The 108,768-nt window shown below is 37.4% G+C and overlaps 5 protein-coding genes across 10 annotated transcripts; 2 read left to right on the top strand and 3 right to left on the bottom strand.

The window, feature by feature from the left end:
* Nucleotides 1–537: 537 nt before the first annotated feature.
* HENMT1 (HEN methyltransferase 1) lies at nucleotides 538–13,620 on the bottom strand. Of its 2 annotated transcripts, none has more exons than XM_081946876.1 (7): nucleotides 13,599–13,620; nucleotides 10,261–10,385; nucleotides 7,439–7,551; nucleotides 6,339–6,473; nucleotides 5,331–5,513; nucleotides 3,822–3,996; nucleotides 538–1,952 (listed from the first exon to the last, which is right to left on the bottom strand). In XM_081946876.1, exons 2-7 carry the CDS (start codon nucleotides 10,375–10,377, stop codon nucleotides 1,521–1,523), a joined length of 1,155 nt encoding a protein of 384 aa, XP_081803002.1. In that variant the 5' UTR covers nucleotides 10,378–10,385; nucleotides 13,599–13,620; the 3' UTR covers nucleotides 538–1,520. The 2 variants fall into 2 exon arrangements, with proteins under 2 accessions (XP_081803002.1, XP_081803001.1); XM_081946875.1 differs by lacking the exon at nucleotides 13,599–13,620 and adding an exon at nucleotides 12,717–13,047 and having other exon boundaries at nucleotides 539–1,952.
* Nucleotides 13,148–29,664, top strand: PRPF38B (pre-mRNA processing factor 38B). Of its 4 annotated transcripts, none has more exons than XM_081946860.1 (6): nucleotides 13,148–13,628; nucleotides 19,030–19,098; nucleotides 20,860–21,011; nucleotides 21,101–21,161; nucleotides 22,830–23,053; nucleotides 28,453–29,664. In XM_081946860.1, the coding sequence occupies exons 1-6, from the start codon at nucleotides 13,293–13,295 to the stop codon at nucleotides 29,294–29,296; spliced, it is 1,686 nt and encodes a 561-aa protein (XP_081802986.1). In that variant the 5' UTR covers nucleotides 13,148–13,292; the 3' UTR covers nucleotides 29,297–29,664. The 4 variants fall into 4 exon arrangements, with proteins under 4 accessions (XP_081802986.1, XP_081802987.1, XP_081802988.1 ...); XM_081946861.1 differs by having other exon boundaries at nucleotides 13,610–13,628; nucleotides 19,030–19,108; XM_081946863.1 differs by lacking the exons at nucleotides 13,148–13,628; nucleotides 19,030–19,098; nucleotides 20,860–21,011 and adding an exon at nucleotides 22,156–22,226 and having other exon boundaries at nucleotides 21,146–21,161.
* Nucleotides 29,665–30,621: 957 nt separating this feature from the next.
* On the bottom strand, nucleotides 30,622–58,945 carry FNDC7 (fibronectin type III domain containing 7; the record flags this gene model as incomplete). Its single annotated transcript, XM_081949155.1, has 13 exons — nucleotides 30,622–31,041; nucleotides 32,036–32,065; nucleotides 32,895–33,158; nucleotides 36,259–36,513; nucleotides 38,152–38,406; nucleotides 39,292–39,549; nucleotides 40,171–40,425; nucleotides 41,678–41,935; nucleotides 42,510–42,770; nucleotides 46,127–46,381; nucleotides 50,089–50,346; nucleotides 50,523–50,595; nucleotides 58,793–58,945. The coding sequence occupies 13 exons, from the start codon at nucleotides 58,943–58,945 to the stop codon at nucleotides 30,974–30,976; spliced, it is 2,643 nt and encodes an 880-aa protein (XP_081805281.1). The 3' UTR covers nucleotides 30,622–30,973.
* A 237-nt stretch (nucleotides 58,946–59,182) lies between these two features.
* Nucleotides 59,183–92,493, top strand: STXBP3 (syntaxin binding protein 3). Its single transcript, XM_081946874.1, has 19 exons — nucleotides 59,183–59,332; nucleotides 63,077–63,126; nucleotides 67,132–67,213; nucleotides 69,992–70,068; nucleotides 70,882–70,960; nucleotides 72,001–72,101; nucleotides 73,990–74,138; nucleotides 75,738–75,828; nucleotides 77,188–77,312; nucleotides 81,942–82,046; nucleotides 82,642–82,699; nucleotides 83,469–83,534; nucleotides 84,778–84,858; nucleotides 86,842–86,980; nucleotides 87,814–87,920; nucleotides 88,596–88,691; nucleotides 89,490–89,575; nucleotides 89,661–89,809; nucleotides 91,865–92,493. The coding sequence occupies exons 1-19, from the start codon at nucleotides 59,275–59,277 to the stop codon at nucleotides 91,960–91,962; spliced, it is 1,797 nt and encodes a 598-aa protein (XP_081803000.1). The 5' UTR covers nucleotides 59,183–59,274; the 3' UTR covers nucleotides 91,963–92,493.
* A 795-nt stretch (nucleotides 92,494–93,288) lies between these two features.
* Nucleotides 93,289–108,421, bottom strand: AKNAD1 (AKNA domain containing 1). 2 transcript variants are annotated; one of them, XM_081946858.1, is made up of 15 exons: nucleotides 107,436–108,421; nucleotides 105,384–105,446; nucleotides 103,912–104,053; nucleotides 103,680–103,822; nucleotides 103,519–103,578; nucleotides 101,908–102,041; nucleotides 100,971–101,121; nucleotides 100,446–100,615; nucleotides 99,647–99,734; nucleotides 99,385–99,461; nucleotides 98,349–98,446; nucleotides 96,861–96,986; nucleotides 95,050–95,131; nucleotides 94,622–94,769; nucleotides 93,289–93,691 (listed from the first exon to the last, which is right to left on the bottom strand). In XM_081946858.1, exons 1-15 carry the CDS (start codon nucleotides 108,414–108,416, stop codon nucleotides 93,548–93,550), a joined length of 2,607 nt encoding a protein of 868 aa, XP_081802984.1. In that variant the 5' UTR covers nucleotides 108,417–108,421; the 3' UTR covers nucleotides 93,289–93,547. The 2 variants fall into 2 exon arrangements, with proteins under 2 accessions (XP_081802984.1, XP_081802985.1); XM_081946859.1 differs by lacking the exon at nucleotides 94,622–94,769 and having other exon boundaries at nucleotides 93,552–93,691.
* Nucleotides 108,422–108,768: the final 347 nt, after the last annotated feature.

Here is a 108,768-nt window from a genome sequence, read left to right as displayed (position 1 = left end):
AAATAAAATCCTATGTATTTTACCTGTAAAAATACTCACTAAATAAACTGTTATAGGAAGTTTCCCTTGAAACCATGCTAAAGTCTCTACTCTTCTCAGAGATATGGGGAGGGAGAAAGACTGGATAAAATTAGCATTATTATCTAATATAGTGTCACACCCTTAGCAATTTTAATATATGTGGACTTCAAGTGCCAGAATTCTGCAGCCAGCATGGGGAATTCTGGGAGTCAAATTCAAAACAACTTAAAGTTGTGAAAGGTGAGAAACAATAGCAGTATTTAGAAAAGCATGCCAGTCTACTTGTGGGTGAAGGTAATAGAACAGGAGTGTCCAAACTTGGGAACTTTAAGACTTGTGGACTTCAACTCCCAGAATTCCCCAGCCCACAAGTCTTAAAGTTCCCAAGTTTGGACACCCCTGTAATAGAACTATTCACTGCCTCATTGGAAAAATAACAAACATTGCATAAAATGCATTTCACCATTGCTGGGAATCTCAGCAATATTTCAAAACTAATTATAGAAAAATCAACAGAATGTACAGACAGCAGCCTTTATAGTTCTAAATATGAAGAGATGGGGATGAAGATGTTTTATTGTAATTGAGGGAAAAAATATTTGATATAAACCAGTTTAATGATATCAACGTGAGGATTGCATCTTACCACTAACAATGTTTTAGATTTAGAATGTCCATCACAAAAAAGAATTGTGACAGGATCAGTTTCTGTCATTCCTGCAATGATAGTATTTGAAAGCAAGATCGAAAGTATCTGTATAGTTATCCCCTCAAACCATCTGTATTGTTATTCCCAGTTGCAAATCAATCACTATGCATGCTTGTCATTTTCAGAAACACACAATATGTAATTAGCAAGTTATTATTTTGAAGCACAGAAACATTAAGACATTTGGAGAAAAAGTTCAAAAGTATAATACATGACTACAGGGGTTTATTAAGTACTTAATATAATGATCTTTTGTACAGCAATCTCTATATTTTAGTACAAAACTCCTTAAACTTTACTTTTTCTAGTATTAAAATTAGGAAAATCATTTTTAAACTTTTGTTTCAATAACTTTTTTTTGCTTTGTGATTAGACTGACATTTTTTCACATGCATTTTATTCAGTTGTGTAGTAACACACATGGCTGAATAAATGTCACTCTCGCTCTGCTTCCAATTATTTGAAAAATTGTATTGCTTACTTGGGTTTGAATGTTTTTTGTTACACTTTTAAGGGAAGATTCCCCCCTCCTTCCCGCTTAAGTGCTAACTAGTATAACATTACCTCATCCACTTTGTGGGCAACGGCCTTTTGGAAACATGCTACCTTCCTCAGGTGAAAAACAAAACCAAGTGCCACTCTTGAACACTAAGAAGTTACTCAACCATCTATAATCCAATTTAATGTGAAAATGTCACATCTGATTATAGTATTTAAGCCCAATTTTAAACCAGCAATTACGAGTATTTCAATTACTAGACTATTCTTTTCATGACAGGAACAATTCTTTTTAATTCTGATCACCATCCTGTTGTTCATCTTCATATTCCATCTTAATCATCACTGCAGAACCATCATGGCTTAGTGTAATTTTGCCAGTTATGAGCTTACTGAGTTTTTCAAAGGTACCACAAAGTTGATTCACTTTGGAGAAAGAAAATATTTTTGCAAGAGGTACATAGATAGCATCTCCCCTAGCCATTGGCTGCATAATTTTACTATCAGCTTCAGAGAAAGGAAAATCGTCCAAATACATCTGGAAACTAGATTGCTGAAATTGGGATTTTGTTCCAATAAGAGTGTCACAGTGCTTTTTACATTCAGATTTTCTATAGTCCAGTTGTTTCCTTGCAATTATTTCTGCTGCTCGAAAAACCTCATTGACCACTGCATTCTGCAAATACTTTTCATCTTTAAGGCTTGGATAAATGATTTTGAAAACCTTTTTCAAGAAAAATCAAAATTCAAGACATTATATAACACATCAACTGTTTAAAGCCTTCACATATTTAGCTTTTTAGCACTATAAACTATACTCAACTTTAAACTTTATGGTATTTACAATGTATCAGAATCAAGCTATAAAGAACTATTTTTTCTAGTTTTCTGTATAGATGCCCTTCCCACTTTTAAGTGTACAATAGGTTCAGCTCCTTCCTGAGAGTTCTTCAACAGATGGAAAAACATAAAGAGTGCACAGATACTTTCTTTTTTGGTGTCTACTTGTCATGGGCCACAATTTAGATTCAGAACTTCACTCTTGACAACATTGTTCCATTTGAGCCTGTGGATTGTCAGCCTCAGAAATCATCAAGCCATGATTCATCTGAGGTTGATCAACCACAGGCATCTCTTGATGAGTTGGAGCAGTCAGATAATGGCTACAATCTTCACAACACTTACACATCAATGCTACTCAATGAGGCTCCTCACTAGGCAAAGGGCCAGGTCAACATAATTGCTGATAACTGCCTGCAGATAAGATTTATGTAGCCAATCCTTATTCCAATTGCCATGTGGTGACTGAACTATTCTCTTAAAAAATGACATATAGATTGGAATTAGTGACTTAGTGACAAATTACTTGTGATGACAAATGGGAAACTATCTGATCTGACAGGAGGTCTTTGATGCTGTTTGGGAGGCCTCCACATGGAGTTCTGTATTAAAACCTCACATAACGGCATTCAGATCAAACCAATCTATGCTAGAAGAAATTACGTCTTTGAACAGAAATAATAAATGCAATTCAGTAGGATTATGTTGATTCCAGTAATTTGCTACATGTGTTCTAGTTCCAGTTACCATTCTTTGGTTTTGCTAGGGCAGTGCACTTTCCAGTAACATAGTATTCCCTATGTGTGCATCAACAGCTGATTGCACCTCTCTTGCAGAGAATGGTTTCTGAAACTGATGCTGAAACATCAAATGCAATCCACTGCACAATGCAAAATCATGATAAATAACAGAAGCCTGAAAAAATTGTGAAATTTGAACATGAGAAACTTGAATAACAAGCATAGGGCCCAGACAAATATGCTCAGAACAAGTAAAATTTTTTTAGCATAAAGCATATATCTTACCTGAACTTTTGCACAAATTACAAGGTTATTACAGTCCACTGTTTACATGCTGATAGAAAGTAAATCTCCTTAAACATGAAACTTATTTCTAAGCAAATATATATGTAGAAGAATAAATATGCAAGACATAATTGTTTCATTGAGAAGATTTCTTCTCATTTTTTACATATTCTACCTACAATTTGCAATGTCCTGCAGTCATGTGATTGTGATTTTTGACTTGGCTTCAGACATGCAAAATCAATGGGGGAAGCCACGTTCTCTTAACAACCACATAATTTATTGAACAACCATGGCGATTTGCTTAATGGCCTTGGCAAGAAATGGTTGTAAAATCAGGTGCATCATGCAATGCCTCACTTAATGACTCTGCTAATTAATTTTCCAGTCTCAATTTTGGTCATAATTCAAGGACTATCTAGATTGGTAGTAATCTCATTACATCCAAATGTTTTGGTTTAAATGATCTAACAATACCGGTAGTTCTTAAACTCCAGTTGACATATCTGAAAGACTTTCCATGCTCTTGCTTCCTTGCTTGACATATTTATTTTGAAGACAACCTGAAATCAATTGAACTTCTTTTCCAGTAGATATTTTAACATTTACAGCTACCCTGACCTAAAGTATGTTTGATATAAAGAGGCAGAAGCCCAGTATTATATCTTTCCAAAATAGTTCCTTCAAATGAAAATTGTTTGATCTTACAGAAGAAAAAGATCTAGTACCGTTGTATAAACTCTTCTCTGATATTCTTCAAATCCCTCAGGTTCGACATTTCTTAGTTTTTTTCTTACAAACACTCCAATTTGTGTACAAAATCCAACATCCTTCCCATGAGGTGGTTCTCCTACGCCAGTAAACTCTACTGTGTAATCATAACGAGCAGCAACATCTACAGCCCTAAATTTATGAGGAAAGAAAAATTAAAAAGTTTGAAGGGGTTTATTCTAACAAATAAGCATGTCACACATTCCAGTCTTCTATGTTTATTCTAACATGCTTACAGTATGGAAATATCTCAACTGCAACAAGAGAGCAAAAAGCCCAATAGAATAAATAATTTTATTCACTTAGAGTGTCACAACAATACATGGTCATTCTTATGAAAACAGGTCAAGAAAGAAAGAAGGAAGAGTAAGGCTTTCTGGTGGGAAGGGCACTCTATTTCTCCTTTTCTGTTATCACTGCAATGGGAATGTACCTGATAGAGCAGTGATGAGGACAACAGGGACTACTGGAAATAAAGTCACCATTTCACCATGCATGCAAAACTGGTAATTTAAAAAAAAATCTCTCCCTGGTTTTGCAGTGCCTCTTTTGGGGTTTGTTTTTTACAACATATTTGGAAGGAAATAGGGCTGACGCTAACAACTCTTAATTCTGCAACCTCAAAAAGAGAAAGGCAGCAACTTCCAGAAAATGGTCTTCTCTTCTTCATACTATTAAACATGCAGGAAATGACTCAAACCACTCACTAAAAGGCTTTCACAGATAAAGGAGAATTATGGTATGTTAAATCTAGGAGCTGTGGTGAAGCAAGAGTAATTCAAGACCCATCAGACAGTATTTCTGAGTATCACTAGACAAACCCTTTTCAAGATAATGAATTTGTATGTGAAAGGTTAAGATGATAAATTTCACTCTAGTACATGTCTCTTAAAATCTGGGTTCCCACATATATGCAGAATGGATGTGATTGACTTGTTCTTCATTTTCCACTTACTTTCCAATCATTGCGGTTATCATATCAACTAGATATGATAACCCTAAATATAAAACACTATCATCCCTGTGATTTTTTTTTTACTGTCATCATTTCAAAACTGGTGACAGGAAAATATGAGATTGGTCTGATTTTCATTATTTCCTGCTCCATTTCTAGTTCCAATGCAAAGTAGTGGTGTTAACATACAAACTACATTATTTTATGGGATTAAATTATTTGAAGATTTTTATTCCCACACATGCCTACTCATACACTGTCATCTTTAGGGAAGGCACTACTTCCTAACTGTAGTGAAACAACTCTAAGTATCTACTATTTCTCTCTCTAGCACTAGGCAATGACTTTCTCCCAAGCCTTTTACTATAATAGGTCAATATTTAAAATTAAAGTATTGCAAAACACCATTTAATTATTTTGGTTGCTGTTAGACTTTCATGGTTTGTATTTTTAGTAGTATTATTTTAATGTCCATTTTCATATCTACATCTACAAGATTGAAGGAACTTACCAGTTCTGAAATTGTGTTCGATTCCATTCAAACTTATGATCTGGGTGTCTAAATAATGATACAGTTTTAAGTAAATAATTGAATTCTGAGTTTGGTGTGCTAATTACAATCATGGCTGGAGACATGAAGCCAAATACTACTTCTGGAAATTTCTCAAGATCTTTTGCCTCTAAGTGTTCTATTCTGTAATACAAAATTGTAAAAAAGATCTTTTTACTTCTCAGATCAAGTAAATATATTTACTTTAACAACATCCCAGGACTTCAATGCAATTGTTACAATGAAATGATGCAGAGAACTGATCACCAATATTCAAATTTTGGACACAGATGGAAAATCAATGACACAGGAGTGAAACCAGAGTAGGAGAGATAGGATCACTGTTCGGCATGCCCTGAATCAAATTAACTTTAATATCCTGTGCTGCCAGTATAAAAATTGAGCTTTTATACTTCTTTACTTCCAGATCATATTTGCAATGTTCTATAGTCTAAGAAATTGGAAAACTAAGAGAAGATATTCCTAATTTATGAAACTTTGCTAAGAACCAGGAAATAGAAATGTATAAATATCCTAGATAGTCCATGATCCTTTGAGTCATTCTTTCAGAGATATTTCCTCATGAATTTCCTTAATACCTTCAACAATGATAGAAATTCTAATGTTCTGCCTTCACTGGAAAAGGCAGGATACATTCAAAGACGTAGCTGAAAACAGCCCATATTGAATTGCATAGCAGTCAAACATCAGCACAGGAAACTGTTTATTAGATCATAAACCTATTATTATATTTTTGATGTCATAAAAGGTTTTATAACATTCCTTCCACAAGAGCCATGGGTTCCGGATTTTGGATGCATTCTGTGTTAGCCCATCTGAGGTACTTTGGATCAAAGGTAATAAGAACAAGAATTTTAGTAGTATATATGAAGAAAATTGTGTTTTTAGTCATCTGAGCTTGCTTTTTAAACATTCATCAACTAATATGAAATATAAAGGAATACCCACAGTTCAACGCAGGTTACCATATCAAAGCCCAGCATACAAGGATCCTTCTGAACAACCGAACCCTGAAGAAGGGTGACTGTCAGCTGTCTTTCACTTGGCTGAAGATAGTCACTAGGAAGAGGAGACAACATATACCTGGAAGCAAATAAATTACACAGAATAAAAGCATTGTTTTGGAAGGTAGGTAAGGAAGGTAGATAGATAGGTAAGTTGGTTGGTTGGTTGGTTGGTTGTTTTGGGGCACAAAACATTGTTTTCCCTTTTCACCTTGGGTGTGCTGTAAATCATGAACGTATAATTCAGCTTCAGTCATTCAACGTGGAAGAAAACTATAAGTCAAAAATACTTGAGTTTTAATATTCTCCTCCATCCAATACATTGTTGATACACTGAATAATGTCTGGCTGATTTATGAATAATATGGATGCTGTTTCTTTGGATAACCACAAATCTCCTTGGTCTATCACTATATTTTTGTGACATATGTTGGACTACTAATATATGAAATAATTCTTAATTTGTGGACAATGAATTTATTTCCTTCAGCATTATTTTTGGAACTTCTGTCCACTTAATTATTTTCCTGAATGAAAATGATAGTAAGTTTTCCTTACTAATTAAAAATTGCAACATAAGCAAAGTATAAAAATGGTATATCAGGAAGGCAAAATGATTATATTACTTTTTGATTAATTGTGCTAGAGATCTTTATAGACATGAAATGAATAGCAGATTGTATATGTGAGAAAGATCAGAAACAAACGACCATATTTTTTGTTCTCTCAACTCTAAAATGTTGTAATGAACTTTCAATTAGGCACTGACCTATCCTATCAATATTTTTAAAGAATATTTCAGAAATGGAAAATAAAACTCTCTTATGAGAGAACGACAGGAAAAGGAAAGGAAAAGGAAAGGAAAGGAAAGGGAAGGGAAGGGAAGGGAAGGGAAGGAAAGGTAAGGAAGGGAAGGGAAGGGAAGGGAAGGGAAAGGAAAGGAAAGGAAAGGAAAGGAGGTAAGTTGGTTGGTTGGTTGGTTGGCTGGTTGTTTGGGGGCACAAAACATTGTTTTCCCAAAATTAATTAAAACATTCAACTTACATGTTTTCTTTCATTACTTCTTCACTGATATCTAGCCCAACTAGTTCTTCAATACAATTGCAGAATTTCAGCATCCAGAGTAGTCTACAATCAGCACATCCCAAATCTGCTACCTGTTAATTTGAAATTAATACAATTTGTCATAACACACATAAGTCTTGTTTCAGGGGTGAAATCCTACCGGTTTGGGCTGGTTCGGGAGAACCGGTAGTGGACATTGGGCCTGGGTCACCGAACCGGTAGGGACCGCTGGCTGCCCACACGCCCGAACCGGTCCCCTGATCGCTGCTCACTCACTCACCCCACCCCACCCAGTCTCTGCTTTCCACCGTCCCAGGCTGCCTCCCCTACTCCCTTCCCTGCGGCTGGCGGCCCACAGCCCTGCCTTGCTTGTTTACCTTACACGCGGCCTTCCTGGTGTCTCCGTGGCCAGCTTGCAAAGGCAGGCAAGTGGAAGGCTGAATGGAAGGCAGGGAAGCATGTCAGGACCAGCTGGCCAGCCGCAGGGAAGGGAGCTAGCAGCCTACATTCTTCCCCTGCCATGCTTGCCTGCCTTCCATGCGGCCTTCCTGGCGGTCCCCCATGCCCGCTTGCCTTTCAAGGTCTGCATCCAGCCTGGTCCAGCCAGTGGGTGGGTGAGCAGCACTTGGTGGAGATGTAGCCGCTGCTCTGGTGCGAGGGGCAAAGGTGGTGGCGATCCAGAAGGGCAAGCCCCAGGCCTGCTGCACATGTGTACCACCTGCCCTCCCAGACACCCCTGCTACCGCTGCTTCAGCCCCATAGCAGCGGCTGCATCTCCACCTAGGGCCGCCTGTCAGCCTTACCAACATGCTGAGTCCTGCAGCTCTTTGACCCCTCTCCTGCGGTTCCCTGCTGACCCATTCGCGCAATCTGCTCTCCATCCCAAGAAGCGTTTGAGCCTTTTCACAGAGCTGTGTGGCTGAAGTGCCCTATCATTTTCTCCACACTGCCCAGGATGGCTGCTTTTTGCAATTCCACATCCTTCGCAGGCAGCTCAGCGTCAGCCAGTCCTCTTCTCATGTTGACTCAGGAAGGAGGGGAATGGGGAGCAGCAGCAGCCACCATCACCAGATGCAGGGAGGAGAGTTCCAGTTCTCCAGCCCAGGACTCTCCTTGCGCAGGGCTCTCCTCTTTATTCTTTTTTCTATTTTGAATTCTTAGGAGATATTCTATTTGATCCACGTTAGAAATTATTGCTATCTCTCCCATCTGTCTGCTTGTACCATTTTTGGAATTATCTCCTCTATTCCTTCCTCAGCCCTTTCTGGATTCTCCTCTATTTTCTGAATTTTTTGTTCATTTTTTATTGTCATTAGCTGGGTTTTTCCTAATCTCCCAGTATCAATTCCATCATCTCCCTATGATTACTTGTTATATCTTCCTTAATACATTGAAATATTATAAAGAAATAATATTTCTTTATGAATTGCATTTGTTTTCCCCCTCTGAGACATTTTGTGCTGGTATACTACACTAATCACTCAATATTCCACAAAAATTTCAATATCCTAATTTTCCCGAAGAACCAAAAACACCAGTATTAATAAAATTTACACAGTCCTGGAACTATTTCTCAAAATCTCCTAAATTTATAGTCCTTAAAATTTTCCAGTTTGCACCCTCTAAATTTTCCAAATTTTTAGGTCTTATTCAATTTTTCTTCTTTCTTCTTTCACCTCATCTAATGTTCTGTCAAATGATCTTAATAATCCCGATTGGCCCACCAAATTTCCCTAGATGTTTTTACTCCAGAAAGTCAAATATTCAATTTCAAGGATGTTTGTTAATTGTCTTCAAACGGCTCACTAAACTGTGGCTTTGCAATAAACTATGATCAGGTCAACATCTTACTTGTGAAATCAGATTATATTACTTAACCACAACCCTTTATTTTCTGATCTGAGAAAGGGTCTGTTTTTATTGAAATGCTTTTTCACAGCATCTACTTGAATAATAACCATATTATTTTAAATCTACACCCCTCAGTGCTGTGATTCCTAATCTGTATACTGTGATGCCTTGGGGAACCGTAACAGGGTATTTTACTAAATAAAACTGTCTAACTATTCTGATGTACTTGCAGTGCAGAGTTTGGGAACTATTAGAGCCGTGATGGCGAACCTATGGGACCCGTGCCACAGGTGGCACGCAGAGCCATTTGTAAGGGCACACGAGGCGTTGCCCTGTCAGCTCCAGTGTGCATGTGCATGCTGGACAGCTGATTTTGGCCTTCATTTTCAGATGTTTTTCACCCTCTGAAGTCTTCAGGCTTCTGGAGGGCGAAAAACGGCCCAACAGGCAAACCAGAGGTCAGAAAATGGGCCATTTCCGCCCTTCTCAGGACCTCCAGGTGGGTGGGGGAGGCTGCTTTTGCTCTCCCCAGGCTCCTGGAAAGCCCCTGAAGCCTGAGGATGACAAAAAACAGACCTACCGGAAGTTGGAAAATGGGCCATTTCCGGCCTCCAGAGGGCCTCCAGGGAAGAGGGGGAGGCCCTTTTCACCCTTCCCAGGTTCCAAGGAAGTTATGCGTGCATGCGCAGGACAGCAGGGTGGGTCCCGTGTGCATGCACAGGGGGCATGTCACGGGGGGCATAAAGTTATGGGATGGGCACATGAGCACGTGAGTGCGCTTGTGCTTTTGGCACCCAAGGCGAAAAAGGTTCTCCATCACTGTCCCAGAGTATTACAATTCCTAATTCAATCTTTTAACTGTGTTTTATTACAGCAAAATAATATAAGGATTAGAGTTCTAATGCAGTCAGCCATACTAAAAAAAATTGTACTAGGAAACACATACTAACCTTTTTAGGTTTATGCTTATTCACCAACTGCTTAATAAAATGGTAACGTTGCTTATACAATGGTGGTGTAAATGTAATAATCCTCACAAGATCATCTTTTTTCATTGTTTCATCCATATTCAAAACTAAGAACAAAAAATAGCATTATGTAAATGCTATACAGGTAGCCTTCAACTTGTAAGTTTAGTGACAGTTAACAACAGCATTGAAAAAAGTGACTCAACAATTTTTCGCACATACGACCATTGCAGTATTCCCATGGTCACGTGATCAAAATTCAGATGCTTTACAACTGACTCATATTTATGATGGTTGCAGCAACCTGGGGTATTGTGATCATCTTTTGTGACCTTCTGACAAGCAAAGACAATGGAGAAACCAGATTCACTTAACAATCGTGTTACTAACTTAATTGCAGGAATTCATTTAACAAGTGAAGATCATAAAATGGGGGCAAAATTCACTGAACAAATGTATTAACTTAGCAACAGAAATTTTGGGTTCAATTTTGGTCCTAAGTCATGAAGTTTCTGTAGTCTCAGAAACTCTTGTGCAAATTGAGATCCGAATATATTTCATGGCTCTTTAAATTACATACATATATACAAATATCGGAGCCTGCTCTTTTGATTGATTGTCATTGTAGTTATCAAAATTTCTTCCACATTCCTTTTTCCTATAGAATTAATTTGCAACTCTTGATATAAATCAGGTTTGATCTTATTTATATATGTCATTAAGTAATTGAATTGATACTGAACTTCTTTGGGGTTTTTTGACAAGATGGGATCATTGATTTTTATTTTCGGTATTCAGCTAGGCCTTTTATTCTAACACAGAATAAAAGTAAGCCTTTCTCTTCATGGTATCCTCTTTAAAACAATTGTGAATCAAAATAAAGACAAAGCAAACCTGGATTTTGGATCTTTTTCCTTTTTTAATTACTTTATTAATGATCTGGTATATGAACTAAGTGAACTTTATTTCTTTCCTTCCTTTATATAAGAAATATATCATTTTAGCCTTATGCAGATGATATGGTTTTGTTTACTTAAGCTCAAATAGCAGATAATTATTGTAAATTGTATTGACTGTGTTTAAAGATGAAATGCCACATAGTAATAGCCAAAATAAAATTGAACAAAATTCCTCATATCACTATCTTGGAATTTTCAGTGGTTTAGGTTGATTGGATTCTAATGTGAAAGCACTAAACCTAAAGGCTCTGGATTTTTGATCCCAGAGGCAAGACTGGTGTCCCCTGCAACACAACCCGCAACTTACATAAAGCCTGTGTGTGGCTTCCTCCACCCCCAACGCATCCCTACATTTCTTAACTGGCACACCTTCTGTTTAATAACCCTCAAGTTTGGAGTTAACAATTGGGAGTGTTATATTTTTAATATTTTTTTGTTATTTCATCATTCTTTGTAAGTAACTGGAGTCTAAAAAGTGGCATGGTTAAAATAGATTTATCCTCTTTCATTTCTGTAGGCAAATCTCCAGACCTATTTCATCTATTTGCCATCTGGGTCTCCTCTCTTTTCTACTTTAGATCCCCTATTTTTCCTCTTTATCAGAGAAATGAATTCATCCAAATTGTGTAACCATTCCCTTTTTCTCACCCACTGGGATTTTATCTATAATGACAAGCAAGAAGTTAATGTGACTAGCTTTTTCTAATCTGAACTCTTTTAAGTACAAACCATTTACATTTGAAGCCCAAGGTAACTGGGTCCATTTTATATCACTCTCTCCCAATAAACACCAGTCAACTGTGCAGTCAAGTGGAGTAAATTCACCAAACTTGTCAATTATTTCTATGGATGGAAACTAATCAAGGGGATAAGCAACCTAGAACTAAGGAGAAACTTCCTAACAGTGAAAACAATTAAGCAACGGAACAGCTTCCCTTCAGAAGTTATGGGTGCTCCGACACTGGAGGCTTTCAAGAAAAGACTGGATAGCCACTTGTCTGAAATGGCAGAGACTCCTGCATGGGCAGGGGGCTGGACTGGATGACCCCCAAGGTCCCTTACAACTCTGTTATTCTATGTTCTATGAGATTTTAAAGGTCAAAAAGAAAAGTAGCAAATGCAAAGGTTAAAGACATTTAGTGATTCAGTAACTTGTTGAATCACAAGTGACAAGGCACACCATGAAGAAGCTGAGTTGAAGAAGCTTATTGGATGAGAAGCGAAACGTCTTCAAAGTAAAACCAGTTGCACCTCTTAGAAAAGCACCTTTGAGACAACCACGACCTGGATGACTGAGAATCTCCATAGACTTTTATCATTCTGGTTTTCAAAACCTGTATACTTTTTTTAAAAGGATATTTTTATATCATTGCAAAAAAAAACCTATCAGTGAAGTGCGTTTAAGACGCTCAAATAAATGACCGAGTTTGCACACGCCACCTAAAGCTTTGCACTACAATTTAACAAGTTCACAATTACGGGTGCTGGACATGCTCGACGAGAACGAAGAACATCAACAGTCCGAGCTGGGTTTACAACAGCGGCGCCCTCGGCTACCCTACGGTCAGCCTCATTGCAATTCCCGCGTGTCTTGCAAGCGCAGCCCCAGGAGACGTTGCCTTCTTCTCAATTAATCCAACGGCATTCTATGATTACTACGTAGAACGCCACAGGCGTTGCAATATGTGGGCGGTTGGGCCCTCGTCACCCAACCAAGCAGCAAAGGACGCTTCGGCCCCGCGCGCTCTCCGAGCCCAACCGAAGGGACGCCGCCTCGCGCTCATCTTGCTCCTCCCCCTCCGAGGACTTTCCGAGCCGTCCTCGGAGTCGGCCCAACCACCTTCTCTTCCCAGCCTCCCCGCGTGCTGCGATTGGCCGTCTCAGTCCCGGAAGGAATTTTTTTTTTTGCTCATTTCCGCGGGAGCCGCCATCTTGTCGGCGGTTGGTTGGCGGAGTCGCTCTGCGTTCAAGCTGGAAGGCTTCAGCCAGTCTTACTCGCGCGGCCTAGTCGCCCGCTCCTTTGGCGCCAGCGACTTGTTTTTCGCTGGGGCCGCTATGGCCAATAACTGCCCCCTCGTGGGGCCCGGCAACTGCCATCCGCTGCCGCCTCACCAGTCGCCGCAGCAGCAGCAGCAGCACCAGGGAATTCTGCAACAGCAGCAGAATCCGCAGGCCGGCGCCGTTTTGTCGCCCCCGTTAGCGCTCCAGAGCGCGGGCCCCAAACCGGCCGCCTCGGGCAAGCAAGGCAACGCTCTGCCTCTTTGGGGGAATGAAAAGACCATGAACCTAAACCCCATGATCCTCACCAACATCCTCTCGTCCCCTTACTTCAAGGTGCAGCTTTACGAACTGAAAACCTACCACGAGGTGGTCGACGAGATCTTTTTCAAGGTGAGCGGGCGACGCGGGACAGGAAATAGGCCAAACGGGGGAACTGGACGAAACTAGAGGGCTCCTCAAAACGAGTCTCTCTCGAGGCCGAACATTGTGGCCTCCAGCCTTCGAGTTGGGTGGGCCTCCCTTCCCACTTCCTTCTGAAAGAAATAGGCGAGAAAGGGACCGCTCTTCCTCCCCTCCCTATCTCGAAATCAACGGAGGGGGCCTTACGCCGGTGTGTTTGTGCAAAAAGGGGCAGCCAAACCTAAAAGACGTCGATGTAAACCTATCGACCCCAATTGTGTTTGTAGTATTTGGGAGTGTGTGAGTCGGAAAAACGATCCCTGATTCTGTGTTGAAACCTCTTCTCTTTTTGGAACCTTCTCGGCATGGAAAAGGAATGGAATGAAAATAAGGTTAATAACCGTTTTCGTTCCATGCTACTTCCACACCTCTAAAAGTGAGAGTGAATTTTACTTTGTTTTTTTTTTCTCCCAGAAACGCAGGGTAGCTATATTGGAATCTACTTTTGTAACAGTTGTGAGTAGTAGTTGCCCTGAGGAGTATGACCACATCACGCTGCATGATTAGCTTAATGGATGAATGAGTTCCTGGTCTAAAATTCTACATTTACCAGATGTCCCAAAATATCATTGTGATTGACTATTATTTATTCTTTAGTTTTTGTAACTGCTTGGGGCGGGGAGCACTAATGAACTTTGTGAGACTTGGTTTTATTTACATATGGATAAGATTACACTAGTAATGTTAGCATAGATACTACCATTCTCTGTTGTAATGGCTAGCTGGACATTGCATCTGCCTGACTTTTTACTTGCCTTGAAAAGCAAAATACAGACATGATTAAAATTTAGATAAATATTTACTAAGAAACACAAAAATACCAAACTAACATTTGGATTACATCATGGAGATGCTGCAAAGGTCGCAACTGTGAACAATGATCATAAGTCACTTTTTTCTTTGCCGTAACTTTCAGTAGTTACTAAATGAACAGTTGTAAATCAAGGCCTATCTGTACAATGCGAAATTAAGTTTTCACCCTTGAGAAGGCATTCAAAGATTGATTTGCTATTTTTTTTATTTGCCCTGTAATGTAGTCTAAAAAATCTGATCAGGTGCAAAAAGTATTCTGAACTGTGAGATAGATAAACCTTTTCATTTTCTATTTTCTGAATGCTTATCCATACCTTCAGAACATGAAGAGTCAGAACTACTGTATTAGCAAAACACAGGAGGAATTGCTTCTTAACATTTTCTATTAAAGTTCAGTTCTTTTAATTGAATATTGTGAATGTGCGTCAGTACACCCCATTTATATTTTTAAGTTGCAGGCAACATAAGGGATTGTAAGGTAATCTCTATATTGGAGATCGTAGCTTCTATAGAATTATCTAAGCCTACTCCATAAATCTGGATTTGTAGATGTGTTTGAGGCACTATTGGTCAGAATCACTCAAAACTCATTTGTCCTATTCTCACCAGAAAATGCTGGATGTGATAACTAAAGTTGGTAACTTAGATGACACTTCTTTATCTTATTGACAAACATTATGTGAAAGCCTTGATGGATCAAAGCCCTTATGGGTGACAGAGACTGAGACCCACTTGGTGACAGTCATATGTTTTTGATTGCAACTTGGGGTGCTAAAGAGTGTAAATGAATGAAATGAAATAAAGAAAAATAGTGTTTGTCAGTAAGAGGGGGAAGGTTTATTAAGGTGGGTTTGTGGAGTTGATGGATAAATGCATGCATGGAAGTGAAGATGTAGTTTAATTATGAAATTAAAGGGTAAGAGCTATTTCAGAAAGAATGAAGTTAGTATCATTCAGATTGTATGGGTATATATAAAGGTACACATATGTTTCATTGATAGTACAATTGAAAGCACCAGGAATGAGTTTAGAGAAAAAATATGTGACATTCTAAATGAATGCTAATCAGGGGGGGGAAAGTCAAGAAGTGTTATAAATGAATGTGTGAGAACAAAAATGAATGCAAAACTGAGCCATTTGAAAGCTCCAATATTGTCATTAGTTTCTGGCAAGTATTTGTATTGAAAAATATTTCTTTTTTTATACATACATGTCGCCCTTATTCTACCCTGAATTAAGGGATTACAGGTTCATAGAAAGGAACTTTTTATGGTAAAGTAATCCATATATAGATAATCCTTGATGTATGATCAAAATTGAGCCTAGCAATTATGATCGTGATTTTTGATAAGTAAAACAGGTCATTTACATAACTAAGTTAATTTTATTTACCTTTTTTGCAATAGTTGTAAAGTGAACCCATTGTTCGCTATAAGCAGTTTTTGCCAGAAATCAGTTCCTGGCAAAAATGTAAATCATGGTTTGTTGGAAGACTACCAGTAAATCTAAAAACATGTATCGTTTTATTGTTTATGATAAAAAGTTTGAGGAAATCAGTGAAGGGAAGAAGTGTGATGAAAGATTCTGATGGTCAGATATGTCATTTTTAGGTAGTGTCTGGTTGCCTTTGAGGGAAAATGGATGTAAAAAAGGCAAATGAAAGAATAACTGGAGGAAGAAAAAATACAAGTCCTTTATGACAAACTGTTAGAAAATAAATTAGTCATCCCACAGGATAAATGGAAAATCAGTGTAAGAAAACAAAATATGGAAGCAATTTTGAATACAATTAAAATAATTGCATTATAGTGTGTCACAGAAGCATGTAGAGTTATTTTAATAGGAAAAAGGAGACTTGGTAGAAAGATGAAGTGAAAGATGCTGTGGATACAAAAAAATCATACAAAAATGCTGCAAAAGTGGAATGCTGGAAGAAGAATTTATAATTTGTATTGCAGTGATAATATTTTAAAGAATAGAATTGAAATAAATATAATAAATTTTAATATCCTACATGATGAAAAGGAGAATGCGAAATATTGAAAAATGGTAAGGCCGTAGTCTTAGATGACATAGTTAGAGAAATGTTTAAACACTGGTGTAGTTTACTGATCATTTGTTTGTGTGATTTCCTTAAAGTGTGCTTGAAGACTATATCTGACCTTGACAATTGGAAGAATTTATTGATTAAATTTATAGGCTACCCATCTCACCTTCAAAAGAAGCTCTGGGCGGAAGAATTTACCATACTGTATACAATGGGAAGTATAACAAAAGCGAATGCAAAAACTACAGAGAGATTTTGTTATATGTCACTGGAAAGGTGCTTGACAGGATTCTAATTGAAAAGTTCTTAAGATGACAATAAGAAAAAAATTCAGAAATGTGGATGCTGCTTTTCAACAGGTCATTGAGAAGTACATGAACTCAACAGTATATTATATATGTGTTGATTTAGAAATGTGTATGATAAATAAAATAAGCTTGAATTATGAAATGTTCTAGACCAGTGGTGGCTAACCTTTTTTGACTCCCGTGCCAAAAGCGGGGGGATCACAGGGGAGAGGTGGTGCACGGGCATGCTACACCCATAATGCTGTGCGTGTGACCAATACACACACGCACATGCTTTGGGATTGCTTTTTTCGCCCTCCCAGGGTTCCAGAGACTTTCTAGGAGCCTGGGGAGGGTGAAAATGGCCTTCCCTGCCCCCTTCCAGAGGGAGAAAAACGGCCCTACGGGGAACCCGGAAGCCACTTCTGGTTTGCTCATAGGAACCTTTTTTGATTTAAGATCAATGAAAGTGGTTGTGTATAAGAGCTCTTTGATAACTGGAGAATGATTTGGGTCATTATATTCAATGCCAAAACAAATACAAACATGACATTGTTAGAGAATCAGCTCCTAGTTAATTAAATGTGGATATTTGGATAATATGGAAGGAGAATAAACATCACCATTATCAGACAAAGTTGTACTACTGATTTATTTATTTTGTTTAATTTTTCTGCAATAGTTTAAAATTTCAACCATGGATATATATTTTTTTTTCATTCAGTTTCAAACTATGAAAATTTCTTTATTTTTGCAATTTACAAATCAATTCTTGATTTAGAATGAATTATTCAAAAGAAATGGTCACATGTTTAATACTTAAGTGTGCTCCAAATTTAGATATTTTAAAAATAATAAAAGCCACATATAAAATGTATGTGTTTGTGAAACTTATTTTAACACCTATTATCATGATGATGAACCTATGGCACGCATGCCACAGGTGGCACATGGAGCCATTTCTGCCGGCATGTGAGCCGCCAGCTCCAGTGCACATGCACGCACCAGCCAGCTGATTTTCGGTCTTCCAGAGGGCCAGGGAAAGCCATTTTCTCCCTCCCCAAGCTTCAGGAAAACCTTTGGAGCCTGGGGAGGGCGAAAAACTGGCCCCAACGGAAGTTCAAAAAGGAACTTCCTGTAGGCCCATTGGGCCTGTTTTTTGCCCTCTCCAGGCTCCGTAAGCTTGCCTGGAGAGGGCGAAAATGGCCTCCCCTGGAGGAAATACCACACTCAGTCTGGAGGTGAGCAGTTTGCACACGTGTGGGGTGTGTGTGCGCACATGGGGGGGGGCGCTTTGCACCCAACAAAAAAAAGATTAGCCACCACTGACCTATTACAGTCTGCACTCAATGGAGGAAATTAAGAATACCTTTTTCTTCTCATTCTTTGGATTATACAAATATCTCTTTGCTTAGGTCTGATACTGTAAATTACTGTAAACCTTTTTTTTCTTTTTCTTTGCACTTTTAAAAAGTGGTGTAATAGTTTCTGCATTTTATTTATTTATTTTCACTTTTATTTTTATGAACACCTCAAGGCAGTGAACGTACCTAACACTACTTCTTCCTCATGTTTTCTGCATATCAGTAACCCTGTCAAATGGATTGGATTGAGAGAGAGAGCGACTGGCTCAATGTCACTCAGCCAGCTTTCAGGACTGAAAGTCACAATCCCCTGGTTTTAGCATGGTGCTTTTACTAATAAGCCAAGCTGACTCTGATGTATTCTGTTCTACACACACTCTGCAGAACAGGACTAATTAGGACTTATTGCTCATTTCTATACACTACTGTTAACAAACACTTTAACAAAATATTAGCTTGAAATTGCTATTGATATCTCTGATCAGTATTTCGCAATTACGTTCACTATACTTATGAAGACCTGATAAGTTTGCTCAAACAAGGAATGCTGTAGTAATGAATAATCACTATTGCATTATGGTACCATAATTTATGGTAGTGAGTAGCGTAAGATGTTATGGTTTTGGTGATGTTCCTTTTCATCACTTTTTCATGGAATTCATAGTAATTGGGGCATGTCCAAATTTCTTAAAGTTTGGAATGCACAGAAACAATATGCTTAATGAGAAGATAAAATTATAATAACATTGTGTCAGACAGAAGAAAATCAAATATAAATATAAAGTTATGGTTGATTTAATTAATTTGTTACTTGTTTACAGGTTACCCATGTTGAGCCTTGGGAGAAGGGAAGCAGAAAAACAGCAGGTCAAACAGGGATGTGCGGAGGGGTAAGTAGAAGTACGTGATTTCTGCATTTTGGAGCTTTTTTTATAAAAAGAAAAAGTTAATCTTTTCAAAATGACCGATAAAAAACTTTAGTTTGCAAGCTTTCACCCACTCCATTAGTACAATTAGTCGTCAACGTATGAGTGGATTTGAGCCCAACATTTCCATTGCTAAGCAAGGCTGTTATTAAGTGAGTTGTGCTTCATTTTATGACCTTTTGCCACAGTTAAGTGAATCATGTAGTTGTTGAATGAATCTGGCTTTCCCCGTTGACTTGCTGTGTCAGAAGGTTACAAATGGCGATCACATGACTCCAGGACAATGCAACTTCCATAAATACATGCCAATTGCCAAGTGCTCAAATTTTCATCACATGACCATGGGGATGCTGTAACAGTTGTAAATATGAAAAGTGTTATAAGTCAACTTTTCACTGCTGTTGTAATTTTGAACAGTCGTTAAATGAATGGTTGTAAGTTGAGGATTACCTGTAGATCAGTCCATTAAAAGTTTTGTTCATAACTCATGGAACATATTTTTATTTCACAGTGAGATTTTCCTTATATTTATTATGTATTATGAAATGTGTTTGAATATTAGTAGCTTTGATTGGTAGTTAGACTGTTGGTTTGAGCTCTGAGCTTGGCAACTTGGTTGCAAACGTTTCGTCACCATTTAAGGAGACATCAGCAGTGCGCTTTGAATTGTTCTTGTCTATCAGAACACAGGTCTTTAAATACCTTAGGTATTAATAGCTTGGGTGGCCTACTTACCAACCTGAGCTACTAATATTCAAACACATTTCATAACAGTAAATATAACAAAAATCTCACTCTGAGATAAAAATACGTTCCATGAGTTATGAACAAAACTTTTAATGGACTGAACTACAGGTAATCCTCGACTTACAACCATTCATTTAGCGACTGTTCAAAGTTATGACGTTTTGATACCTTAGGTATTTAAAGATCTATGATCTGAGAGATGAGCACAATTCACAATGCACTGAGGATGTCTCCTCAAATGGTGACTAAATGTTTTCAACCAAATTGCCAAGCTCAGAGCTCAAACCAACAGCCTATTTATTGTTACAATGGAGATTAAGAGGATTAAACATAATCTTTCCTAATGATAAATGCAGTGCTAATTTTTATATTTTATATTTAATCAAATGCTAGTTTTTATTAAATTCTAGGTTCTCAGTTTTTTAAAGAAGGAACACTTATAATGAAGCTTTAGGTAAATAAGTCAATACGTTAAAATAATATTTTACTATGTGAGATGTTTTCATTTTAGAATATTACTTCCCAATTTAGCAAACACCATGCATACATAATGTATATATCCTTTATTTGAAGAGGAACAAATATGCAGACAAGTTATATGTATATGTTGTCTCTTCAAGCTTTTCAAATGTGTGAAGAAGAAAATAGGTTTCATGTGTTGACCTTTTTTATTATTATTGATTTATTTTTAATGTTAGCCACCCAGATTCACTCTGGCAAAATGGATGACCATGTAAATCTAAATAAGGAAATAAAATATTTCTTCCCTAAGCAATGTAAGACAAGTTCTAGTTGAATGATTGGAATAATATCATTTCATTGAGAAAAAATGTAGCTTCTTGTACTACGTACACCTAAATCTGTTCTTCCTTCTAAAAATTTGAGCACAGAAAATAATTTATTTACAAAAAAACTCACCTACATTGTTCCTCTGTTGAATCAATTATCAGGTTTTTTTTCCTCTTCTCATTTTAAAAGGTGCGAGGAGTTGGAACTGGAGGTATAGTGTCTACAGCCTTTTGCCTCTTGTACAAGTTATTTACTTTGAAGCTTACCCGTAAGCAAGTGATGGGACTAATAACTCATATAGATTCCCCATACATTAGGGCCCTTGGATTCATGTATATTAGGTAAGTAGTTTTGTATTTAATTACAAACTAAGTTTTTATCCACAGGAGAAAAAAAAATGTTACATTTTCACAATTACTTTATATTTCAGATACACACAGCCTCCAAAAGATTTATGGGACTGGTTTGAATCCTTTCTCGATGATGAGGAGGTATGTCAACAAGGGTAATACTTTTGATATTTTAAAATATTTTATGAAATGCAAAAATAATCTTTAACTGCAAATCTTAGCAGTAAACATTTTCATCCTTAACGATGTGCAAACTTGGATTAGCTTTCTAACTTCATTAGAAGTTAATCATTTCTCAGAACTCAAAGGTGATTTCTGTTAGGAAGCAGTATATTGATAGTTTTGAATTGCCACTTTTTAAAACAATAAACAGACTGTTACATTCTGTTCTCCAATGTTTTCACTTCCAAAATTGTCCGCTGAACTTAAATTTTCAAAAAACCCAAAAACAAATTTCTATAGTAATTATGAACTCCTTATATATCTTGCTTAAATGTTAAATTCCTCTAGTTCCCATACATTAGTTTATCTGAATTCTCTCCCCCCCCCAAAAAAAATACTGATCTGATGTGAATTCTTTAGGTTTTATCACAAACATGCTTCAGTTATAGTATCTGCATATTATACAATATTATACAATAACAGTGGTTATTGAAATCAAGTGATGCAGTCTCTTAAAGTGAGATTTAGATGGATTTTTTTCATTCATTACACATGCACATTTATTAATGTATCACATTCTCAGTTCTTATCCATAACTAATTCATGGCTCAGTTTTTTACCCAACTAACTAAAACTGCAGGAATACAGAGGAATCACTTTCATATGTTAACTTTTTTTCCCCCAGTTTGCCAGTGTTGAAGGTGTAAAAGCATCTATATATATAAATATATATTTGCCTAAATATAAATGTTTTTATGAATTCATTGATACTCTATTTTTATTTTTCAGGAACTACATTTAAGCTAATGTGTTGTTTTCTTCTTTAGAAAAGAAAATCTTTGCAACGATTTTGTTTGGAAAAACTGTATTTCTGAACACTTAAATGTGTGTGAGTGCAAGCAGTTTTACATACAGATTTTCTGTTCCTGTTTTAGATAACAAATCTCACTTTCCTTGTGTGCTTGCACTATAGGTTTGGGCCTGACAATAGCTGACTAACATGTCCTGAGCTGTGAGAGGGCATAGCAAGAAGGCCTTCATGCGGTAATGACCCTTTTCCGAGACAATGGTCATCATGGATTATGCGTTTCCAATTATTTGTTACTTTATTTATTTGTTGCATAACTCTAAATTAGAAAACTCACTGCTTCATGGCAGTTGGTTTGCTATTGCTTCCTATTTAGGTAGAGTCCATTTTATACTACAGACTTTTCTGATCATTTTTAGACAGGAATGGTCATCCTAAGTATGGATGAATGGTAGTTCTAATTTGTGACAATAGTCCTCAAAATACCAGATAATGTAGAACAAATTACTTTTTCTTTATGGAGTAACCATATGTGATAATAGAATACAACTCAGTTATGCTAATATTTCAATCTGATTTACTAAGAAATGGATCCTTTACTGCCTGGCTGCAGGAATAGTCTATACCTGCATGCTTGGGTATTAAATCAAACTTCCAGCCAGTAAAATAGCAAAATGCAAAGATGCAAGAGTTCATATAAGCTTAATTATCAGCAAAAACAGCTAAGCCATCATATTTGAAATATGGCAATCAGTATAAGTAGCATTTGTTTCTAGATAAATTTTAAATAGCTTCTCACAATCAGAATGTGTTTTGTGTTTTGTGTTTCTTTTTTGAAGGACCTTGATGTGAAAGCAGGTGGTGGCTGCATGATGACCATTGGAGAAATGCTGCGCTCTTTTCTTACTAAGCTTGAATGGTTTTCTACATTATTTCCAAGAATTCCTGTACCGGTGCAAAAGAACATTGATCAACAAATTAAAGCCAAACCTAGAAAAATCAAGAAGGATGGCAAAGAGGGAGTAGAAGAAGCAGACAGGCATACAGAGCGTAGACGTTCAAGGTTATATTTTAACTTTATCAAATAATTGTTTAATCATTCTGTAGTAATTTGGCATAATTGTTGCATTATTTTGCTATTGTAAATATTATTTATCTATTGCTATTACACAAATAATATATCACTTTGAACTGACAAACTGCTTCATGTTATTTTCTCAGCTCCTCTGTAAGATTGGTACATATTCCCATATGGTAGTTAAGTTGTGATAAATGGACTTAGTTATTAGGTGTTCATGGTTGAAGTGAAATTTCATTTGAACACCTCATACAGAGGTAGTCCTCAATGACCATGTGTTCAATGACCATTCAAAGTTAGGATATGCTGAATGAATGGTAGTTACAGCTGGTCCTTGAAGTTATGGTGGTTCTTACACCCTGCAGTCATGTGACCAACATTTGGGTACTTAGCAGCCTGCCATTTATAACTGCAGTGTGCACTTCAATGCCACCCCCCCTTTAACTATCCATTTTGTCTGCCCTGTATTCTACTAACACTGTACCCTGCTCCCCCAACCTGATCTTCAACATCTTCTTTCTTCCATTGCTGATGTGACATGCCCAGCTGAGGCAGCTGCTGACCCTCCATGCACCTATTACCGTGTTTCCCCGAAAATACGACAGGGGCTTATATTCTTTTGCCCCACGAAATATGCCCTTGGGCTTATTATCAGGGAGGGCTTATTGTTTTGGGGCTGCCGGGCAGCTGCTCCCTTGTGAACTGGCTCCCGAAGAGCCGGGCACAGCCTCGGGCGAAGCAGCCATGAGGTAACCATGCTCACGAGCAGCCGCCCGGCAAATCCCCTCTCCAGCCGGGAAGAGCGCCATTCACTGACCTAGGGGGTATCCCTAATGCGCCAATCCATGTGGTGCTCTGCCCCAGCTCCCGCGGCTTGGCACATTCGGGATACCCCCTAGGTCAGTGCATGGAGCTCTGCCTGGCTGGAGAAGGGGGTTGTGCGAGCGCCTGTTCTGCCCACAGCCTCACCAAGCCCTTGCGCAGCTCTCCCAGGCCACCGCTGCTGCCCGCCGCTGCCCCGCTCCAAGCATAACTTCCAAACTCCAAAACTCGGGGCCGAGTCTTCCAGCATCGGCCGCTCTAGGAGTGCTCTCTATGGTGGGCCGGCTGCCGGACAGAGAGTCTTCCGGACAGAGTCTTCCAGCAGCCGGCCCACCATAGAGAGCACTCCTAGAGCGGCTGATGCTGGAAGACTCGGCTCCGAGTTTTGGAGTTTGGAAGTTATGCTCGGAGCGGGGCGGGCAGCAGCGGCCAGCAGCGGCCAGCAGCGGTGGCCTGGGAAAGCTGCGCAAGGGTTTGGTGAAGCTGCGGGTGGAACAGGCACTCGCCCAACCCCCTTCTCCAGCCAGGCAGAGCTCCATGCACTGACCTAGGGGGTATCCCGAATGTGCCAAGCTGCGGGAGCTGGGGGATGGGCAGAGCACCACATGGCTTGGCACTTTAGGGATACGCCCTAGGTCAGTGAATGGCGCTCTTCCCGGCTGGAGAGGGGATTTGCCGGGCAACTGCTCGTGAGCATGGTTACCTCATGGCTGCTTCGCCCTTGAGGCTGTGCCCGGCTCTTCTGGAGCCAGTTCACAAGGGAGCAGCCGCCTGGCAACTCTCCCCTCTGGCCAGACAGAACGCCACTCCCCAACCTAGCGGTATCCCGAAGGCAGCAAGCAACGTGAGCGCTCCCCCCCCTGGTTCCTGCGACTTGGCGCTTTCGAGATAACGCTAGGTTAGTGAGCGGTGCTCTGCCTGGCCGGAGGGGGGGGTTGTCCAGAGGGTTTATTTTTGGGGGTGGGCTTATATTTTTGCCCACGCGAAAAATGTGGCAAGGCTTTAGTTTCGGGACAGGTTGTATTTTCGGGGAAACACGGTATATGAGGTTAAATTGCTTTTATTTACTAGTACCGTGATGGCGAACCTATGGCACGCGTGCCACAGGTGGCACACGGAGGCCTTTTTGCCGGCACGCAAGCAGTTGCCCAGCTCAGACCCACTGCGCATGCCCGCACCTCCCGCCAGCCAGATGATTTTTGAGTATCTGGTGTCGGCAGGAGACGTGTGTGAATGTGTGGTGAGTAGAGGGAGGCGCGGGAATTCCCCTGGGAGTCATTTCCTCTGCCTTAAAGAGCGACGTGGATGTGTACGTGTGTGTGGACTCACGCATGAATGCAGTTACTTGAGCTCGGCAGTAATAGCGCTCAGGGTGCACAACTTTCCGGAAAAAGCCCCCCCTCCTTCTTGCTCTTCTCTGGACCTGCATCGCCAGATGGCCGGCTCAACTTCAGGCAGCTTGCAAACGTGCCTGCAGCCAAGCGCCGCCACCTTCCTGGCCCCTTTCTCGGCGATTCCCCCTCGGGGGTGGGAAGAAGAGGCAAGCCGGCTTTTTAGAGAGTTAGCCTCACCCGGCAGCGGCTGAGAGAGCCCGGCCATCTGGCTACCTCTCCTGCAATGGAATGGGAAGCTGCCTGAATTTGAGCCGGCCATCTGGCGGTGCAGGTCCACGGAAGAGCAAGAAGGAGGGGGGGTGTTTTCTGGAAAGGGGGGGACGACAACAACAATCGCTCCTTCAGTGCTTCCATCCCGCTGCCCCTTCCCCTAGCCATGTTGGACTTGCTTGCCCCCAACCACACTATGTTACGCTGTTTGCTTTCACTTAGCTGCCACTCGAACTCTTCAAAGTCCAACATGGCTAGGAGAAGGAGCAGAGGGAGGGGCAGCTAGCCGCCCAGCAGCAAATGCTGCCTTGCTCCCTTGAGCGCCTGAGCCAGCCAGTCACTCTTGACTTTCCCCCTGCCACTGCAACTTCCCTTCTGGGGCAGCAGAGCTGTGCAGGAGGAATGCTGGAGAGAGAAGAGGAAGGATTAGGTAGGAATCCTTGTGCGCATCGCCGCCACCTCTTCTTTACCACCCTCCTCCCTCTGCCTAATTTGGATTGAGTCTGAAGTGGTTTGTGGAGGGGGGAGGGAGAAGCGAGGCCCCAGAATAGCAGCAGCAGCAGCAATAGCTGCAGACGGAACGGCTGCTCGGGTACACGGGGAGGCAGGGAGGGAGGCAGACGCGACCGGTCGGCTCCTCCTCCTCCTGCCAGCCTCACTCTGGGCAGCGTCCAGCATGGCAAATTTAAGGGATTTTCAGGGCTTAATTTGCAAACTAGGGTGCATGGTGTGGTACTGTGCGTGTGGTGAGGACACGGTCGAGCTCGGCTCAAGCTGCTCTGAGATTGCAAGCCACCGTGCCGATACTTGGGATGTTGCTTTTTTCACTGGCCCTGCAGGGCAAGCCAGCTTGCGGCCCCCAAGAGGGGCGGGCTGCATGGGCAAAGCGGAGCATTTCTGTAAGGGCGGCATGCCAGCAGCAGTCCTGCTGGCTGGCATGGCTGGCTGGACGGACGCTGCCTGGAGTGTGAGGGTGCCAGGAGGAGCCTGCCGACTGGAGGAAGAGGGTGAGAGGCGGGTCCTGTGAACGGGCGGCAGCAGCGAGGCGCCGCGCGGCGGAGGCGATCCGGGCCCTGGCGATGGAGACGCACGTCTCGTGCCTGTTCAAGGAAGGTCCCGAGGCTTCCCTGAAGCCTTCAGAGCGCTTAAAACGACCATCCGAGCAACCCGGAAGTCACTTCCGGGTTGCTCGGAGGGTGGTTTTAAGCGTTCCGAAGGCTTCAGGGAAGCCTCGGGACGGTCCCTGAAGCCTCCAGGGGCTGGGGGAGGCTCTTTTCGCCCTCCCCAGGCTCCTATAAAGCCTTTGGAGCCTGGGGAGGGCGAAAAAGCATGCAAAAATGGACGCATTGTGTGCGCATGCACACTGGGGGTGCGTTGCATTATGGGTGCGGCACGCCTGCACACAACCCCCCCGCGCTCCCCCCACTTGTGGCACGCGAGCCAAAAAAGGTTCGCCATCGCTGTACTAGTAGCTTGGTGCCCTTTGCTCAGTCTGATTAGTCTTGCAAGTTTACATAGGATTTGTGTGACCCTGTTTGATCTCCAACCGACTTGTTAAGGGAAAGTTTGGGTGAAGGGGGTTGGAACTCAGTTGCAAAATATCCGAGAAGAAAGTTTATCTAGATCCTTGCCAATCTGGACCAAAAACTGCATTTGTCTCTATTGTAAATGATTATGTATAATGGGAATTACAGTCCTTTGGATTTTATTAAACTTCTCTTTAGAGATGCAGAATTTATCATATACCTAGTGTTTAGAGGTTATCAGGGACTGAATATGTCAAAAAGGTTCAAGTTGAATGTGTAATGATTCAGAAAGATTTTTAGTAGCTCTGACTTGGACTTTGGATGCAATCAACTGATGAAGGAGCATGTCTGTGAAGTGTAGATTCTCTTAAATCTGTGTTCCTCCTAGAGGAACAAATAGAGTTATTCTTTGAGTATATTGGCTATAGTTATCCTCATCACCCATATTAGACTATTGCACAGATGTCAAACTGCATTTCTTCGAGGGCTGGATCAGCATTGTAATTCTCTGCGGGGCGGCAGAGGAGGACAGTTGGGACAGGATGGATGTCTCCTGCAGCACCCTGCCAGCCAAAACGGGGCACGGGGGGGTGTCCACGTGTGCCGCCCCCCTCCCCCCACACCTCGTTTTCACCCTCCATGGCCTCCTGCAGCACTCTGCTGGCCGTTTTTGGCTGGCATAGTGCCACAGGAGGCCATGGAGGGTGAAAACGAGGCGAGGGAGGCCGCATACAGCACCGCGGGCCAGTCCTTTGATATTTCCAGGTTGGCCCCATGGGCCAGATTTAAGCATTCCTGGACGATTGCAACACGCTCCATTTCAAGTTGTTTATTATTCAGAAATTTCAACTAACAATGAATGTGAGAGCCCATATCCTGACAGATGAAATCCAGTTCAACAGGGTAACACAACTTTTTTGTTTACTACATTGATAAACCCATCTTTGAATTAACTCTGATAGAAGTAAAAGCAATCTTTTTTCAACATTTTTTCCTGTTAGAATTTATATATTGGCTGCTATTACATCTTAGTTTATTTATTGATCTTTATTTCTAAAATATCAGTTTTGCGATTTTATGGTTCTGGATTCTTTTATTTATATAAGATGACTTGTGTCTTCTGATGGGGATGACAATTAAGTACTGATATAAAGTATTTAATGTAAATTAAAATACCCAGTTTCATTGGGGATTGGGGGATATACAAATACAATTAATTCATTATGCTAAGTAGATACCAGAAATTGATCAAATGGTTGCACCCTGCCTCTGGGCATTTTCTTACACATTACATCAGGTATGATAAATTAATAATGCAAAAAAATTATTCTTAAAGTTGACAACCCAATAGATGAAAAAGATTAAATGTTCTACAGTTAAATTCTTGTTGTGAAAAAAACTATTTCTAAAACATGTTGTCATTTTAATATAGGTCTCCAAGAAGATCCTTGAGTCCTAGGAGGTCACCGAGAAGATCAAGAAGCAGAAGTCATCATCGCGAAGGATGGGGTTCATCCAGTTTTGACAGAGAATTGGAAAGGGAAAGGGAGCGGCAAAGATTAGAGCGTGAAGCTAAGGAGAGAGAAAGAGAAAGGCGACGGTCTCGAAGTTCTGATCGCACATTGGAACGTAGACGAAGCCGGGAAAGGCACAGAAGTCGAAGCCGTGATCGAAAAGGAGACAGGAGAGAGAGAGAGAAAGAAAATGAAAGAAATAAAAGGAAGGAGCGTGAGCATGACAAAGAGAGAGTTGTTGAAAGAGAACGAGATCGATCTAGAGAGAGAGATCATTCTCGAGAAAAATCAAAAGACAGAAAAGGTAAAAGTGAAGGAGATGAAAGGAGGCACAAAGATGAAAAAGATGAAAGGAAGCATAAAGATGAAAAAAGAGATGCAAAAAAAGAGAGGAGGCATAGCCGAAGCCGAAGTAGGGATCGTAAGCATAGGAGCAGGAGTACAAGTAGAAATGCTAGTAAGCATAGTAGAAGCAGGAGTAAAGACAAGTCAAGTAAACATAAAAGTGGAAGTAAAGAGAAATCAAACAAGCAGAGCAGAAGCCGAAGCAGAGGAAGAACTGATAGCTGTGAAAAGTCTCGAAAACGAGACCGTAGTCCTAGTAAAGAAAGATCACGAAAACGTAGCAAAAGCAAAGAACGTTCCCACAGATATGACCACAGCGATAAGGACCACTCAGATAAACACGATCATCAGAGGAGCCAAAGTACAGAACAAGAGAATCAAGAAAAACAATCTAAAAACAAAGATGAGACTGTATAAATATTCAGAAATGGATCACATTGAATCCTATAAATGTTTTGAAATCTTGCTTATTTTTTCTTAAAATTGAGATTGTGCAGTAGTTGATGAGCACTCTTCTTCAACCTCCCTCTAGGCTGCAGATTGTCATTTCCTATTTTGAGTAGGGAAGTGCCTTTGTAATCCCATTAAAAGTGTTGGCTATTCCAGTCCATTTGTTTAGTTAATTTCATGATGCAAATCTGTTTGTGCATTTTTTTTTAAAAAAATGTTCAACTGTTTCTGAAATGTACAATCTGTACATATGTCCTGAAACTGTTGTAATTCCTTTGGCATGGTTGCCTTGTTGGTTAAATTTGTATACGGCAATAAAACTGCCACTAATTCTACTTTGTTTTATAGATGTGGAATTATGGTTTCTATCTTTCCATTAGCATGGCTGTGCTTTGCATAATAGTATGGCAGAAGCTTTTAAGGATGGGTCTTGAACATGTATTATATCTAAAATATTTATGTGCATTCAGCATCTATGAAGGTTGCAGTTCTAGAACTGTTGTCTTGGGAACACATTTAAAACACATTTTAACTGTGAAACTCAAGAATGTGTTATAATTAGATTAGACTTTTCAAAGGAGGTAGCAATTTAAGGCAGGGATATAGATTTGGCTGAGTTTTATGTAGTAGTCAATGCTACCTCACAGGGACATTTAAGATCGATAATCCTATGTACCATATCTACATATACTTTATGGCTAGTGTTTATTGTTCATGTAAAGATTCTTTCAATACAAATTACCTTTTGTTTTTCATTTGTTACGTTATGCCCTTGCCCTGTTATTCATGAAACAACCTTAGGCTAACAAAGATGTATTGAGGGAGGCAGGATGGCAAAATAAGATCAAATACCAGACTTTGAGTTCCAGACTGTCAGATCTTTTTTTATAAATGAGACATTTAAAATAAAACATCTTCATAGTGTTCCTTTCGTAATGCATAATGTTTTTTTAATCAAGGATTTGTGATCATTGCTTGAGCTGAAGAACTTTTCTCTAACAACAGGAACTAAATTTTAAAACATTTTATTACCTGTGAGATAATGTCAAAATGCCGAACTGAAAGATAAATCATATCACAAAAGTTCATATCTGTTTGGTAGATTTGTTCTAGTGGCCTGTATAAGAAATATCTGGAATAAAGACTGGATTAATTTATTTGTGGTTATCACCAGTTCATTGTGAAAAACAAGTCAGCCTGGGCTTGCATAAACAATAGAAACTGCAGTTCATTGTGTAAAGGGTAGATATCTAGTCTTATGAGCAAAACTACTGAAAAAGCCAATTGGCTCAGTGGTTTTATAATAGAATGGAGAACTAGTTTGGTACGTTTATGGTGCTTATTGGGTTATTAATAATAATCTATATAGTGAAAATAGCCTGCATGTCATCCTCAAAGAAATACAGGAAAAACATTTTATAGTGTTAAATTCTCCATAATGATTCACACTGGAAAGGATATAAATATGCAATAATAATTACATGGTGGGATTTTATAAGGATTCTAATAGCATCTTTTCTGACTAAAATATATGGTACACATTTGTTAAAACAAGTGATCAAAAAAGTACAGTGGTAAGGTGGATATAGAATGAAAAGGCATAACAAGCATTACATTCCAGTTCAAAGACAGTTTTAAATATTCTTACGGGATTGTTTCAGTTTTTTCGCTTAGCACCTGATGCTGATCTGCACTTCTTCCTCTGTAAATCACTGAAAATTGTATTAAAATATAAATTTAAATCCAATAATTAAGGTACTGAGTTCTTTTATACTCTCCCTCAATTTGACACTTTATGAGCAAAGCTGATCCAGTGTTTTACTTTGTAATAGAAGTGCTAAGACCTTAGTCTCTTTCAGGGCAATGGGTTTTTCCCTATTCAAGATACGTAGGGATAATTTATATACTGTATTATGTTTATTGTTTGAAACAGTCCAAGCTCAGTCTGCTTTTCTAATGCACCAGGTGCTATCCCAACACACTGTTTAAACTTGATTGCTTCTGAGTGCAAAACCATGTTTAAACTGCAATTGTTCTAGTAATGTTGGATAGATCTCTTACGAGTGCAGAAAGTTTCAGATTTAAAATACTTGGCTCGCTTCTGGTAAGGATTAGTCATAAAGAAGGAAGGTAATTCAGAAAATTCATTTGAAAATTTAAAAGTGAAATTATCTTCAGGTCAAGCCAAAATGGTAGATGGACACACTCCTTTTTTATATATAACAATATGGAAATGGTTTGCTATAATCACCTTTCTGAAATGCTTTTTCAACAGCCCTAGTCTCTCCTCTTTGTATTAATTAGGCCTTAACTTTTTGAGATCAAATTTAAACTAGCCTCTGGCTTTGGTAATGGTTTTTGCTTCCTTTGGGGTTAAGTAATATGTCTTGAGGTTGGCTTAAGCAGAGTGGCTGGGGCTTTCTTGTCAATTTAGTTCATTCCCTTCAGCTACATTTAGCAGTTTCAAGTGTTAAGATTTTAGTAACTTAAAGTTTGTAGTATACTGCATACTAAATTTCACGTAGTTCTGAACATAGATCGATAGACATTCTTGACCATATATTTCTATGTAGAAAATACCAATGTTAAAACAGAAATTGTATCAGATAGGATGAGTTTCTGATACAAATATCTAAATATCCAGTTAGATGAAGCTTAGCTTAAGTACACTAATTTAACCAAAAGGGGCATTAAGAATCCACTTACCCATTCCTACTGAGTTTCCAGAACATGTCACTAAAAGAGAAACATGCAAAGATAAGTATTTAACTCAGAGCAAATACTTCTCAAAAAGGTTACATTGGCTTATTTTTTTAAAAAGATTAAAATTGCTGGATGACTTATACAATGAAAACAGTGTGTAACTTTATAAACTTGTAAATACAATCAATATTTGAAACTAATCTAGGATAAAGCTGGGTAAGAGTTTAGTGTAGTAGTTATCAGCCTAGAAAACAGGAGGTAGTCCCGCCTTAGTTTCAAAGCCATCTGGGTGATGTTGGGCCAGTCACACATACTTCCCTAGGAAGGAAGCAAACCTCATTGGAAAAACTTTGGCAAGAAAACTGTCCAGGCAGTCATCAGGAATCGACACTGACTTAAAACATACATACACACACAGAGAGAAAAATACTGGTAAATTTGAGTCTAATTGAATAGAACGCTAACACTAACCATTTCTAAATGAATGCTAGTCGTTTTTTCAAAATTCTCATCAGTATCACAAGCTTTCATGGACTAGATTAATGAAAAACAAGTCTCTAGAATGAAAACGATGTGTTACAAAATTGTTGCCTATACACCACGTAGAGAGTTGCCATGTTGTTAACAGCCATCACAAAGATGGGCTGATAATCTGGCAATGATAATAGTGTACATGCCAGTCAATGTGTAAATCGGCTGTCCAACCTTGTCAACTTTTTAAGACTTGTGGACTTCAACTGCCAGACTTCACCAGCCAGACATCATCTTAAACCAGATTAATAATGTGTATTTTTATTTCCCTTCATATGCTGTCCCCCCCCCCCCCAATTTTTACTACTGCAATCCCTTTTAGAGTTTTTACCTGAATACATTTTCTTAGGACAAAATGCAAGCTTTGCTCTATTATGATCAATTAGAGGTGACACTGCCACCATATAGACGTCCCCGCAGGGTATCTCAGTGATGTCACAGTATGTCAGGGCTCCGGTGGATATACAGGTGAAATTTCTTTTTGAGCCATACAGATTCGTGCTGTAATTTATTGATTCTTTCGAACTGCGCCAATATACTCTTATGCTATTGTTGCCCAGTCTGTATAATTTAACTCCAGATGGACAGCAAGCACCTAAGAGAAAACAAAATAAATTGCAGCTTTAGTGACTTAAAGGCACTGTTGAATACCTAAATTTCTTACCACTTATTGGCATTTAAAAGCATTCTATATACAGATAACAGTGAAAAATGGTGTTCTGAGACTGTTCTCATTTCAGCAAAAGGAAGGAGGTAGGATGGTTTTGCACCTTCAGTATTTGTTTTGTGAACCCTGTCAGTTCCTATTGGGTCTTCAGTCAAACAGATCACTTTCAACCTCAGAAAGTTGGATTATATGTTGGAATTGATTAGTTTTATAACCACTAAATCATCATAAATAAGTGTTAGAAGTGATAGCAACATGCAACCAGTATAAAGTTCTCACATGCTTTATTTGCAGAGCATAGAGTGGATGAGCTAACATTTTCAAAGATTTTAAAATAATATTTTCCCCCTTAATCCTGCCTGCCTCCCAAAACTCTAAAACTAAAGAAATCTGAAACCATTTCCTTCACCACAGCAATAACACCCCTCTTTGATCAAACGTTTTGCTGCCTCCAGAAAGCCAGTTTGGGATAGCGGTGAAGGCACCAGGCTAGAAACAGAAACCTGTAAATTCTAGTCTCACTGTAGGTACAAATCCAGCTGAGTGACCTTGAGCTAGTTATTCGCTCACAAATTACAAAGAAGGCAATGGTGAATCACTATCTTGCCAAGAAAACTGCAGGGACCAGTCCGGGCAGACACTAGGCTTACTTGAAGACACATATACCAAGCCAGGACAGCAAATTGAAAAAGATTTCTTATTCCGCATAATCAGGCATCACATAGGCTGAAAATATAAAAATTGAATTAGTTATGTATGACGTGCACCTATTTATTATGAGGGGACATGCAAGTAGAGTGTCATAATGAAAGAAAACTCATTAAGGCTTTCTTGCTCTTATAGATACTCCTCTAATTTCAACCACTAATTCAATGACAAAATTTATGATGGTACTTGCAACAAATCCTCAAAGTTGCAACCGTCACGGCATCCCCATGGTCACATGATAATGATTTAGGTACTGGCTCCCAATTACAATAGCTGCAGCATCCTGCTGTGACGTGATCACCATTTGTAACTTTCCCTTCCAAATAAAGTCAATGGAGAAGCTGGCAAGGAAGGTGGCAAACCATTCCTATCGCATTTTACCCCAAGGAGCCCCACTAGAAGATCCCAGAGATCTCGTACGCCATAGCCTTCCCATGGACACCTAGGTTCTGTAGCATGCCTGCCCTTAGAGCTCTTTCATCTGCACTCTAGTTCCTACTTGCAGCCTCCACCTGCCAGCCTATCCTCCCTAATGCCCCCTCCACAGCCTCATCATCCCACTGATGGCCCACCGCTAGCAGATCTGTGTTCTCTAGTGCTCACTCAGCAGCTTACCTGTGGCCCTCACTGGCCCCCAACACTCCCTAGTCCCATCTGAGGCCTTCATCAGTTCACTCGTACTTCCAAACACCTGCCATAGTACCTGCAGACCACCCAAAGGCACTCATGCACACATACACCCATGCTCCACAACATCTGTCCATGGCACTTGTGCACCCCCATATGCTGCTTGCTTGGCACTCTTGCCTCTTCCAACTTAATGGCCCACACAGTCATGGGATTACAATGGCAACCAGAACTGCCAGGATCAGTGTCGCTAAGCAATGTGATGATATAACACTGCACATCACTAACTCTGGAAATTCTGGTCCCAATTGCGGTTGTTACCCGAAGATTATCTGCATTCTTGGATTTCTGTAAAAGTTACCAAAGACTTTGAATAGGACATAAGGGATTACATTCTGAGGGAATCTATGATGTCCCTATTCAGTTTGAACAATGCTCTTTATAACCACTCACACACAAAAGTGTTTCTTTCATGGTGTGGAGGCAATAATTTGGTCCTTAATACCAATAAGACCAAGGACCTTATAGTGGACTATAGAAGGAACAGATCAGACATCCAGCCAATGGTGGATTCCTACTAGTTTGGACCGGTTTGGCGGAACTGGTAGTAGCTTGGCAGCCTGGGTCGCTGAAACCGGCAGTGAACTAGGCCTGCCACACCCTGAACTGTTTTCCCGGCAGCGCCATAGGCGCCACCATCTTGTTTTTTGCTTCTGTGCATGCGCAGAGCAATTTTAGTTGTACTGCACATGCACGTGCACTGTGCATCAAGCACGCACACACAAAACACATGCAAAATGTCCCTGAGCAAACCGGCAGTGGTGGCTGCCAGAACCCATCACTGCATCCAGCCTTTGCTTATCAATGGAGGCCGGTGCCCATATTGCAGCACTGGTCAAAAGGACCCAGCAGAGATTATACTACCTGAGATTTCTCAGGAAACAACAACTGAATGAAAAACTGCTTGTCACCTTCTACCGCTGCACCAGAGAGAATATTTTAACTTACTGCACTTGTGCCAATTGCACAGTGGCAGATAGGACGGTGCTCCACAAGATTAATGTCATTGCCCAGAGGATCATTGGTTCCCCTCTCCCCTTTTTGGAAGAGCTTTATAGTTCCCACTGCCTTAAGAAAGTTCAAAACATTCTTAAAGATCCATCTCATCCCGGGCACCCTTTTTTTGAACTATAACCACAGGACAATGGAAACAAGGACAAATAGGCTGAAAAACAGCTTTATCCCAGGGCAGTAACCATATTTAATTCTACTGTATAGTGCAATATGAATGCAGTATGATGGGTTTTCAATTCAATTGTATAGAATGTGAAGGATGTGTGTTTTTGTTTTATTTTCATAGTTATAACGTATATGGAACATGGCATTTAATTTCGTTGCATGAGATGCAATGGCAATAAAGTAAAACTAAACTTTTTTTTAAAAGTAGCACTGGGCTTGATGACAGCCTGGCTAAATACCGAAGATCATTCTCTTCTGTATCAATATATCAATGATTCTCTAGAAAAAGAGGAGCTGAGAGGAGAGGATCCAGAAAGGCCTTTTCTGTACATTCTTTTTCACAAACCGTTTTCAGTTTTCAAGCCCATGAACATAAATTACTAATTGCATGTAAACATTCTTCTATATTCTCATATTTCAACAGCAGTTTTAATCAGCAATTTCACATACTTACTAGAAGAAAATCCTTTGAATATGCAGTCAGAGATCAAACCTGTTTCACTAACTGCTTTGACAGTTACAGTGTAGTTAGTTCCACAGGTAATGCACCCCAGGAGACAAGAGGTTTGGAGAGTGTGACACCGGGCTTGTCTTTGGTCTGATTCCAAAATGGTTATGTATGTCTTTGCACCAGTCCCAGAAGACCAGCTGATATTGGTTGTGGATTGTGTCACTTGAGTTACTGAAAGATAAGCTGGGCAGCAAGGATCTTGAAAAAAAGGAAGAAAATATTTAGCATTTGATACTAGCCAGTGGTGAAATGTAAAACATTTTGTCACCGGTTCTTTGGTCGTGGCTTGGTGGGTGTGGCTTGGTGAGGGGTCATGTGACTGGGTGGGCGTAGCCAACTTCTTTTAATTTTCAAAGCATTTTTTACTATCTATTCTCCCGAACCGGTAGTAAAAAATGCTTTAAGAAGTGGGGGTGGGGGGGAAGCTTCCAATGATCGTGCGCTCACAGCTGAACTGGGCGATCGTCAGAAGCTCCTTTTTGTGCTTTTTAAAGCATTTTTTTTCCTGCCAGTTCGGGCAAATAGACAGGAAAAAATGCTTTAAAAAGCTTAAAAAAAAAAAAGTTTCCGACAATCGCGCGGTTCACAGCCGTATTCTTAAGGGGTGACTAAGATATTTTAGCATCTTGGGCAATTTGCTGTTTATAATGATAAATTGTCCGTGACATGGGTAACAGACCCATCATAACTTATGTAACATACATCTTCCTATAAATATTTTAATATGTTCTGTCCCAAGCTGGCTTGGCTGTCTGCCACGACTAAAGAGGGAGATAAGCAACCCCTTGGTTAGGAGCCCAGAAAATTATTTCTAGGAAAACAAGGCCTGAACTCAAGGAATTCTGCAAACTTTCACTACACCTGGATTAGCAAACTTGTTTCCTGCAAAATTCCCCTCCCGTCGCCCCACCTATAAGGTCTCTGGGAGGGGCCAATCAGTAGCCACCTGTTTCCTATTTCCTTCTATGACCCTTTTTCCAAAGCTGCTCCCTCCTCTTCTCAGCCCTACACATACCCACGTCAGGGACAGCCTCCATCTGTTCCTCCTTACTGCTCCCTAACTCAGACGCCGCCTGATGGCCAACAGGCCTCTCTAGTCCCTGCTCTGACTCTGAACACCCCCCAGAGTCTTCCTCAGCCTCCAGGGCAGTCCCATAGTGTTCATCGCTATCAGAGTCCACCAACAGCTCAGTCGGCCGCTGTTGAGCCACAACACAATACTACTTGAAAAAAATGGTACCGGTTATCCTTGACTTACCACAGTTTATTTAGTGACCGTTCAAAGTTACAACGGCACTGAAAAAAGGGACTTATGATCATTTTTTACACTTATGACTGTTGCAGCATCTCCAATGTCATGTGATCAAAATTCAGATGCTTGGCAACTGACTCACAGTTATGACAGTTGTAGGGATCATCTTTTGCGACCATCTGATAAGCAAAATCAGTGGGGAAGACAGATTCATGTAACAATTGTGGCAAGAAAAGTCACAAAATAGGGCAAAATTCCTTTAACGTCCCACTTAGCAACAGAAATTTTGGGCTAACTTGTGGTTATAAATTGAGAATTAATTGCTGGCAGCTTTATTTCAGAATTCTACATCTATGTTAAGTAGAGTTACATCCTCTATTTAAGAACAAGTTTGTGTTCTTGTAGTCCTTCCACAACCAGTTTGGTGCTGGACAACTACATTATATTTATGGTTTGGGGGCCCTTTATAATGTGGGCTTACAAACCAGTTGTGCTGTTTAAAGCAAAGGGGGGATGACGTTTGTAATAGCTGTGCGTACTGCACACTGGTGACTTCAATTGTATTATTGTAATACTTTCCTTACCTGTCTCTAATGGGACACTGTAACTAGGCAAGCTGTATCCTGCTTCTGTACTTGCTACAGCATTGATAAAAAACAGGGAACCACATGGAAGGTTATGAATAGAGCATGAATTTCCAGAACTTGTGCAATACCACTTTCCTGCTTCTCCTTTTACTGTGACAGTATACATTGTTCCATCACTATGGGCATGCCAATGCACACTAATTATAGAAAGAGTGTCCTTTGAGATGTTTAATATTTCTGGGCTACACGGAGCTGAAAGATTATAGAAAGAGCAGAGAAAATACCACATTCTTATTTGTGACACATACTGTATTAAAAGAGATACACATTTTAACATCTGCAATTTTACTGAAAGTCCAATAATACAACAGTGGAAACACCGCCCACACTGCAAAATGTCATCTCTGCAATCCTGTTCTTTCACATTTTTATTTGAAATTTCAAAATAATAATTTTCAATATTTTTTTTGAGAGAGATTGTGTGGCACAATCTTCTCTAATATTTATTTATTGCATCTTATTAGATTCAACAAAAATGACTTTCAGTAGTTTACAACAAATCCCAAATGATCATTGTTGTCTTGAACTACATATTATCAAAAGCTAAGCAGAATTTGGTCAATCTTGTGAAGAAGATCAAGGCTGTAGGCTAGAACGGCATGTTTTTTTAAAAAAAAGACCTATGGCCAAATTCACTTCTATAGTGTCACCAAGAATATGATGTAGATATGTCTATGGAGATTTTAAGAATCCAGATGACTTGGAAAATACTTTAATTCATGACAATAATGTAATCAACTATATTGATACTATAGTATTAGAGCCAAAATAAAACAAAGAAGAATCAGCAAATATTCCTTTGCTGTAATTGTGCTTAACAGACAATAAGAAACAGTTTCCATGGGGAAAAACAATACCCAAATTTTCAAAAGAAATGCAAAGCAGTTTTATTTAAGTTGTTCTCTTGGATATTCCCCCCTCTCAAAAGTACTTTGAAGTGTGATAAATGTACATATAGTTGTTTTCTTCTGCTACTTCCAACATGGACATCAGATAGCAGTTATTAGTTTATTTTCAAGTCTCATTTCATCTTATTATAATTGATGTCTTGCTTTAAAATAAAGGCTAAAGTCATACCTGTTGTCACTTGTTTAGGTTCACATGACATATTGCTGCCTCTGATTTCACTGAATGAATAGACCGTGATATTGTACTGAGTGTTGCATTCAAGGGCAGAGAAGGTACAGGTTGTGGCAGTATCATGGCATAGTAACTCACTGGTGAGGGCAACAGCTTTGGTTTCATACATTTCAGCACCACGGACAGGAGACCAGATAATCTGAACGGTGTCACTAGACACAAACACCGGGCTAAAATTACTAGGACAGCAAGGTGCTAAAAGGAAGAAAAAGGGAGGCAGGGTTGGGATTAAGACAATACTAAAAAATAATAAAGCAAATTATTGCAATGCAAACATCCCAAATCAGGATTTAGTCATGGGTTCTTATGTTGTAATATTATGATAGAAGAAAAAATTGCTGGACAACTCTTGGGTACTTCGGCACCGCTATTCCAAGTGGCAGTGATCCTACTGTTGGGTCATCAAGGATCTTCTAATATAAAAATCCATCCAATCATAACTGGATGCAGGCATTTCAGGAGTCTGATTTCCTGAAGACATTTCAGAACCGATCTACTTTTTGCTTTTAACCCAGGCCATATGATGAGAACTATAATCAAGAGATGATTCCTGCAGAATTAAAAACCTCAACAAGAGGGAAAGAGTGACTGCTCATTCTTGAATTAAAACCAGGTTGACACCAGCCTGGTTTTTCCATCTAAACAATTCATTCCTCAGGCAGAGATGGAATTGTTTCTGTACTGCTTAACACCATTACAGATGAAAACTTGTCACTGGCCACGACAGCCATGTAATTACTGCCTTTATCATTTATTAAAGCAATTGCTAACTTTGTGCAAAGTCTGTCCAATACACAGAAATAAACTGAACCTTACCTGTAGTATAGTTAAATATGTCACCTAAAGGGCTCTGCCCAGCCTTGTTGTAGGCAAAGACACTGATGAAATAGGTGAAGCCACAATCTGATTGGAAAAGGCATCGGGTACATGATGTGTTGCAGTGCACCTCCAAGCCATCATCACTTTTCACAAAAGCCACATAATAATCACTCAGATCAACATCTGGCCATGACACGGCCAAACTGCCTGGTTCCTTCTCCTCAATGGTTATACATTCTGGAGTGCAAGGGACTGCAACGATTTAAACAAAACTCTCTTTAACTTTTCTCATACGAAACAAAACTCAGGACAATAACAACTGCAGCGATTTTTAAAATTGCCAGCCAGTGTAATGTTTAAAAAATGTTCATCTGTTGCATGTGACATGATGTGATTTTGTAGAACATCTGCTTTTATCCATCCACTTGTACCAAATATGTCAATTGCTGTTGTAGCCCAGTCCAAAGCCAAAGAAGATGACAACAAAATCAGTCCATGCTGCATAACTTACACAGCAAATGTCAGAAATGGTCTTTAATCAATCAGAATAGAGCTGGAAGGGACCTTGGAGGCCTTCTCTAGACCAACTCCATGCTCAATCATGGAACCCTATACAATTTGAGACAAGTGGCTGTTCAGTCTCTTCTTAAAAACCTCCAGTGATAAAGCACCCACAACTTCTGAAGGCAAGCTGTTCCACTGGTTAATTGTTCTCACTGTTATGAAGTTTCTCTTTAATTCCAGATTGCTTCTCTTATTTAGGGAACATAGTGCCTGCTATTTCTAGCAGCAGTAACACTTCTACTCACAAGCACATGGACAAGCACCAATCAGATATATAAGTATATGTTTTTGATATGTTTTTATACTATCAAGTAATTTTTGTTTTAAAATAAATTTATTAAGCAGATGTCAGTATTGCAGATTTTGGAGGAAATTATTCTTGCACATGATCTAAAATGGAGATTTCCAACCTTGGCAACTTTAAGATTTGTTGACTTCAACTGCCAGAATTTCTTAGCCAGTCATGCTGGCTGAGAAATTCTGGGAGTTGAAATCAAATCTTAAAAGTAGCCAAGGTTGGAGACTCCGGATCTAAAAGACTGTTTGGTGACATTAACATTACTAAAAAAAAAACTGAGAGACCATGAATTCTCATCTTGTCTTAGGCAGGAAGCCAGTTGGGTAACTATGTACCAGTTACTCTCTCTCTCTCAGGTTTAAGAAGGAGATGGCAAACCATTTCTGAAAATACTACTAAGATTTGTCCAGGCAATTGCCAATACTCAAGACAGACAGACACACACACAAACATAAAATATTTAAAGAGTTAGCTGAAATAAAAGGAGTGGAGGCAGCTGGTAAAACAAGCCTTGCTATCTTATAAGGAAGACAGTTAAATATTTTAGATATTTTTATTTCCATAAAAATAGTCCATATGTCTTTCTGTTTTACATTCTTCTGTCTGTGTAATATAATTTTTGGATTGTACATGTTTACCTACCAGTTTTGAAAATCACAGCCTCTGTGGGGTTGCTAGAACCAGCTTCGTTGCTTGCTACAACCACCAGAGAATACTCAGCTCCACACTCCAATGACGAGATAGTACAGGAAACGGAAATTGAACTACAGTTTTGTTTGGAACTGTTGCTATAGGCTGCAATGCTGTAACTGTAAGCACCTTCTGTTGGCATATAAGAAACCATTGCTCCCAAAGACCCACTATCAAAGATCACTTGAACATCTCCTGGTGCACGAGGCCCTGGAATACAGTTTTAACAATGCAAACAAAACAAAAAAAGAGCTTTTAATCTAACTGTACAATCAACTTCATCACTCTAAAGTTATGGTACAGTTAGTTCTCTTCTAGTTTAGTTACAGTGTAACAATTATCAAATCTTGTTTTACGGCTTGGCTTACTGTGGGAAGCTATCAAAAGGTGGCTTATTGAACTTAACATTGTTACGTAAATTCTCACTTTGTGAGGTATAAATCCAGTGTATATGAATGCTTACATTTCTAGCAAAGGTGTTTACAATGAAGAAACCAAGGTAGCCAAAATGGCAACATCAATTCCCTGATGTTTGCTTAAATTGCCTAATTTGAAGATAAAATTTGAAGTTATAAGAACTGTTTATATTTTCATTCTTCATTTATCATCTACAACAGCCCATTGTATTAACACTTCAAAGAAAGCAGTAACATTGAAAACACAATGGTTATTCAAGTATTGTTGCTACTAAAACCATGGGCAATAAGCCAAAATCTTTTTCTTTAATCATTGTGATATTTATTGAAATTCAATTGTTCCTTGAAAAAAGATGCTGGCTTCTTACTTGTTCTTTGATTGTAGGTAAAATCATCTCCAGGTATCCCATTAATATCCCATGCATATACCTTGATGGTATAGAGAGTTCCTGGATCTAAACTGGAAAATGTTAGGGAGTTGTTGGTGGTATTTTCTTTTAACATGTTACCCAAGCCATCTGATCTTATGATAGACACAGAGAACCCAACAGCCATATATACAGCATTCCAGCTAACCACAATGTTGTTACAACTCGGAGAATTTGCTGTCAGCATAGGGGCAGCGAGCACTGTAAATGCAAAAATACAGATTAGATTTAGTGAGATTTGGTATATGGGCAAATGGAGATGAAGTAAGACAAAATATCAGTCTAAGTCAGTAATGGTAGTGATGTTTCTTAGATAATATTTGTATATACTGTTGGCATATATATTCTAACATGGCAATATGCAGTTATCCACTGTAAAAATACATCTGTTATAAATAGCTATAAAAGTCATATTTTCTCCTACAATTCATGGACACAAGGGTGCAATATTTTTATGTATCCTAATTCCTTAACAGACAATAATAGATGATGGGAAAGTGTCAAACTGGAAAACATATTCTATAAAGTGCATGTCAATACTAACTACAGATAAACTGGCAGCCAATACAGTTGTCCCAAGCTAGTCTACAGTATTGTTTAACAACATACAATAGTATGACTTGCAACGAATAAAATATCTAAATCTTTTCAAGAGAAGTCCTAGATGGTCTGCATTATATATATATATATTCCATCACTGAAGGTCAAAACCTTATACAGTATAAATTTTCCCGCATGAGATGAACATATCAGATAGAAAATATTCCTAGCCAGCTGATGGCTTACTTATAATAAATTTCTTAAATTAACTTCTTAATCAGAAAACTGCATTGATATTTTGACTGTGATGCAAACATATTAATCATTATCATTTTATCATTTTCAATTTTCTACACCTGACCCATTCATTGTCACCATATTCTCAACAACTCATTCAGAAATCATAACGTTGCCACTGGATAATTAAGCAAAAATTCAGTGCCATTTTAGTGGTGTGCAACTTTTGGGGCCCCAAGAATTTCTCTTGATTTTTTTAATGGTGTGTCAAACAATCACACTCTAACAAGTAGTGGAGATCCAGTCATGTATTTAATCATGTCTTTCACATTCAAAACTACCATTTGGAAGTTGCTGTGAAATAAACTCAAATGTGAATATAGTGCTGGGCCTTATATCCATATACGGTAATCACTGTTTTAGATCCAGCAATTCTGGGGCAAATTATTTAAATCTCCTTCTCCAGAGAGAAAAGACTTTTGAAATATTCAACGGGGAAATATACCAATAACATTTAACCAATATTCATTTATTTAAAAAGCCTAAAACATTGTTTCCTCTCATACTTATTTGGCTTCCATTGCATCCTTCTTATTCTAGATGCAACCATTAAATCTAGTGATTATGTGCCATAGGTCTTTCTAGGAGGATCTCTCCCTACCTGGGCCCTTCAGATTTCCCAGCAGTGCACCATTGCTACTGTTACTGTCCATCCACTTTGCTGTTCATCAGCCTCTTTTTCTCTTTCCATCTTTTCCCAATATAACAGACTTATTCAGAGAGCATCGTTTTCCCATAATGTGTCCAAAATATGATGAGTTGGGGCTGCTTATTTATGCCTCAAGTGAGAACTCTGGATTGATTTGCCCTATGAGTAAATCTAGTAGCCACAAATAACTGTCACTGACATTAGTAAATGAAGGGGTTCTATGTTTCCCAGGTGTTGCTGAACTGTAATTCTCAGTATCCCCCAGTCCTGGCCATTGTGGGTGAAATTAATGAGAGTTAAATTTTACCTGAAAGGCCTTGAGTTCCCTGTTCCTATGATCTCTATATTTACTTAATCTCTTTTTAAGGCAAATGAATTTGTCATTACCACAGCTAGTGACGATCAATTCTATCACTGGTTTATTTATAAAAATGTATTGATCGTCTCAGTCCTGAGGGATTCTGATAGTGTACAGTTGTGAGCTATAATTACAAAATTAATATATAATGTAAAGTAGCAATAACCGTTCTGGTGCCACACACTCATACAACTATGTACTGCAATGAATCAGAACACACATGCAGTCCTTGTTTCATTATTTTTGTTCTGCTGCAACACAATCCTCTCTGAGGAGTCAGAAATTGTTTAAGCCTCTAAGTAACACAACTGGGTGGAACTGGGAATATACAGGATAACATAGATATTTGAAACAATGATAACTGGGACTCTTAACTATGATAATTGGGACTGGAATTTACATTGCTAAATAACACGGTCATAAAGCATGACATCATGTAACCGTGAAGTTTGGCAATGGAAATTCTGACACTTTGGGTTCCTGTTGTTAAGTGAATCATCATGGATTACTAAGCATTGTCATCACATAGTCATCATTTTCTACCTCCTGCTGGCTTCCCCATTGATTTTGCTTGTAAAAAATTGGCAAAATACAAATGGCAATCATATGATTGCAGGATGCTGTGCCACTGCAATTGCAAGCTGGGCACCAAGTAACTGGACATAATTATAGGACTATGGGGATGCTGTGTTGGCCAGAACTTTAAGAACCGGTTGTAAGTACAATTTCTTCAGCACAATCGTAAGTTTAAATGGTCACCGAACAAGCGGTTTTTAAGCAAGGACCCCCTGTAATTGAAAAGACTTTAAAATAGGTTCATTGATTTTCAGAAATTAAACTCTATCCTATCCATACTTACTTGCTGGATATATATTAAGGTAAGGTAAATTGAAAGAAAATGATTGTGGTTTTAAAACTGGAGCAAAAGAAATCTACAATTAAAAATAAAGTAATAATAATAATAACATAAAATAAAATCAATAATTTGCGCTATGCTGACAGTATCTGATAGCCAAAAATGCAAAGGATCTGTAAGCTCTAATAATAAGAGTCAAGAAACACAGATCAAATTAATGATAATAACAACCCAACAGATGGTCTTTGCTTAGCAGTTTCATCACCCAATCATTATATGTGAAGATACATATATACAAAAACAAATATAAATATAAATTACTGATAGCATTGATATCTTTCTTTTATTCAAAAGCTATCAAAGTCTCTAAAGCAGGGGTGTCAAACTCGCGTCATTACGTTGTCATCACCTGACATATCGTGACTTTCCCCCCTCGCTAAACCGGGGGCAGCCTAGCCAGCATGTGACACATCTAGCCTGCGGGCAATGAGTTTAACATCCCTGCTCTAAAGCAATAACAAACATCCTTCTGAAGCTAGATTAAACAAGTGGTTTGAGGCAGTGTGGCAAGGCTATATGGCACTTTGGATTCAAGACAAAAAGTACATATGCTACCTGCCTGCAACTCTTTAAAGCAACTGTATCATTTCCTTTTACATGCCCACCCTCTGAAGTTGTAGCACCAGTCCAGGAAACAATATATTTGTTCTGATGACTAGCATTAGAGAAACATTCCCATATATTCTGTAGGATTTTTCCATCTCCATATCCAAGGTTTTGCACAGCCTTAGTTTGGTTGCAGAAATCACCTTAATATTTAATAACTTGTACAGTGTCTGAATAACATCAGAAAGTACCTGTCTTTGCTTTCTTTGAAGGGGAAGGCTGACTTCTTCCTCCTGTGTTTATAGATCGGATTGTGATTTTATACAGCGTCGCAGCTTTCAATTCTGTCACGGTCCCTGGTGAATTTGTGACTATTGTTTCAACGAACATCTCTCCATCCTGTGCTGCCAGAAGATAATTGGTTGCCCCTGTGACCGTTGCCCATTCCACTGTGATACTGGTACTCAGTTTTGAATAGGCTTGGTCAATGATGGGAATCTCAGGAGCTTCAACAAAGGGAGGAGAACCTCAATCATTTCAAAATCAAGACACATCATATTGAAAGTTGCTGAATGTGGATGTTTCTTTCAAAGATAGGAACTCTGAAAGCTTGGATGCCTTTACTCTGTTCATAATATGTGTTCTCTTAGCTGTATCTGATTCCAGAAACATAATAGAAGACCACACCGGGGACAATACAGATAATCCTTGATTTATGATCACAATTGAAACCAGAATTTCCATTGCTAAGCAAGGTGGTTGTTAAATGAATTGTACCAGATTTTACAACTTTTTCTGTCATGATTAAGCAAATCGTGCCATTGTTATGCCAATGACGTGGTCATTATGTGAATCCAGCTTCCCCTATTGACTTTGCTTGTCAGAAGCAAGCTGGAGAGTCACAAATGATTATCACATGACCCTGGGACACTCCAACTTGTCTTCAGAAGTTGTAAATGCTCCAACACTGGAAGTTATTAAGAAGAGATTGGATAACCATTTATCTGAAATGGTATAGGTCAGCGATGGCGAACCTTTTTTGGCTTGCGTGCCACAAGTGGGGGGAGCGCAGGGGGGTCATGTGCGGGCGTGCCGCACCCATAATGCAATGCACGACCCCCCCAGTGCACATGCGCGCACAACAGGCGCCCCCCCCCATTTGTACATGCTTTTTTCGCCCTTCCCAGGCTCCAGAGGCTTTATAGGAGCCTGGGGGGGGGCAAAAAAAGCCTCCCACGCCCCCCTGGAGGCCCTCCGGAGGCTTCAGGAACCGTCCGGAGGCTTCCCTAAAGCCTTCGGAATGCTTAAAACGACCCTCCGAGCAAACCGGAAATCACTTCCGGATTGCTTGGAGGGTCGTTTTAAGCGTTCCACAGGCTTCAGGGACCATCTGCTTCCCTGACGCATTTGGAGTGCTTAAAACGACCCTCCGAGCAAACACGAAGTCACTTCCGGTTTGCTCGGAGGGTCGTTTTAAGCGTTCCAAAGGCTTCAGGGAAGCCTCCGGACGGTCCCTGAAGCCTCTGGAGGGCCTCCGGGGGGGGGGCAGGGGAGGCTCTTTTCACCCTCCCCAGGCTCCTATAAAGCCTCTGGAGCCTGGGGAGGGCAAAAATGGCTTTAAAAAAGGGTGAAATCAGCTGGCCAGAGCGCGCATGTGTGCTGGTCAGATGACAGGGCAGCACCTCACATGCCCTGACAAATGGCTCCGCGTGCCACCTGTGGCACGCGTGCCATAGGTTCACCATCACTGGTATACGTGATGACTAACTTTTTCCAGACCAAATGCCCAAAGCTCAAGCACGTGTCTGAACCCCCAAAATGCAATGCGCACATGACCCCCTGCATGTGCCCTGCCCCCCTGTGCATGAACTCCCCCCACATGCCACAAAGACGCCCACACCCATCTCACGAGCCCCACTCCTGCACATGCACAGCAGAGACCCAAAGACCAGCTGGTTGGCAGGAGGCACGCATGCATGCACATCAGAGCTGAACTGGGATGATAGCTCGCCCACCCACAGCAAGGGCGCTGCATGCCACCTCTGGTACGTGTGCCATAGGTTTGCCATAACGGGTATAGGGTTTCCTGCATAAGCAGGGGGTTGAACCTGAAGACCTCCAAGGTTCCTTCCAACTCTGTTATTCTATTCAACCATCCAAGCACCTAAATTTTGATCATGTAACTATAGGGATGCTGTGGTCGTTGTAACAGTGAGTATTGGTTGTAATTTCCTTTTTCAGTGCCACTATAACCTCATTGATAAAGGAGGGTTATCTGTACACAGTTGCAAGTCGAGGACTACCTGTACACAAAAACCTTTTTTAAATAGAAAAAATTATAGGTGGGGAAGAGAATTCATGAAGGAAATGACAGGAAAAAAGAAAAAGAAACTGCATTCTCAAACAGTCAGCAATTTCACAATAAATGGGGTTTCAGAAACCTTGGCAATTTTCCTGGAGCTGTTCTAATGCAAGAAAGGTGAATTCTTTTTAAACAATATTTCCCTTGTATTTTCCTTAAGCCAGTACATTCTTTCATTCAGTGCTTACTAACTAGCTACTCAGATACACACACACACATCCAAAATTTTTTGCAAGGATGCTTATTCAACAAAACTCTGCGCTAGTAAGAAATTATTCAGAAAAAGGAAGTATAGTAGCGGAAATAACATGTCTTTTTACTTTCTACTTCACTGCAAGTGTTTTTCTTCAAAACCACATTTAAACTTTCTGTTCACAAAATAAAGACCTGTGGGCAGGTAAAACTCAGAACACAGTGTTTCATTTTATTTCATTACCGAAATCCTCTATGGATTTACCTGTTTTATTGTACACTTCTCTAATTAAACATAGAGATGAATATATCTCAAAGAATACAGTGGTTGCTTTGTCATCAGGATTTCAAATTGAAGCAGCTAATTGCCTGATGAATTATAAGAAGCCCAGGAGAAAGGATTGAAAAGGATGCATCAAATACACTTCCGTGATGACACACTTAACCCAAAGTTTACTAACCACTACTTTTACAGTTTATAATAAATTGTAAACTAACCACCCAAACCCTAATTGGCTAAATTTTCATTAGCTAGTTTGTGATTCAGAATGAGAAAGACCTAGTTTGTGAAGGGAGAAATGCAACTGATAGGATTAGCTGATACAATTTTTCATCAACCCCCCATTATAATGGAATGTGGGAATGACCTTGAAGGGAAGAAATGCTGCCTAGGAAACAATCAGACAAAAACGACAGGGGCTCATGAAATACCTTAGCAGTTAGAGAAAGAAATTTAGGAAGGACCCAGCCTAATTGTTCAGATAGTCAAAAATAGTGAGGGGAAATTTGTACCTTCAGACATATAAGATTCTGTTAATGTAGCCTTACAATAAAATATAATTAGTTCATCTAGTAATGTTTCCTGTCTGGTTTACCCAGAAAGGCTGACACCCATTAGTATTAAGAAGATAGATCTGAAAGGAAAATTTGTGGGAGGAATAGAAGTGTACAATACAATTTATACAATAGAAGTTGTCCATTTTATTTCCATTTGTTCATAGTGCATGGAAGATGGATTCATAGTAGCACAGTAGAATCCAATTCTTGGACTTCTGAAGGGAGGATTAAGTCAAGATCAAAGAGAATCCTTTAACTACCATGTTTCCCCCAAAATAAGACAGGGTCTTATTTTTTTTGACCTCTGAAATAAGTGCTTGGCCTTATTTTTGAAGTGCAGGAGCCCCTTAACCTCGGCCTGCGGGCTGCGAATCAGCGAATTCAGAGAAGCCAGAAGTTCTGTCTCTGTTTCTGGCACACTCTTGCCAGCGCTAGCGATACTGGGCCTGCCACTCTTTTTGCGGGCGCCACTAAGAGAAGGGGCGCTGAAGTTAGGATTTGCGGGAGCGGCCTCTGAGAGTTTGGTCCGCATGGATGGAAGGTGCATGTAGGCATGTGGGGCAATTCCCCCCCAGGGATTTAAATATTTTAGGGGAGGGCTTATTTTAACGCATGTGCTCAAAAGCCCAATTGGGTCTTTTTATTCTGGGGAGGTCTTATTTTGGGGAAAGCATGTAGTTGGACTGCTGATCCATGCATATCACTATTGACCACACAAATCTTTTTCAATGTGGCACTCTACAGATATCCTGGGAAATACGAATATAACTCCCACAATTCCCAGTCACCCAATTCTCATTTTTCAAACTATCTGATACTAACCTGTTAACTGCTTTATCAGTGTTTCAGCTAGTATAACCCCATTTTTATCAATGGCATCCACCTTTAGAGTGTAAACTGTGTTGGGGGTCAATGATGACAAAGTACCTACAAGTGTAATATCACTGAAATGGCCCATCAAAGTATGACCCAAAGTGTTCACAGGGGTTGCTGTGACTCTGTAAGAAGAGGTATCTGGAACTTTAGGCCAACGAAGAGAAACAGTTCTTGAGGTCACATCATAAAGAGATACTGTGAAACCTGCAAAACAGATACAAACGTCATGTTCAGTTTTCCCCATTTTCCTGGTTGCAATTTAGCAAATATTCAAATGCAATACAAGTCCTTCAATTATTAAGTTCTAAAATCATTTACAAAAATGTAGATTTTTAATATCTTTTTTTTAATGACAAAATAATTTTTTATATTTTTTTTACCTGTGCCAGCAGAAATAATCTGTAAAGGAAGATTTGGAAAATTAGTAACAGAAACAAGCACTGAGATATTTACCTTAAAAATAAAATATAATGGCAGAATACTTAGGAATTTTCACAGAAGTACTTTACATCTGAATGTTTTCAATAGGAGCTACTCCCTACTTATGCATTTTAAGTTTTCAATATTATGCACATGAGTCTATTAAAGTCTATTCACATCTACATATAAGAATCTATTTAAAACACTTTACATCTAAATCGTAATAATGTTTACTAATTAAATAATATGATAATAACAAAGCTATGGGCTAGTATTCAGAAGTTCATATTATTAATGAATCTTTCCTTTCAAAATCTGTCTGTTATTCTAGAAGGGAAAGTTTCCAGTTGCTGACACACAGGTATGTGAAACCAGAACACAATCCTACCATTTTCCCTAGAAGATCTGAATGCAACCCCCCAAATCTAGTAAGACAATTCCAAATATTCATTCTATCCCATGTTCTTGTTAGGACCACAATTGTCATATGCATTATGGTGCTTTAAGGGACATCATTTGTTATGTGTGACTTGTTGTCCACAAGCCATAACTGAATCCAACCCAAAATGTTTATATCGCTAAGATCTCTAGGCCACTCCGTTGATCAGTTAAACTTGCTCTTTAGACCAATTGACACTTACAAACACAAAAAGATATTTACAGTTGAGGCAGCCAGGCATAATTCACCAAACCTAATTGTTAAATAGTTATGTATTTGATTGAATTTCTGATTTATTTCTGAATAGCTGTGTCACTAGATCACACCAAAATAATACACTAGGGAATAAATTGAACCAAGCTCAAGCTTTTAAATAAGCACTGTATACAGGAATCATAAAACTAAAACTCATTTTTGGGCTAAATATGTTACAGCTGCAAAGAAATAATAAGATGTTTAATTAAAGTGAGTTTTTCATTTTTTTTAAAGGATGTCTTTTAAATTATGAATTGAGTTAAAAATTACAATAAAGGTGCATTTTCATCCTGCACTATCTCATAAAAATGAAACACCCAATGCTGCTAAGTAAATACATAATTGAGTGATAAGATGGAAAAGTTAATGTATTGTAAAACATTTCTGCATCTGAGGTTGCATATAGTCTAAAGTCTAAATCAATTAAGACTGAAATATTGATCTTAACCTAAAATAGTTTTAAAAAACCAGCATCATTTCAGAATTTTAAAAGTTTCATAAATGAAAAGAAGATGTAGAAAATATTAAGACTGTAAGTGTTTTTTTAAAAGCAAGTAATTCCTGGAAGAGGTTAAGAAACAAGACAGACTCACCATTTTAAAACTTATCAGAAACAATCCAGAGGAAAGGAACAGTTTACAGCCTCCACACATCGTACCTACTTTTCTCACTAACAGAATGAAATTACCACTTAGAACAGAATTCACCTTCTAAAAAAGTTATCAGTTGGCTTCAGCATCCAAGTTTGTGGCTCCTCCTCCAGTTACAAGCAGCTTGTAAAAATTGTACAAAATAAATCTACATCTATTCGTGTAAAGATATTTCTTTTTTTTAACATTATGGGATGCATACATAGAAACTAACATCTTACATAGTAACATTTTAGTAAATTACTTTCTCAAAACTTAGTTCTGACAATATATTGAAGACCAACATGAATAAGGTCTGTTCACAAATTACTCTATTCATGTGAAATATACAATAGGGGACTATATACCTATTAAAGACAAGTGCAAGACTTATTCCCCAAAAGAATGATGCAAAATGTGTGTGTGTGTGTCTGTGTCTGTGTGTGACTACATAAATAGTAGATACAAATGGTCTTGAATTATGACCCTTTGTTCAGTGGATGTTTACGGTGGTGCTGAATGAATGGGTAATTACGCCCAGTCCCTGATGTTATGGCTATTGCAGGATCTTGGTGGTCATGTGATCAAAATTTAGGTGTATGGCACCTTCCCTGCACTTATGACTGCCTCAGAAGCCTTCCAAAACTTCACATGAAGGCCTTACATGACTTGAACAAGAACACATAATTTGAACAAGGAGCTGGTCTGGCTTCAAGAAGGAAGCCTGGTGTAACCATCAGCTGCCCCATAAAGGGCCAGATAGGAAGAAAACTGAAGGCAGTGGAAAGTTGGAGTGGAGTTGCAAGGCAGCTAAAAGGGCAAACATGGGAGTTGGTGGGTACGGGGGCTGAAGAGGAGGAGGCAGCCTCTTACTGAAGTTTGGGACTGAGAGGAATGAACCTGGGAATGGTTTCATTTGGGTTTAGTTAATGACTGGTGGGATTCAATTAATAATAGTAAGGGGATTGCCAAGATTGCTGTCTCTGAGCAATGCAGTCAGATGACATTGCCCTTCATGGTCGCATTGCTTAGCAATGGAAATTTGAGTCCCAATTGTTGTGATAACTTGAGGACTGCTTGTAGCATGGTCATTTAACTTTATAGTAAATTCCTAATCGTTCTCAGAAGCAACACACAAACTTCTGCCTAGAATCCCAGGTTTGGACACAAATTTATTTCTAGATTTCCGAAAAGAATACAGATTTCTACTATTTCTACTGGGGAAGAAGAGAGCTTTTTCCACTGTTTTGACACAAACATTACATTAGAAAGTAATGACGAATGTTGAAACTGGGCTTTTCCTGCTTGTTCACCCTTTTTCCTTTTCCTTTTAGCTATAAAGTAAAAGAGATCCCCAGCCCCTAGATCAGGGGTGTCAAACTCGATTTCATTGAGGGCCGCATCAGGGTTGTGTTTGACCTTGGAGGGCTAGGGTAGGCGCGGCCCGGGTGATCATGGCCAGCTCAATATCACTTGTGTCGAGGGCACCTGTCCTGTGGTGGCCAAGTGCTAAGCAGGAATTCCCTCAGACCCTCTCTCTCTCTCAGTATAATCTCCTTCCTTCCTTCCCTCCTTCTCTTTTTCCTTCCCTCTTTTTGTTCTCTTCTCACCAGTAGATGACGGTCTTTCCACAATACACTCCGACCACCTGGCTATCAAAAGCTGTCAAAAACCACTTTTAATCCACAAAAAAATAAAAATAAAGAGAAAAGGAACTTTCCCCCTGGGTTTTTTCTTTTGTTATTTTTCAAATCCAATTATAAAAACAGAAATCTTCTAAGGTTTTAATGTTTTAACCTCCACTTTGTCTTTCTTCCTTCATGAAATTTCCTGACTGCCAATTAGCTGCTAATTCTGCTCCGGGACTCTTTTTAAATCCCAATTTAAAATTTCTTTTTACCTTTGAGTTGGCCACTCACTCCCTTGGATCCAGCACTATGTTCCGACACCACTCCTGCTCAAAATTCTTAGTCTGGTTGCCCCAACTTTAAAGCGGTCATTTGGGATATGGCCGCCGCACTCGTCAGTTTGGAGAGCTTTTCTCTGACCTGCCAAGGAACTTGCCAGTTCCTCTTGGTCGTCTGAGACATCTCTCCTTCTTCCCGATCCCTTCAAGACGTTTCTGGTCCAAAGACTCCCTGACAGTGGTTTGTCTGGCTGGATTTTCATGGGGCTCGTCAAAGCCTGCTATTTTCCAACTGGTCTCGTCGCAATGCTTCCGGTTTCCCCATTTGTCACATTACAATAGAACTTTATTTTAACTCACTAACTGGAAGAAGGTGGGCCTCTTATTATTAACCGGTTGATGTTTATTGAAACATTTCATAGAAATATGTAAGTGACTTTCATCCTTTTTTTCAACAGAAAAATACAATCTTATTGTCTCTCCCACTTGAATATTGTGCAAGATCCCTCAGTTGCCATTTTAAGCAGAATCTTCAAATCCATAAATCATCCATCATTTTTTTATTTCAGTAAAAAGTCCATATAAGATTTCCAGTCATTTGAAAAAGATGTTCTCTGACAAAACCAGGTCAGTTTTGCTATTTCTACTAATTCGAATATTTTCACAATCCACTCCTCCACTGTGGGAATATTATTCTTCCATTGTTGTGCATCAAATAAGTGTATACAATTATCAAGATATTATGTCTTTTTTTAATTCCCTGCCCATACGTCCCAATAAAAAGAATTATGTTTTTAGCAATATTAATCTTTAAGACCCTTTGCATCATTCTATGAATTTGTATCCAACATTTCTTGGTTAACAAATATCTCTTCAGATGGAAAATCCTCAGTGTCACATTGTTTCCATAATGACTTCATTATAAAACAAGATTAATTGGTGCAGAAAATCAGATCATTCTATGCAGATATGGTAATTAGAGGGTGTGTTGTGTTGTATTTTGCAAAAGGGTGAGACAAATCTGCCTGAAGAAGACAGGCAGTTCTGACAAAAAAAATCCCACCCAGTCTGAAGCAGTGACCTGACTGATGGATGATTTCCCACGGAAGGCTGAAAAGCAGTAAGGGAAATATCCCCTGGCCTCTAGCAAATGGTACATTCACAATTCACTATTTAGCAGTGGCTCAGAACAAAGGCAGGGTCATTATTGACAAAGGGGACAATTATTGTTACTCTGGCCTTGTGGATAAAAAGCAATTTAACAAGGTCAGGAACATCATATATGTCAATGTCAGGTGAGACTGAACCATAATGGCATAATGGAGTTCTTAATGCAAACATTTAAATTGAATGGGCCTCTCCTGGGCTATGCCCTTTAAGACATCTTCCTTCAAGAGACCTGGGTATCTTCCCATCAGAATTCTTCACATTCTATGAGAAATTGCTAGCATTGGGGAAGTAACAGGCTATATTACTAGGTGCCAAGATCTGCATGGAAAGATGGGCTAAGCCTCATTTTGGGACGCAAAGAAAGGAAAAATAGATCAATACTGCACATGCAGAAATTCACTTAGTGAATTACAATTGCTACTACAATTTGTTTCATCACACCCACATGATGATTTGCATAAAAATCCAATGCAGCAGGAGACTTGGTAATACTGGTCTACTGAGTTGAATATATCATTTCTTTCTAATTTTTAAATGGCACTAGACAACTCATGTCCTCTTGGTCATTGTTTCAGAGATATTTCCTTATCTAAATGGATGACCACAGGTAGGCAAAAAAGCAGTGGGAGTGGGAGTGACTTCTGACTACCTGCCAACTTCCCCCTTGAGTGTCCTTATGGGAAGCTCCCTTCCCCTTTCTTCCAAACAGACAGAGCAGGCAGGTAAATGGGTGATGCAGGGTGGGAGAGGGAACAAGGGTTTGCAAGACTGGCTGGGAAGCTGACCCAGACTATTGAAAAGGAAGATCATGTTCTGCAGCAGCAGCAGCTCAGTCACGCAAAAGCAATCACAACTGCGCCAAACTTAATTCCACTGACATTGTGGACACAAGGTTTCCCATTTGAGGTACCTTGGTTCAAAAATGGTTGCCCTATGCTGCATTGTTTCATCCAGTTCAAGGCTGTGGCAAAAAGAGTTTTAATAGTCTTTAAGATAGTCATAACTGCTTTTCTTGAAAACCTGGCACCAATCAGTTCCTTAGCCCTGTTGCTTTTTTTCTGCAACATGTACATAGCAATGCTGAAATTTAGCCACATGTAATTGGCAAGATAACTCGTTAAAACTGTTTGAAATTTAGAAAGAGCATAATTTTTTTAAAAAATAGGATTATTACCTCCTTTAGCTTTTTTTCATGGGACAGGGTTGATTTAACACTCCTTAATAATTAGCAAATTCTTACAAGGTCTTCAACAAATGGAAGCTAGTAGAGAAACAAGACCCAATCAAGGAACGCTTCTCAATTGCTTGATATTATACTGCATTCAGTTTTGGTCGCCATGATGTAAAAATGATGTGAAGACACTAGAAAGAGTGCAGAGAAGAGCAACAAAGATGATTAGGGGACTGGAGACTAAAACATATGAAGAACGGTTGCAGGAACTGGGTATGTTTAGCTTAAGAGAAAGAAGGACTAGGGGAGACATGATAGCAGTGTTCCAATATCTCAGGGGTTGCCACAAAGAAGAGGGAGTCAAACTATTCTCCAAGGCACCTGAGGGTAGAACAAGAAGCAATGGGTGGAAACTAATCAAGGAGAGAAGCAACTTAGAACTGAGGAGAAATTTCCTGACAGTGAGAACAATTAATCAATGGAACAGCTTGCCTCCAGAAGTTGTGAATGCCCCAACACTGGAAATCTTTAAGAAGATGTTGGATAGCCATCTGTCTGAAACGGTATAGGGTTTCCTGCCTAGGCTGGGGGTTGGACTAGAAGATCTCCAAAGTCCCTTCCCACTTTGCTATTGTATTGTATTATGGAAAGGTTTTACTGGTAGTCCTCTACTTATAACAATTAATGTAGTAACCGTTCAAAGTTACAACAGCAGTGTAAAAAGTGACTTATGGCCGTTTTTCACATTTACTACTATTGCAGCATCCCCATGGTCACCTGATCAAAATGCAGACCCTTGGCAACTGACTCATATTTATGACAGTTGCAGAGTTCCTGGATCATGTCCTTCTGCAAGCAAAGTCAATGGGTAAGCCAGGTTGATTTAACAACTGTGTTACTGCAGTGATTCACTTAACAAATGTGGCAAGAAAGGTGCAAGATGGGGCAAAACTCACTTAAATCTCTTGCTTAGCAACAAAAATTGAGTTGGGCTCAATTGTGAATGTAATTTAGGGTTACCTGTAGTGGAATGCTCATGGGCTATTGGTTTGCATTTCTAATGCTTGAAAAGAACTGGTGATCTTGTATCAAATCCTGACATTCCAGGAAAAAAGTATCAAGTTTCTCTATTTAGGTGGTTATGTTATATTATGATGTGTATACTTCATTCTAACACCCCCTTTGGGAAGAAGTTATGTTCATGAGATGAAGAAGCCAACCCCATTAGTTAAACCCAGGGAAGGACTAAATCTTAGGAATTCTGTACTGGGAAGGAGAAACATGTCATTGGCTATTCATCAGCCAATCAGTATACTCAGAATTCTGCATTTTCAGGGCCCTCATTATAACCATGCACTTTCTTAGCTATTCAGGTCAGCCGTCATTTCACTACACAGTAATTACAAGGTACACCAAAGAGCTTAGGTGAGGGAAGGCTCTAGGGAGATTCCTTACAATTCCACATCCCAGCAACAACAAAAGAATCCTGAAGCTTAAAATGTAATACTAAGTAAAAGTCAGATCTATGTAAATCCCCAAGAACTGTAATGATTTTTTAAAATATGGCTTCCATCTGATATTATCAAACTGCACATCACAACCAATAATAAAATCACACACATATGCAGTATTTGTACTACCACTTTTATTATTTATATTTCATATTTCTAAACCCTGATCTCCCTCAAGGATCCTATTTGTCTATTAAAGAAGCAAATCACATCTGTCTGAAAGAACTGAACCCTATCCCACTGTTGGAAGAAAAATCTGGTCCGGTTCCAAGCTGGAAGAAATATGCTGAAAACAAAATGGGGGTAGGCTGCATGAAAAGAAGGTCTCTGTTTATTTGGTTTTCCAGAAACTTCAGTGACAGCACCATGTTTCTGGAGTGGCTGGCCAATTGGCTGGGTGAGTCGGTGGATTTTTATAGGGTTCTGGAGTTTGATGATTTGAGATGCTCCAGGGGGTTGTGCAATGTAGTGAGCCTTGTGTCTTTTGCTTTTCGAATGGTGGTGGGTAAATCCTATAATGTCCTAAAAGTCATGTCCTGTCCTTAGAATGGGATGGGGGGGATGTAGATTTTTAGGAGTCTTTTATTTTCTACTTTATAAAATCTCATCAGCTTCAGCCTTCTGTGAGAACTTTTGGCTGAAGGTGTTTTGTTTATGAATAGATTGGCCCAGTCTTTCTGAATGGATACAAAATATCCATTCCATAAAACCTCTTCTCCTTGAGGGTTTTTTTAGGACAGGAAGACTGGGGTGGCTTTCTGCCTTTAAGAACATGTTTCTCCATTTCTCCTTTGGGGAAATATAATATTCTGCCTCTTTTAATATTCCTCAAAATATTTCATTCTCTAGGAAGTGGAGGGGGGGGAGGCTTCCCACACCACCATAAATCTGATATTTTCGGAATCAAAATGTGACTGTGAATCGGCAGTCTTCACATTTAGATGTCAATAGCTCTGAAATGTAAATCGCCATCAAAGCACATCCATCTGCACAGAAAGAGCCATAAAGGTCGCACCTTGCAGAATTTGTAGCCATTTAATTGCAAAGTAGCAAGACAGAACGTTAAGAAATAACTCAAGCTACCCTAAACAGAAGAATCCTGAGATTGAGTTTTTTTAGAAAGTCCCTTCAGTTATGTTGGATTCGCACATCACGTTTAGCTAAGGTGTGGCTGGATGGTGTGGGGTTCCGTTGACTGTGAGAACCCAAACGTTGTGGGTGGTTCACGGTTGTTGACCATATTGCGCCAGCCAGATCACCCGGGTTTATTCGGCAAACCACGGGCTCAGGTTTAGCCGACATTTCATATGGTTATAGACCGATTAAGCAACATTTCCTATGGGCACAGACACAGCCCAGCGAGCAAAACCACCGCCCGCTCAGTTGCCGGCTTCCGCCCATATGAATCCCCAAGGGCTTGGGCGGGGATTCCTGCTTCTTCTTGCGGCACCTACGTCACTAGTAAGTTCGGCAGGAAAGGCGGCCGCAAACCTGCAAGGCCGGAGGCGGGGCCGGCTGAAGCGAGGGGCGGGGCTTGCGTGCCGGGGTTTGAATGGCCCCCTTGTCCGGGAGTGCGGATTTTTTTTCTCTCTCTTTTTTTCCGTCACAGCCCTGGGAAGCGCAGAGGCAAGATGGCGCCGGCCGCGGCAGCGAGCGGGGACCGGGGGCTGAAGAGTTTGGTGTGGCAGAGTGAGTGTCGAAGCCCGCTCTTTCTGACTTCCCTTCCTCAGCGGCTGAACCACTCTCCTTCTTTCCTTCCGCGCTTAGCCAAGCCTGCGGTGCCGGGTTTGCACGACGGCCTTAGGCAGACGTCCTCTTGCCTGGCACGGTCGCCGAGGGCGCGGGGACCGGGAACCGTGCAAATGCGGAATCGGTCTTCGTGAGGCGACAAGTTAGAGGGAAGGTGGTGGCTGGGAGGGGGTTAACGCTTTCGTTTGGGATCGCGGCCCCGCGGTCTGGAGTCCTCAATGCGGCTGCATCTCGCGGGTCAAGACGAAGCTATTCCGCAGCTTTATTTTTGTCCGTTTCGGGAAGCGCTTCACCTGTTAGATCTGTAAGCATGTCGCCGTCTTTTAAAAGTCCGCTTCCCACACTTTCCTCGCATGACCACTCCTATTCGCATTCCTCCTGGTCCCTCAGAAGGGCAATTTTTAAGCTTGCATTTCAAAAGATCGTCCAGTTATTAAAAACTAATATACAGAGTTCAGCTGTGGAAATGGCTTTGACTGACACACACACGCACACACACACACACACACATGCCCAGGGTCTTTTAAATTCATTCACATCCTTGGTAGGGATGGAGGGAGCATGGTGCAGTATGTATTATCCAGCTCTGGGCAGGTTGCTACTGCAGTGGTAGAGAAAATGATAATCAGATGGGTGCCTTAGGATGGAAAAGAGAAGAGTTCAAGATAGAAATTGATGGTGTTATTTTAGAACTGGCATTTTAGAATTTAATTTCTCTGCATGTGGCTTTTAGGAAAGCAGAAGAGATTAATAAACGAAAATCCTACCATCACCTGAAAGCAGTCACCTCATAGCGTGTTGAGATCTGATTTCAGTGTGCTTCCTAACTCTGAATTGTACAGTGTAGTTGAAAATTGACCTAGTTTATCTTCTATGATTGCTCTAGATAAAAATGTCATCAATCCACCTACTGTATCCTGAGCTCCTTGAAGGCAAGGAGCATAAATTAATTTTAATAAACATTCTGTGGCACCTTTAGGATTTTAAAAAAATGGTTGCATGGAGATATGGTTGATCAAGGTTCAGGCACATGTGGAATACATCATCCATACCAGGTTCTTTTATTTGCAACTGGCAGTTCTTATCCTGGAATAGATAAAGCTATTGAATTGTATGCGTAACTAAATGGGTGAAGTCTGGTGGTCGATTTAAAGTTCAGATCTTATTTATTTGGATTTATTTTCAAAGCTCTACGTACAAGATTGTTCTATATGTATGCTTCCAACTTGGTCATCTCTTTTGAAACTAAAGATAGGGGTCATGCTTGAAGGATTGATAAATGAAAGGATCCTTTATCTAATTGTGCCCTGTGGAATGCATTTGTGGTATTTGTACATATTTCTTAGCATTCTGTTTTGAGAAAAGTAATGAAAATATGTTGCACACAGATCAGCATGGTTATGGCATTGTTTTTTCTGATCTTATTGCTTTTACTTTTGGTATGATTTAATGTTTCCTTTCTTTAAAAAAAATGTGACTCAGCCGTGTTCACGTAACATGCTTGCCTTAATTTAATTGTGGTTTATTAAATGAGTGCCATAATAGCAAAGATATTAAGATATCTCAACATACATATTTACAAGAATTGCTCCTTTCCTAGTATTTATACATTAATTTGATATAGATTCCTTAAAAAAACATTGGACTTTTGCTGGTTTAGGCTGGAAGAAATTATTTACCTGTTAATCATAAATTTGGAGAAGCTTTAACATCAGTTTTAATTAACCTTTTAACCTTTCTACTCTGAAAATTTTTGAAGTAAGAATTGTTAATTACGGGCATTTCCAGCTCTATTTAACTCAGTAGGAAACAGGCACATGCTTACCTTCAGAAATGAACTTGAAAAAATTCCCAGGGGGATGGACTAAGAAGCTATTGCTTCCTCTCAGACCATTCAATTTGTTCACTCATGCTTGTTCCTTTTCTGTTCTGCATTGTTCCAATATATGAGCCCAAACGTTTTGCAGATAAAGGCTAATAACATTTCTGCTCTTATGATAAATTGTAAAGTGAAATATAAATGGTTGAAATTTTATAGTAAATTTAGAAAAATAACCACTGCCAAGAGAAATAGTGCTTGCTATAAATTCATTTAATTTCACTGACAGTAAAGCCAAAATGCATTACCTCTGGAAAGTTTGAAAGAAAAGATCTGGAAGAATAATTATGATCTTGTGTAAAGATTAAGGATACAGAATCATATAAAGCATGGGTTTTCAAGCCTTTTTTACATCAGAGAACTGTTACAAACATCTTTGGAAACACTTATCAAGGGTGTGTGTACCGAGTGTCAACTGAGAAGCCTCATCACCCTTTCCCTTAGTGACTAAGGAAAGAGCTAGAGGGGAAAAAAAACTGCAAGAGAGTAAAATATTTGTTCCCCCTTAGTTTCATGGAACCCATTCAAATTCTTGCAAAATCCCAGTTTAAAAAAAACACCTAGTATAGAACTTTAATTTAGAAATTATTATAGGAAAGTTTCAGTTGTAAGAATAAAAAATCCTTTATGATAATTACAGTTTTCATATGATGCATTTAAATGTAAAAATGGGAAATGAACAAAACCCATTTGGCTGATAAAGCATATGCTGCTATGTTTGGTACTTGGCTGTTGTTTTTCAATAATCATAACCTACATTTTGGATGCAAACATCCTGAAAATAATATTAAAAACCAAGGAACTGATTCTTTGATACGTTGTTACACAAACCATATTTGTGATCTAAAGTAACAAGCTATGAGTTGTCTTGTAACATCTACTAAGTTTGTTTAGGCATATTTTTTAATATTATTCTATCGAATTTAAAGATGCTTGGCATATAGTGCATATATTCATGATTTTAAAGACAGGTCTTTATCCTATTTATAAATGGGTACGTTTATATTCATTTTATATATTCCATGATTTTTATATTTATAAGATCATGTAAAGGTCAATTTTATGAGACCAACTTAATGATTTTAGGATTTATAAAATATAAATTTATAAAATATAACTGACATGATAGAATTATACCATTGCTTTGTTTTCTAGTGAAAAAAGATTAAGAAGATTAAGGCTTGACTTAGACTCAGTAGTAATTATATAAATGAATCTACAGGAAATATACCTGTTTTTGTTTTGAATACAGTGACTTCATTTGCATGACATATTAGCAATAAAGGTCAGTAGATGAGTCTACTACTTTGTAAATTAGGTTTAGTTCTTTGTAATTCAAGATAGGGACTGTTTCAGATTCACTTAGAACAGTAGAGCTCAAGTTACAGAGCTCTTATATAGGTTCATTATCCAAATTCTACACTGATAGTTCATGCAAACAGTGATTTTTTATTCTAGTGTTGACCTAAAGTTATTTGTGCTTGCCCTGCAAATCTGGAATTGGAAACCAGAAATAAGATGTGCAGAAGATGTGAAAGCCGTGCTTTCCTATTTCTATCTATGTTCAAATAAGTCACATTTAATTAGAATATTAGTATAAGGTGCCAACATAATAAGAATTATTGTTTTTACAGTATTTTGTACTACTGTACTACAACACACTTTGTAATGCTGACTAGCTTAATTTTTTAATGTTACGTATTACTTTGTATGGGAATATTATTTTTAATGTAGTTCATTTCTAGTTAAAACCTTTCTTCTCTATTATTTCATTTTATCCCTAGTAATAATTTTTTTTCTTTTAGAACTAAAAGCATCAGTGTTTGATGACTGTAGAAAAGAAGAAGAATGGAAGGTAAGAAAAATTATTGAACTGGTTTATCTATGACTTATATAGTATATTTTAAAAATCATTTATTCAAGGTACATCTCAATATGTAACGGAAAATGTTAGTGGTAATTGGAAGTTTTTGTAGGAATGTAATGGGTCCATAGTTCTTTGGAGGAGGTCCTATGGTTATAACTGCTAATCATCTGCATTATTGATCACTTATTATGGCATCTTCATCAAGGTCTATAGGAATTACTCTGCTTGGGATAGTTTGCTAGAACTCCTATTGGATCTGCGCCTGGAGCTGTAGGGAGCAGTAGGAAGAACAGCAACACTGAGGTTGGCTGTAACGGTAGAATAGTGCTACAGTTGAAATTGTAGAATAGCTTCTGGCAGGGGCTGTTTGGAGATACATCTGTGAGAGTGACATCAGAGAAGAACCTTTTCTTCATAGCAGCATGGATGTGATTTGTTCCTGTGACACCTGATTGGCAGGGTAGATGGACTTCCTGGTAGAATTGTGTTCTTTCACTTGTGTTGACAGTTGAGAATTGTTGCAGGAGTTATCTGGTAGTTGTGTGAAAATACCATCCAGTATCTTGTGGCATGTCAGGATGCTTAAAGGACAGTCACCTTCTTATTCTGTCTGTATCTCAGGGTCCAGAAAGAAGAAGCAGTGATTTAATCTATTCCAATTCACAAGAGGAGCTGAAGAAGTTTGATCAGTCAACAGAAAAGGCCTTGAATAGTGCATAGTTGGGCTGAAGCTGTGCTATTCTGTCTCTTGGTGTATAAGGAAAAATTGGAAATTATTCCTGAAGGAATAGTATTTATCCCAATATACAAAAGGTCTTAACCCTACATGACTTTAAGGAGGTAATTAAGACCTGTCTCTTGAGATCAGGATGAATTAAATTCTAGTTGAGGAAGATTTCATTTCTGATTGCCATTTTAATAAAATATGTATTGACTGATTATGCTTTGCTCATCTTATTTATACACTGCCCATAGTCACTTGGTTTGAGTTGGGTGCCCCTATAAATGCTATAATAAACAAATAAATCAACTGGTTGGTAGGTAGTTCTTATTGAAGAACCACTTGTTTAACAGCATTCAAAGTTACAACGCCGCTGAATGATGAGAACTAATGATAGGTCCTTATACTTATAGCCATCCTAATGTCCCTGCATCATGTGATTATTATTTGTGACTTTTACTGCTGTTTTCTGACAAAGTCAATAGGGAAGGCAGCAGAAAGTTACAAATGGCAACCACATGACTGGGGGACACTGTGACTGCACAGGATTTATTTAACAATGGCAATTGGGACTGATGCAACTACCATCATAAGTTGTTATAGTCAGCTGAAGTCATTGAGGGGGGGGTCGTGCTTGGGTGTGCCACACCCATAATGCTGTGCATGTGACTGCCCCCGGGCATGTGCACATGACCAGTGCGAAACACACACACACATGCTTTTGGCACGCTTTTTTTGCCCTCTCCAGGCTCCAAAGGCTTTCTAGGAGCCTGGGGGAAGGTGAAAACAGCCTCCCCCGCCCCCCGGAGGCCCTCTGGAGGCTTTCCTGAAGGCTCCAGAGGGCAAAAAACAGTTACTTCCGGTTTGCTCATAGGGCTGTTTTTTTTGCCCTCCAGAGCCTTCAGGAAAGGCTCCTGAAGGTTCTGGAGAGTTGAAAACGGCCAAACCGGAAGTCTGTTCCTGAACTTACGGTTTGCCCTTAGGACCGCTTTTTCACACTCCGGAGGCTTCAAGAAAGCTTCAAAAAAGCCTCAAAAGAACACCGGTCAGCTGCCCAGTGCGTGCATGCATGCTGGAGCTGACAGGGCAATGCCTTGAATGCCCTATCAAATGGCTCCGCGTGCCACCTGTGGTAAGCGTGCCATAGGTTCACCATCAGGGGACTAGATATTTGTGTCAAGTAGTTATCTAATGTTTCTCTGTACAGGTAATCTTTGACTTTGACCAGTCATTTAATGACCCCAGTCACAACAGCTTCAGAACAGGTGCTTTTCAGCTCGTAAAGCACTTCCACCTGTCATAAGATATCATGCCAGCCCCTCCCCCCAGTCACATTTGGGATATTTGGCAACCTGTTTTCTTTTACAACCAGGTATTGAATGCCTGTGATTATGTAATTGCCATTTGCAAGAGTCTCTGCTGGCATCCCCAGAAAGTCAATTGGAAAGCGGGTAGAGAAGGTTTGCGGCAGGGTGACATTGGATCTGAGATTCATTCCTCCCAGTGTGCTAAGGGATTTCCTCTCCCTTTCTCTTGAAGGGAAGTGAAATCTTCCTGTGTGTTGAAAGAAAAAGACCTCAGAACTGGTGAAAAAACTGAATCCCAGGGAAGGCCAAAGTTCTGAGCCTTTCAAAATGTTGGCCTTCGGTAACATGCTGGCATTTGTTTACTTTTTCCCTTCCCCTCCGAAGGGGAAAACACTAATGAAGACCAGCATTAATGTTAGCCTTCCTTTCAGGGTGCGCTAGAGGAATTGACCTCAGATCTCGTGAAAATACTAGCAAATGCCATCATTCTTAGAATTGGCCTCCCCACTTTGCTCAAAGACCAAGATTCCTGGCCCAATTGTGGTTATAAATGGAAGGCTATGTGCAATTCAAGGCAAAATTAAACATGAATAGATTATTAAAATACAATATACAGACACCTAGATTTGGGGCAGCTGTTGAATTACTGGAGTGAGGTACATCTACATAGATATCTGAAGGGAAGTCCAGATGCTTAGTTTGGAAGAGTGTCAAGTCTTTTATATGAAGTAAAGTAAACAAAGATGTAGTAGTTATTACAGATACTAATGCCAAAAAAATATAACATAATTCAATTTATTGTGTGGCAAACACTCAATGTATTTATTTTGTAAATTAAAACATTTTAACCAAACAAATGAAGTATACCTTTAAGATGTATACTCTTTTGAAACAGAACAGCTGGTTTTTACTTAAATAGCTGGATAGCATGGTAAGCCAAATTCAGTCAATCCAGGGTTGTGTGTTTTTTTTGTTGTTCACTAAATGGAATATACAGATTTAATTTTACTTCTTCCATGGTAACAATATATTTGTTTCTGGACCCAATCATGGCATTCGCTTTTATTTTTAAAAATTTGGACCAGGATTGTTGATACATGACCTAATCTTTCACATGCATGCATCCAAGCATCTAAAATCTGTTTTATTATTGTCCAACATAAACATGAATTAAATTGGCATGGGACTGAGTATTCTGATACAATGCCACAGTTGTGAAATCACAGTTGAGAGACCCACATGATTCCATTGTATTTGAATCTACTTTTACTTTTTCTTAGTAATAGAATCTGAGTTGGTGGATCTTTAAAGCAAATATATTCATTAATTTGCTCTTGTGAGACATGAAATTACAGTTTATTTTTATAGTGTTTCTTTAATGTAATCCTGCTGTTGGATACACATTGGTTTCATTTGCGCATTATGCTAAAGCAAAGATTTATCCATGATTTGTTGAATAAAGTTTTGTTGTCTGGATTGTATAATACATTAAATCCATATTATGGTTTAGCATAACGTATGAATCCAGCTAGCATTATTAAATTTATATGTTGCCCATCTTGCTATCAAGAACTGTTTAAATACTGTAGATTATGTACTTGTATTATATACACTTGAGGAATTAAATGTTTGGTGTATACATTTTGCTTCTGTATAAGGTACATGAGTGAAAGATTTAGTAGTTGAAATTGACTTCAGTGTAAGCTCATTCTAATATTGATAGTAGATGTAATGAGAGGTGATAATATCCTTGAGGAATATGAGAAAGAGCCATAGCCAAGGCAACGGTCAGATAATTGATATGGCATTCTGGCATTGTAATCCTGTAATGAAAAGTATTTTTAATATTCATGACTTTGTTGTTCAAGTTCACTCAACCTCAAAGTTACCAAAATGTAATTTGAAGTCTAACATGGTATTCAGTTGTCTGAACTATTGATTTGATTTTTACTTTTATTTATGAAGATAATTCTTCTAGATGACTTTACTACTAAGCTGCTGTCATCTTGTGGTAAAATGACAGACCTACTTGCAGAAGGAATAACTGGTAAGTATCTGCTAAGCAGAATTAATCATCTTGGCATAGTTTTTGCCAGTTAATACATTTGCAAAATAAAAACTGTATTCACTTATTTTAAATAATTATATTAAGAATTATAAATAGAAAGAATAAAAGCTAATAAAAATGAAAGGAGATTGATATTAAAAAAAGAAAAAAGACCAAAAAGAAAGGGAAAACAAAAACAATGTCCCCCTTCATACCAACAAGTAAAATAATGTTAATAGCTTTAAATGCAACATAAACTCTTTTTATCACATAACTCATCTCTTAACAACAAAAGGTCAAAAATCTTGTCATTTCTTCTTTATCAGCAAAAATCTAGTAAGAGAAACCAGATATAGCTAATTTGATATTTTAACTTTGATTGAATAAGCCAACCTTTTATTCCTTCCCTGAATTTTTAAGAATCTTAATTTTTAACCCCTTCAATAAGAGTCTCAGAATTTGCTTTTTGTTCATCTTTTTTTAAACTAAAAATCTTTGAAAATTTTAATAGGCTTCTTTGTTCGTACAATAAATAAAACTTGTTCTTTCGCACTTTTTTGGTCTCTTTTCATAAAATTCTTCAAGATCGTAACTGTACTGTTTTGTAGATACAGTAAGAAAAAGCTATCCAAATCATTGTTTTAATTTAATAGTTCTACATTTCCCTTAAGGGAATAAGACATTTGTTACTTTTGTTTCAGTATTTGGTACATCTTTCTCCATGTCCTTTCCATTGGTTTAAGCCCACCTTCAAATTAATTTCAAAATTAATTGTTGTACCTTGTTCCTCTGTAGTTTCATTGGTACATGTACTGTCTATCATATCAAGTAATTTTGCAGACCAGTCTTCAAAAACATCTATTAAGGATTTTCGTTCCTTTTTAAAATTTATTTGTAAACAATACAAATTTATTACTGTATATCTCTCGTGTCAAACTTTCTAGGTTTTCCATTATCATGTTTTTTCTCTAAAAAACCCCAATCTTCATTTCCCACAGGAATGATTCTTCTAATAAATTCAAAACTATGATTCAAAATCCATATGGACCGTTAATTTGTTGTTAACTTTTCAAACTCCATATTCTAAATTTCCTTGCTGGTAATCAAAAAAAAAACAAAAAACTAGAGCTTTTAAAAACATATTGAAACCATATTTCTTCCAGAAGACAACTCACCTAATGAACAGAGTGAAACCTTGCCAATTTGAAAGGCCTTAATCTTTTCAGTACAATTTAAAAAATCCAAAAGTGAAGAAAGAAATGGATTTGGATTGGATTTGGATTTATTGGATTTATATGCCGCCCTTCTCCCAAAGGACTCAGGGCGGCGTACAACGTTAAAAAACACATATCACAAAAGTTAAAAGGAAATTAGATAAGTATCCAAAAAACCAAACCCAATTAATATAACAATAACATTTTAAAAATTAGATAAAATTAACAGGCCAGGCCGGCTTGCTGGAAAAGCCAACTTTTTAGGGCGCGTCGGAAGGACCGGAGGTCAGGGATTATACGAAGCTCCAGGGGCAGCTCATTCCAGAGGGAAAGTGCTCCCACAGAGAAGGCTCTCCCCCTGCAGGTCGCCAGCCGACACTGTCTGGCCGACGGCACCCTGAGGAGGCTAACACTGTGGCATCACACTGGATGGTGGGAGGCTACTGGTGGCAGTAGGTGGTCTCGCAGGTACCCTGGGCCTAAGCCATTGAGCGCTTTAAAGGTCATAATTAGTACCTTGAATTGCACCCAGAAAACAACCGGCAACCAGTGCAGGCCGCCTAAAAGGGGTGTAACATGGGAGCACCTAGGTACCCCCATGATAACCCGCGCGGCTGCATTCTGAAGCTTTATGTCCTTAAAAGGGTGGATTATGGTATAGGATTGATGTAATCCTCAATTCCTAGCCACTCAATTCATAAGCCAGCTGTAAAATAACAGTCCCTGCAGCAGTGACGTGCAGTCAGGTGAGGCAAGTGAGGCACAGCCTAACCTCTCATCATCAGGGCAGCGAGTCATTCGATGGGAAACTTGCCTTTTGGAGGAATGACCCAGCTTGGCTCCCGCTTTCAATCTGCCGCCCAACGACCGAACGGAGAAGCGAAGAGGCAGGAGAGGCAAAGCAGGAGCCAAGCCGAGTCATTCCTTCCAAGAGGCAAGTTTCCTATCGAATGACTCGCTGCCCTAGACTCGAGGCTCCAGTCCAGCCTGCGGTGCTTGCAGGACTCCCAAGCTCGGCACCAGACAGCCGCCGCGAGAGAGGCCGGCCAGATTGCCCGGGCGGCGGCAGAGGTTCCCTTTGTTCTTTTGGGTGCGGGAAGCGGGGGGGGTAGAGGCTTCTTGCACTCCGTCCACTCCCCATCTGCGCTGCCCTCGCCCAACAAGCGCACCCTGGATTCCGCGCAGCTCTGGCAGGCGGTGCCGTGGCCAAATCCCAGGGCGGAGGGCGGCAGGTCACAACTGAGCGTGCCTGACTGTGGAATTCTGGGAGTTGAAGTCCACAAGTTAAAAAAATTGCTGCCTCACAAGCTGTAAACCTCACCACACGTCACTGCCCTGCAGTCTATTCACAAGGAATAGCTATCTGGAGTCACATCTAGTGATTTTTCCTTCCTCCAGAGAGGTTTTAGCAATCTGGATCCAGCATCCAGTTCCAATTCTCAATTTTTTAAAAAATCTAGCAATTTATACCTTAGTTCATCTTGTATATTAGTCTATTGCATATGTTAGTATTTTAAAGATAGCATGCAAATGTAACTCTTATAATTAATATCTTATTTTGCAGCCGTGGAGAATGTTTACAAAAACCGTGAGCCAGTCCCTCATCTGAAAGCCATTTATTTTATTACGCCTACAGCAAAGGTTAGTTTCCAGAAGAATAATTTTTCAGGATTCTTTATTTATTCTGTTTTAAGGCAAGCCAAAAAAAAAAAAAAACCACCAACCCACGGGCAAGAAATGTGTAGGCAGTTAATTGAATTTTTTTTGTAATGCAAGGAAAGAGGGTGCTAAACATAGTTTTAGTCAAAGCATATCACAGTATGGTAGCCATTTCCAAGATCTATCACTTGACTCAAGTCCCATACACTTCCTATGGAGGGGACTTCTCAGCAGTAGCTGGAGTATGTCTAGGTTGGATGGACAAGTTCTAAAAACCTTGCCTAATGTTACTAGTGCTTTGCCATATGTCTGTTTCTCCTTATTTTATGTAGGGATCATGGCATTACATTATGGTTACATATTTATATACTTGCTGACTGATGGCTTAAGTTCCAGTTTAAGGTCTATTCAAGGCTAGTTCTTTCTTGACAATATGTTTAGATTCAGAAGTTTGTAAACATAGATTAGTATAGGATGATATTTCTTTTTGCATCCCCTACATACATTATTTATTTGTTTGCTGTAGAGTCATAGACTCTATATTCTTAACCTTGCAGCAGGTGTACAGTTTTCTAATTCCCATCATGTGCTGATTACATAGAATAATGTAGAAGACCTGCCATTAAGGAGAGAACTGATAGAATTTAAGGCCATTTAAAAAAAAATATGTTGATTTTCTATTTGTGACAGATGTCTGATTTCAAGCCCATGCTAAATCCTACACATAATGCTAGATTTAATTATCCCTATAGATGCCTTTCAGCTATGCCTTCCAACTTTTTTTTCATGATTCAGTCTGTAGATGGACTTATAAATGACTTTGCAAGTAAATCATCCAGCAAGTACAAAGCAGCCTATGTCTACTTCACTGACTGTAAGTATTTACAGATTGAAAAAATAATTGATCTTCAATTATAACTGTTAGTGTAAATGAGAGAAGGCATTTTAATTTAACTGTTAAAATTGGGTGAGGGTGATTAAAACAAGGAACATTTAGCTATTTATAGACTGTCAGGGTGGTAGTAGATTAATTATTGGAGCTTCATATGACACTGAAGAAATTATTTTATTTGGGAAATCTAAACAATACTAGCATGAGTCATAAGGGTTTGCCTGTTAGCTTGGAACAATAGTTGCATGCAGAAGAATTTACTTTCGTTTTCTACACATATCTGCTGACTTGGTGAGCTATTTTGATGGAATTCTCTCTAATGAAAAAACAGTATTGGCTACATTGGGCTACAATTAGGATATGAAATTGTCTGACAAACCATAATATTCCAGTATGAAAATAATTGATTAAATATTTTAGTCTGCAAATTGGCCTGTTTTGTTTTTAAACTACAAGTAGTCCTTCACTTAGGACCACAATAGAGTCTGGAATTTTGTAGTCGTTGCAGTCATAAGTTGGGACACTATATGACTGGACTTGATTTTACAACTGTTTTTAAGGCAATTGTTAAGCTTTTTACCATAGTCATTAAGCAATTGACGTGTCATAAATCAAAAGCCAGGCTATTGAAATATATTTTTTGCAAGAAAATGGCAAAGAATGTTGCAAAACATGATCATGTGACCACAGTATATGGTAACTGGTAATAAATGCGGGTTGCCAAGTACCCAAAATGTGATCACATATTTTTATAGGTGGTATGGCGGTCGTATTTTCAGTGATGGGTTGTATATAACTTTTTTCAAGTCCATCATAACTTCACTCATTAAGCAACTTTTTGTAAGTCAAGAAAGATCTGTAGTTTGCAACTATGTATGGAATATTTTGCATAACTGAAAGTAGCTATGGAAAAATGCAAGATATTTTCAAGAGATATTTCAGTATTTTTAACTGATAGGGTAATGCATTTTACTTGTTGCAGAAAAACTGAAAACATGTAATATATATATTTCCCATTTTAGTTTGTGATGACAAACTTTTCAATAAAATGAAGTCATCTTGTTCAAAAGCTATCAGAAGATGCAAAGAAATTAATATTAACTTCATTCCTAATGAATCTCAGGTAAAGTTAATACTCTAATTCTCTATTTTATTTTTAAATGTTATACCATACATTGCAAAACATTAAATGTAGGTAAATTAATTGCTTTGAGGTGAGAGCGTATATTTTTGCAAGACTACAAAATAATGTAAAATTGTGAAAAATATATGAAGTTACTCAAATCACATCTGTAGATCTATTTTTCCCATAAAAACACATTTTAACATTATACAAAACTAATTAAATGGTTTCCTTATGTTTCTTTTAGAACTTTTTTAAGATTACAGGGTGGAAGTATTGTATAGACAACATCTCTCTTCCCTGGCCCTCTCCCAATTTTTCATTAGCTGAAAAACAATGGCTAATTAGGGATTGGTAAATGTATTTACATAGTGATAGAAGCAATTATTTCACTGGGCTTGTTTTCAAGGTCAGCTGTGTTATTTTGTGGCCTTAACATGCATTTTGTTTACTAGAAAACCTAACAGAGTTTTTATGTCTATGTTTTTTTTAAACTAGAACTGCAAAAGAGTGGTTCTTATTTGGCATACATATTCTTTAAATTTAATATTTGTCTATACTTATTCCAAGGAACTCAGAGTATTATATTACTATAGTTGCCCACCTATTTTGTTTTCACAACAATTTTTGAGTTGCAAAAGAGTGATTGACCTACAATTAACTTGTGAGAGTTTTCCCTGTGAATGGAATGTTAGATCCTGCTTTTAGTATATGTTTCAATTACTAAACACAAATCTCTTGACAGTGAGGATTAATGCATTAGTGAAAATAGTATGTTTTCTGAAAATATTTGGCTTATGATTATCCCTAGAGTAAAGTTATTGGCATAGTTTACCAATATTGTAATTATGAATCAGATGAAATACAGTTAAGTGTAAAAACAATGCTGGTGATAACTGAAGAACCTTTTTAAGAATCTCAGTTGTACTTGAGTGTACCAAAGATGTTTTGAATATAATAACCCAGCTGTAATATATCAACCAGAATGCCTTATTTCAGTGCCCAGAGGTCTGATTTAACTTTTAGAAGATTCAGCTGTTGTGGACTTTGAGACTGCTAAAGGAGGGGCATTTTGGACTCATACTCTAGCTCCTGTTTGAGGAGCAGATGGCAAACATAGCTGGGAGAGTCTTGGCACAAATCGACCTTTTGCATCACTTGCACTCATTCTTGAATGAGAAGGCTCAGCTCATGTTCATTCAAGCTTTAGTAACTTCCTAATTGCATTACTGTAGTGCAGTCTACACAGGGCTGCCCTTGAAAGGTATTCAGAAACTCCACCTATTCAAAATGTAGGAGTGCATGCAATCTCGGGTGCATCAAGGCTCACCCATGTGACCTCACTGCTAAAGTGATGCCTCCCAGTATGCATCTCAATTCAATTTAAGGTGCCAGTTATCACCTTTAAAGTCCTGCACAGCATGGATCCAGGCTACTTGTCTGTCTCTAGTGGTCTTAGGCTGTCATGCCAGATTTAAAAGATAGCCATGCTCTGGATCCTTCTCTGAAATAATTTTCTAATGGGCCTCAGGAAATGTGCTTCTTTTGTCACGGTGCCTTTCTCCATGAAATCTATATGGTCCAGATCCTATTGGCCTTCCATAAGACCTGGCTTTCCCCCCCAGGTATTAGTACCAGTATATTAGCAAGAGTGTAAGATGTATATTTTGGTATTGTGAGTTCTTCTTTGCTTGGGACCATTTGTCAGCCACTTAGATTTTTCTTTAAAAAATATCCGTAATAGAGTTTGTCTTTCTCTTGTACTTTTGACCTATATTTCTCCTATACATTTGACCTATATTTCTCCTGCATGTTTGACATACATTTCTTTAATATTTTTGACAATGTATAGACCAACAGGCTGTAACAAAACTGTTTCTTGATTTAGGTATTTACTCTTGATGTCCCAAATGCATTCTACCGCTGTTATAGTCCCAACATAGAGAAAACAAATGATAATATAATGGAACAAATTGCTGAGCAAATTGTTACCTTATGTGCTACTCTAGAAGAAAATCCAGGAGTCAGATATAAAAAGTAAGTCTGGAAACACTGTTTTTATACCATTGAGGGTTTATTGAGGGTTATGTTAGCTTAATATAAATGGAATTCCATGCCTAAGCAATCTGGAAATTAAGTATATTATTTTGAAATGTGAAAAGGATCTTAAATTTCTTTATGCATTTGTTAAACTTCTACACCACTGCTATCAAAATCTACTGAATGTGCGGGAGATTGAGTTCTATTATCAAGTTATAATGTAAATTAAAAGCTTTTATTTTTGACTATCAGGAAATTCAGGACTAGTTGAGGTCAGGGAGAGTTTTGAACCAAAAGCAAAATATTGGGTGGAAGTGTTAATTCAGATTCCTAGGTTTCTGATGGCATCTTACCACTCATTAACATTTTTTGTTTTCCAAGTTGTAAGGTAGAAAAATGTGTCATCCTAGTCAAGTGGTTGATGAATATTGTTTCTATGCCTAATTCCATCCTTTCAACTCACCTGATTAACAGCAAATAGCTACAGTTCAATAGCAGAGCAGTTGACATTTACTGGTAGTTCGCAACTTGTCACATTCATTCAATGACCATTCAAAATTATGAATGAACAAAGGGAGTTATGATCCTAGCCTGAAGTTACAGCAGCTGCAGCACCTCCATGAACACGTGTTAAAAATTCAGACACTTAATAGTGTGCTTGTCCTTATGACTGCAAGGGCGTTGCAACGCCTGCATGCTTATTTCTGTCCCATCTAGGCACCTTGCACAGTGATACTCAGCAGTAGCAGCATTTGTCTATGCTTCCCAGCTGACTTTCACCACCTCAGTCCATTCTCCAAGCTGATGATCCTTTCCCTCTGCAAGTGGGCTTCCGTTTCCCTTGGCAACTCGGCTTTTCTTACTTTTTGCAAGTAGGCATCCCTTTCTTCTGCAATTAGAAACTTTCTGGTCTTTCCCAGTTCTTGAAAAAATGGGATGGGTGGCTTGGAGAACAATAGGAAACTTGTTCTTGTGTTGCTTTAAAAGCCTCATTCCCCATATTGCGTGCGCCCCATTTCTTCTGCACATTGTGAGGGCTTAAAATGGGATGCCTCCTAGCAAAAAGTAAGTAAGCCTTCTTCCAGAGGGGAAAAAAGCCGGCTTGGAGAACAACTTAAGACAATGAAGGTCAGCTGAGCAGTTGGAATTGCTGCCACTTGTGCTACTATATAGAGTGGCTAGCAGAGATGGGGGGAAGTGCTCCTTACTTGAGACTTTTTCCATTTGACAACCCAGGAGATAGCTTGCAAATCACAATTAGGCATGCCCGGTTTGCAGTTATTGAACAAGGCAGCCGTTGGGTGCCTAACCACAATGATTTACAACCGTAATTCCAGGCTCAATTGTGTTCATAAGTCAAGGGCTACCTGTATGCACTGTAGATTTCCCCAACTGTTACCTTTCAAATAAGGGGTAAATTTCCAATTTAAATTTGAATAGGACCAATCTGTACAGTCCACATTGGCTTAAAGCAATCTCCAGTGCATAAATATGTAGTTTTTTGAATTTCTGCAGGACTGAGTGGATGCTTTTTTAAAGATCCATTAATTAGCTAATAATGTTAAAGATAAATATTTGCATTCTTTTTCTTTTCAGTAAACCTTTGGATAATGCCAGCAAGCTTGCTCAGCTAGTTGAAAAAAAGCTTGAAAACTATTACAAAATTGATGAGCGAGGTCAAGTAAAGGTAAGGGTGAAAGCTCAGTTTTCTCTCAAACGATAATAGATAGCTTCTTTCTCTCAATCTTTTGGAAGTATAGCTGGGCAAGAAAAGTGCTATTACTGCAGCAGTTTTTATTAAATTGTTTTGAAATATACTCTTAGAAAGGAGTTTTTGCTCTTCTATCAGTGGAATGTGACAATTACTCATGGTTAAGAAGCTGCAAAAAAAGAAGAAAAAAAGCAAGAAAAAACAACAAGCGGGGGAAAAACATAATTGCTCTGTTAAGACTAAGTAACTTCTGCATACAATTGCTGTTTCAATAAAAAACTGACTTGGGGGATAGCACCATTCTTTCAATGGAAGAACGTACAAGTGTTCTTCATAGAGAACGGAATAGCGTATCAAATCCTGTCCTCTCTGAATATTATTTTCATTAGCGTGTTGTGGGTGGTAAAGGAACATTTTGGTTTTGCTGTCTGATGCTTCTTTTTTTTTTTTGTAAAAAGTTTTACTGGTTTTAAAAACATTTATGGGAAAAAGGTAATAGGGTACATAGAAAATTTTAGTAGCTTCCATGTTGGCAGTAGAAATCCCCCCCCCCCCCAATCTCACACTTTTACAATTTTAAAAATAACATGTAAAAGATAGCATAAACAGAATTCTTACTTTATATCAGTGCTTCTCAATTATTTTCTGTCATGCCCCCCCTAGGAAGAAGAAAACATTTCGCGCGCCCCGCGCAACTGTAAATAGTATCATTTGTCTATAAAATTGTTATAAGTACACCTCTGCATAACACTGTATCCTTATTAACGTATAAGAGAATAAAAAAAGAAAGAAATGTGGATCAATTTACAACAAAGAATAGCTTTATTAACTGTAGCAGAAAAGATTAAAGGAGCACAGGATTTAAAGGAACACAATATTAAAAAAAACTTTAACCTGCAAAACAAAAATATATAAAATAATTTGAGCTGAGCCCCCCTTTACGGAGCCTCGCACCCCCCCTGGGGGGCCCGCCCCACTATTTGAGAAGCACTGCTTTATATCAACAACATATTCAATCATCTCTTTCTTTGTCACTTTCTAGTATATCAACAATTGCAATAATATTTCAGATGTTTTCTGTCTGATGCTTCTTAACATTAGTTTCTGTTGCTATCGTTTCTAGACTTTGTTTTCTCTTTGCTTGGGACAGCTATGTAGGAAAGAGACTTAAGAGTTTTAGAGAAAATTGTACATTAAATTTTAATCAGTTTTCTGTTCTTATTTTCTCTGTAACCAATTTCGTTGTATTTAAGTACAACGACAATAAAGATTATACTTACTTATCCTTATTGCCAAAAAGGTATGTCAGGGTTTCTTGGTTTTGTTTTGTTTTAGGGCAAAACTAATTCCCAGCTGTTAATAATTGATCGTGGCTTTGACTCTGTGTCTACTGTGCTTCATGAGCTCACTTTTCAGGCAATGGCTTATGATCTGCTACCAATTGAAAATGATACATATAAGCAAGTATAACTTTATTTTGATCTTTATATGCTAATCACAGATTTGTAACTTCAAACTGCAATAGCTTAGAGATGCATAAGTAAATATGCAATTTTATATTCAGACTCTCTTTGTCTATCAATAGTTTAATAGTTTCCTTTATTGTTATTGCACATCATACAATGAAATTAAACGCCATCTTCAGTGTACATCATATATAAGAAAATCATAAAAATAAAACAAAAGCACACATCCTTCACATTCTATACAATTGAATTGAAAACCCATCATACCACCTTAATATTCCCTATACAGTAGAATTCAATATAGTTCTGCTCTGGGATAGAAGCTGTTTTGCAGCCTATTTGTCCTTGTTTCCATTGTCCTGTGGTTATAGTTCAAAAAAAGGGTGCCCAGGATGAGATGGATCTTTAAGAATGTTTTTAACTGTCTTAAGGCAGCGGTAGCTATAAAGCTCTTCCTAGGAGGGGAGAGGGCAACCAATGATCCTCTGGGCAATGATGTTAACCCTCTGGAGCGCTGTCCTATATGTCATTGTGCAATTGGCAAACCATACACAAGTGCAGTAAGTTAAAATACTCTCTATGGTGCAGCGGTAAAAGGTCACCAGCAGTTTTTCATTCAGTTGTTGTTTCTTGAGAATCCTTTATTGTCTGAATAATATCCCAAGAAGTAAAATGTTTTGTGATGCAATCTGACTTTGTGGTGCAATCTGACTTTTGGAGCTGGGGAGATTCTGGCATGCTACTTATGGTTACAAAATCCCCAGTCCCATGAGTCACATACCTATGGTGGGTTCTGCACTGGAGGCAACAGAAAACTTTCTGCCTACATATGGTGAGAGAATATTGTGTGAACCCTTTAGCACAATATGCCACAATCTGAGCATCTAACTAAGATAGTTTGAGTCACATGGAAAACACTAAAATGAGAGTGGTATGCCAGGAAAGATACCAAAGAGGAAAAACATTGTTCTCTAGAAGCCCATTGTTACCCATCTCAAGTTTCCCAAAAGCCATGCAGATGATCCAGTGGGCTATATTTTATGGGCAGATGAGACAAAGTGGAATTTTGGCCTTTAAAGTTTTTGAGGGTGAAAAAACCCACAAGGCATTGTATAATAACAAAATAACAAAATAACTTCATCACAAATATGAAGCAAGGCAATGGGAATAGCATGGTTTGAGGCTGTTTTGCCGGCTTAAAATCTAAATGGCTTCTAATCATTGAGAATAAACAGTACATTCTGTATCATACCAGCAAATTCTACAGAGCAATATTAGGTTATCCATCCAGAAGCAGAAATTTAAATGAAGGTGTATCATGTGTGACAATGTGTGACAATGATCAAATTGGAAAAATGGCTAAAGCAGAGGAAGGTTTTTTCCCCTTTGGAATGGCTAAGTCAGAGTTCTGGTCTTAACTCTGTTGAAATGTTGTAGTATGACCTAAACTAAAGCATATAGTTCTTGCCAGACAATTCCCAAATATAAATGAATTGCAGCAGTTCTGTAGGAGTATGCCAAGCTGCTTCCAAGTCAATGTGTGGGATTGATCAGGTGCAGGAGGTATTTCTTTCTACAAATTTCTACAAACTTTCATAGATTTTTTCCAACAGTTACAGTTAATATGACTTAATATATCCAATAAAGTACACTATTTTGTATTGTTTGTTTGTTTAAGCAGGATCTCATTATCTACTGAAATTAAACAAAACTCAGATCACATTGTAGGCCACAGTATTACCATTACATTGTATTCTAATTATAGATACTTTTAAAGGGTTGACTTTCTCTCACCACCCATCATCCATTGATTTATCGTAATTGTGAAATGAATGATTTAGCCTATAATCTTTAAAAGTAGCTGCTAGTGATTAATATTTAGAAAGCATGGTGGGATTTATTTCTGAGTAAAGATGTATATAGCATATGATTAGGCTACAACATTTCAGTATCTTAATGTCTAGTGCATCCCATAAACATAGGTTGCTCTATGAACTTTTGTGCATATTTTCATTTTAAGCAAAAAATAGCCTATAAAGTATTTCTTGGGAATACTGTCTGCTGATTTCACTGCTGAAATGACATTATCTGCAACAGACAGCTGAAAAACTGAGCATTTGTATGTTTTATGAAATGCCTTGCTTTGTGTTTTGAACTAACCTGGATTATCTATTTCTTGAGAACTTCCACATGTATTTTAATTTATTTCTCAGAACAGCCAGACATGATTTGGCTAGAGTTCAAAGAAATCTATTCTAATGTATTTAGAGGGCAATAGATCATGGAACATTGTTCTAATCTAGAGGGCACTTTTAATAGAAGCAGTACTTTGGTGAGAGATTTTCCTCTATGGCCTAATTTAAATTAATAATCAACAAGCCATTATGCAATTGCAGTACTAATTCAGTCTCTCTGTAAACTATGCAAAGACTTGATTTCTTGAGAACTTCGACGTGTATTTTAATTTATTTCCTGGAACAGCCAAACATGATAGCATTTTTGTTCCTAAAGGCAGCTTAGAATCATTTAAATATGATTTTAAAATGATATCTAAACAGGCCTCAGATCTCACTGCAGAAATCCAAGATTAAGTTGTTGGTATGTATGACTTATGTAACTGTTTCCAAAGAGATCATAGGGACATAGGGGAGTGGCTATGAACCACCTCTTTCTGAATTAGTAAAACAACAGTGTCTTTCTCCAAGATTTGCATAGTTATTCATTATTTGCTCTTGGTTCTTTCTGCCTGCTGGTGAAGTGACATTACATGCATCCATGTGCACGGGCAGCCAGGAGTAGCTTTAGAAGGAACTACCATATTTTTCGGAGTATAAGATGCACCTTTTTTCCTCAAAAAAGAGGCTGAAAATCTGGGTGCGTCTTATACATTGAATACAGCATTTTTTGCCTCCTGAAGGCCCCCCCCCCCCTTTCACCAAAATGCCTGTGCATACCCTTATGGAGGCTTTCAGAGAGCTCCTGGGGCTGGGGAGGGCAGAAATAAGCAAAAAACGGGCCATTTTTGGCTCCCCACCCCCCAGGAGCACTCTGCAAGCACCCCCAAGACTATTCATGCCATTTTTGAGGGGGGGAAATGGGCCCGTTTTCGCAAAAAACGGGCCATTTTGGGGAGGTTTGCAGAGTGCAAAAACGTTTTTTTTTTTCCTTTTGGAAAGCTCTTTAACTGATAGATGAGAATTACATTGATCAAGTGCTGTGCCAGCAGAAACAAAATCAAGTGCTGCAGATTGTCAGAGATTTCCCTCTCCAGCACATGGATAAATACACCTGGAAACACCTACCTACCTTCTCTCTCTCTCCCTCTCTCCCTCCCTCCCTACTGTATTTCTCTCTCCCCCCCTTTATCCACCTCCTATGTACCTACCTACTCTCCCTCCCTCCATCTCTCTCTCTCTTTCCCCCTCCTTCCCTCTACCTACCAACCTACCTACTCTCTCTCTCTCTCCCCCTCCCTCCCTCTACCTACCTACACTCTCTCTCCCTACCTACCTACTATATTTCTCTTTCTCTCTCTCCCTATCCCTTTATCTACCTAACTACTCTCTCTCCTTACCTACCTACTGTATTTCTCTCTTTCTCTCCCTCTCTATCCCTCTATCTACCTACCTATTTGTTTTTTAATTTGCCTCTTCAAAACCTTGGTGTATCTTATACTCCGGTGCGTCTTACACTACAAAAAATACGGTACATGTCTCAGGGAAAAGAGGAGCTTCCTGTACAATCCTATGCATTCATAAGGAATAACCTTGAAGAATTTGCCCAGCCCTAATATCTGTATATCAAATATAAACAAGTGATTAGTGATAGACTATAGTGATAAAGCTATTAGTGAGCAACTGTAGCATTCAGCTAGACAAAATGCTTCAACAGTAGTCAGTACTTTATTTAGTATTATAGCCATGAGATAACTTTTGTTAAAACTAACTTTCAATTTTCCCCTCTTGTATTTCTACTGCTTTCTGGTTGAATCAGTTTCTGTGAGTTTCTATGCATATAAAGTGTTTCGTGGCATAACTTTAGTACGCTCTGTAGTATTCCTTCAGTCTTTAGTAATCTGCTTAATAGTTGGAAATGTAATGCTAAGCATGTTAGTTATAAATATATGTGAATTAAATAGTTATTTTATCAGAGTCTGCTATGATTGCATGTGAAGTTAATATTTGGATTATTTATTTATGTAAAATGGAATATTCTGTGCACAACAGGATATTAAAGAACTGAGTAGTGTCAAATTCAGTGTACTAAAGGAGAAACTAGGCATCCTAAATAAATTTATAATTGAGTTTATGGAATCTGTGTTGCATTCAGTTCACACTGTTTTATATGTGGTGTTGTAACTTAATATAATTATACTTTCAGCATAAACTTTACATATGGGATATTACCTCCACATTTACTTAGGGACTTAGGCAATGCTTAAAACTGCAGCACTTCATGAAAAGTGCAACTTGTTTTTTCATCAGATTCATCAGATTCTTGATATGTATTCAAAATAAGAGCTTTGCAATACTGCTTTTCCATAGTTTTGAGATATCTGTGCTAAAAATAATGTGTATGTTTAGCTTCATAGATTAAAATTAATAAACTGCTTTTTAAACCTAGGTATAAGACCGAAGCTGCAAGTGGGAAAGAAAGGGAAGCCATTCTAGAGGAAGATGATGATCTTTGGATAAAAATGAGGCACAAACATATTGCAGATGTTTTGGAGTAAGTGTCACTTTGTTAAAAACATTGTAAGCACAGTTATGGAATAACTGTGCTTACAATGCTTAATAGTGTGTATTCAAATGCACTTTTTACCAGGGGTTGGGAACCCACAGTGTTCTGTAGATATATTAAAATATAAGCACCTCACAAAATTATTTGATGGTGAAATATCCTGTCTTCCTCATTTTGTTATTTTGGTCGAACAAAAAAATATTTTTCTCACCAACCTGTGGTATAGGTACATATACATAATGTATATTTGTCTGAAACATATTTTTCAACTGGGGTTCTTCTGAATTCTAGAATTTCAAGAGAAAGCACTACAGGTTCTATGAAAGATCATGATCAGATTTTTTTTCCCCTAAAGCAGTGCTCACACACACAAAATTGAACATTTTCTGAACTAGTGGGTGTCTTTTACATGCCACATCTCAGCTTCCAGAGTTCCCTGAGATCTGAAAATTACTCAGAAGTTTCTCCTGGATAAAAAGGTTGAGAAACCTACTCTAAAACAATGCTTGTCATTAAGCAAATAAAATTATAGACAACTGTTCTATGTATATTTAATTTAATATGATTTCTTTTAAACTTTCAGAGAAATACCAAAACTTGTGAAAGAAGTTTCTTCAAAAAGGAAAGCAACAGAAGGCAAAGTAAGATTTTTTATGTTTATCTTCAATCCTGCTACCTCTCCAAACGCCTCTATTTTTTTTAATAGTTTAGGAATTTTCTACAATAAATACCAAATTGTTTGCAAATGCTTGTAATTTATATCTTTCCTTTCTTATCTCCATTCCTTTAATTTCTGGATCTTGTCTAATATTCCTGTTCAAGACTTCCAAAGTCAATATAAGTAGTAAAGGCTATAGCGGACATCCTTGTCTTGTTCCTTTCTTTATATATAAATTCTCTGTGTAGTCACCATTTATAAATACTTCGGTAATTATGTATAAAATGCTCTTAGTACTTAACTATTTTGACAAATGATTAAAATCCTAGGTAGGCTTAAAGTCCATAAAACATATTCCGACAATATTGTTACTTTATCTACAAGACAGTAACCTTGCTAATTTTCTTGTACTCTGTGATAATAGCACATAGACTTATATACCACTTCACAGTGCTTTACAGCCCTCTCTAAGCGGTTTACAGAGTCAGCCTATTGCCCCCAACAATCTGAGTCCTCATTTTACCCACCTTGGAAGGATGGAAGGCTGAGTCAACCTTGAGCCTGGTGGGATTTGAACTGCCAAATTGCAGGCAGTCAGCAGAAGTAGCCTGCAATACTGCACTCTAACCAATGTGTCACTGAGGCTCTACATAATGTTATTTCCTGATCTTTGGATGAAAAAATTAAGAGAACAAAAAGAAATTTTAAATATGAAATATTTGAATTGACTTTACAAATGTTTTTTCCTCCAGATATCATTAAGTAATCTGGCCCAACTTATGAAAAAGATGCCCTACTTTCGCAAGCAGATTACTAAGGTAAGCAGAAAATTATATGACAAACTGGGAGAAAACACTGTTTTTAAAAATGTAGTTAAAAAGAAAATTAATCAGCAATGAAAAGAAAAAAAAAGTGGCAGAGGGAGGAAGTGAAGGAAGAGACAAACTTGAAAGTATATATTTTTCTGAGAGAAAAAAAATACAAAATATTATAAACATCTATTCAGTATTTCTATCCAAAATGATATTTATATGAAGGTAATTTATTATATAATTTCTTGTTAGCTATATTAATAATGACCAGGTTTGAATATATCCCTTATTCATTGTAAGGTTCTCCAGTATTTTTTGTTACCCAGACACATCACACATAAATACCATAATTTGTAGTAAAAAAAAAAACCTGGCAGTTATCAGTTTCTCATGTATCAATAATAATTGTCATGTTTAATATGCCTATTTTATAAAATTGATGAAATTTCCTTGTTAGTAAGTGGAGAAGATGGAAACCAAATTTCTGAGCTAGCCAACAGTTTTAACTTATAAGATCTATTTAGTTCACAGCAGAATGATTGAGCTGCAATAATTCATACTATATTGGAAATTTTGACTTCTTTTTAAATCCTGATTACAGCCTAAAACTCTGCCCAAATTATGCTGAGATAAAAGCATGACTATAGATATACCTGTATTAGTACACCATATATTGTGTATCAAAACCATGCTTTAGGTAGTTTTGTATTTGAATTAAAGAAATCTTGTATATTTATTATGGTTATTGTTGGAGCAGACCATAGTTTATTTAGTCTTGATTTTAGTAATTTAAATACCGCTGCAGACCTCAAAGGATTGTATAACTGTTGATGAGTCTCAGGGATTTAATGCTTAAATTTTGTGATTCTGAACTTTCTAATTTGCTGCAGTTGTTTATATTAACCCTCATGAATTCCTATTAACAATATTCTAAATTTCATTTAAAAAATCAATAATTTACATTATGTCATGATAATCCTAAGCATGTCTTCATATTTTAAATTCAGTAAGCTTTATTTTCTTCTGACTATTACAACTATAGTCTCAGAAATAAAAAAGCCTTGATTATACTGTAAGTCTTGTTCATTTACAACAGTTTCTGCCTAGAATAATGTGATTGCTTTTTACTTGCATCCAAATATTATCATATCGGTTTTAGGAAATACAAGTTTGTCAATGATTTTTGAATTGTAAACATAATTTAGCATAATTCAAAAGAAAAAATAGCTTTTCCCCTTTTGTTTTGCAGCAAGTTGTGCACCTTAACATAGCTGAAGATTGCATGAATAAATTTAAGAGTAATATAGAAAAGCTGTGCAGAGTGGAACAGGTATGTGAAAGCATTCAAATATCCTGGGTTTTTTATATTAGACAAATCCTAGCCTAAATTGTTTTTTTTTATTCATCCATACGTGCATCGTCCTGACTTGGTCAGTTAAAAAAGAAATACTTGTATTCATTATTAACCAAAGTACACTTTATTAAAGCCAAGTGGTTGCACAGTAGCAAAGTCAGATCTGAAGTTTCATGCCTCAAAGCTCTAATTAACTTTTTCCTCCCCACCTTCCCCATGGTTATCTCAGATTGTTCAATTATTTTCAAACAAATTGTTTTGGTAACAGTCCCTGGCTTGGTGCGCTAGTTGATGTTGCATTCCAATCCATGACCTTAGAACTCAGCAGTTCCCATGGAAAGGGAACCAAGAGTAATTTCGATTTCCCTCATCCCAGTCTCCACCCGCTTTCTCCCTGCAGCTCCTTCCCCCCATAATCTATGGCAGACTGGCATCTGGCGAAGTATGGCTGGTGTAGCAGGATGGCAGCCCTGACACTATCCATCTATCTAATTTTAAAACTGCCCATCTACTTCACGGAGAAAAAATCACTAAACTGATATTATAAAGGGGATCCCTACTTTTTAAAGGCAGTCTACATAGGATGAAATATAATAGGAAATGCTGCTTTTCTGTTTTGTCTAGCAAAACATGAGAAGATTGTTCCATCATGCCTGGAGAACTGAATAATGTTGGAGATGGAACTCAGATACTTCTGAATGGTTTGGGGTCTAGTTTCAGCCCTCAACTTTGCTTCATAGTTTACCTTAAGATGAAGTAACACTTAACATATGTGAATATTGAAGTAACTTGAGCAGTGCACTCTTTTCTAGGATAAAAATGTTGTTTGCAGTCTTTTTAGCTCATGGATAATTGGAAAGGCCTTAATTGTGTCAGATCCTAAACTTTTGGAAATGAAATTGCCATAGTGTCCCATTGTTAGTTTTTAATTAAGGGTAGGAAGAGAACAAGAAACACAATGGTTTGATTTATTTATAAAATAGATAAGGTGAATTCATTTCTTATAATGAACTTCAAGATTGACTAAAACATGTTTCAATGCAGCTGTGTTTTATTTGCTTCTGATATTTTCAGAATGTTTGGAACCTACTTTAGCAAAATAATCCAGTAAAAGTTATGTGTGGGAAATAGGACTTTCATCAAAAGTTCAAATGTGACAAGAAGCTCCTCAAAATTCTGTAGCTGGAATGAAGGCTTAAATACAAATACAATAGCAGAGTTGAAAGGGACCTTGGAGATCTTCTAGTCCAACCCCCTGCCTAGGCAGGAAACCCTATACCGTTTCAGACAAATGGCTGTCCAACATCTTAAAGACTTCCAGTATTGGGGCATTCACAACTTCTGGAGACAAGCTGTTCCACTGATTAATTATTCTAACTGTCAGAAAATTTCTCCTCAGTTCTAAGTTGCTTCTCTCCTTGATTAGTTTCCACCCATTGCTTCTTGTTCTACCCTCAGGTGCCTTGGAGAATAGTTTGACCCCCTCTTCTTTGTGGCAACCCCTGAGATATTGGAACACTGCTATCATGTCTCCCTTAGTCCTTCTTTCTCTTAAGCTAAACATACCCAGTTCCTGCAACCGTTCTTCATATGTTTTAGTCTCCAGTCCTCTAATCATCTCTGTTGCTCTTGTCTGCACTCTCTCTAGAGTCTCCACATCTTTTCTATATCGTGGCGACCAAAACTGAATGCAGTATTCCAAGCGTGGCTTTACCAAGGCATTATAAAGTAGTATTAACACTTCACGTGATCATGATTCTATCCCTCTGTTTATGTAGCCTAGAACTATGTTAGCCTTTTTGGCAGCTGCTGCACACTGCTGACTCATATTTAAATGGTTGTCCACTAGGACTCCAAGTCCCTCTCACAGTTACTACTATTGAGCAAGGTAAAACCATTGTAACATTACATTGACGGTTATGCTAAAAGTATTGCTGTGTTTTCTTGTTTATAATTTAGGACTTGGCTCTTGGAACAGATGCTGAGGGACAGAAAGTGAAAGACTCAATGCGGGTTCTCCTTCCAGTACTGATTAATAAAAGCCACGATAACTATGATAAAATAAGAGCTATTCTTCTCTATATCTTCAGCACAAATGGTAAGGTTTGCTTCATATACAGTTCAGAACCACTTCAGCTTATAATTTGATACTGGAAATATATGATAAAATATAGATGTGGTGAAGCATAACATTTATCATAGAAACCCTCTGAAAGCTATGGTTACTATTTTGTAGTGTCAGGAGCTCTTAAGATGATTGCTAATTGTTCATTGCTTGCTGTAGAACTGGGTTATTAGGGGGAAATGTTTCTGAATGCATAAAAATAAAAACATGGGCTGTGCTAGACAGTGCTTCTGCAGGCCCCATCATTTTTGAATCCTAGGATAATTTGATTTCATTGCAGTTTTAACAGAAATTCATTTGGTAATATACATTATTTAATTTGGCGAGATTGCCAGGAAAGCAGGAGACTGCATTATTCTCTGAAATAGAGAAATAAGTCAGGAAAGGAAAGGATAGGAAAATAAGTGTCCCATACTGCTTTTCTCCAGAAAGCAATTCTATAAGATACATTGAGCTTATCTAGAAAAAGGACTTCAGCACCATTTTGGGTGCAATTCTTCCCTTCCTCATTAGGCTACCATTTCCTAGTCCTAAATGTTTCAAATCACAACTGAAAAGGTGCTCAGAGGACAAATAGTGAGAAATACTATTTAAATGATCCTCTCTTAAAATCATGAAAATAAGAATTATTACATTTTGAGTAGTATAACTAGGAAAAGGTGATAAACGCTGGCATGATGGAAACATTCAGCATGGTATAATTTCCTATGGCATTTAAAGTTTTCACTGATAGTTTAACACAACTTACAATTTACTCTACACAGTTGTTGTTGATTATTAATTCAAAATGTCACATTTATCAAAAGGAACTACCCAAGAAAATTTGGACAAGTTGATCCAAAATGTACATATAGAAAATGACAGCAACATGATAAATAATTGGAAGTACCTTGGTGTGCCTGTCCTCACTACAGTAAGGAATACAACTTTTTTCCCCTGAAAACTACCTTACTTTACTTATTTTCAAGGTTCTCATACCATATATTAGTTTGTTTCTCAGTCTTGTAAATTTTTCTTTTCTCACTTAATTTTTCAAATTCTTCTGTTAGCCATCATTATAATTAGAACAATTTATGAAAATTAATGACAATGAAAGTTTGAAACACAGAGACCCCCCCCCCGAATATAGATTAATAGCACAAAAAGCTGTTAATCATATTGAATTTATAATATAAGAAAGCATTCCAAAAAGTTTTATAATGGTCTCAATAACCTAATGAAAGGTTTGCATAATTATCTCAAGTTAAAGTGGCTATGAAGATAAATCTCAGATGTAATGCTTATCTGAGGGCAACCAATGTATTCATAGTTGATAGGAAAGCTGAACTTGCAACTGTACCGGTCTCATATTACTACATTGTGCCTGAACTTTTGAACTCTGAAGCTGGATTGTACATATTTTCTTATTGAATGGAATGGAGCATTAAAAGAGAAATGTTTAGTGGAATCTCAGGCTATGGTAGATAATTTAGATTTATGAAGAACAAAGCAAACAGTTAGCTAAGTTGCAACTTAGGAGGACTACCTATTGTGGATTTTGGTTTGAATATCTGATTTCTTAGATGATAATAAATGTTCGACTTTTTAGTCTGCAATGCAACGAAGACCATCAAGAAGGAATCGCCCTTCAGAAGGAACATTTCAGCTTTCTAGATGGACACCCATTGTTAAAGATATCATGGAGGTAAATTTTTCATGAAGAATGCTTAAGCAGAAATTTTAAAGAGAGTATGTGACTGCGTACGTGTATATTTAATGGAACAATTCCTCACTCTTAGCCATGCTGTATCCTTGGGTTACAGAAAAATGTTATTCTGCAGAATATGAAAGACTACAAATGTCCATTTCTCTTTAACAAAACGTAACTAATGTCATATTTGGACAGACACACACACTTTTTTATTCAGCTCTTAGCATTTGAGTAACATGCAGAAAGTACCTTCAAGAAGCCAAATAGTTTAAAAGTCCCAGAATATATTTAAATATTTAAAATACTGAAAAAAAGTGCTTTTCTTCAAAGATTTAATAGAAAGCTATACACAAACACACACACACACACACACACACTATACACATACAAACACATACAAACACACACACTGAACACTAATAAATATTGCTGGAAATATACAGCATTTTTAATTCCTTAAACTGATTACATATCTAAAAGCTCTGTCTTCCTCCTAATATCAGTGTAGAAGTAGAAAACTAGTTATATGAACAAGATGCTTTGTCTTGGAATAAGAACATGAAGTGATAAATATTTGGAATGTTGAATATAAATTATTGGTAACTATGAAATGTCTTTTCATTGCAAAAGTGATTCATAAATGGCAACTTCCGTTCCGATCGTTTGTTAATGTATTGCCCATTAATCTTAAGAAATTTTTCCTACTGTATACAGGCCTTAAATCTGGTTGCTGGTTACAGGTAATGTGAATCTTTGAATCGTATAACAGGATCATATTTCTTCGTTTTCTAGGATGCTATAGAAAATAAATTAGATTCAAAAGACTGGCCTTATTGTTCACAGTGCCCGGCACCCTGGAATGGTTCAGGAGCAGTGAGGTTAGGAATTTAAATGTACTTGGCACAATTGCTCCTTGTTTTCCTGATAATTTGTTTGAACAGTTCTTTGTATTTCCCTTTACAGTGCTCGCCATAAACCCAAAACTAGTTACTTGGATGAACGTAAGGGTGGTGCAAAGTTGATTGTGTTTGTCATTGGAGGCATTACGTATTCAGAGATACGTTGTGCTTATGAAGTTTCTCAGGCATACAAGTCTTGTGAAGTTATTATTGGTAAGCCTTCTTTTAAGAATAGTTTTATTGCTTTAATATAATTTTAAAAAGAGGGAAAAACTTTCAAAGAACAAAAGACAGAAACACTGAAAATGAAATAACACAAACATATTATAGGGAAAGCCATTCTGCCTATCTTTTGAATACAGATAATTCTTGCGATATGACCATAATTGAACCTGCCCATTATGGTCACATGACACGGCAGTCATTAGGTGAAACATCTCACCTAATGATCTCCCCATCTTTGCTCTCCCTAATGAAATGTTAAATGAATGTGTGGATTATTAAGCGGAGTGCAGGGTGCCTCCTGGATAGGTGGGCGAGGCATTGGAGGCCTAGCCCAGGCACAGGTCATTTTGCCCTGGTGCCCCCAAGGCCTTCCCCACTCCCAAGATGCCCAAGGCTCCACTTCCCATGACACTTAGCAACACAACACATTTAAGGTTGTTTACAGCATTTCACAGTCACATGACTGTTTTGCAATGATTTGCCCCAAACCGGCATTTTGGGTTTTCGGCAAAACAGTGCCCATTACAAACAATGAGTTTGCACTTAGGACACCTGCGTTTGCTTAATGATCATGGCATTTGCATATGACTGCTGCTTTTGCTTAACAGCCACCACAAAAAAACAAAATCTTGCGATTTGTGACCATACTCTATTTGTTTACTTTACATTCTTCCCATTTTTCCGCTAAGGTAAATTCTAGAAAGGTCTAAAACAGTGGCCTCCAACCTTTTAGGCACCAGGGACCGGTTCCGTGGAGAGAGGTTTTTCTGCAGACTGGAGGGAGAGTGGTTTCATGTGATGCCTGCATCCCACGGATGGGGCTTTGCTTGTTTGCACAGATTGGTTTCTGGCATGCTGAGGACCGGTGCCAGTCCACAGACCTAGGGTTGGGGACCCCTTTTCTAAAGGGGTGAGTAGGACAAGGCTGGTTTATCTTGCCTTTCTATCTCTTTCTCCCCTTCTCTTTTGTATGGTTGCTGTGCTGTTCCACCTGCCAGATTTTTCATTGCAATTTACAATAGTAATAGCATTTAGACTTACATACTGCTCCATAGTACTTTACATCCCTCTCTAAGCAGTTTACAGCGTCACCATTTGCCCTCAACAATCTAGGTCCTCATTTTACCGACCTCGGAAGGATGGAAGGCTGAGTCAACCATGAACCAGTCAGGATTGAATTCCTGGCAATGGGCACAGTTAGCCTGCAATACGACATTTTAACCACTGCACCACCAATGGTAGAAGCATCTTAAAGGAAATGGGGAAATAAATAAATTAGGAAAATCAGATATACCATGCTGGAATTTAGGAGCAATGGTGCACAGAAGCCAGTTGCATGTCTAATCAGTCTGTCAGTTTTTCTGAACATCTAAGTCCTTACTTTTCCTGTTCACATTTAACTGCTGCGGTTACGAATGTTTGCCTTATTTCTGCATTCCTGATCTGGACTACATATGTTTCAGCTCCGTATTTAGATACATTTTCCAGCCTTGTCTGAGGATTTTCAAGCTTTTTTCTGGCTCCTAAAAATTTGTTGAAAGAAAAGTCCCTGGAACCCTGGTTCGAGTGAAAAAATGATAAATTGTTACAATTGCAAATTTTTGAATGTTGCTTGATAAACTTGACACTTTACTTTAGAAATCAAGTTTGATCTAGTGTTTAAGGCATCTAGAAGACTCTTGAGTTCTAGTCCCGGCTTTGGCATGAATGCTGCTTGGTGACTTTGGGCCAATCACTCTCTCTCAGTTCAACCTACGTCACAGGGTTGTTGTGGGGAAAATAGTAGTAGTAGTAGTAGTGGGTAAATTTGTTACCTTGAATTATTTATAAGTACATACTTATACGTATAATAAAGTGACAATATAAACATCTATTTAAAAAATTGCTATGAATGCTTTGTCCTTACTCTCTAATAGAACTATATCAAGTTTTTCATGTTTCGTTTTTCTTCCACACATTAGAAAAATCCTAATCTAGTCTGCTATCAGTGATGAATGTAGTAAATTAATGTTCATGAATGTGTTGTGTTTTTTTTTTTACCAGGATCCACTCACACTGTGACACCTAAAAGACTTCTGGATGATGTAAAAGCACTTACTGTAACAAAACCAAAGGATAGTGTGTACTTGAAAGATGAGTAGAAATAGTGAAACATTCACTTCTGCTTAATTTAACAGATTAAAAAAAATCATGCTATAGATATTATGGATGTAATCTAGCTGGACATAAGCATTTTAAAGACCCCTGGTTTCACTGGAAGAAAACAGTTTAACCATTTTTGCAACTTTTTTTTAAAATCAGTGGGTATTTAAGAGCACTCAGTTTGAACCGGGTTGTATTCTGTGTATATATTTTACAAATAAGTGTTATTTAGAATTGTTTTTTATCATTTGAGATTGCTGCTTTTCATTGTGGTGGGGAATGGGAAGATGGTCAAAATGAAGTGCATGCAACAGCTTGTGTTTTATATTGTTTTGCGTTATACAGTAACTGACCTTTTGTTGTGAAATATTCACTGTAGGGAATGTTCATCACTACAACCTATTACATTAAGACTTGGAGAACATGTTTGTATATATGCTAATAATTTCAATAATGTGTACACTTTCTATCATGGAAACATGTCTGTTTCTAAATATATGGTTACAAAATGTTATTAAATTAAACTATGGGAAGAAACTTAAAATATAAATGTGTAACACAATTTCACAATTAACAGATGTAGAGCTACAAAATTCTATGCAACTACAATTTCATTGAAAACAGTTTGCAGTAAACTACAGATAAAAAGTTAACTTCTTTTCTGAGACATTTGATATAAATTATAAAATATATGTGTCTGGGATTGCATGGATCTTTTATGGTATTTGGATAAAATTCAGGTATGTAATAAACACTTTACCATAATTAAAGAACATTGGAGAATGTGTTGTCTTGTGTTTCTAGAGAATCTTTAAAGACTGCAGTATAGACGTCGATCATTTCCCTCCCTCTTCTTTCTTTGGAAAACTGCCTCACTGGAGTCTTTCAAACAGCATTCAGTATTGATTGGAGCAGGAGAACAGAAGGTGAAGTTATGGCATATAGGGGTAATTGGGAGCTTAAAGATGTTTAAAATGGTACAAATTGTATTAGAATAAAAAAAATTGATTGCTTATTTAAATGACCCTATCCTTCACTAGCACATACATTTGGGAAATACAATTCCTAATTTGTTGGTTATCATTGGGTAATTTATTAATTTAAAACCCATGTTTGATGGCATTATGGTTTGTTACTTAATAATAGAGTGGTATCTTGGCTGTTCACTGCTACTTGTTTGGATCCCCGTCCTTCCTGGCTTGCACAGGAAGTTAGTGAGATGACGCTGAGGTGAATGAATAAGATACCTCTGAAACATGGCAAGTGCATTTAGGAGGTAAATATGAGTAGCAGTATTGACTATCTCCATTTATGAATGTAGATAACGTATCACTTGTTAGCATAATATTTAATTATAAAGAACCATTATTTTTTAAGGAAACTAAAACATTTTGTGATCTGAAACAGAGTAAGATACTATGTGGTGTATCTAAGATGGTCTGTAAAAATAATTAGATTTATTTGGACACAGAATTTAGCTACATCAAAACCAACATGAGAAGTTTCTTTTTCCAGTAGTCTATTTTAATTTTGGATGGAATACCTCTATTCTAGATATAGTTTATTAGTCTTCAAAATACACTGTCAGTACTGATGAGCTGTTCCACTGGATAATGTCGGAATTTTGACTTTGGCTAAATCTTCTGAGACAGCTTGAATCATATGCTCTGTTGTTGTCTTCAAATTGTTTGCCATCTGTATCGCATTATCCAAAGTGCAGTTTAACATCTGTTAAAGCCAAAATTTCATAATCATCAAATATATTTTGTTAACTAGTTAAACAATCTAGTTTTAACTACCATATTTTTGGAGGATAAGACGCACCGGAGTATAAGACGCACCAAGATTTTGAAGAAGCAAATTTAAAAAAAAGTTTTTACACTCTGCAGACCTCCCCAAAACAGCCCGTTTTTTGTGAAAACGGGCTCATTTCCCCCCCCCCCAAAAAAGGGCATGAATAGTCTTTAGGAGGCTTATATAGTGCTCTGATGGGGGGGGATTGAGCAAAAAATGACCCATTTTTTGCTCATTTCTGCCCTCCCCAGCCCCCAGGAGCACTCTGGAAGCTGCCTAAAAGCTATGCACGGCCATTTTGGTGCAGGGGCTGGAGTTTCGGTAGGCAAAAAATGCTGTATTCAGTGTATAAGGCCCACCGATTTTCAGCCTCTTGAGGGAAAAAGGTGTGTCTTATACTTCAAAAAATACGGTAGTCATTTCATTGATTGGTATATATAGACCCCCTAGTGAGCATACAACATAGGGCAGAATACTTCACTAATAAACAATTAAAAAATCAACAAAAATCACTTAATAGAACGAAACATTAAAAAAAATAACCCAAAGTAGCCACATACAAACACATAAAGTGCTGGGGGGCAGGGGAGGGGGCTTATCAAACAGATCATACTGCTTCCATATCCAGTGCCTAAGGAAAAAAACAGGATTTTAATTTTACAGGATTTTAAAAGCAAGATCAGGGCCAACCAAATCCAAGCAGGGATTCATTCCAACAGACATATTTCCTGGGACCTATTGCCTAAACAACAGGACTGAGAGCATAACAACTTAAAATTCTTAAAACATCAGAAATATAAATTTCTCAAACTTTCCACCAACCACTAAACAATATTGCTTTTGTAAATAATGATCTTGTCTTACCATGCTATTTATGCCTTTACTTTGTCTTTTTCTTCTATTACTGACTGACTTCCTTTCATTAATATTGCTACCAGAAAGGTACTGTGGTGAAAGGATAATGTTATCATGCATCTTTGAATAGCGAGTTTGGGGAATATATGGATTCTGTCTAAAAAGACAGAGCATAAGAAAATAAAAAAATGTTCATACAGTACATTTCATGTTTAATATGCAAAATGTAAAAACCTGGCAATCCAACAATTTAAATCAAGATGTTAATAATGCACTATTTGACAGACTGCTTTCAGGAATTTATGCACAATAGCAAAGACATCCAATAATTACAATTTTTCCCTTTTAACTTAAATATATCTGCATAATTAACGTTTCACTGAAGTACAAGTTTGCACAATTGGCTATTGATTGGTTCAAACTGTAACAAACCTTACCTGTCACATCTATCTATAAAATTTTCTCTCTGTTCTTCTTTACAAATCCTTTGATAGGCAATCCAATTATTTTGCGACGAACCTGAAAATTATTATATTTCATTAAATAAACATATCTGCAGTTCCTGCCCTAAATATCAAAACGTTTTGAATTACTATAATGCTGCCTTTCAATCATTAGAAAAGGTGGCTCAGAAGATAGTAATACAATCTTTTGCTAGGAGATGGCAAACTTATAAAGGCTATGAAAAGATTAATACTATGGACCAAATTCTGCTTTACTGTATTCAAACTTTTTCTACAGCAAAACAAAATACATTGCAACACATAGAGACCTTGACTTATGACCAATCGTTTAGCAATTGTTTGAAGTTACAACAGACTCCCAAAAGGTACTTACAACCTAGCTTTGAAGCTCAGATGGACGGTTCCCCTCTGTCATGTGACTGCATTTATAGCATCCTGGATTCAAGTGACCGTGATATTTTTGTTTTGCTGAAAACTGGAGTGTGTGATTTTCTGCAAAAATGCCCCACAGCGAACAATTGGTTTGCTTAAAGACTGCAGATTCACTTAATGATCAGCAGCCATTCACTTAATGACCACATCAGAAAAGGTAATAGATCACTCACATGATAACCCACTTTGTAAACATCACGACTTATGTTTGTAATGGGGAGGCTCCATTATGGTCGTAAATCGAGGACTATCGATATAAACTGAAATGTACAATGAGATTTGGGGGGGGGGGGCTGCTATCTTGCTGCAAACCCTGTTTCCACAGATTAGTTCTGTAAAAGCAAAGTAATCATTTGAATCTGCTCCATCACGGGGAGGTCAGTCTCACCCAGAATAGGCAATTTTTTCCATAATCCTAAACCCACAATTTTTCACCAGCTTTGTGGTTCTTTGTTAACTTTTTAGGTATAATTTAGATATAGATAGCTAATATAACTGCTAAATTGAATTACATAATACATTGCAAGACTGCAGCGAAAGAAGTTTGAAGGGGAAAAGTTGTTCTGGGGCCCCCTGCAGCCATGTATATTATACCTATTTGACATTAAATCCAATGGACGTTTTTTCTAGGTTTGCATCTAAATTCAGGGGGGAAAAGCTCATTTAAGGAGTTTCTGACAGCATCTCTTCAAATCACCCTTTGAATCTAGAATCCTTCAAAGCCATAATATGTTAAGAATGGGATTGCCCTTGCGAAATGATTCTGAAGCTCCAGGTGGTACATAATTGTAACTCTTTGGTCCATAGTGAACCTGTCAATTTTGACCCAGGTACATGACCTTAAATTCACTACTGAGTTCCTAAAGCTTATGAATTAGCGTATCCTCTCATATCAATCTGGTCATGCCTTCAGAAGTTGTAGAGGCTTCATCACTGGAGATTTATAAGAAACGACTAGACAGCTACCTATCTGAAATGGTATAGGGTCTCCTGCTTGAACAAGGAATTGGACTAGAGGACTTCAAGGTCTCTTCCAGTTCTATTCTGATTGGATTGAATTAGACGGCCTCCCTGGTTTCTTCTATAAGAAACAAAAATCATCTACAAAGTTTTTTTTTTCTACAATGGTATTCTAATTTTGGAATTCTAAATTGTCATCTATTAAGTGTGAAATAAAATATTGTATGAGTAAATGAATGCATGAGTGTATGTTTGTGTATGTATACCTGGAGAGATACATTTATAAGCCTCTCTATTTTCTATGCTTAGATTTTAGGTTGCTTTAATATTCTGGATTTGTAACATTTGTGTATACTTCTCTTTCCTGGATGAAGACATGCTAGGTATTTTACCTTTATTTAGTTCTTTGTGTCCATGATGGATCCATGATCTATGATGTTTAATTTGATGTTTCAGGTCAACTTTACTAGATGAACTTTCTTGTAGGTCATAGAATGAAATGTCTTCTATTTCATTACCTAGCCCACAAAAGTTATACAGTCATGTTAGATACTATAAATGTATCAACCTTAAAGTATGGGTGTGTATAATATATTTCATTACTGTATTTTTTTATCATTTATGATTGATGGCATAGTCATTGAAAGAGCCCCGATATTAACCATAGTATATTAATTAATAATATGGCAAAAATTGGTTGCCACGACCACCAGTTGATGCATGAATTGAACTGACTAGGTTAGGTCTTTCCCTAGCTAAAAGATATCACTTCATCTTCTATCTGCTTTATTATTTTAATTAGCATTCTATAGTGTCTTTCAGTTTGTTTGTTTGTTTGTTTGTTTGTTTGTTTGTAATCATAAAACAATTTATAAGTAATGTCTGCAAACCAAATAGGCTTATTTGTAAAATGTTGATATGAATAGGCACATGCATAGATCCAAATAGTTAAGTATGATAAACAAGCCAATAACTGACTTTAGAAAACTATAATTTTAATTGCCTAAATAGCTGTCAGCTGTTTCAAGCTGGCAAGTTTAAGCTCACTGGTTTTTTATTGCAAATGCACTAAAGCAATTTCTGTAAAATATTTCTGAATATTATTTAATGTTTTCTGTGAAATATTAGTTAATAAGGAATAGCAACATTGAACGTGGTGCAATTCCTACACTAGCAAGTTTTGGGTACAGTACTATAGAGCATTTTCATGATATAGCAACAAGTTCAACAGGAATGCAGCTGCCTACAAGCATTTGCAGAGGCAATCTACTATAGATAATGTAAGGAATATTATTGAGCTGCCCTTCTATCGGATTCAAAAGGATGGCTAGATTTATTTGTCACCTTACAAACTCAGTACAAGAAGTCATTATTTGGCTTGCCTAACAGCTGTGTTCAAACCCATTGTTGTTAGTGCATTTATTGAAAGGCCACAGAAGGAAAAGTCTGTTTCTTATGTGGAATTATATTTTGTCACTAAGAACAAGCTGACCCGATGAATTATTTCCATGGTTTAATTTCAAGTTCATTATCTTAAGTGACATGTTTTATATGGCTATAGAAGGAGAGCCTAATTCGTTAAGAGATTGTGAATAAATCAAAGGACATGCAGGATTAGTTTACTCTGCCTAAGTGCTTGGTGTTTTTATAAGAGAGAAGTCAGTATCACAATTTCCTAAATGCTGTGCCAGTTCTGATAAAAGAAATTTGTTGTGACCTGAAGATAGAAGAAATTACCACAAGGTTTCTTTCATATACACTAGATTCAAGGCCATCTGAAAATCCGAACCCTTTCTTCTGATGGAGAGCAATTTTTTTGAGAGGCTAAAGAAACTTCAGTCTTACTTTAACTGAATTTAAATAAATGACACCTTATATACCTGTTACATCTAAATCTGGTTTTCCTTCAAAGAAGATTGGAAATCTTTCACAATCAGAATGTCCTCGTGTTGTTTTTCTGTATTCTGTTGTTTTATTTCTAGATTAAAAATAAAATATAACACTGACTTAACTGAAATTTAACAGCAAACATATAGGTAACGATGTAATCCCATGCAAGCTTATGCAGAAATAAATCTTGCTAATCTTAATTATCTTCTTCCTAGAAAAGTATTTCTTGAAATCTAATAATCACTTATCTGGGAGTATATATATATGATTCAGTTTGACCTCATTTCTAAGTAAATGTGTAGGCTTGCAATTTAAGTCTGTAAGGTAAACTACCTTGGGTTTTTTGCATTTTATATTGATAAGGATGCTGATTTGATTCATTTGATTCATATCATATTTAGCAATATACATACTAACCTATTAGCATAAAAGGAGCATATTTTATTTCTTGATAACTGCATTTTCAATGTAGGATGAATAATAATTTTAGACTTATCAGGAGAATGTCTCATTTTCTCAAAGTTATCTAAAGCTGATCTTCCTATGGATAATATTACAGGTTAAAAAACCGATTAATGGATGCTTCTTATTCGAATGATTTAATTACTTATTAAAACACAAATGTTTATTTTTATCTTGTTCTACCTTGTTCATTCAATAAAGTGAAATCAACCTCATTAGATTCTTTGCTGATTAAATTTGCTAGAACTGAAGATCTTATTTGAAGATCATTTAAATTCCTAATGGAAATGAAAAGAAGATTAGCATTGTGTAGTATCAGATTACTATCTGAGATATTGGAACTTAATTGGATTGATATTCTGATACTTGGCCAATTAGTAGCAACACATGAATAAATGCATTTACCACCAATAGATTTAATTCTATTTATAAAAAGCTCTGAAGTTTATATAGCGAAATTGTCATTTTGGACAATATTTGGTTTTGGTTCAAAAGAACAATGCCTAAAAATGAAAGAATATGAGAAAAGAAAAATAGCAAATTTAATATATTTTGGGAAATTACCTATCTGTATTTTCTTGATCATTGTTGTAATTCTGTTTTATTTTATGAAATCTGTTGTATTGGTCAAATTCTTTTATCTAAAATATAAAAATAAAATAAAATATAGAGTGGTTAATAAATTAAGCAATAAGAATGACAGACAACTTAGCACATTCATTTATACCAATGTACTTATTACATAATTACATTATAGCAATGTACTTATTACATAATAAAACTATATTGAACCATTTTAAGCAGATTAAATATGAATTTGACTTACAAGAATATGCTTATTTGTTTGTTGTCTTGCTTTGTCCACAGATGACATTGTTTTTAAATGGATATTTTTCTTCTGCAGTTCTAGAGGACTATGGAAAAAGCAAAATACGAATCTTTAAAACATTCTTCCTTAATGTTTTCCTTTTTTCTAATAAGAATGTTGTTTAATTTCAACCCTCACAGCAAATTTCTTCAACTTTGAAGAGTATTATTATACTTGTCCCAATCCTAGATACAGATTTAAAGGAAGCTGCAGTGGATATAATTTTATAACATACCTTTAATCATATTCTTTTAAAAAAAAGATTAAAATCTTCAGCAGCAATCAATTTATGTAACAGGCATTTAGAAAAAAAATAATCATTATAACAAGTCCTATAAGTCCAGAAAAGCTGAGACAAACAAACCTTAGAAAATAGTTAAATTTCCTCAAACTGATGTCATGCCCATTGGTATTTAAAGAAAAAAACCAACATTCTTAATTTATACTGAGTCAGACATAAAAGAACACACTGAATTCTAACTACAGTGATATATTTATATAATTTCAGTTTTAATGCATTCCATTCTTTCACGCAAGTCTAAATTTCAGCTTGTGTTTGAGAGAACTCAATTGGTAAGCCATTTTTAGTGTTTATTTTTCAAAACATAACATAACATAGTCTTCTTTTCAATTTATCTTTGGAAAGTAACCAATAGCCTATTACACATTTACTTGGAATATTATCTCAACTAAGCCAGAGGGACATCCTTACTAAATTTAATCAACTTCAGTGATTATCGTAAAAGTTCAACCTTACATTTGCTGGAATGGATGGTTGCTGTCACCTTGTATGGATTTTTTATATGCCTTTTGTGGAGTTCCTTCTACAGGATGATTTTTTTTCTTCCAGTAGTTCTCATTTTGGGGAATGTTTAGTCCTGCAACATTTCTTTTTGGAGATTCATTGGTACTTGTAATCAAAGGACTCTAAAAGAAGCATAAGAGAAAAATAGGAAGCACAATACATCTATTTAAAACATGCAAAAATAAATGTATTGAAAGTGCTCTGTATTTGCTTTTAAAATGCTGATTAAGATTATAGTATATAACCTGGCTTTCCATAAAACCTGGATAATTGACAAAATATTTTTGTTGACGAAACAGCTGTAATTTTGAAAAGTATTTTCTTGATGAAATTAACAGAAACAAAACACTTATAGAGGTCAGTGTCTACTAAATGTCAGAAAATGATTTTTTAAATTCCTTTGGATTGAAGACTACATTATTTTCTTTCTTCACTAATCAGTCTTTAAGACTTACAAAATACAGAATAATGGATTACCGCAGAATGGCTTGAACAAATAGAAGATGGGGGGGATCTGAGTAACGGTGATGTTATATATGTTGAGGAATATGAAGCAAATGTCTTCTCAATTTTCTCTTTGATATCGTCAAGGAACATCCCAAGTTTAAATATTTCCCCTTCTACTTTTCTAAATACAAAAAACAAAAACAAAACCCACTCAAAACTATATATAACATTAATTTTGCTCTGTTCTTTCATTATCAGATGTAAGATATGAAACAATAGAAAAATAAATGAGAAATTGGAAATTGAAATACTACTTTTATGATAGATAATGTGTAATATTTGCTGAAAACAGTGAAGTTGAATGGTAAAATACAAAATGTCTGCAGTGATGAAAATACTAGTTAGATTTAGCAAGAAACAGTTTACTTTTGGAGGAGAAAATTGATAGACAACCAAGAAGAAAAATGGGCTCTATACTATGAAATAGTAATGGCATAGTTTTGATCTTTCAGCTATATTTTTCTATGTTGCCTACATCTTTTAATAGTAATAAAGTTACCTGTAGAAAAAAATTACCTGCTCTTACTACTATAATTTTATCTGTGACAATGGGGGTAAGTTGGTTGCTATTAATTCAGTTATTTTACATTTTGGGTTGTTCATAGTTATAATGATCACTTTATAATTATAAAGTATTAAATATTTACCCAACAAAAAAGATTATGACTGTAAATACTGGATTTGGAAAGGCTTCAAATACATATTTTTAACTGAAAGCATCAATAGGTTTTATTTCTAGTTACTGAAATAACTGAAAGCATCAATAGGTTTTATTTCTAGTTACTGAAATAACTGAAAGCATCAATAGGTTTTATTTCTAGGTACAGAGGATCAGATTGCAATATTAACAAAATAGTATAGTTTAAAAAAATAACAGCTATGTTATTTTAAAACCTTAATACTGGACCTGTTAGGATCAAATTTTCCAATAGTTCTTGATGAATGCTTATGGTTCTGAAGTTGCAAAGCATAATGCTTTTCTCTGGTAGCTACATAATTATGTTCCAGTTGCTCCAGTTGTTCTTTTAAAAGTTGCAAAAACTTCATTAAAAAAATAATAAAATCATTTAATTCCATATTAATTTTACTATAAATCTATTCAAGTAATCTATTCCATTAATAGAAATTGAAATGTCAAATTCTCCTCAGATACATAATACCAATAATTTTGGAAGAAATAATATAAATAGAATTATTAAATCTGAATGACATTAAACTTTCTAAACTGATTTCCAGCTTTAAATGTTGCCAAACATCACCCATCAAACTCATTCCTTGAGCACTGTTATAATTGTGTTGCTTCAGTACTTATGTATCTCTTCCATGAAAATAAGCACTTGTTAAAATGTCTAAATGGTACATTACTCTATGCAGAATTCTGCATACCCTTTTCATGCGGGAGGTGTCCATGCACAAATAGGCTTCTGAATCAAATTTAACAGAAGAAGAGGAAGCATCACACAAAACAGTAACCTCATACATCTATTTGCTCTCTAGAAGTGGTCATAAGTGGTGCAGTACTACAGGGCTAGGGACTCTGTATACTAGTGGTTTCCATTCTATCATACAAGACTATACTGAGTCTAACTATTTTGTTAACTTCCAACACAAGGTATTCAAGTCATAGTTACGTTCACCCATTTACATCTCAAAATGTATGCAGTAAATTTGCTTTACATATTATAGTATTCTGAAATGATAAAAATCACGCAGTATTGCTTATATAGGCAAAAGACTGAACCTGAGCTGCCATAGCAATTCTAACTCTGCCAAGGGCCGGTGTAGGAAGACTGAAACAAAATGAAATTGTTGTGCTGTTATGTGAATAATTTCAGGGACTGCTATATTAATAAACATTTTCCTATCATAGAAAACCAAGCTCCCATAACAGCTGAAACAGGGTGTGTAAAGAGAAAATTTGAATTCAGAACTTCCTTATTTGTCTGATAAAGTCACAGATTATCCCTCTTGTTTGTTTCAATGAGAAAAACAATTCAAAACACACCAATTTAAGTAAGGAGGAAATGCTGTAGGTGAAGGCATAGAATAAATCAGTGGGTGTATGAATGAGGGGACTCTGCCATGTAACTTTCCTTTCAGCCTAGGGCTGCTTAATAAATTAAACTTAGTTCCTATTAAAAACAGATTAACAGAATAAGAGAGTTGAAAGGCACCTTGAAGGTCTTCTAGTTTAACCCCCTGCTCAAGCAGGACACTCTATACTATTTCAGACAAATGGTTCTCCAATCTCTTCTTAAAAACCTCCAGTGTTGGAGCATGCACAACTTCTGGAGGAAAGTCATTCTACTGATTAATTGTTATAATTGTCAGGAAATTTCTCCTTAGTTCTAGATTGGTTCTCCCCTTGATTAATTTCCATCCATTGCTTCCTGTACTGCTTTCAGGTGCTTTGGAGAATAGATTGACCCCCTCTTCTACATCAGAACTACATCGTGGAAATGGATTATCTTCAAATGGAGCTCCTGTCTTTTAAAAGTATATATAAAGTTGAATTTACCTGAAAATGTTCTTGCACTGAAAATACATTCTGTTTAATACACTCAGAAAATATTTCAACCTTTAAAAAAGGAAAGAAATACATTGCATTTGAACTTGCAGATGAGACATTAATAAAATAGGTCACGTTCCAAACATTTAAAAATTAACATGTGGCATTACATTTGCTTTCAGCTCTTCAGTTTGTTTCTTTAATATCTGTTCCGTGTCATCTGTTATATTTTGCAGAAAAGGAGTGTTCACAGATGGTTGTCTTATTACATCAACTAACGGTAATGAAGAAGTTATATTTTTAGACCGTGATTCTACAAATAAAATTTTAAAAAGATTAATAAAAAATTGAAAAATTTCTCAAGGCAACCACTTGCTTTTTTGTAAAGTCTGTTTAAAGTACCTGGATGAGGGGCTTGGGAAAAATCAAACATGTGCTCCATAGGAATGGTTGCAGGAGAAAAGGCAGACATTTTGGAAGCTATTCCAGTACTTTGTGCTTCAATACTAAATTCTGCTGTATGTGAATTTGAACAAGGAGGTATCTGTGAAAATATACACATTCACTGAAAAGTGCAAAATCAGCATTAACAATAGAAATCATTCACTTGCCTCTCTCAGTTATCCCATCCTTTTAGCAGCCTCAAACAATAATTTTGTAATTAAAAATAATAATTTCTAAACATTGCCACACACACACACACACACTTCCTTCCTTCCGTCAGTCCGTCCGTAAAATATTTTGTGTGACTTTCAGAGTAAGCATAGAAGGCATAACTTGTAGCCAGATACTAAATCAGGAGATAAAATAATGTTATCATGTTAAATTAAAAGTTTCTAAACATTACTACTTTGTCAACTCTAAAAAAATTGTGCATACTTTAACAGAACCTGCAATGTCCTAAAAAAACAAGGCAAACACATAGATAAAATATTTCTAAAAACAATATATGATCTGAAGAAAAACCAGAGCTTTTATATATAAAATAAGTCAGAGGGAAAAATACATTAGGAAATTAATTCTATTATCCCTGATTTCCCAATGAAATATTTTAATCATTGGATGCTTTGAAAGATAAATAAATTAAATTTTGAGACTGAAAGCTGTTGAATATCAAAGAGTAAAGCAAACAAACAGGAGAAAAAATTGGGGTGATTTTCAGAATTGGAGGAAGAAGAATTAAGGGAATAAGGTTGGGAATAAATTAAGGCATTATTTAAAGCACCAGTGTTACAATAAAACAAAGAAAATGGAGGATAAACAGCTAACCGGTTCTTTATTTTTCCTGCCCAACTTTTGAAAAATGAAATTTGTAAATATATTAATCACAAACTGCAGCAATCCTAATTACAGAAATCAAGAAGTGCTGAGTTGCTCCACAAAAGTTAATTTGGCAATGGGGACTGAGATTTGTGATAGTGATGGCGAGGTTCTCACAACCTGGGCCATGAATATTTCAAGGAATTTCTCTTTCCTTAAGTACACGGTGTGGACTCGTTACTCACCTTCAGAAGCCCTCTTCCAAAACAGAAGTGTGATGTTATCAAAAACACAAAAGTTTCTTCAACTGAGGTGCCTTATTTACGGAAAACTCTCCCTAGGAAAACATACTTTCATCTACGTAAATATATTTTCATTGCCAGGCAAAAACATTCTTTCTGAACAAGATTTTAATATTTTTGAACAAGATTTTAATATTTTGTATTCAGTTTAATTTTAAATCCCCACTGTACCCTGCAATAATATAATTTAAGTTTGGTAAACTATGTACCCTACATACAATTAGATAGCGCTTTAGAAAAAGAAAATACATTATTTTTTATTAAGAAGTTATCCTCAATAATGAAATTGATTTCTTATTCTGAGAGATTTACCTTAGGACTATTAAATCTTAGGTGATCGATATGATTTTGAACCTCAGCTTGTCTTGTCAGCACCTGTAGTTTGAAAAGGTGCAGTAAAACATTTTTGAATGTGGTTAACATTTTCAGCATAAAATGTAGTTCAACAACTGTAGATATTGTAGTTGTTACAATAACGTACTGCAGGAGTCAACACCATTTCAGGTTATGAATCTTATGAGAGTTTAGCAAATTTACTCTTAGATCTCATGGGATTTTGCATACCAATGCCTAAACAATGGCTAAAGATTTTATACATTTGAAGAAGTGTAGAATTAAAAGTTTAATTTGATTGGTTGCAGGTATCATTTTAGACACTTGAGCATCCATAGCTGCAGATTTGCTGATCTATGTCATAGGATACTCAAAAGCATTCTAACTTCTATAGTCAGTAACCTGCTAACAAGTACTGCAAGAACTGTGAAGGAAAAAAAGAGAATTTGGTTCAGAAAAAAAAATCAGAGTAAAACACATGCCATTAGCCAGGAGAACAATATATTAACTACTGTAGTTTTATTTATTATTTATTAAAATCCATATGGCTATCAAATTGGACAGATTCAAGGCAGCATACATTAAAACGCGTGTGTGTGTGTGTGTGTGTGTGTTGTCTTTGTGCTGATAAATAAATAAAGGGAGAATAGTATAGATCTATTTCAAGCTATTTAGCTCTCATCAGCTAGCCATACCCTTACGGGAATTCAAACCAATTAGGCAGTTGTATTAGCCATTAAGCCACAGAATCTCCTCCTTATCAGCTGAGCCAGGGAAATAGGTATGTATTTGTGTTACAACCCCGGGTATGCCCAAATATATATATAATAAAGTGAGCATTCATATATATATATATATATATATATATATATATATATATATATATATATATATATATATATATATATATATATGTATGCTCACTTTATATATATAAATATTTGTTTTCAATATATATATATTTGTTTTCGTAGATTTTCACGGGTGTAGGTATGCTGGTTTTGTTGTATTCGGGTCTTTTCCCGTGTAAGGTTGAGATTGTCTTTGCAACGTTTCGGCAGGATCACACCTGCCATCTTCAAGCTGGCAGGTGTGTATTGTATGTATATTTTAAGCCCACAGCTTGAAGATGGCAGGTGTGATCCTATATATATATATATATATATATATATATATATATATATATATATATATATATATATATATATATATATATATATATATATATATATATATATATATATATATATATATATATATATATATATATATATATATATATGAATGCCGAAAACATGAAAATGAAATGATGTAATGGGAAAGTACATTACAAACATAGAAAGTAAGGAAGACTGGAAAACGAGCCCTTTCTAATACATAATATGGCTGAAAAGCTGGCAAGCAGGCTAATTTGAAGAAAATGCCAAATAAAAGGAGAGTCCTGAGCCAGTATATTGTCATAAATTAGCTATTACTGTAATATTGCCAGAGATTTATACTGGAAATAATGGATTAATGATTTGGAAACTAGGAATTGTTAGCATAAATAAAGATAATTTATGTTATTATGATAAAGAACAATTAAAATTATTTCCACTGTAACCAGTGGTTTCCAAGGCCGATTCCTGAATAGCAATGGACTCTACTAAAAATAATAATAAAGTGAGCATGGAATAGGCAAAAAATCAGAAACTAGTCTTAATGTGTAATTTTTATTTGTTAAAATTCCATTGAATTTAAGTTCATTTAAATATTCTTCAGCACATGTATGTCACACTGCATTTATTGCAGTATAATTGTATGTATATTTATTAAGAAACATTCTATTAATAAGACTATGAAAGTGATTTAGGATTGCAATCCCCCCAATCAAGAATCCAGAAGAAACCCCCTTGAATTTAATTTAAATTAACAAATGTTTAAAGTAGGTTTCCAGCATTGATTTGGAGATCTAACTCAAAAATCAGTGATTGAATTTATCCATACAGAAGCAGAGCTAGTTTATATGCAGGTAAATCACTTTAAATCTACCTCTAGCTGTTGATCAAGTTCAAAAGTTCCATTTTCGTCTTCTTGATTTCTGATTGTATCAGATTCCAAAAATGTAAATGTTTCTAGCACATCTTTACCAAGCAAATTTGTGGAAGATTTCGTTCTTTTAAAAACAAAGCTTTCATTATTTCTTTTTAATTCTTTGACTTTTGGAGAAATCTCAGAGGAATCGTGAAGTCTATAATAAACCTGGTGTTCATTGCATTGGGGATTATGAAAATTTTCAGTGTTATCCAGAAAGCATTGTTGATTTTGATACTCTTTGTAGGTAGAGGTATAATTTAAGTCTTCATTAAGTCTTCCAGGTTCCTTCTGAATTAGAAATTGTGAGTCATCCATGTTGCAGTATTTGCTGTTACAAACAAGAACACCCTCGTCTATTAAAGATACCTTATCTTGAGTCAAATCCCAATTTTTGACAACTAAGTTACAACTTACTTTCCTTTCACTATTCTTTATTTCTTCTTTGGGGGAAAATATCCCTGTATTTTCTGAACTCTTATTTTTTATTAGCACTGTTTCATCAAAACTGTCAGTAAACGATATCTCTGGGATAGTCTCAGAATCAATTAATTGGTATGTTAATTCTTCTGTTGGAAAATGACGTAAAAGGACATCTGACATTTTTGAGTTGGAAAACTCTTCATTTCTTCCTGAACTGGTAAAACCGCCAACTTGTATTTCCTTTCCTGATGTCATGGTAAATTCTATGTCATTTTTTTTTGTCAATAGCAACGTATTTACTTTCCTTTGAGACAATTGCTTTTTGCAGTCTGAATTTTCTTTTGACAGGTTGCTGATAGAAGATGTCAATGTGGAAACAGTTGGGGAGACATATTTTACAGAAATAAATTCTTCTAAATTCTGTGAATCACAACTACATTGATCTCTATGTTGTAGATCTCCATCATAAGGCAAATCTTCTTGCTCATTCTCAGTATTGTCTTCAGAGTAAAGCATATCAACTAATATACTATTCACTTACTTTTCATATAGTGAATGTTGTTATATTGAAATTACTTCTATTTTGATCATATTCTGCATGATTTCAAGCTCTGTAAGATTTGAGAGGACAAATTTAATTATCGGAGTTATGAATAAGAAGACAATTAAATCTTGTAAATCTTCCATTTCCTTTCTGTAAAATTTTCATAGAGTCATCATTTGATGTTTGCATTTGTTCCAAAAAAAGTCTATGTGATAACCCAAGGATCAAATTTGGGTTGAAAGACAAATATAGCTACAATGCACATCAGAACAATTATATCATCTATGTCAACTGAATCACAGCTTCACATGTAATTAAAAATTA

This window comes from Natrix helvetica, assembly GCF_964273705.1.
Source record: "Natrix helvetica genome assembly, chromosome: 3".
NCBI classification, from domain to species: domain Eukaryota; kingdom Metazoa; phylum Chordata; class Lepidosauria; order Squamata; family Natricidae; genus Natrix; species Natrix helvetica.
Note: the sequence above shows the minus strand (reverse complement) of the source record. Positions and strands in the feature narration are given on the sequence as shown.

What these genes read in the sequence shown, in the direction of transcription:
- HENMT1 (XM_081946875.1), bottom strand. An exon ending in GAAGTAATGAAAGAAAACAT is followed by an intron (nt 6,474 to 7,438) that starts GTAAGTTGAATG and finishes ATTTGCTTCCAG; the next exon opens with GTATATGTTGTCTCCTCTTC. An exon ending in CGAACACAATTTCAGAACTG is followed by an intron (nt 3,997 to 5,330) that starts GTAAGTTCCTTC and finishes TCATAAATTTAG; the next exon opens with GGCTGTAGATGTTGCTGCTC.
- PRPF38B (XM_081946860.1), top strand. Translation starts at nt 13,293, where the DNA reads ATGGCCAATAACTGCCCCCTCGTGGGGCCCGGCAACTGCCATCCGCTG. An exon ending in AAACAGGGATGTGCGGAGGG is followed by an intron (nt 19,099 to 20,859) that starts GTAAGTAGAAGT and finishes TCATTTTAAAAG; the next exon opens with GTGCGAGGAGTTGGAACTGG. An exon ending in CCTTTCTCGATGATGAGGAG is followed by an intron (nt 21,162 to 22,829) that starts GTATGTCAACAA and finishes TCTTTTTTGAAG; the next exon opens with GACCTTGATGTGAAAGCAGG.
- STXBP3 (XM_081946874.1), top strand. Translation starts at nt 59,275, where the DNA reads ATGGCGCCGGCCGCGGCAGCGAGCGGGGACCGGGGGCTGAAGAGTTTG. An exon ending in CCAGGAGTCAGATATAAAAA is followed by an intron (nt 74,139 to 75,737) that starts GTAAGTCTGGAA and finishes TTTTCTTTTCAG; the next exon opens with TAAACCTTTGGATAATGCCA. An exon ending in AGCTGTGCAGAGTGGAACAG is followed by an intron (nt 84,859 to 86,841) that starts GTATGTGAAAGC and finishes TTTATAATTTAG; the next exon opens with GACTTGGCTCTTGGAACAGA.
- AKNAD1 (XM_081946858.1), bottom strand. Translation starts at nt 108,416, where the DNA reads ATGCTTTACTCTGAAGACAATACTGAGAATGAGCAAGAAGATTTGCCT. An exon ending in TTCCCAAGCCCCTCATCCAG is followed by an intron (nt 103,823 to 103,911) that starts GTACTTTAAACA and finishes TTTTATTTGTAG; the next exon opens with AATCACGGTCTAAAAATATA. An exon ending in GTAAAGGCATAAATAGCATG is followed by an intron (nt 93,692 to 94,621) that starts GTAAGACAAGAT and finishes TGGCTTTAACAG; the next exon opens with ATGTTAAACTGCACTTTGGA.